The sequence below is a fragment of the Xenopus laevis genome, chromosome 5S, assembly GCF_017654675.1.
Source record: "Xenopus laevis strain J_2021 chromosome 5S, Xenopus_laevis_v10.1, whole genome shotgun sequence".
Lineage (NCBI taxonomy): Eukaryota > Metazoa > Chordata > Amphibia > Anura > Pipidae > Xenopus > Xenopus laevis.
Genome location: NC_054380.1, coordinates 143,257,244 through 143,394,104, shown reverse-complemented (window position 1 = coordinate 143,394,104; position 136,861 = coordinate 143,257,244). Strand labels below are relative to the sequence as shown.

At 42.2% G+C, this 136,861-nt stretch overlaps 5 protein-coding genes and 1 long non-coding RNA gene across 14 annotated transcripts; 4 read left to right on the top strand and 2 right to left on the bottom strand.

Moving 5' to 3' along the window:
* The first annotated feature begins 990 nt into the window (after positions 1 to 990).
* On the top strand, positions 991 to 12,800 carry LOC108718344 (zinc finger protein 79). 2 transcript variants are annotated; one of them, XM_018266103.2, is made up of 7 exons: positions 991 to 1,612; positions 5,238 to 5,350; positions 5,741 to 5,867; positions 5,955 to 6,050; positions 6,313 to 6,420; positions 8,773 to 8,916; positions 11,558 to 12,800. In XM_018266103.2, exons 2-7 carry the CDS (start codon positions 5,333 to 5,335, stop codon positions 12,304 to 12,306), a joined length of 1,242 nt encoding a protein of 413 aa, XP_018121592.1. In that variant the 5' UTR covers positions 991 to 1,612; positions 5,238 to 5,332; the 3' UTR covers positions 12,307 to 12,800. The 2 variants fall into 2 exon arrangements, with proteins under 2 accessions (XP_018121592.1, XP_018121593.1); XM_018266104.2 differs by lacking the exon at positions 991 to 1,612 and adding an exon at positions 1,625 to 4,862.
* A 6,867-nt stretch (positions 12,801 to 19,667) lies between these two features.
* On the bottom strand, positions 19,668 to 36,901 carry LOC121394346. 2 transcript variants are annotated; one of them, XR_005961682.1, is made up of 4 exons: positions 36,763 to 36,901; positions 24,755 to 24,892; positions 23,331 to 23,437; positions 19,668 to 19,706 (listed from the first exon to the last, which is right to left on the bottom strand). It is a non-coding gene; the product is annotated as an uncharacterized LOC121394346 (long non-coding RNA). The 2 variants fall into 2 exon arrangements; XR_005961681.1 differs by lacking the exon at positions 19,668 to 19,706 and having other exon boundaries at positions 23,224 to 23,437.
* Positions 29,998 to 33,536, top strand: LOC121394345 (dolichyl-diphosphooligosaccharide--protein glycosyltransferase subunit 4). Its single transcript, XM_041565174.1, has 3 exons — positions 29,998 to 30,004; positions 30,142 to 30,278; positions 33,396 to 33,536. Exon 2 carries the CDS (start codon positions 30,143 to 30,145, stop codon positions 30,254 to 30,256), a length of 114 nt encoding a protein of 37 aa, XP_041421108.1. The 5' UTR covers positions 29,998 to 30,004; position 30,142; the 3' UTR covers positions 30,257 to 30,278; positions 33,396 to 33,536.
* Positions 36,902 to 37,081: 180 nt separating the features above from the next.
* Positions 37,082 to 60,084, top strand: XB22169522.S (uncharacterized LOC108718342). Of its 5 annotated transcripts, none has more exons than XM_041565170.1 (6): positions 37,082 to 37,220; positions 53,509 to 53,555; positions 54,489 to 54,599; positions 55,556 to 55,663; positions 56,701 to 57,183; positions 58,735 to 60,084. In XM_041565170.1, the coding sequence occupies exons 3-6, from the start codon at positions 54,542 to 54,544 to the stop codon at positions 59,475 to 59,477; spliced, it is 1,392 nt and encodes a 463-aa protein (XP_041421104.1). In that variant the 5' UTR covers positions 37,082 to 37,220; positions 53,509 to 53,555; positions 54,489 to 54,541; the 3' UTR covers positions 59,478 to 60,084. The 5 variants fall into 5 exon arrangements, with proteins under 5 accessions (XP_041421104.1, XP_041421103.1, XP_041421105.1 ...); XM_041565169.1 differs by having other exon boundaries at positions 53,509 to 53,604; XM_041565171.1 differs by lacking the exon at positions 53,509 to 53,555 and having other exon boundaries at positions 37,090 to 37,220.
* A 516-nt stretch (positions 60,085 to 60,600) lies between these two features.
* XB22169530.S (oocyte zinc finger protein XlCOF6.1-like S homeolog) lies at positions 60,601 to 65,964 on the top strand. Of its 2 annotated transcripts, XM_041565172.1 has the most exons (4): positions 60,602 to 61,112; positions 61,816 to 61,911; positions 62,991 to 63,162; positions 64,321 to 65,964. In XM_041565172.1, exons 3-4 carry the CDS (start codon positions 63,129 to 63,131, stop codon positions 65,421 to 65,423), a joined length of 1,137 nt encoding a protein of 378 aa, XP_041421106.1. In that variant the 5' UTR covers positions 60,602 to 61,112; positions 61,816 to 61,911; positions 62,991 to 63,128; the 3' UTR covers positions 65,424 to 65,964. The 2 variants fall into 2 exon arrangements, with proteins under 2 accessions (XP_041421107.1, XP_041421106.1); XM_041565173.1 differs by lacking the exon at positions 62,991 to 63,162 and having other exon boundaries at positions 60,601 to 61,112.
* Positions 65,965 to 79,248: 13,284 nt separating this feature from the next.
* On the bottom strand, positions 79,249 to 119,588 carry LOC108718348 (T-cell differentiation antigen CD6). Of its 2 annotated transcripts, XM_018266110.2 has the most exons (12): positions 119,236 to 119,588; positions 113,973 to 114,269; positions 109,265 to 109,573; positions 107,790 to 108,089; positions 100,718 to 100,777; positions 98,390 to 98,503; positions 96,854 to 96,934; positions 91,988 to 92,071; positions 90,790 to 90,897; positions 88,736 to 88,807; positions 80,921 to 81,001; positions 79,249 to 79,874 (listed from the first exon to the last, which is right to left on the bottom strand). In XM_018266110.2, the coding sequence occupies exons 1-12, from the start codon at positions 119,291 to 119,293 to the stop codon at positions 79,768 to 79,770; spliced, it is 1,671 nt and encodes a 556-aa protein (XP_018121599.2). In that variant the 5' UTR covers positions 119,294 to 119,588; the 3' UTR covers positions 79,249 to 79,767. The 2 variants fall into 2 exon arrangements, with proteins under 2 accessions (XP_018121599.2, XP_041421096.1); XM_041565162.1 differs by lacking the exon at positions 96,854 to 96,934 and having other exon boundaries at positions 119,236 to 119,587.
* Between the last annotated feature and the right edge of the window lie 17,273 nt (positions 119,589 to 136,861).

Here is a 136,861-nt window from a genome sequence, read left to right as displayed (position 1 = left end):
GGGGGACAAGCGTATCGGGCCCGGGCATGAAGGGGGGCCCGGCAGCGCTGCATTTTTTTGAAGATCCGGGCCCCCCTTACGAGCGCCCGAGCCGTACGTCTTGCCTCTTGCGTTGCCAATGCGGAAGCGCCGAAAAGACCCGAAGTCACGAAAGGAGGCGAAGTTGAAGTAGTGAAGCCATGAGTTCAATTCTACTGAACACCAGTTTGTGTTTTTTTTTTTTTTAATCCCCTGGCCACCAATGTATTATTTTAATATTCTATAGGCCCCTGCCACCAATCTTTTTTTTAAAACTTTTGTTTTTGGGGCCCCAATTTTTTTTTTAACTCGTAAGGGGCCCCTTGCCACCATTGTATTTTTTTGTTTGTTTTTTTTTTAAAAAAAAAAATAATTTTCTTTTTGGTGGCCCCAAATGTTTTTAACTTGTAAGGGGACCCCTGCCACCAGTTTTTTTTTTTTTTTTTTTTTTAAAAAATTAATTTTTTTTTCAATTTGTTTTTTTGGGGCCCCAATTTGTTTTAACTTATAAGGGGGCCCCTGCCACCAATGTTTGTTTATTTTTTAGTTTTTTTTACATTTTTTTTTGTTGGGGCCCCAAGTTTTTTTTAACTTATAAAGGGGCCCCTGCCACCAATGTTTTTTTTAAAAAAAAAAAAAAAAAAAATTTAATTTTTTTTTTTTGGGGCCCCAATTTTTTATAAGGGGGCCCTGACCATCAATAGCTTTTTACAACTTGTGTGGGGGGGTTACTTTTTTAGCGCTGATGTCTGTGTGGTCTTTTAACTGCGATGTGGAGTGGGCGGGATATGGGGCGGAGCTTGGTCGTCAGTGTGGGCGGGGCCCAGGGGGGCCCCAAAAATTTTGTTGTACGGGGCCCTGTGATTTCTAATGGCGGCCCTGGTCATACGTCACACGTTTACCTGACACTATGATGTCAATATGATGATGTCACGATGATGATGTCACAATGACGTTGTACAAGAATGTTTCTCGCTCCAGCGTTTATTAGACTGGGGAATATGGGCTGTCCCCCGGTTGGCAAGGTTACGGATGTGAATGGCAGAAGCTCATTTAAGTGTCAGATTAGTGAACCAATGAGAAGCAGCGGTGGGCGAGGCCTGTTCCTTATTGTATTGAATACAGTGTAGTTTGGGGGGTGATTGTGGAACATTTGGCTGCAGATATTTCTCATACACCCCATTTGTTTCAGCTGCAGATCCTCAGGCGAGTGAGGAAAAGTCCGCGGCTGATTGGTCGGTAATGGCGGGAGCAGTGACAGTGAGTCTGTGAGACAAGAGGGGGAGGAGGAAAGGAGGGAGACAGCTGATTGGCTGATCATGTCCCACGTGACACAAAGGAATGACAATAGCAGACAGAAAATGACTCAGTGACTGGGCTGAGGCCGCACAACCTGAATACAGACTCATGTCCTTCCTGCGCATGCGCACTCCCTGAGCTACAGTCAGAGCGCCGGTGCTTTTATCTTACGCACAGAGTAACTCGGAGTCTATTGGAAGGAAGGGCGCATGCGTAGTAGGAAGTGTTATGCCGCACATGCGCAGTAACTGAGGGAAGCTTGCACATGCGCAGTGCGGAGAGGCGCTCGTACAGGGTGAGTAGCGGAGATGGTGTGTGGCCTGTTCCCGTCAGGCTCCTCACTCGTGTCCGGGTTGTGTGGGGCTGAGCCGGCGGGAGGGTTCGGTGGGGCTGAGCTCAATAGCACGGGAACAATTACATTGTATACACAGGATTGAGCTGAGACAAAGTCTCCTCTAGATACGGGAGGAGCATGGGGAAGTCCCAGCGTGAGCAGCCGGAAGTCACGTGACTGAATCCTGACTAATCCCGCCCACAGCTGACTGGCCCCTCCCCCGCAGCTCAGGAACATTTCTCTGGCCAATCTGTGAGCCTGTTCTGGTCCCACACCCGGGAGTGACTATAGAGAACACGCCCACGAGGCCTCATTCATGACTAATTACAGCTGACGCTTAGTGCAGGACATATGGGGTTAAGTTCTCTGTGGAGGCAGGACAAACCCAAATGACTGTTTAGGCTCCTCCTCTTCCTGTGTGTCCTCAGTTCATTGGTTGTCCTGCTTGGACTCACGTACTTCTGGACTCCTCTTTAACTGCTCATCTCTCCTTAAGCTTCTGACCTCCCCGAGTTTAATTCAGCCCCATGGATTGGATATTCAGGCTTAGGGCAGACACACGCTACAATTCGGGAAAGCGACTAATCGATTCTTCTTCGGGCGACTAATCTCCCCGATGTAAATCGCTGGCGGGGTGGCACTCAGATTGCTTTGGCTTTCTGAAGTCGCCCAAAGTTTCCTCGTAAAGTTAACTTCAGCAGCGGCCTCCATAACCGCTCATAGAGCACTCTGGTTGAGACAATGTTCAGGGGACACGGCGTCCAAGATAAGTCTCACTAAAATTTGAAGGCATACGATTATTTGGTCCAGAACTAAAACTAATAATTTCTGAGGTGACAGGAGGAAAAGGATCTTTCCTTCCTCAGGACAAGAGAAAACACAAAAATACGCACAAGCGTAATTATTTCAACCGCTCATGGGGTGGTTACCATGACAGTCACAGCAGAAATCAGCCAGGAAGGGAGCTCCACCTAAGAATCGGGATTCCTGACTCTCCCATAATGCAAGATGCAATGCAGGTGGGGGGGCAGACTCCAGAACTTTGGATAGACTCCGTAGCAGATACTTGGCCACTCAATACGATTTCAGTGGGTCACAAAATATTTTTCACCGAATCGTTCCATCAAAAACTTCATCAGAACTACCCAGACCACAGCCATGGCCGAAATTCTACAAGACCTACAAGAGAAAGGAGTAGTAACTCAGGTGCCACTCAAACAACAATTTCTACTCAAATCTTTTTCTATTTTCAAAAAAAGACGGTGGTTTCTGTCCAGTCTTGAATCTGCACCCACTAAACAAATACATAAAGTATCTGTGCATCAAAATGGAGTCTATTCACTCCATCACTACAGCCATACCGGTAGCAGCGTTTATGACCAAGGTGGATCTAAAAGATGCCTATCTTCACATTCCGATTCACCCGGACCACCACAAATTCCTCCGATTTTTTCTAGGTCAACAACATTACCAATTCCAGGCCATGCCCTTTTGCCTAACGTCAGCACCCGGGATCTTCACAAAGGTTCTAGGGGCTCTAATAGCAAAAATTCGCCCAAAGGGAATCCATATATTTCCATATTTGGATGAAATCCTGATTTTCGAAGATTCGGACGATAAGGCCAACCAAGACACTCAAATTTGCATCTACCAACTCAAACATCAAACATGGATCATCAGTTACCAAAAGAGCACCCTGACCCCCAAACAAATCCTACTATTCCTAGGCATGGTAGTTGACTCTCTAAGTCAATGCTTATTCCAACAGAGAAAATCATCAAACTACAGTTGCTGTACAGTTTACTGGACCTTATGGCATCGACTATAGATACAGTTCCATTTGCAAAATTTCACATGAGACCACTGCAAAGAGAATTTTTGAGATGGTGGAACAGAGATCACAGAATCTCTCACAACCAGTAATACCGTCTACAGTGGTACACAACAGTCTTCACTGGTGGACACAAGAAGGCAATCTTTCCAAGGGCAAGCCTTGGTATCTCCCAGATCCAGTAGTGATTTCCAGAGATCTTACAGGTTGGGGAGCAGTTTTCAGGGTCTTTGGAATTCTCAAGTACAGAAATTACACATAAATGTCCTTAGATATGGGCCATACTAAATGACCTCCTTCGTTGGTCAACAATTCTCAACACACCGCACATTCATATACAATTAGACAACAGCACAGCTGTCGCCTAGCGTGATCTAAACACTTCTAGCATCAAGAAGCCCTTCCACTTGTAAGACGTATCGTTGCATTTGGCGAATCTTTTTTCCTGGTGCGACATGCGAGACATCACATGGAGTAAACCACCAGTCAGGAGCCTTGTCCCTTCCTGGGATCTCAACATTGTTCTGGAAGCACTGCAAGCTCCACTTTTTGAACCTATCAATTCAGTGGAACTAAAATTTCTCACACTCAAGACTGTGTTTCTTATGGCCATATCCTCAGCAAGGAGAGTATCGGAATGAGCCTCTCTTTCCTGTAAATCTCCATGGCTCAAATTCCATCCTGACAAGGCAGTACTTCGCACCAATCCAGCATTCCTACCTAAGGTAGTCACTGCATTACACTTGAACCAAGATATTGTAATCCCAGTTCTGCAATCTCAAGTGCCGGACTGTCCAACAGACAGTACTGTTACTTTTGACCCAGTTAGAGCCCTCAAAACCTACGTAGAGAGAACTCATTCCATCAGACACACGGAAGCATTGTTTATCCTAATTGAGGGTCACAAGGTGGGATATCCCACTTCCAAGAGATCCATAGCTAGATGGATAGTAGAATCAATTTCCACAGCGTATACCAAGGCAGGAATGCCACCTCCCTTGCCACTCCGTATCCATTCCACAAGGAAGGTCAATGCCTCCTGGTTCTACCACCAAGAGACTTTGTTAGAAGCAATATGTCAAGCAGCCACCTGGGCATCACCTCATACATTTTCAAGTTCTACAAGTTTGATGTTTTCCATGTTCAACAGTCTGAGCTTGGCAGGAAGGTGCTACAAGCAGTAGTAGCACGTAGTTAACTTAGTACAGTTATTTTTTTCCACACATTATACAGTTTTTTCCCCTACCCTTTTTTGGACGGCTTTGAGACATCCTCATACGTCCTGCACTGACAGGTAGGGCTGAACGGATTTGTCCTGCCACCAGAGCCAAGTTAACCCCATATGTCTTAAACTGACAGTACGCAAAAGAGATTTACCAGGTAAGCAAACTTCCTTATATATTGGTAGAACAGGACACCTCAGGATATGCTGTGGGGCCCAGTAACATCTAGTTCCACCACTGGCCAATGCTTTGTGACGTTTTGCTTGAGACCCAATAACTGCTGCTTCACCTTTAACTGAGTGTTTCGTTTGTTACAGAGCCTTCATCTTTCCCATTCTATTTTCATTCAGATTGTCAGCTCTGTGTCCCCAGTCACTCTCATGCATTCCCCCATTTCTGGTTGAATGTGTGTGTGTGTGACCTCACAAAGCTGGAAAACCTTTCTGAAATGAATAAAAAGCCTGCTGGCTAGGTGACTGGGGGTTAATGGCTATGTTGGGGGGTCACTGACAAGTTCATTCCTTGCCCATAGGCACCCAGTGAAATAACCGTGATACCCAGTGGGGTGCTGAATACAGTTGGTGGGTGAGGAAGCCGTGGAGTCGGTAGCCCAGCAGGTGCTGCAGGATGAGCTCTTCTCATCGGGTAAGTCATCAGGGAGTCACAGGCTTCAGGAGGATCATGGGAGTTGTAGTTCAGAGAAAGCTGTAATACAACTGTAAATCTGTGTGTCCAGCAAAAAGAAATAATTAGGAATCACTATTATATATATAAACACACACACATTCCCTATTGAACCTCATTTACAGGTTGTAGTTTTGCCCATTCACTATCAATACAAACAGGAATTACAGCGCCCCCTCCAGGTCATTTATAAACCATGGGCCAAGGACAGCCCCCGCGGTACTCCCCTAACAACATTGGTCCAATTAGAAAAACTCCCATTTACCCCCACTCGCTGTAAATCTTACAGTCCGTTCTGTGTCCAGCCCCCAGTATCAGATACCAGGGCAGTATTTCATGTCTGTGTTGCAGGATTCTGTGTTCTTCACTGATGTGGCGGCCACTTTCTCTGAGTGTGAGTGGAACATGCTGGCCCAGTGGCAACGGGAAGTGTACGGCACAGTGATGCGCGAGATCCACACTGTACTCATGGACCTGGGTAATCCTTCCTTATACCCCATGAGAATTAGCTCCACCCCCTCTGTCCTGACATCATAACCCCGCCTCCTGCTCTCACTGCCCACAGGCTACCACATTCACAATTCCGAAATCCTCTTCAGAATCACCAAAAACGAGGAGCCGGGGAGAAGCCATCGCTATGTGGCGGCCAGAAGCAAAGAGGGTAAATTATATTGTGGGGATAAGGGATTTGTAATGATAGTGTAGGTGGGGTAACGGGGGGACTCGATTGAATTTAGGGGAGATTTTCTATGAGGTAGACTGAAGGTGATGGGGTTTGTATTTAGGGGTTAGTTTCTAATGATGGGGGGGGCTTGTATTTTGGGGTTTGTTTCTAGAGATGTGGGAGGAGTGTCTATGAGTATAAATGATTGGGTTCCCAGGAGTGAGGGAGGGGCCCTCATTCTTTATGTGCTGAAAAGCAGGCCACGCCCCTGACATTCTGCTGAGAATTAACTATGTGGGGGAGCACCCCGTCTCCAGTGACCCTGAAGAATCAGATGAGGGATCAAGGACGGGACAGAATGCGAGAGGTAAGGGTTTTTCTGTCTAACATTCCCTGCCCCCCATAAAGCTCTCCCGTTATATTGCCAGTGTAGATCGGAAAGTGTGAGCTCTTTAGCCAGTCCGTTGCCAGTTAATGACTTTATAGATTTTGAGGTTCCCTAAGAATTTAGGCCTTCGTACTTGCCTCTCCTACATGCCACACCCCAATCAAGCACCCTAGTTCTCTGTCACTACTTGGGAGATAAGAACCAAATTATGGGTAAGTGGTAAGCCGCTTTATTTAAAGGAACAGTTCAGTATAAAAATAAAAACTGGGTAAATAGATAGGCTGTGCAAAATAAATAATGTATCTAATATAGTTACAGTGGTGTGAAAAACTATTTGCCCCCTTCCTGATTTCTTATTCTTTTGCATGTTTGTCTCACAAAATGTTTCTGATCATCAAACACATTTAACTATTAGTCAAAGATAACACAAGTAAACACAAAATGCAGTTTTTAAATGAGGGTTTTTATTATTTAGGGAGAAAAGAAATCCAAACCTGTGTGAAAAAGTAATTGCCCCCTGAACCTAATAACTGGTTGGGCCACCCTTAGCAGCAATAACTGCAATCAAGCGTTTGCGATAACTTGCAACGAGTCTTTTACAGCGCTCTGGAGGGATTTTGGCCCACTCATCTTTGCAGAATTGTTGTCGTTCAGCTTTATTTGAGGGTTTTCTAGCATGAACCGCCTTTTTAAGGTCATGCCACAACATCTCAATAGGATTCAGGTCAGGACTTTGACTAGGCCACTCCAAAGTCTTCATTTTGTTTTTCTTCAGCCATTCAGAGGTGGATTTGCTGGTGTGTTTTGGGTCATTGTCCTGCTGCGGCACCAAGATCGCTTCAGCTTGAGTTGACGAACAGATGGCCGGACATTCTCCTTCAGGATTTTTTGGTAGACAGTAGAATTCATGGTTCCATCTATCACAGCAAGTCTTCCAGGTCCTGAAGCAGCAAAACAAGCCCAGACCATCCCACTACCACCACCATATTTTACTGTTGGTATGATGTTCTTTTTCTGAAATGCTGTGTTACTTTTACGCCAGATGTAACGGGACGCGCACCTTCCAAAAAGTTCAACTTTTGTCTCGTCGGTCCACAAGGTATTTTCCCAAAAGTCTTGGCAATCATTGAGATGTTTTTTAGCAAAATTGAGATGAGCCTTAATGTTCTTTTTGCTTAAAAGTGGTTTGCGCCTTGGAAATGTGCCATGCAGGCCGTTTTTGCCCAGTCTCTTTCTTATGGTGGAGTCGTGAACACTGACCTTAATTGAGGCAAGTGAGGCCTGCAGTTCTTTAGATGTTGTCCTGGGGTCTTTTGTGGCCTCTCGGATGAGTTGTCTCTGCGCTCTTGGGCTCATTTTGGTCGGCCGGCCACTCCTGGGAAGGTTCACCGCTGTTCCATGTTTTTGCCATTTGTGGATAATGGTTCTCACTGTGGTTCGCTGGAGTCCCAAAGCTTTAGAAATGGCTTTATAACCTTTGAAATTGAACTCAGGTGTGATAAACCACAGTTACGTTATTTTTTAACAAGGGGGCAATCACTTTTTCACACAGGCCCATGTAGATTTGGAGTTTTTTTTCTCCCTTAATAACGTAAACCTTAAAAACTGCATTTTGTGTTCAATTATGTTATCTTTGACTAATAGTTAACGGTTTTCGATGAGCAGAAACATTTAAGTGTGACAAACGTGCAAAAGAATAAGAAATCAGGAAGGGGGCAAATAGTTTTTCACACCACTGTAGTGAGGCAAAAATGTAATGTATAAAGGCTGGAGTGAGTGGATGTGTAACATAATAGCCAGAACACTACTTCCTGCTTTTCAGCTCTCTAACTCTGAGTTAGTCAGTGACTATAAGGGGGGCCACATGGGACATAACTGTTCAGTGAGTTTGTAATTGATCCTCAGCATTCAGCTCAGATTCAAAAGCAACAGTTATGTCCCATGTGGCTTCCCCTCAAGTCTCTGATTGGTTACTGGCTGGTAACGAATCCGTGGAAAGCAAGAGAGCTGAAAAGCAGGAAGTAGTGTTCTGGCTATTATGTTACACATCCACTCACTCCAGTCTTTATACATTACATTTTTGCCTAATTAACTATATTAGAAACATTATTCATTTAGCACATCTATTGACTGGTGTATGGGCAGGATCTGGGGTGTAATTACACATATACTGACAAATCCACTAGTCACAAGCAATAACCTGGGAATTCCTTTTGCACATGCTGTGGCCCCTACTAGTCATTGTGTGGTCCCAGAGTGGGAATATTTGTAGTAAAAAGTCGTATGGCTTCATTAGAGTTTCAGCTCCAGTTTCCATAATGTGTTTTTCAGAGCCGTCCCCAGACTTTCTCCTGAGAATTAAACAAGAGGACGAGCAGTACTGCACTAACCCCTGTGACTCTCACGTGGGCTCCCAGCTAGAGACCCCGGCCGGCTCCCAGGAGGAACACAAAGGAGACCCTTTCCTCACTCCAGGTACTTGTAGCCACACTTGCTGCCTGTATTCCTTGGCTTTCACACATACTACATTAACTAAGGCAAGTGAGAGGCTCTCGTGTGTCTCCCCAGATGCAAAAGGGTTAATATAATAAACGGGGTGTTCACCTTTAAATTAACTGTTAGTATGTTGAAGAGAGGGATATTCTCAGACAATTTGTAATTGGTTTTCATTTTTTATTATTTAAGGTTTTTGAGTTATTTAACTTTTTATTCAGCGGCTCTTGAATTTGCATTTTAAGCAGTCTGGTAGCTAGGGTCCAAATTCCCCTAGCAACCATGCACTGATTTGAATAAGAGACTGGAATATGAATAGGAGAGGCCTGAATAGAATGAGGAGGAATAAAAAGTAACAATACATTTGTAGCCTTACAGAGCATTTGTTTTTTTGATGGGGTCAGTGACCTCCATTTGAAAGCTGGAAAGAGTTAAAAGGCAAATAATTAAACTATAAAAAAGAAAAAACAAAGGTCAGTCAAAAGGTTGCTTAGAATGAGCCATTCTATAACATACTAAAAGTTAACTGACAGGTGAAGCGCCCCTTTAAGCTTTTGATACATAAGGAAAGTGTGTGGGGGGATCAGCCTATCAGGAGTCCCCATTCTCACTCCACCATGATGTACAATTAGTGCTCATTAATACACTGCAGTCTGATTAGCCAATGATTCCAGCCTTGGAGCTGACTAATAGGAGCTTGTGTATTTGTACGGATGTGAAATGATCTGAAAGGAGGGTCCCCCCCCGGATCCTTTCTGGTATTTACAGGCGTGATTATTTTATAGCAGGAGCCATATTTGCTTTATTTGGATTTTGCCAAACTGAATCCAGAATCCACCTACGGGCCTGCTCCCACAATGCACCAGTATAGGAATAGCACAGAAGTGTTTCTAAACTCCCACTGTAACGCCCACTGTAACTCACACGGCAACTCCCGCTGTAACTTCCACTGCAACTCCCACTATCTCACACGGCAACTCTCACTGCAACTCCCGCTGTAACTCCCGCTGTAACTCCCACTGCAACTCCCGCTGTAACTCCCACTGCAACTCCCACTGTAACTCCCACTATCTCACACGGCAACTCCCACTGCAACTCCTACTGTAACTCCCACTATCTCACACGGCAACTCCCGCTGTAACTCCCACTGTAACTCCCACTGTAACTCCCACTATCTCACACGGCAACTCCCACTGCAACTCCCGCTGTAACTCCCACTATCTCACACGGCAACTCCCACTGCAACTCCCGCTGTAACTCCCGCTGTAACTCCTACTGTAACTCCTACTGTAACTCCCACTATCTCACACGGCAACTCCCACTGTAACTCCCACTGTAACTCCCACTGCAACTCCCACTGCAACTCCCACTGCAACTCCCGCTGTAACTCCCGCTGTAACTCCCACTGTAACTCCCACTGCAACTCCCACTGTAACTCCCACTATCTCACACGGCAACTCCCACTGCAACTCCCGCTGTAACTCCCACTATCTCACACGGCAACTCCCACTGCAACTCCCGCTGTAACTCCCACTATCTCACACGGCAACTCCCACTGCAACTCCCGCTGTAACTCCCGCTGTAACTCCTACTGTAACTCCTACTGTAACTCCCACTATCTCACACGGCAACTCCCACTGTAACTCCCACTGCAACTCCCACTGCAACTCCCGCTGCAACTCCCGCTGTAACTCCCACTGCAACTCCTACTGTAACTCCCACTGTAACTCCCACTTCAACTCCTACTGTAACTCCCACTATCTCACACGGCAACTCCTGCTGCAACTCCTGCTGTGACTCCCACTGCAACTTATTTCTGTTTCATACATGGAACCATTACTGGAGCAGGACACTACATGGCAGTGCTGTTGGGGATTAACAGTTTCATCTGACAAGGGATCCAGTGATCCTAAACATATTGCTCAGCATTTCTTTAATACTCACACAAGCCCATGGGAGACTTTGCAGTTGTATTGTGCCAGCCTGGCCAGTGTCTGGGGCTAATTCTTGTCAGTACAGGTTTATTGGTCCATACTGGTACCAGGAGGAGGTTTATTGGTCTATACTGGTACCAGACACAGGTTTATTGGTCCATACTGGTACCAGACACAGGTTTATTGGTCCATACTGGTACCAGGAGGAGGTTTATTGGTCCATACTGGTACCAGACACAGGTCTATTGGTCCATACTGGTACCAGGCACAGGTTTATTGGTCCATACTGGTACCAGACACAGGTTTATTGGTCCATACTGGTACCAGACACAGGTTTATTGGTCCATACTGGTACCAGGAGGAGGTTTATTGATCTATACTGGTACCAGGCACAGGTTTATTGGTCCATACTGGTACCAGGCACAGGTTTATTGGTCCATACTGGTACCAGGAGGAGGTTTATTGGTCCATACTGGTACCAGACACAGGTTTATTGGTCCATACTGGTACCAGGCACAGGTTTATTGGTCCATACTGGTACCAGGCACAGGTTTATTGGTCCATACTGGTACCAGGAGGGGGTTTAGAGCTGGTATGGAGGAGGAACAGCAGATACAGGTTCTGGTTGATGCTCATTGGCTTGTGTCTATTGTAACATGATTTCTTTTTAACTGTTTGTGGTGCTGTAGAAAGAAACAGCGAATGGAGTCCAACCAAAGTTCTTCCAAGATCCAAGAGGCCCAGCAGTGGAGAAACCACAGAAGTGGCTGATAGAGCGCAAACGCAGAGACGCCAGGGTATCACTGATCAGATCAAGCAGGTGTCTGCATTGTATGAGTCTAATAAGGAAACGCAACCCAGAGATGTTCAAGCTCCTCCCCAGCTATTCCCAGAACGTAGTTTAGCAGACATGAGACTGCCCTTCCCCGAGGCACAGGAGACAAAGGACACAAGCCCATACCAAGCTTTTCCCGATGATGCTCCAATCAGCTTCCAGCAGCAGGGTCAGACTTTCATGATCTGCTGTGTGTGCGGCAAAAGCTTCTGTAACAATTCCAGCTTACAGGTGCACATGAGGACCCACACGGGCGAGCGCCCCTATAAATGCTCCCACTGCAACAAGAGCTTTATCCGCAGCTCCCACCTGAAGATCCACCTGCGCACCCACACGGGAGAGCGGCCATATAAATGCACCGAGTGTGACAAGAGCTTCCGGGACAACTCCAGCTTCGCCCGACATCAGCGAATCCACACGGGAGAGAAGCCCTACCAGTGCCCCACGTGCAGCAAGTATTTCCGCAAGAAGTCCAACCTGAACGACCACCAGCGCACCCACACAGGGGAGAGACCCTACAAGTGCAAACACTGCGACAAGAGTTTCCACCAAAAGTCCAACCTCAGAGTTCATGAGAGGAATCACCATGGAGAGGACTGCTGAGGCTGCTGGGAAAGTGTGTAGAACTACAGGATGTGCAGCTTGTACTAGAGATGCCCCATACTTCACTCTCAGCTACATGCCATGGGCTCACCCACCTTCTAAGCATGGGTAGCAGTTCTGTACTATATCAGTACAGAGCTCTGATTGGCTGAGGTACATGGACTGGGCATGGGGTACACAGAACATTGGTTGCCATTCCCATGTGGCACTGAACTCTAGAAACGAGGGCCACTATTCCCTCTGTATATGAGAGATGTCATTGTGCAGCAGCTCCTTCTCTTTGGTTTGGACCCCACTGCTATAACTCTATTTGCAATTCTCTGGCCCACTCTTCTGTAGTGAAACTCCTGCAGATAGTGACTAGTTCAGAAATGATCCCATAAAACTATGGCAGCATAGGTATTCCCTGTACTAAGCACAATTCAGCAGGAACAGTCCCTAAGTTTGCTCATAGTCTGTACAGAGATCCCATAAAACTATGGCACATAGGTATTCCCTGTACTAAGCACAATTCAGCAGGAACAGTCCCTAAGTTTGCTCATAGTCTGTACAGAGAGATCCCATAAAACTATGGTACATAGGTATTCCCTGCACTAAGCACAATTCAGCAGGAACAGTCCCTAAGTTTGCTCATAGTCTGTACAGAGAGATCCCATAAAACTATGGTACATAGGTATTCCCCTGTACTAAGCACAATTCAGCAGGAACAGCCCCTAAGTTTGCTCATAGTCTGTACAGAGAGATCCCATAAAACTATGGCAGCATAGATATTCCCTGTACTAAGCACAATTCAGCAGGAACAGTCCCCTACGTTTGCTCATAGTCTGTACAGAGAGAACATAAACTATGGCACATAGGTATTCCCTGTACTAAGCACAATTCAGCAGGAACAGCCCCCTAAGTTTGCTCATAGTCTGTACAGAGAGATCCCATAAAACTATGGTACATAGGTATTCCCTGTACTAAGCACAATTCAGCAGGAACAGCCCCCTAAGTTTGCTCATAGTCTGTACAGAGAGATCCCATAAAACTATGGTACATAGGTATTCCCTGTACTAAGCACAATTCAGCAGGAACAGTCCCTACGTTTGCTCATAGTCTGTACAGAGAGATCCCATAAAACTATGGCACATAGGTATTCCCTGTACTAAGCACAATTCAGCAGGAACAGTCCCTAAGTTTGCTCATAGTCTGTACAGAGAGATCCCATAAAACTATGGCAGCATAGGTATTCCCTGTACTAAGCACAATTCAGCAAGAACATTCCCCTAAGTTTGCTCATAGTCTGTACAGAGAGATCCCATAAAACTATGGTACATAGGTATTCCCTGTACTAAGCACAATTCAGCAGGAACATTCCCCTAAGTTTGCTCATAGTCTGTACAGAGAGATCCCATAAAACTATGGCAGCATAGGTATTCCCTGTACTAAGCACAATTCAGCAGGAACAGTCCCTAAGTTTGCTCATAGTCTGTACAGAGAGATCCCATAAAACTATGGTACATAGGTATCCCCTGTACTAAGCACAATTCAGCAGGAACAGTCCCTAAGTTTGCTCATAGTCTGTACAGAGAGATCCCATAAAACTATGGCAACATAGGTATTCCTCTGTACTAAGCACAATTCAGCAGGAACATTCCCCTAAGTTTGCTCATAGTCTGTACAGAGAGATCCCATAAAACTATGGCAGCATAGGTATTCCCTGTACTAAGCACAATTCAGCAGGAACAGTCCCTAAGTTTGCTCATAGTCTGTACAGAGAGATCCCATAAAACTATGGTACATAGGTATTCCCTGTACTAAGCACAATTCAGCAGGAACAGTCCCTAAGTTTGCTCATAGTCTGTACAGAGAGATACCAAATCTGAAGATGACATGGATGTATCATTCTGAGCTAAGCACATTTAGCAGGAGAATTGGAGGGTACAGGGGCTTGTGAAAACCTGTTCCCAGTATGGAGAACACTCACATGGATATTCTGTGCAGCAGTGTATAGTTCAGCATTGCGTGGGTTAAATTGGGAAGACTGTAGGAATAATTGAGGGCAGAGGAGGGAATATGTGAATAAGATCATTTAGCTGTTCTGCTATTTATAATAAATGTATATTTTATGGTTATAAACTCTCAGCTTCAGCCGGTGTGTATAAGGGTTAATACACTGTCCAATCTACTGCTGTTGTACTGAGCCTGTAAATATAAAGAATGGGCTGTGGTGCAGTAAATAGACATAAAATAAGAAGCTGGGAGACCATTGCTCTTTCCCTCTGACAAACTACATTACTATTGTCTCTGCTACTCCCAGCACCCTTGTTCTGCACCCATTGGTGCTTCATTAGCACTGCATGTTTCTCAGCCTATCAGCTTGTCTCCCTGCTGCTGTATGGACTGTATAGCCAGTTGTCTCTTTCCCTTGTCTATGATCCCCCCCCCCCGCCCACCGTACAATCCCCAGCCCGCTGCAGCTTTTGTAACCTTCTGTTTCACATTCTCATGACAATGTTCATTCTCTGCTGTGACACATTGTTGCATGTGTGGGGTGTAGGCTTGGGGTAACGGCTGCACCAGGACTATTAGTTCCACACAACCTGCTCATGTCTTGTACGATCTGGTGGTCTTTGGCCAGACAAGGTTACAGATATATAGAAACATTGGGGTAACAGTCACCCTGCTATAGTTCCAGGGGTACCCAGGGCACAAATAAACACTCACCCCAAATCTCCCCCTAACTGACCTTCAGACTGGGCCCCCTTAGCTCATAACAAGGTTACAGATATATAGAAACATTGGGGTGTCACCCTGCTATAGTTCCAGGGGTACCCAGGGTACAAATAAGCACTCACCCCAAATATCCCCCTAACTGATCTTCAGGCTGGGCCCCCTTAGCTCATAACAAGGTTACAGATATATAGAAACATTGGGGTGTCACCCTGCTATAGTTCCAGGGGTACCCAGGGTACAAATAAGCACTCACCCCAAATCTCCCCCTAACTGACCTTCAGACTGGGCCCCCTTAGCTCATAACAAGGTTACAGATATATAGAAACATTGGGGTGTCACCCTGCTATAGTTCCAGGGGTACCCAGGGTACAAATAAGCACTCACCCCAAATCTCCCCCTAACTGACCTTCAGACTGGGCCCCCTTAGCTCATAACAAGGTTACAGATATATAGAAACATTGGGGTGTCACCCTGCTATAGTTCCAGGGTACAAATAAACACTCACCCCAAATTCCCCCCAACTGGCCTTCAGGCTGGGCCCCCTTAGCTCATAACAAGGTTACAGAGCAATAGAAAAATAGGAGATTAGGGTGACAGTGAGGATACTGGGGTGACAGTGAGGAGACTGGGTGACAGTGAAGAGACTGGGGTGAGGGGATTGGGGTGACAGTGAGGAGATTAGGTTGACAGAAGATGGAGGCGACAGTGAGGAGATGGAGGTGACTGTGAGGAGATTGGGGTGACAGAAGATGGAGGTGACAGTGAGATGGAGGTGAGTGTGCGATGGAACTGAGTGAGGAAATGGAGGTGACAGTGAGGCGATGAAGGTGGCAGTGAGATGGTAACAGTGAGGAGATTAAGGTGACAGTAAGGATATTGGGGTGACAGTGAGGATATGGAGGTGACTGTAAGAAGATGAAGGTGACAGTGAGGAGATTGGGTTGACGGCGAGGCGATGGAGGTGACCGTGAGGAGATTAGGATGACAGTGTGGAGATTGGGATGACAGTGAGGAGATGGAGGTGACAGTGAGGAGACGGGGTGACAGTAAGGAGACAGAGGTGACAGTGAGAAGATGAAGGTGACTGAGAACATAAAGGTGACAGTGAGGAGATGGGGGTTACTGTGAGGAGATTTGGGTGACAGTGAGGAGATGGGGGTTACTGTGAGGAGATTTGGGTGACAGTGAGGAGATTGGGATGACAGAGAGAAGATGAAGGTGACAGTGAGGAGATGGAGGTGACAGTAAGGAGACAAAGGTGAAAGTGAGGAGACGGAAGTGACAATGAGAAGATGGAGGTGACAGTTACAGGATGGTGACTGTGAGAAGATGGGGGTGACAGTGAGGAGATGGAGGTGGGTGATAGTGAGAAGGTGGAGGTGACTGTGAAAAGATGAAGATGACATTGAGGAGATGGGGGTGACTGTGAGGAGATGGGGGTGACAGTGAGAAGATTGGGGTGACAGTGAGGAGAAGGAGGTGACAGTGAGATGAAGGTGACTGTGAAAAGATGAAGATGACAGAGAGGAGATGGGGGTGACTGTGAAGAGATGGAGATGAATGTGAGGAGATGGGGGTGAATGTGAGGAGATGGAGGTGAATGTGAGGAGATGGGGGTGACTAGGGTTGCCACCTTTTCTGGAAAAAAATACCGGCCTCAGGTGACTGTGAGGAGATGGGGCTGACAGTGAGGAGATGGGGGTGAATGTGAGGAGATGGGGGTGACAGTGAGGAGATGGAGGTGACAGTGAGGAGATGGGGGTGACTGTGAGGAGATGGAGGTGAATGAAAAGAGAAGTAAGGAGAATGTAAGGAGATGGAGGTGACAGTGAGGAGATGGAGGTGAATGTGAGGAGATGAAGGTGACAGTGAGTGGATGGAGATGACTGTGAGGAGATGGAGGTGACAGTGAGGAGATGGAGGTGACAGTGAGGAGATGGAGATGACTGTGAGGAGATGGAGGTGACTGTGAGGAGATGGAGGTGACAGTGAAGAGATGGAGGTGAAAGTGAGGAGATGGAGGTGAAAGTGAGGAGATGGAGGTGACAGTGAGGAGATGGAGGTGATGGTACGGGCAGGGGCGGGGAAAGTCTATGGAGTGTGAATAAGAAGTGTGAGTGGCCGGAGCTGTGGGCAGGGTTGAGAGTTGCAGTAGAACAGTACTGGCTGAGTCCTGTGTGGAACAGAAAGGTGCCATCCTCTGCTGGAGCCAGCAACCCAAACACCGCAGCCATCTGCTCATTGGCTGAGGAGCCTGTCCGTCAAGCAGCAGCGAGTAAGTTCCGGCTGAAAGCGGAAGTGAGAAATGAGTGGAGGTCTCCTCAGGTAGAAGATTGAGCTCTGGTGTGAAACGCTGCGGAACCGGAAGCTGAATTGTGTGATGGTGATTCCTGAGGGAATGTTACACGTAATACGGCTATGGGCAACTAGACATCGACATTACTGCTCAATAAATAGCTGCTGATAGGGTTGCCACATGGCCGGTATTTTACTGACGTGACTGGTAAAAATGATGGTTGATCCCAATGTTATTAATAGGGACAGAGTCTGAGGAACTAGAGGATTGTGATTATTGTGTTGTTGTTGTGTGTCCTGCTCAGTCTGAGCCTCACTTCCCTTTATTGTGCAGTGTCCCTTTAATTGCTCCTATTCCCTCTCATTGTCCCTCAGTGTGTGATATAGTCTCACTGCTGCCCTTGTGAAACTGCAACTCCCACAGCAGCTCACGTTCCTCAGGGGTTTATATCTCCCTAATTACCTCACATACAAAAACATACAAACTGCCCTTGTGGGTCACATGTTCTATCTACCTGCTGCAATAGCTCATGGAACAATTGCCAAAACCTGTAGTTTCTTCCTCCACAGTACAACGTAACCTGTAGACCGTTCATAAAGCTGTAAACATTGCAGGAGTCTGTGCAACCCCCAAAGTAATCCCAAGAAATGTAGAGGAATGGAATAAACAGCTTCACGGCAGTCATTTCAAAGTGCAAATGTTCTTTTATTTCAGTAAAACACACACTACATGTTTCGGGTAAAGACCCTTTATCAAGTGTGCACAGTGCAAAGTATTGTGGGTAATATATCTCCTCTTCCACACACCAGGAACCTCCCCCAATTTCATCTTAAAGTGACAGTATATACATTAGAGTACAAACAATTACATAAACCTCCACTTATTCAATCAAGTCTGGCCCATCCATAGTGTTGTGTCCATATTTACAAGTCTTTTTTGAGTCCATATCAGGGAAATTGCCATTTCTTGGCCTATCCCTGGTAGATCCATAAGTACTGCTAGAAAAAGCCTACTTAAGGGTTAAACGCGAGCCATGTAGCATATGAGGAGAACATTACTATAGGTGTAAATAGGCAGCTTTGTAAAGTGTAAGTCCTGTATCAGTAGTTCTATGCACATTACTTATTTCTTTACTCACACGCCAGGAGTTGTGTGAATTCAAGGAGCCGCTGGTTCATTAATAGCCGAGGGAGGAGAAAGAATAGGATCAGTGTAACATTCTTGCAAGTCAAAAAAATGGCAATTTGTTACATACTTGCAAAATATCATTTTATAGGAAGCACTTAAGACTATTGTGGTCATTCCTACCTTTTGGTTTTACACATTCTAGTCTCCCTATCCACCGGGCTTCCCTTTGGAGCAGTACCGTATATACTCGAGTATAAGCCGTCCCGGGTATAAGCCGAGGTACCTAATTTTACCTCCAAAAACTGGGAAAGCTTATTGACTCGAGTATAAGCCTAGGGTGAGAAATGCAGCAGCTGCTGGTAAGTTTCAATCAAAAAATTGAGGGTTTCTTCTCCCATTGGAGGTGCCTGCGTCTCGTTTTTGGATGCCGGCGACCATTCTTGGACGCCAGCGAATATTCTTGGAGACTATTCTTGTACGCCGGCGACTATTCTTAGGCGCCGGTGACTATTCTTAGACGCCGATGACCGTTTTTGCCCTTGACCCGAGTATAAGTCGAGGTAGAGTTTTTCAGCATATTTTGCGGGCTGAAAAACTCGGCTTATACTCGAGTATATATGGTATTTCCCCAATCACCTCCCCTTGGGGGTCTCTTTACTACTTCAAGAACCTTCCATTTTAACTGGCTTACATGATGTTTGGCCTCAAAAAAATGTCTTGCTACTGGGGTGTCAGTGTAAGTTTCTGGTTCCACGTACATCATACCACTGGGACATTTTAGTAGATAAACTACATATGTGCTAGAACATGTAGCTGCACAATAATTCACTGCACTTTCAACATAAAAGATACCAGTGGTGTGTCTTTCATTTCCCAAGAACAACTGAGTACTGGGGGGTTTTCTGAACAAATATTTTTAGTGAAGCAGTATTCAGTTGTATGGATTTAAATCAAATTTGAAAAACTGTCTGTGCCAAAATGTGGTTTTGGATTGTAATTTTGCTAATTTGAATGCATGTAACTGCCCAATACTGATTACTGGTGCCAAGAATCTGCGGGCCAAGTCTGGTCTTCATAACTTTTCCTCCACACTGGCAACACCAATTTAGTTGGATTAGCTGGTTAAGCCTTGAACTTCACAGGCAGGTGTGTCCAATCATGAGAAAAGGTATTTAAGGTGACCAATTGCAAGTTGTGCTTCTGTTTGACTCTCCTCTGAAGACTGACAGCATGGGATCCTCAAAGCAACTCTCAAGATCTGAAAACAAAGATTGTTCAGTATGAGGGTTTAGGGGAAGGCTACAAAAAGCATCTCAGAGGTTTATTAAACTGTCAGTTCCAACTGTAAGGAATGGAATGAGGAAATGGAAGGCCACAGGCACAGTTGCTGTAAAACCCAGGTCTGTTGCTTCCATGTATAAATGTGGACCTAAACAAAGTCCCTCTTATAATAAATCTCCATTAATAGCTCATTTCTTGAAAAATACGGGATTAACTGATATTTGGAGAGCTTTGCACCCTACAGAGGTTGATGTTACTTTTTTTTTCTCACCCTCATAATATGGGTTCCAGGATAGATTTTATTTTATCATCTATGGACATTTTAAATCATGTCCATTCAACCAATAATGGGGTAATTGGTTTATCTAAAACGCTGATGTTTAAATTTAAAATGAACTCTGCCTATAAATCTTTTATTCCCTGGTCCTTCCTGGTCATTTTATCTGAAAAACCTTATTTTGTTAACATGGTGTTAAAAAGATGGGATTCTTTATTAAAAGATAATATTTTACACAGTGATAATCCTCTTCTACTTTGGGATACTTGGAAATGTGTTATTAGAGGGGAAATTACATCTTATAAGAGCTCTTACCTAAAAAAGGTGAATAAGGAGTTTTTTCCTTAAGTAAACAACAAGAGAAAGCAAACCTTCATTTTAAGATTGTTCCAACATCTCTATGCTAATAAGTTTAAGGGCTATGGAGACATTTAAGAAATGGAGAGATTTGAGAGACCAATTTTATGCTTGTTTTTCGAATGCTAGGGTTCATACTCTTAGTAATAAGTCTAACAGGTTTTTTAGCTAATTTGGGTCAAAATTGGAAAAACTCTTCTCACACTTATCTTAATATTCTAGCTGGCAGATTGGCCAATATTCTACCATTTCTCCTTTTCAGAATGGGTTTATTAGGAGGGTATTAAAAATATTAGGGAAATCTTAAATGCCATTTATTTTTCCGAGAAGTGTAAAATTCCCTGCTCGCTAGTCAGTTTAGATGATGAGAAAGCATTCGATTCGAATTGGAACTAACTTTTGTTGTAATTCCTTTGGATTTAAGGGGAAATGTATTTCTTTTTTCGATTTTTGAATTGTTCAGAACTTTTTCAAGGTATGCAAGTTAATGGTGAGCACCTCAAGACTTTGGCTGATCTACTCTTGATAGTCAAGAATCCTCATAATTCAATTAAGAAAAACGATACTTTTTTCCAATCTTATAGCTCTTTTTCTGGTTATGTGATTAATTCAAGTAAAACAGGGTTGCTTAATATTAATAGCAGTATCCCGAAACAACCCCCTTTTAGATTTAAAGTTAAAATCTCCGGGATGTTCGATATTAAGAGATTGGATCAAGCACTTTCCAATTTCATATGGCAGGGGGAAAAAAACCTAAGATCTCTTTGTTTAAATGACGTCAATCAAAAATTTTAGGGGGCCTTCATTTTTCCAATTTTCGGTTCTTTAATTTAGCCTGGTAGGTACATTGTTGAGTGGATTTCCGGTGGGGAGGTTTATATGAATCCATCTTTGGAATCCTGTTTAGAGGGGGGAGATATTATCTCCGCTTTTCTTCATAGGAAATGCAGTAACCTTCTTACTGATATTAAGAAAAATATTCTTTGGCGAGATACTTTTGCAACTTGGAAGCAGATTCATAAGTTGCATGGTAGCAATTACCAAATACCTCCCTTTTTGGCCCATTTTGATTTAGGTTTATTCACTAAAGCACAGAGGAAATCCTTGATTCCATATTGGAGGAAAAAAGGTATTTTCCATTTGAGACACTTAGTCGATAATGCCTCTGGCTCGCCTATTATGTGGGAGGATTTAAAACTCAAGTTTGAGCTCAATGAATGTGATAGGTTGGTTCATTTGAAATTGTTATGTGGTATAGACCTCCTCTTAGATAGGAAGAATATTGCTGTTGACCAACCCCCTCTTTGTAATGGGATTCTGAAAATTATAGAGGAACCTGCTTTTAATAGAATATCTTATATCACTGACTTTTTGTCTCAGGTCTTATCTTGATAATTTACACTTACTTGTATGCTCATCCTTATTGAAAGTTAATATTACTACATTTAGGGGCAAATTTACTAAAGGTCAAATATCGAGGGTTAATTAACCCACGATATTCGACTGCCGAATTGAAATCCTTCGAATATAGAAGTCGAAATATTTACCGCAATTCGCTCGATCAAACTATTAAATCCTTTGAATCGTTCGATTCGAAGGATTTTAATCCATCGATCGAACAATTTTTCTTCGACCAAAAAATGATAGTAGAGCCTATGAGGACCTTCCCCATAGGCTAACATTGACTTCGGTAGGTTTTAGGTGGTGAAGTAGGGGGTCGAAGTTTTTTTTTAAAGAGATAGTACTTTGACTATCGAATGGTCGAATATTCGAATGATTTTTCGTTCGAATCGTTTGATTCAAAGTCGTAGTCGAAGGTCGAAGTAGCCCATTCGATGGTCGAAAGTAGCCAAAAAAAACATTTGAAATTCAAAGTTTTTTTTCCTCTATTCCTTCACTCGAGCTAAGTAAATGGGCCCCCAAATGTGAGGGATGGAGAGTCCAACATTTTAGACTGATTCACCTTATAGTTATAGATTATTTTATTTGAAGAATTCTGAAGGTATTCTAATCCCCTATTGTCCTAAATGTAAGTCGAATAATGCTTCTTTATTTCATTATACGTGGGAATGGCCTTTCATTTCAGTTATGGAAGTAAAATTGGTAATTTCTTAAATGATAAATTGGACATTGATTGAAGTTGTGTCCTGAATTGGCATTACTTGACTCTCAGGTGACTCCTTCGGCTAGTTTTATTCACCAGATGAAACATTGGAATAAGTATAAACATTTAGGGGCAAATTCATCAAGGGTCGAATGTCGACTGGGAATGAAAATCCTTCGACTTTGAATATCGAAGGATTTTGCGCAAATACTGCGATTCGAAGGATTTCAATCCAACGATTGAAGGATTATCCTTCGACCAAAAAAACTTAGCCAAGCCTATGGGGACCCTCCCGATAGGCTAACATTGGGTTCGGTAGCTTTTAGGTGGCGAACTAGGGGGTCGAATTTTTTTTTAAAGAGACAGTACTTAGACTATCGAATGGTCGAATAGTCGAACAATTTTTAGTTCGAATCATTCGATTCAAAGTCGTAGTCGAAGGTCGAAGTAGCCCATTCGATGGTCAAAGTAGCCAAAAAAACACTTCGAAATTCAACGTTTTTTTACTTTGAATCTTTCACTCGAAGTTAATGAATTGGCCCCTTAATTTTCATGGCCCTTGCAAAAAAAGGCTTCTAGAGGCTGTTACATTTGTAACTAAGTATTGATGGAATATCTCTGTTGGGTGCCCAAATTTATGCACCTGTCTCATTTTGTTATGTTGCATATTGTATATTTTCTGTTAATCCAATAAACTTGATGTCACTGCTGAAATACTACTGTTCCCATAAGGCAAGTTATATATTAATAGGAAGTTGCTACTTGATAAACAAAACTCCAAAGAATTAAGAGGGGTTCCCAAACTTTTTCATATGACTGTAACTCTCCTCATCTTCTCCATCTTGTTCTGGACTGTTCCTCACCCAGAATCCCTTCTGTATCTCTTCCCTGATCTCTTCCATCTTGTTCTGGGCTGTTCCTCAGCCAGAATCTCTTCTGTATCTCTTCCCTGATCTCTTCCATCTCTAACCTGTAGGGGCAATAGAGACTTATTGTAGTGTAACCTGTAGGGGCAATAGAGACTTATTGTAGTGTAACCTGTAGGGGCAATAGAGACTTATTGTAGTGTAACCTGTAGGGGCAATAGAGACTTATTGTAGTGTAACCTGTAGGGGCAATAGAGACTTATTGTAGTGTGACCTGTAGGGGCAATAGAGACTTATTGTAGTGTAACCTGTAGGGGCAATAGAGCCTTATTGTAGTGTGACCTGTAGGGGCAATAGAGACTTATTGTAGTGTAACCTGTAGGGGCAATAGAGACTTATTGTAGTGTAACCTGTAGGGGCAATAGAGACTTATTGTAGTGTAACCTGTAGGGGCAATAGAGACTTATTGTAGTGTAACCTGTAGGGGCAATAGAGACTTATTGTAGTGTGACCTGTAGGGGCAATAGAGACTTATTGTAGTGTGACCTGTAGGGGCAATAGAGACTTATTGTAGTGTAACCTGTAGGGGCAATAGAGACTTATTGTAGTGTAACCTGAGGGGCAATAGAGACTTATTGTAGTGTAACCTGTAGGGGCAATAGAGACTTATTGTAGTGTAACCTGTAGGGGCAATAGAGACTTATTGTAGTGTGACCTGTAGGGGCAATAGAGACTTATTGTAGTGTAACCTGTAGGGGCAATAGAGACTTATTGTAGTGTAACCTGAGGGGCAATAGAGACTTATTGTAGTGTAACCTGTAGGGGCAATAGAGACTTATTGTAGTGTAACCTGTAGGGGCAATAGAGACTTATTGTAGTGTGACCTGTAGGGGCAATAGAGACTTATTGTAGTGTAACCTGTAGGGGCAATAGAGACTTATTGTTATACTATTATCTGTAGGGGGCAGCAGTGATCTGCCCTGTGTATTATGGGAAAAGGAAAGACTACTATATAATGTACAAAATAGGGGTGTGGAAGGCTAAGTAATAGTATATTTAAGTATAATGGAAGTGCTAGTTTTAATGCACATTCCCTGGGCCCCTGTCTCAAAAGTAAGTTTACAAAACAGGGGTTTTTAGTTACAAAGTTCTGATCATAAAGTTGAAAAGCCCCCGTACCACGTCAATGTAAACCCCATATGGTGGTCCCTAACTTGTTTGGCTTTAGCCATAGTATAAGAAGTCTTACTGCATAGTACTACTGTATATACAGACTGTGTTTACTTAACAAACGTGCTGGGAACCTCCTGTATTTTTGTGCTACAAATAGAGACTTTTTATCATTCGTGAAAGTGGCTGAACTCCATAATGTGGCTCCGACGGAGAACTGGAGAAGCTTTCTGAGTTACATAGACCCCGACCTTCTATATCATCAGATTCCAATTCCTTCCCATTGCGCACACAGACATTCCGGATCATTCCCATCTCTCCGTACACTGACCAGGCCTGTCCATTTCCAATGTCTCTGCTCCACTTTTATGTTTTTCCATGGGGATGTCCTGTAAGGGGGGAGAGCAGGCAGGAGTGAATATATAGTGAATAAAGTACCCCCTCTTGTAAAATATAAGGATATTATAAGTTACTGAGGAGTTTCATGACCATATAAAAGTACGAGGCCGAAGGCCGAGTTATACAGGTCATGGAACTCCGAGGTAACTTCTAATATCCTTATATTTTACAACTGGGGGTACTTTATTTATTATAATACACAAGTTTCAGTGAGTCATGTGACAGAAATGACATCAGAACTCACCGTTTATAACTGATGACATCAGAACTCACCGTTTATAAGGATATAATTTACAGGATATTCATGGCTTTTGTGTATTATATAGATATTATTAATATCAGGGCTGGGAGAAGCAGAACAGGGAGCACATCTCACTGTACAGACCAGTAAAACCCACTCACACTCTGACTATTTCTATTCAATTGCATTTAGGGAAGGAGAGAATAGAACCAGTTACGATTTGTGGTACATACACTCCTTATACCCAATTTACTTGCTCCATTCCTTCCCCATATAACTTTCAATACTCATTCACCCAGTTTACTTGCCCATAGCATTTACTTTGCAGCCATTAAAATTATCAAGTGTGATGTCATCATTCATTTCACTGCTACTGTCCTTATGGCACAAAACCCCCTACTGTAAATGATAAGGATATTAGAAGTCACTGAGGGGTTGTTCTGTGACCATATAAAGGCACAAGGCTGCAGACTGAGTTATACAGGGAACTCTGAGTATCACTCATGTATTAAAAGGGATAATGTACCCCCTACTGTAAATGATAAGGATATTAGAAGTCACTGAGGGGTTGTTCTGTGACCATATAAAGGCACAAGGCTGCAGGCTGAGTTATACAGGGAACTCTGAGTATCACTCATGTATTATAAGGGATAATGTACCCCCTACTGTAAATGATAAGGATATTAGAAGTCACTGAGGGGTTGTTCTGTGACCATATAAAGGCACAAGGCTGCAGGCTGAGTTATACAGGGAACTCTGAGTATCACTCATGTATTATAAGGGATAATGTACCCCCTACTGTAAATGATAAGGATATTAGAAGTCACTGAGGGGTTGTTCTGTGACCATATAAAGACACAAGGCTGCAGGCTGAGTTATACAGGGAACTCTGAGTATCACTCATATATTATAAGGGATAATGTACCCCCTACTGTAAATGATAAGGATATTAGAAGTCACTGAGGGGTTGTTCTGTGACCATATAAAGACACAAGGCTACAGGCTGAGTTATACAGGGAACTCTGAGTATCACTCATGTATTATAAGGGATAATGTACCCCCTACTGTAAATGATAAGGATATTAGAAGTCACTGAGGGGTTGTTCTGTGACCATATAAAGGCACAAGGCTGCAGGCTGAGTTATACAGGGAACTCTGAGTATCACTCATGTATTATAAGGGATAATGTACCCCCTACTGTAAATGATAAGGATATTAGAAGTCACTGAGGGGTTGTTCTGTGACCATATAAAGACACAAGGCTGCAGGCTGAGTTATACAGGGAACTCTGAGTATCACTCATATATTATAAGGGATAATGTACCCCCTACTGTAAATGATAAGGATATTAGAAGTCACTGAGGGGTTGTTCTGTGACCATATAAAGACACAAGGCTACAGGCTGAGTTATACAGGGAACTCTGAGTATCACTCATGTATTATAAGGGATAATGTACCCCCTACTGTAAATGATAAGGATATTAGAAGTCACTGAGGGGTTGTTCTGTGATCATATAAAGGCACAAGGCTGCAGGCTGAGTTATACAGGGAACTCTGAGTATCACTCATGTATTATAAGGGATAATGTACCCCCTAGTGTAAATGATAAGGATATTAGAAGTCACTGAGGGGTTGTTCTGTGACCATATAAAGGCACAAGGCTGCAGGCTGAGTTATACAGGGAACTCTGAGTATCATTCATGTATTATAAGGGATAATGTACCCCCTACTGTAAATGATAAGGATATTAGAAGTCACTGAGGGGTTGTTCTGTGACCATATAAAGGCACAAGGCTGCAGGCTGAGTTATACAGGGAACTCTGAGTATCACTCATGTATTATAAGGGATAATGTACCCCCTACTGTAAATGATAAGGATATTAGAAGTCACTGAGGGGTTGTTCTGTGACCATATAAAGGCACAAGGCTGCAGGCTGAGTTATACAGGGAACTCTGAGTATCACTCATGCATTATAAGGGATAATGTACCCCCTACTGTAAATGATAAGGATATTAGAAGTCACTGAGGGGTTGTTCTGTGACCATATAAAGGCACAAGGCTGCAGGCTGAGTTATACAGGGAACTCTGAGTATCACTCATGTATTATAAGGGATAATGTACCCCCTACTGTAAATGATAAGGATATTAGAAGTCACTGAGGGGTTGTTCTGTGACCATATAAAGGCACAAGGCTGCAGGCTGAGTTATACAGGGAACTCTGAGTATCACTCATGTATTATAAGGGATAATGTACCCCCTACTATAAATGATAAGGATATTAGAAGTCACTGAGGGGTTGTTCTGTGACCATATAAAGTCAGTCTGAATACTCTGAGGGATATAATTATGTATAGAAGTGTCTGTAATTGGATGGTCAGTTCCTGTGCAGAGGGTTTTCCTTTTGAATAGAGTGTCAGCTCCTGGGCTCAGGATGTCTCTTATCATTGAAATATCAGCTTACAAGAAAAGTGTCATCAGTCTTTGTTGAAACTGTCTCTTCACTCTGTTAGATTGTCAGTTCTTGGGAACAAGGCCTCTGTACCAGATTGTTGGCTGTAGTCATTAGATTGTCAGCTTTTGGGTACAGGGTTTCTCTGCTCACTGGAGTGACTGCTGGTGGGCACAGGGTCTATTGTAGATTGTCAGCTCTTGGGTACAATGTGAGTGTAACAGACTATATCTAATCACTAGAGTGTCAGCTTGTGGGTTCACAGTCTCCCTGCTCATTAGCAGGTCAGTTAATCTGTTCATTAGATTAGGGAGGAGTTCCTGGGTTAGACTCCTCCCCATCTAGCACATTGTCCCCGCCCACCCCACAGGCACCACTCACCCGGTTCCTAGAGACCCAGAAGTCCCTGCAGTCCCAGTCAGTGAGTAAGTGGAAGTGAGTAAGTGCGCACGTGTAGTACAGCAGCGACTGAAACAACACGTATGTGCAGAGCAGCCGCTGAACTTCGCTTATAATACATACCTCCCAACATTTTGGAAGTAAAAAGAGGGACAAAACTTTTTTCGCATGTATCGCAGCAATTTTTTGACCACGCCCTTTCTGTAGCCACGCCCCCTAATTACCATGTTCATTTTACCAAATTTGGCAGATTATGAAAGTTTGAAAATATTTCTCCTTATCTAAACTGTTTTTTTTGTTACAAAAGTATCTTATTTGCACCTGTTAGCTGTTCTGGGCTCTCTGCTAAAAGCCAATTAAGTGAGAAACTTTGTTTCTTTTTCTGGCTGTTCAGTGCAGAGAAAAGAGGGACTTTCCAGTACAAATGAGGGACTGCGGGTTGAGCTGTCAAAAGAGGGACTGTCCCTCTGAAAAAGGGACAGTTGGAAGGTATGTTATTTATTCCTCTGTCCCGGCAGCTTCTTGTCAGTTCTCATGTGTGACATCCCTGTAACTGTCCTCCCATTTCTCTCTCTGTGACTTTCCCTTGTTCTGCCACTATCACTGCAACATCTCCTGCTGACTCCTCCCCCTCACTCCCAGACTCCTCCCCGTTCAGCCCTGTCAGTCTGTGTGTCGCCTCAGGACAGCAGGATGTGGATCAGTATTTAGCAGTGGATCAGTATTTAGCAGCTGAACAGGGACTCCTGCCCATCACAAATATGGCGGCAGTGGCTTCACCTTCAAGAGAACTTTTAATATCTTATAGAATGGCTTATTCTAAGCAACATTTCAATTGGTCTTCAGTTTTTCTTTTCAATAGGGTTTGAATTATTTGCCTTCTCCTTCTGACTCTTTCCAGCTTTCATATGAGGGGTCGCTGAGCCCATCTAAAAACAAATGCTCTGTAAGGCTACAAATGTATTGTTATTGTTACTTTTTATTCCTCATCTTTCTATTCAGGCCTCTCCTATTCATATTCCAGTCTCTTATTCAAATCAGTGCATGGTTGCTAGGGGAATGTGGACCCTAGCAACCAGATGGCTGAAATCTTTGTCTTCAGTCCCTGTCCTATTCCTAGTCCAGTGTGTTATCTACATGAGTGCAGGGTTGTTGTTGTGTCCAATGGAACCTGATTATTTGTACTGAGGGCTCAGAGCCAGTCAGTTTATTCCAAGGATCCCCCAGTCTTCCCCTCATTCCTCAGTGAGCAGCTGCATGTGAGGCATTTGCAGTTGAAGGCTGCCATTATCCTGTATAATATATATATATTGTCTGTACAGTGTGTATGTGAGCTAGTGAAGAGAATGACAGGAGTATATATAGAGAGAGATATATAGAGATATAGAGATATATAGAGAGAGATATATAGAGAGATATAGAGAGATATAGAGAGATATAGAGAGATATATAGAGATATATAGAGAGATATCCAGTAATCAGAGTATAATGTCAGTCCTACAGGGGCCACTCTGTTATTCTCTCTTCATCAGATAAAACTGAAAGGACAGTGGGGGAGGGGCAACCCCTACTTTATTGGTCGGATTATTTGCACAAAACACAGAATGAATTAGAGCAGCAGCTCTTCAGTAACCGGCTGGTGCCAATGCTGTGCCCGTGTGTGTGAGACACGTTTCTCAGGGCAGCCGAAACTGCTTCTGTCTGAAGGAAATAACCGCCAGTGGGTGTAGTAAGATGGCGCAAATATCGCTGTCGCCGAGGAAAAAGGTAAAACGTCTGAAAGGTGTAACAACATGGCGCTCGTGGGCCGAGCAGTGGAGCTAAATAGCTTCGCTTTTGTAATTGAGATGAGGCGGAGTCATGTCTGGAAGTACAAATCTCGCCTGTGATTGGCTGCCGCTTCCACGGATACCCTATAGGTTGTCTGTATCCCGGAAGTGAGCTGAGCTGGCGAGTGACGTGTCCCGCAGACCGGATAGAGCTCAGTGCAGAGACGTGAGCAGGAGAATCAGGTGCGGGGGAAATAATGGGGGATAATGGGGCGAGTGTTGTGGGAAATACTTGGGGGAGGTACTGGGGGTGTGAGAGGGGTTAATGGCAGATACAGGGGCGCAGAGTGTTAATAGTGACCCCATTGTCTCTCACACAGGATGATCTCTGACGTACAACTCGCCATATTCGCCAACATGCTGGGGGTCTCCCTCTTCCTACTGGTGGTCCTGTATCACTATGTGTCTGTCAATAACCCCAAGAAACTCGACTGAGCCCACTCTGCTCCCCAATACTGTGAGTCTCCCCCATACTGTCCCCCCAATACTGAGAGTCTCCCCCATACTGTCCCCCCAATACTGAGAGTCTAATACTGTCCCCCCCAATACTGAGAGTCTCCCCCATACTGTCCCCCCCAATACTGTGAGTCCAGATACTGTCCCCCCCAATACTGTGAGTCCTGATACTGTCCCCCCAATACTGTGAGTCCTGATACTGTCCCCCCCAATACTGTGAGTCCTGATACTGTCCCCCCAGTACTGTGAGTCCTGATACTGTCCCCCCCAATACTGTGAGTCCTGATACTGTCCCCCCCAATACTGTGAGTCCTGATACTGTCCCCCCAATACTGTGAGTCCTGATACTGTCCCCCAGTACTGTGAGTCTCATACTGTCCCCCCCAATACTGAGAGTCTCCCCCATACTGTCCCCCCCAATACTGTGAGTCCTGATACTGTCCCCCAATACTGTGAGTCCTGATACTGTCCCCCCCAATACTGTGAGTCCTGATACTGTCCCCCCAATACTGTGAGTCCTGATACTGTCCCCCCAGTACTGTGAGTCTCATACTGTCCCCCCCAATACTGAGAGTCTCCCCCATACTGTCCCCCCCAATACTGTGAGTCCTGATACTGTCCCCCCAATACTGTGAGTCCTGATACTGTCCCCCCAGTACTGTGAGTCCTGATACTGTCCCCCCAATTACTGTGAGTCCTGATACTGTCCCCCCAGTACTGTGAGTCCTGATACTGTCCCCCCAATACTGTGAGTCCTGATACTGTCCCCCCAATACTGTGAGTCCTGATACTGTCCCCCCAATACTGTGAGTCCTGATACTGTCCCCCCCAGTACTGTGAGTCCTGATACTGTCCCCCCCAATACTGTGAGTCCTGATACTGTCCCCCCAGTACTGTGAGTCCTGATACTGTCCCCCAATACTGTGAGTCTCATACTGTCCCCCAATACTGTGAGTCCAGATACTGTCCCCCCAATACTGTGAGTCTCATACTGTCCCCCCAATACTGTGAGTCCTGATACGGTCCCCCCAATACTGTGAGTCCTGATACTGTCCCCCCAATACTGTGAGTCCTGATACTGTCCCCCCCCAATACTGTGAGTGCTGATAATTGTCCCCCCAATACTGTGAGTCCTGATACTGTCCCCCCAATACTGTGAGTCCTGATACTGTCCCCCCAATACTGTGAGTCTCATACTGTCCCCCCAATACTGTGAGTCTCATACTGTCCCCCCAATACTGTGAGTGCTGATACTGTCCCCCCCAATACTGTGAGTCCTGATACTGTCCCCCCCAATACTGTGAGTCTCATACTGTCCCCCCAATACTGTGAGTCTCATACTGTCCCCCCCAATACTGTGAGTCTAATACTGTCCCCCAATACTGTGAGTGCTGATACTGTCCCCCCCAATACTGTGAGTCCTGATACTGTCCCCCCCAATACTGTGAGTCTCATACTGTCCCCCCAATACTGTGAGTCTCATACTGTCCCCCCCAATACTGTGAGTCTCATACTGTCCCCCCCAATACTGTGAGTCCTGATACTGTCCCCCCCAATACTGTGAGTCCTGATACTGTCCCCCCCAATACTGTGAGTCTAATACTGTCCCCCCAATACTGTGAGTCTCATACTGTCCCCCCAATACTGTGAGTGCTGATACTGTCCCCCCCAATACTGTGAGTCCTGATACTGTCCCCCCAATACTGTGAGTCTAATACTGTCCCCCCAATACTGTGAGTCTCATACTGTCCCCCCAATACTGTGAGTCTCCCCCATACTGTCCCCCAATACTGTGAGTCCTGATACTGTCCCCCCCAATACTGTGAGTCCTGATATTGTCCCCCCCAATACTGTGAGTGCTGATACTGTCCCCCCAATACTGTGAGTCTCCCCCATACTGTCCCCCAATACTGTGAGTCCTGATACTGTCCCCCCCAATACTGTGAGTCTAATACTGTCCCCCCAATACTGTGAGTCTCATACTGTCCCCCAATACTGTGAGTCTCCCCCATACTGTCCCCCAATACTGTGAGTCTAATACTGTCCCCCCAATACTGTGAGTCTCATACTGTCCCCCCCAATACTGTGAGTCCTGATACTGTCCCCCCCAATACTGTGAGTCCTGATATTGTCCCCCCCAATACTGTGAGTCCTGATACTGTCCCCCCCAATACTGTGAGTCTAATACTGTCCCCCCAATACTGTGAGTCTAATACTGTCCCCCCAATACTGTGAGTCCTGATACTGTCCCCCCAATACTGTGAGTCCTGATACTGTCCCCCCCAATACTGTGAGTCCTGATACTGTCCCCCCCAATACTGTGAGTCTAATACTGTCCCCCCAATACTGTGAGTCTCATACTGTCCCCCCAATACTGTGAGTCCTGATACTGTCCCCCCCAATACTGTGAGTCCTGATACTGTCCCCCCAATACTGTGAGTCCTGATACTGTCCCCCCCAATACTGTGAGTCCTGATACTGTCCCCCCCAATACTGTGAGTCCTGATACTGTCCCCCCCAATACTGTGAGTCCTGATACTGTCCCCCCAATACTGTGAGTCCTGATACTGTCCCCCCCAATACTGTGAGTCCTGATACTGTCCCCCCAATACTGTGAGTCCTGATACTGTCCCCCCCAATACTGTGAGTCCTGATACTGTCCCCCCAATACTGTGAGTCCTGATACTGTCCCCCCAATACTGTGAGTCCTGATACTGTCCCCCCAATACTGTGAGTCCTGATACTGTCCCCCCCAATACTGTGAGTCCTGATACTGTCCCCCCCAATACTGTGAGTCCAGATACTGTCCCCCCCAATACTGTGAGTCCTGATACTGTCCCCCCCAATACTGTGAGTCCTGATACTGTCCCCCCAATACTGTGAGTCCTGATACTGTCCCCCCAATACTGTGAGTCCTGATACTGTCCCCCCAATACTGTGAGTCCAGATACTGTCCCCCCAATACTGTGAGTCCTGATACTGTCCCCCCCAATACTGTGAGTCCTGATACTGTCCCCCCAGTACTGTGAGTCCAGGGTCCCCCGCTCACTTGTGGTGTCTCAGTGTTTGTGTGTCCCAGGGGTCTCTACATTAACCCTCTCTGTGATTTTATTAACAGATTAGCACCCATGCTGGATGAAGCCACTGGCGAGGAAGATACACACCATGATGATGAGGAGGAGGAGGAGGAGGAGGAGTGTCTGTACATTCCCTGGTGTTGTACATAATGTTTTCTAAATAAAATGATTCTGCTGAGAAATGTCTGTTTTATGTACTGACCCCCCTGCAACTGTCACACTGATCTGTATATTAATTACATTTACTTTACTTCTCCCAATGTTTCTATATATCTGTAACCTTGTTATGAGCTAAGGGGGCCAGTCTGAAGGCCAGTTAGGGGGAGATTTGGGGTGAGTTCTTATTTGTACCCTGGGTACCCCTGGAACTATAGCAGGGTGACACCCCAATGTTTCTATATATCTGTAACCTTGTTATGAGCTAAGGGGGCCCAGTCTGAAGGTCAGTTAGGGGGAGATTTGGGGTGAGTGATTATTTGTACCCTGGGTACCCCTGGAACTATAGCAGGGTGACACCCCAATGTTTCTATATATCTGTAACCTTGTTATGAGCTAAGGGGGCCAGTCTGAAGGTCAGTTAGGGGGAGATTTGGGGTGAGTGTTTATTTGTACCCTGGGTACCCCTGGAACTATAGCAGGGTGACACCCCAATGTTTCTATATATCTGTAACCTTGTTATGAGCTAAGGGGGCCAGTCTGAAGGCCAGTTAGGGGGAGATTTGGGGTGAGTGTTTATTTGTACCCTGGGTACCCCTGGAACTATAGCAGGGTGACACCCCAATGTTTCTATATATCTGTAACCTTGTTATGAGCTAAGGGGGCCCAGTCTGAAGGTCAGTTAGGGGGAGATTTGGGGTGAGTGCTTATTTGTACCCTGGGTACCCCTGGAACTATAGCAGGGTGACACCCCAATGTTTCTATATATCTGTAACCTTGTTATGAGCTAAGGGGGCCAGTCTGAAGGCCAGTTAGGGGGAGATTTGGGGTGAGTGTTTATTTGTACCCTGGGTACCCCTGGAACTATAGCAGGGTGACACCCCAATGTTTCTATATATCTGTAACCTTGTTATGAGCTAAGGGGCCCAGTCTGAAGGTCAGTTAGGGGGAGATTTGGGGTGAGTGCTTATTTGTACCCTGGGTACCCCTGGAACTATAGCAGGGTGACACCCCAATGTTTCTATATATCTGTAACCTTGTTATGAGCTAAGGGGGCCCAGTCTGAAGGTCAGTTAGGGGGAGATTTGGGGTGAGTGTTTATTTGTACCCTGGGTACCCCTGGAACTATAGCAGGGTGACACCCCAATGTTTCTATATATCTGTAACCTTGTTATGAGCTAAGGGGGCCCAGCCTGAAGGTCAGTTAGGGGAGATTTGGGGTGAGTGCTTATTTGTACCCTGGGTACCCCTGGAACTATAGCAGGGTGACACCCCAATGTTTCTATATATCTGTAACCTTGTTATGAGCTAAGGGGGCCCAGTCTGAAGGTCAGTTAGGGGGAGATTTGGGGTGAGTGTTTATTTGTACCCTGGGTACCCCTGGAACTATAGCAGGGTGACACCCCAATGTTTCTATATATCTGTAACCTTGTTATGAGCTAAGGGGCCCAGTCTGAAGGCCAGTTAGGGGGAGATTTGGGGGGAGTGCTTATTTGTACCCTGGGTACCCCTGGAACTATAGCAGGGTGACACCCCAATGTTTCTATATATCTGTAACCTTCTTATGAGCTAAGGGGGCCCAGTCTGAAGGTCAGTTAGGGGGAGATTTGGGGGGAGTGCTTATTTGTACCCTGGGTACCCCTGGAACTATAGCAGGGTGACACCCCAATGTTTCTATATATCTGTAACCTTGTTATGAGCTAAGGGGGCCCAGTCTGAAGGCCAGTTAGGGGGAGATTTGGGGTGAGTGATTATTTGTACCCTGGGTACCCCTGGAACTATAGCAGGGTGACACCCCAATGTTTCTATATATCTGTAACCTTGTTGCTGCCATTCAGTGAGTACAACTAATGTTCAGGCAGAGACATGAAGTTAAACAAAAGATGGGGTGAGAGGTATGTAGATGACTGGTTGTTGGAGTAGCTGCTATTATTGGGGGGCCTGTCCAATCTGCTGTGTAGCCATGGGGGCAGCCATTCAGGCACAGGATACACAGTAGATAACAGATAAGTACTACTATAGTTTATATAAACAAGCTGCTGTGTAGCCATGGGGGCTGCCATTCAAGCACAGGATACACAGTAGATAACAGATAAGTACTACTATAGTTTATATAAACAAGCTGCTGTGTAGCCATGGGGGCAGCCATTCAAGCACAGGATACACAGTAGATAACAGATAAGTACTACTATAGTTTATATAAACAAGCTGCTGTGTAGCCATGGGGGCAGCCATTCAAGCACAGGATACACAGTAGATAACAGATAAGTACTACTATAGTTTATATAAACAAGCTGCTGTGTAGCCATGGGGGCAGCCATTCAAGCACAGGATACACAGTAGATAACAGATAAGTACTACTATAGTTTATATAAACAAGCTGCTGTGTAGCCATGGGGGCAGCCATTCAAGCACAGGATACACAGTAGATAACAGATAAGTACTACTATAGTTTATATAAACAAGCTGCTGTGTAGCCATGAGGGCAGCCATTCAAGCACAGGATACACAGTAGATAACAGATAAGTACTACTATAGTTTATATAAACAAGCTGCTGTGTAGCCATGGGGGCAGCCATTCAAGCACAGGATACACAGTAGATAACAGATAAGTACTACTATAGTTTATATAAACAAGCTGCTGTGTAGCCATGGGGGCAGCCATTCAAGCACAGGATACACAGTAGATAACAGATAAGTACTACTATAGTTTATATAAACAAGCTGCTGTGTAGCCATGGGGGCAGCCATTCAAGCACAGGATACACAGTAGATAACAGATAAGTACTACTATAGTTTATATAAACAAGCTGATGTGTAGCCATGGGGGCAGCCATTCAAGCACAGGATACACAGTAGATAACAGATAAGTACTACTATAGTTTATATAAACAAGCTGCTGTGTAGCCATGGGGGCAGCCATTCAAGCACAGGATACACAGTAGATAACAGATAAGTACTACTATAGTTTATATAAACAAGCTGCTGTGTAGCCATGGGGGCAGCCATTCAAGCACAGGATACACAGTAGATAACAGATAAGTACTACTATAGTTTATATAAACAAGCTGCTGTGTAACCATGGGGGCAGCCATTCAAGCACAGGATACACAGTAGATAACAGATAAACTCTGAACAATCCCATGGCTACACAGCAGCTTGTGTATATAAAGTACAATAAAAGTATAGTGATGGAAACACAGTAGTTGTAGCAGTGCAAGGCAAGACTGCATTACATTTGTATTACTTTACTTTTTGCCGATACTGTTCCTTTAAGAGAAAGGCGTGGCTATGACATCAGTGAGGGGCGGGGGTAGAAGAGGCAGTAGAGAGCGGCCCCGGTACAGTGTGGGTGAGACTCTCTGTAGTGCAAAGCTGAGTGAGTTGCAGGTGATGACGCACAGACACAGCCTCCCAGTAACCAGCCGCCCTCTCACCGGCCCGGCTGCACCTCAGGAACGAGTGATAGAGACAGACTGAGAGAGAAAATGAATTACGGGGGCGGAGCTATAGAGGCAGGAAGCTGTAGTTACATGAAGCAGTGACTGATGGGAAATTTCATTGTGAGGAGCGGGGCATGCTGGGATATTTAGTTTCACACTAGAGATTTCAATAGGGTGATGAATGGAAATTCCTTAGTTACACTACATAACCCACAATGCAACGCTGCTCAGTACTGACTGGGGATTTGAGCTGCTGAAAGAAGAACCGTAAGTGTCGCTTAAATCTGTGTTTGTCACTGAGTATTTATATATCATTTGTCTGTGTTTTCTTTATCAGTGTAAGTGTGTGAGTGTCAGTCTATATATATGTGAGTGTGAGTATACAGTATATATATGTGAGTGTGAGTATACAGTATATATGTGAGTGTGAGTATACAGTATATATGTGAGTGTGAGTATACAGTATATATGTGAGTGTGAGTATACAGTATATATATGTGAGTGTGAGTATACAGTATATATGTGAGTGTGAGTATACAGTATATATGTGAGTGTGAGTATACAGTATATATATGTGAGTGTGAGTATACAGTATATATGTGAGTGTGAGTATACAGTCTATATATATGTGAGTGTGAGTATACAGTATATATATGTGAGTGTGAGTATACAGTATATATAATGTGAGTGTGAGTATACAGTATATATATGTGAGTGTGAGTATACAGTATATATATGTGAGTGTGAGTATACAGTATATATAATGTGAGTGTGAGTATACAGTATATAATGTGAGTGTGAGTATACAGTATATATATGTGAGTGTGAGTATACAGTATATATATGTGAGTGTGAGTATACAGTATATATAATGTGAGTGTGAGTATACAGTATATATATGTGAGTGTGAGTATACAGTATATATAATGTGAGTGTGAGTATACAGTATATATATGTGAGTGTGAGTATACAGTATATATAATGTGAGTGTGAGTATACAGTATATATGTGTGAGTGTGAGTATACAGTATATATGTGAGTGTGAGTATACAGTATATATAATGTGAGTGTGAGTATACAGTATATATATGTGAGTGTGAGTATACAGTATATATATGTGAGTGTGAGTATACAGTATATATGTGTGAGTGTGAGTATACAGTATATATGTGAGTGTGAGTATACAGTATATATGTGAGTGTGAGTATACAGTATATATATGTGAGTGTGAGTATACAGTATATATGTGAGTGTGAGTATACAGTATATATATGTGAGTGTGAGTATACAGTATATATGTGAGTGTGAGTATACAGTATATATGTGAGTGTGAGTATACAGTATATATGTGAGTGTGAGTATACAGTATATATATGTGAGTGTGAGTATACAGTATATATAATGTGAGTGTGAGTATACAGTATATATATGTGAGTGTGAGTATACAGTATATATAATGTGAGTGTGAGTATACAGTATATATGTGAGTGTGAGTATACAGTATATATGTGAGTGTGAGTATACAGTATATATAATGTGAGTGTGAGTATACAGTATATATGTGAGTGTGAGTATACAGTATATATGTGAGTGTGAGTATACAGTATATATGTGAGTGTGAGTATACAGTATATATGTGAGTGTGAGTATACAGTATATATATGTGAGTGTGAGTATACAGTATATATGTGAGTGTGAGTATACAGTATATATGTGAGTGTGAGTATACAGTATATATGTGAGTGTGAGTATACAGTATATATAATGTGAGTGTGAGTATACAGTATATATGTGAGTGTGAGTATACAGTATATATGTGAGTGTGAGTATACAGTATATATGTGAGTGTGAGTATACAGTATATATATGTGAGTGTGAGTATACAGTATATATGTGAGTGTGAGTATACAGTATATATATGTGAGTGTGAGTATACAGTATATATGTGAGTGTGAGTATACAGTATATATGTGAGTGTGAGTATACAGTATATATGTGAGTGTGAGTATACAGTATATATGTGAGTGTGAGTATACAGTATATATGTGAGTGTGAGTATACAGTATATATATGTGAGTGTGAGTATACAGTATATATGTGAGTGTGAGTATACAGTATATATATGTGAGTGTGAGTATACAGTATATATGTGAGTGTGAGTATACAGTATATATGTGAGTGTGAGTATACAGTATATATGTGAGTGTGAGTATACAGTATATATGTGAGTGTGAGTATACAGTATATATGTGAGTATACAGTATATATGTGAGTGTGAGTATACAGTATATATAATGTGAGTGTGAGTATACAGTATATATGTGAGTGTGAGTATACAGTATATATATGTGAGTGTGAGTATACAGTATATATGTGAGTGTGAGTATACAGTATATATGTGAGTGTGAGTATATCAGTATATATGTGAGTGTGAGTATACAGTATATATATGGTGAGTGTGAGTATACAGTATATATGTGAGTGTGAGTATACAGTATATATGTGAGTGTGAGTATACAGTATATATGTGAGTGTGAGTATACAGTATATATAATGTGAGTGTGAGTATACAGTATATATGTGAGTGTGAGTATACAGTATATATGTGAGTGTGAGTATACAGTATATATGTGAGTGTGAGTATACAGTATATATATGTGAGTGTGAGTATACAGTATATATGTGAGTGTGAGTATACAGTATATATATGTGAGTGTGAGTATACAGTATATATGTGAGTGTGAGTATACAGTATATATGTGAGTGTGAGTATACAGTATATATGTGAGTGTGAGTATACAGTATAATATGTGAGTGTGAGTATACAGTATATATGTGAGTGTGAGTATACAAGTATATATATGTGAGTGTGAGTATACAGTATATATGTGAGTGTGAGTATACAGTATATATATGTGAGTGTGAGTATACAGTATATATGTGAGTGTGAGTATACAGTTATATATGTGAGTGTGAGTATACAGTATATATGTGAGTGTGAGTATACAGTATATATGTGAGTGTGAGTATACAGTATATATGTGAGTGAGTATACAGTATATATGTGAGTGTGAGTATACAGTATTATGTGAGTATAATATATGTGAGTGTGAGTATACAGTATATATGTGAGTGTGAGTATACAGTATATATGTGAGTGTGAGTATACAGTATATATGTGAGTGTGAGTATACAGTATATATTGTGAGTGTGAGTATACAGTATATATGTGAGTGTGAGTATACAGTATATATGTGAGTGTGAGTATACAGTATATATGTGAGTGTGAGTATACAGTATATATAATGTGAGTGTGAGTATACAGTATATATGTGAGTGTGAGTGTGAGTATACAGTCTATATATATGTGAGTGTGAGTATACAGTATATATATATGTGAGTGTGAGTATACAGTATATATAATGTGAGTGTGAGTATACAGTATATATGTGAGTGTGAGTATACAGTATATATGTGAGTGTGAGTATACAGTATATAATGTGAGTGTGAGTATACAGTATATATGTGAGTGTGAGTATACAGTATATATGTGAGTGTGAGTATACAGTATATATGTGAGTGTGAGTATACAGTATATATGTGAGTGTGAGTATACAGTATATATATGTGAGTGTGAGTATACAGTATATATGTGAGTGTGAGTATACAGTATATATGTGAGTGTGAATATACAGTATATATATATATGTGAGTGTGAGTATACAGTATATATATATATGTGAGTGTGAGTATACAGTATATATATGTGAGTGTGAGTATACAGTATATATATGTGAGTGTGAGTATACAGTATATATGTGAGTGTGAGTATACAGTATATATATGTGAGTGTGAGTATACAGTATATATGTGAGTGTGAGTATACAGTATATATGTGAGTGTGAGTATACAGTATATATGTGAGTGTGAGTGTGAGTATACAGTATATATGTGAGTGTGAGTATACAGTATATATGTGAGTGTGAGTATACAGTATATATGTGAGTGTGAGTATACAGTATATATAATGTGAGTGTGAGTATACAGTATATATGTGAGTGTGAGTATACAGTATATATGTGAGTGTGAGTATACAGTATATATGTGAGTGTGAGTATACAGTATATATGTGAGGTTGAGTATACAGTATATATATGTGAGTGTGAGTATACAGTATATATGTGAGTGTGAGTATACAGTATATATATAATGTGAGTGTGAGTATACAGTATATATGTGAGTGTGAGTATACAGTATATATGTGAGTGTGAGTGTGAGTATACAGTATATATGTGAGTGTGAGTATACAGTATATATGTGAGTGTGAGTATACAGTATATATGTGAGTGTGAGTATACAGTATATATAATGTGAGTGTGAGTATACAGTATATATGTGAGTGTGAGTATACAGTATATATGTGAGTGTGAGTATACAGTATATATGTAGTATGAGTATACAGTATATATGTGAGTGTGATATACAGTATATATGTGAGTGTGAGTATACAGTATATATGTGAGTGTGAGTATACAGTATATATGTGAGTGTGAGTATACAGTATATATGTGAGTGTGAGTATACAGTATATATGGAGTGTGAGTATACAGTATATATAATGTGAGTGTGAGTATACAGTATATATGTGAGTGTGAGTATACAGTATATATAATGTGAGTGTGAGTATACAGTATATATAATGTGAGTGTGAGTATACAGTATATATGTGAGTGTGAGTATACAGTATATATGTGAGTGTGAGTATACAGTATATATGTGAGTGTGAGTATACAGTATATATGTGAGTGTGAGTATACAGTATATATGTGAGTGTGAGTATACAGTATATATATATGTGAGTGTGAGTATACAGTATATATAATGTGAGTGTGAGTATACAGTATATATATGTGGAGTGTGAGTATACAGTATATATGTGAGTGTGAGTATAACAGTATATATGTGAGTGTGAGTATACAGTATATATATGTGAGTGTGAGTATACAGTATATATGTGAGTGTGAGTATACAGTATATATATAATGTGAGTGTGAGTATACAGTATATATGTGAGTGTGAGTATACAGTATATATGTGAGTGTGAGTATACAGTATATATGTGAGTGTGAGTATACAGTATATATGTGAGTGTGAGTATACAGTATATATGTGAGTGTGAGTATACAGTATATATGTGAGTGTGAGTATACAGTATATATGTGAGTGTGAGTATACAGTATATATATGTGAGTGTGGAGTATACAGTATATATGTGAGTTGAGTATACAGTATATATGAGTGTGAGTATACAGTATATTGTGAGGTGATACAGTATATATGTGAGTGTGAGTATACAGTATATATGTGAGTGTGAGTATACAGTATATATGTGAGTGTGAGTATACAGTATATATGTGAGTGTGAGTATACAGTATATATAATGTGAGTGTGAGTATACAGTATATATATATGAGTGTGAGTATACAGTATATATGTGAGTGTGAGTATACAGTATATATGTGAGTGTGAGTATACAGTATATATGTGAGTGTGAGTATACAGTATATATGTGAGTGTGAGTATACAGTATATATAATGTGAGTGTGAGTATACAGTATATATGTGAGTGTGAGTATACAGTATATATAATGTGAGTGTGAGTATACAGTATATATGTGAGTGTGAGTATACAGTATATATGTGAGTGTGAGTATACAGTATATATGTGAGTGTGAGTATACAGTATATATGTGAGTGTGAGTATACAGTATATATAATGTGAGTGTGAGTATACAGTATATATGTGAGTGTGAGTATACAGTATATAATGTGAGTGTGAGTATACAGTATATATGTGAGTGTGAGTATACAGTATATATGTGAGTGTGAGTATACAGTATATATGTGAGTGTGAGTATACAGTATATATGTGAGTGTGAGTATACAGTATATATATGTGAGTGTGAGTATACAGTATATATGTGAGTGTGAGTATACAGTATATATGTGAGTGTGAGTATACAGTATATATATATATGTGAGTGTGAGTATACAGTATATATATGTGAGTGTGAGTATACAGTATATATATGTGAGTGTGAGTATACAGTATATATGTGAGTGTGAGTATACAGTATATATATGTGAGTTGGGTGAGTATACAGTATATATGTGAGTGTGAGTATACAGTATATATGTGAGTGTGGAGTGTGAGTAATACAGTATATATGTGAGTGTGAGTATACAGTATATATGTGAGTGTGAGTATACAGTATATATGTGAGTGTGAGTATACAGTATATATGTGAGTGTGAGTATACAGTATATAATGTGAGTGTGAGTATACAGTATATATTGAGTGTGAGTGTGAGGTATACAGTATATATGTGAGTGTGAGTATACAGTATATATGTGAGTGTGAGTATACAGTATATATGTGAGTGTGAGTATACAGTATATATATGTGAGTGTGAGTATACAGTATATATGTGAGTGTGAGTATACAGTATATATGTGAGTGTGAGTGTGAGTATACAGTATATATGTGAGTGTGAGTATACAGTATATATGTGAGTGTGAGTATACAGTATATATGTGAGTGTGAGTATAAGTATATATGTGAGTGTGAGTATACAGTATATATAATGTGAGTGTGAGTATACAGTATATATGTGAGTGTGAGTATACAGTATATATGTGAGTTGTGAGTATCAGTATATATGTTGAGTATGAGTATACAGTATATATGTGAGTGTGAGTATACAGTATATATATATATGTGAGTGTGAGTATACAGTATATATGTGAGTGTGAGTATACAGTAATATATGTGAGTGTGAGTGTGGAGTATAACAGTATATATGTGAAGTGTGAGTATACAGTATATATGTGAGTGTGAGTATACAGTATATATGTGAGTGTGAGTATACAGTATATATGTGAGTGTGAGTATACAGTATATATAATGTGAGTGTGAGTATACAGTATATATGTGAGTGTGAGTATACAGTATATATGTGAGTGTGAGTATACAGTATATATGTGAGTATGAGTATACAGTATATATGTGAGTGTGAGTATACAGTATATATGTGAGTGTGAGTATACAGTATATATGTGAGTGTGAGTATACAGTATATATATGTGAGTGTGAGTATACAGTATATATGTGAGTGTGAGTATACAGTATATATAATGTGAGTGTGAGTATACAGTATATATGTGAGTTGTGAGTATACAGTATATATTATGTGAGTGTGAGTATAACAGTATATATAATGTGAGTTGTGAGTATATCAGTATATATATGTGAAGTGTGAGTAATCAGTATATATGTGAGTGTGAGTATACAGTAATATATGTGAGTGTGAGTATACAGTATATATGTGAGTGTGAGTATACAGTATAATATGTGAGTGTGAGTATACAGTATATATGTGAGTGTGAGTATACAGTATATATATATGTGAGTGTGAGTATACAGTATATATAATGTGAGTGTGAGTATACAGTATATATATGTGAGTGTGAGTATACAGTATATATGTGAGTGTGAGTATACAGTATATATGTGAGTGTGAGTATACAGTATATATATGTGAGTGTGAGTATACAGTAATATATGTGAGTGTGAGTATACAGTATATATATAATGTTGAGTGTGAGTAATACAGTATATGTGAGTGTGAGTATACAGGTATAATATGTTGAGTGTGAAGTATACAGTAATAATATGTGAGTGTGAGTATACAGTATATATGTGAGTGTGAGTATACAGTATATATGTGAGTGTGAGTATACAGTATATATGTGAGTGTGAGTATACAGTATATATGTGAGTGTGAGTATACAGTATATATAATGTGAGTGTGAGTATACAGTATATATAATGTGAGTGTGAGTATACAGTATATATGTGAGTGTGAGTATACAGTATATATGTGAGTATGAGTATACAGTATATATGTGAGTGTGAGTATACAGTATATATGTGAGTGTGAGTATACAGTATATATGTGAGTGTGAGTATACAGTATATATGTGAGTGTGAGTATACAGTATATATGTGAGTGTGAGTATACAGTATATATAATGTGAGTGTGAGTATACAGTATATATGTGAGTGTGAGTATACAGTATATATATGTGAGTGTGAGTATACAGTATATATAATGTGAGTGTGAGTATACAGTATATATATGTGAGTGTGAGTATACAGTATATATGTGAGTGTGAGTATACAGTATATATGTGAGTGTGAGTATACAGTATATATGTGAGTGTGAGTATACAGTATATATATATATGTGAGTGTGAGTATACAGTATATATAATGTGAGTGTGAGTATACAGTATATATATGTGAGTGTGAGTATACAGTATATATGTGAGTGTGAGTATACAGTATATATGTGAGTGTGAGTATACAGTATATATATGTGAGTGTGAGTATACAGTATATATGTGAGTGTGAGTATACAGTATATATGTGAGTGTGAGTATACAGTATATATGTGAGTGTGAGTATACAGTATATATGTGAGTGTGAGTATACAGTATATATGTGAGTGTGAGTATACAGTATATATAATGTGAGTGTGAGTATACAGTATATATAATGTGAGTGTGAGTATACAGTATATATATGTGAGTGTGAGTATACAGTATATATGTGAGTGTGAGTATACAGTATATATAATGTGAGTGTGAGTATACAGTATATATAATGTGAGTGTGAGTATACAGTATATATATGTGAGTGTGAGTATACAGTATATATGTGAGTGTGAGTATACAGTATATATGTGAGTGTGAGTATACAGTATATATGTGAGTGTGAGTATACAGTATATATGTGAGTGTGAGTATACAGTATATATGTGAGTGTGAGTATACAGTATATATGTGAGTATACAGTATATATGTGAGTGTGAGTATACAGTATATATGTGAGTGTGAGTATACAGTATATATGTGAGTGTGAGTATACAGTATATATGTGAGTGTGAGTATACAGTATATATGTGAGTGTGAGTATACAGTATATATGTGAGTGTGAGTATACAGTATATATAATGTGAGTGTGAGTATACAGTATATATGTGAGTGTGAGTATACAGTATATATATGTGAGTGTGAGTATACAGTATATATAATGTGAGTGTGAGTATACAGTATATATATGTGAGTGTGAGTATACAGTATATATGTGAGTGTGAGTATACAGTATATATGTGAGTGTGAGTATACAGTATATATGTGAGTGTGAGTATACAGTATATATGTGAGTGTGAGTATACAGTATATATGTGAGTGTGAGTATACAGTATATATAATGTGAGTGTGAGTATACAGTTATATATTATGTGAGTGTGAGTATACAGTTATATATGTGAGTGTGAGTATTACGAGTTATATATGTTGAGTGTGAGTATACAGTATATATATGTGAGTGTGAGTAACAGTATATATGTGAGATGTGAGTATAACAGTATATATGTGAGTGTGAGTATACAGTATATATATGTGAGTGTGAGTATACAGTATATATGTGAGTGTGGTATACAGATATATGTGAGTGTGAGTATACAGTATATATGTTGAGTGTGAGTATACAGTATATATGTGAGTGTGAGTATACAGTATATATGTGAGTGTGAGTATACAGTAATATATGTGAGTGTGAGTATACAGTAATATATGTGAGTGTGAGTATACAGTATAATATGTTGAGTGTGAGTATACAGTATATATGTGAGTGTGAGTATACAGTATTAGTATGTGAGTGTGAAGTATACAGTAATATATGTGAGTGTGAGTATACAGTATATATGTGAGTGTGAGTATACAGTATATATGTGAGTGTGAGTATACAGTATATATGTGAGTGTGAGTATACAGTATATATGTGAGTGTGAGTATACAGTATATATGTGAGTGTGAGTATACAGTATATATGTGAGTGTGAGTATACAGTAATATATGTGAGTGTGAGTATACAGTATATATAATGTGAGTGTGAGTATACAGTATATTATATGAGTGTGAGTATACAGTATATATGTGAAGTGTGAGTATACAGTATATATGTGAGTGTGAGTATACAGTATATATGTGAGTGTGAGTATACAGTATATATGTGAGTGTGAGTATACAGTATATATAATGTGAGTGTGAGTATACAGTATATATGTGAGTGTGAGTATACAGTATATATAATGTGAGTGTGAGTATACAGTATATATTGTGAGTGTGAGTATACAGTATATATGTGAGTGTGAGTATACAGTATATATGTGAGTGTGAGTATACAGTATATATGTGAGTGTAGTATACAGTATATATAATGTGAGTGTGAGTATACAGTATATATGTGAGTGTGAGTTATACAGTATATAATGTGAGTGTGAGTATACAGTATATATGTGAGTGTGAGTATACAGTATATATGTGAGTGTGAGTATACAGTATATATGTGAGTGTGAGTATACAGGTATATATGTGAGTGTGAGTATACAGTATATATATGTGAGTGTGAGTATAACAGTATATATGTGAGTGTGAGTATACAGTATATATGTGAGTGTGAGTATACAGTATATATATATATTGGAGTGTGGAGTATACAGTTATATATATGTGAGTGTGAGTATACAGTATATATATGTGAGTGTGAGTATACAGTATATATGTGAGTGTGAGTATACAGTATATATATGTGAGTGTGAGTATACAGTATATATATGTGAGTGTGAGTATACAGTATATATGTGAGTGTGAGTATACAGTATATATGTGAGTGTGAGTGTGAGTATACAGTATATATGTGAGTGTGAGTATACAGTATATATGTGAGTGTGAGTATACAGTATATATGTGAGTGTGAGTATACAGTATATATGTGAGTGTGAGTATACAGTATATATAATGTGAGTGTGAGTATACAGTATATATGTGAGTGTGAGTGTGAGTATACAGTATATATGTGAGTGTGAGTATACAGTATATATGTGAGTGTGAGTATACAGTATATATGTGAGTGTGAGTATACAGTATATATATGTGAGTGTGAGTATACAGTATATATGTGAGTGTGAGTATACAGTATATATGTGAGTGTGAGTGTGAGTATACAGTATATATGTGAGTGTGAGTATACAGTATATATGTGAGTGTGAGTATACAGTATATATGTGAGTGTGAGTATACAGTATATATGTGAGTGTGAGTATACAGTATATATAATGTGAGTGTGAGTATACAGTATATATGTGAGTGTGAGTATACAGTATATATGTGAGTGTGAGTATACAGTATATATGTGAGTATGAGTATACAGTATATATGTGAGTGTGAGTATACAGTATATATATAATGTGAGTGTGAGTATACAGTATATATGTGAGTGTGAGTATACAGTATATATGTGAGTGTGAGTGTGAGTATACAGTATATATGTGAGTGTGAGTATACAGTATATATGTGAGTGTGAGTATACAGTATATATGTGAGTGTGAGTATACAGTATATATGTGAGTGTGAGTATACAGTATATATAATGTGAGTGTGAGTATACAGTATATATGTGAGTGTGAGTATACAGTATATATGTGAGTGTGAGTATACAGTATATATGTGAGTATGAGTATACAGTATATATGTGAGTGTGAGTATACAGTATATATGTGAGTGTGAGTATACAGTATATATGTGAGTGTGAGTATACAGTATATATATGTGAGTGTGAGTATACAGTATATATGTGAGTGTGAGTATACAGTATATATAATGTGAGTGTGAGTATACAGTATATATGTGAGTGTGAGTATACAGTATATATATGTGAGTGTGAGTATACAGTATATATAATGTGAGTGTGAGTATACAGTATATATATGTGAGTGTGAGTATACAGTATATATGTGAGTGTGAGTATACAGTATATATGTGAGTGTGAGTATACAGTATATATGTGAGTGTGAGTATACAGTATATATGTGAGTGTGAGTATACAGTATATATGTGAGTGTGAGTATACAGTATATATATATGTGAGTGTGAGTATACAGTATATATAATGTGAGTGTGAGTATACAGTATATATATGTGAGTGTGAGTATACAGTATATATGTGAGTGTGAGTATACAGTATATATGTGAGTGTGAGTATACAGTATATATATGTGAGTGTGAGTATACAGTATATATGTGAGTGTGAGTATACAGTATATATATAATGTGAGTGTGAGTATACAGTATATATGTGAGTGTGAGTATACAGTATATATGTGAGTGTGAGTATACAGTATATATGTGAGTGTGAGTATTTGAGTTAGTACCAGTAATATATGTGAGATAGTGACGTATCAGTATATATGTGAGTGTGAGTATACAGTATATTACTGTGGAGTTGTGGAGTATAACAGTACTATATATGTGAGTGTAGAGCTATACAGTATATATGTGAGTGTGAGTATACAGTATATACTAATGTGAGTGTGAGTTACAGTATATATGTGAGTGTGAGTATACGAGTATATATATGTTGGAGTGTGAGTATTACAGTATTATATAAGTGAGTGTAGTATAGCAGTATATATATGTGAGTGGTTGAGTATACAGTACTATATGTGAGTGTTGAAGTATACAGTAATATTATGTGAGTGTAGTTACAGATATATATGTGTGAGTGTGAGTATAACAAGTATATATGTGAGTGTGAGTTATACGAGTATATATGTGAGTGTTTGTGAGTATACAGGTATATTATATGTGAGTGTGAGTATACAGTATATATAATGTGAGTGTGAGTCATACAGTTATATATATGTGAGTGTGATATACAGTATTGATGTGAGGTGAGTATACAGTATATATGTGAGTGTGAGTTATACAGTATATAATGTGAGCTGTGAGTATACAGTATATATGTGAAGTGTGAGTAACAGGTATTATAGTAATGTGAGTTGTGAGTATACAGTAATATGTGAGTGTGAGTATACCAACTATGATATGTGAGTGTGAGTATACAGTATATAATGTGAGTGTGAGTAATACAGTATATATGTTTGAGTGTGAGTAGTTACGAGTATATATGTGAAGTTGTGAGTATACTAGTATATATGTGAGTGGAGTTAGTACAGTATATATGTGAGTGTGAGTATACAGTATATATGTGAGTTGTGAGTATACAGTAGTATATAAGGTGAGGTGAGTATTACAGTACTATATATGCTGAGTGTGAGTATACGAGTATATATGTGAGTGGTGAGTAGTACATATATATGTGAGTATTGCAGCTATACAGTATATATAGTGAGTGTGGGAGTTATACAGATAATATGTGATTGTGAGTATACAGTGTTTGTGTTTGAGCTATGATTGAGTGTGGTATACAGTATATTTAATGTGAGTGTAGTATACAGTTATATTAATGTGAGCTGTGAGATACAGTATATATGTGAGTGTGATTACATATATATGTGAGTGTGAGTATACAGTATATATGTTGAGTTGAGTATACAGTATATATATATATGTGACGTGTGAGTATACAGTATACTATAATGGGCAGTGGAGTTAATACAGTATTATATGTGAGCTTGTGAGTATACAGTATATATGTGAGTGTGGTATCACAGTATATATGTGAGTTGTATACAGTTATTATGTGAGTGTGGAGTATACAGGTATATATATGTGGATTGTGAGTATACAGTAATTATGTGAGTGTGAGTATAAGTATATATGTGAGTGTAGATACATTAATGTGAGTGTGAGTCATACAAGTCTATATGTGAGTGTGAGTATTACAGATATATAATGTGATGTGAGTATACAGTATATATAATTGTGAGTGTGATTATACAGTATATATATGTGGTGTGAGTATACAGTTTATATGTGAGTGTGAGTATACAGTTATATATAATGTGAGTGTGAGTATACAGTATATATAAGTGAGTGTGAGTCATACAGTATTGATATGTGGCGTGGTATACAGTATATATGTGAGTGTGAGTATTACAGTATATTATAGGAGTGTGAGTATACAGTATATGATGTGAGTGTGAGTATACAGTATACTTATGTGAGTGTGAGTATACAGTATATATGTGAGTTGAGTAACAGTATATCTGTGCAGTATACAGTATATATGGTGAGTGTGGTATACAGAATATATGTGAGTGGCAGTATACAGATAGATATTTGAGTGTGAGATATACAGCTATATATGTGAGTGTGAGTATACAGTATATTATGTGGCGTGTGAGGTTATACGAGTATATATAATGGAGGTGTGAGTATACAGTATAGTATAATGTGAGTGTGAGTATACAGTATATATGTGAGTGTGAGTTACGTACAGTATATATGTGAGTATGAGTAGTACAGTAGTATATGTGAGTGTGAGTATACAGTATATATGTGAGTGTGAGTATACAGTATATATGTGAGTTGAGTATACGAGTATATATGTGAGTGTGAGTATACAGTAATATATGTGAGTGTGATATACAGTATATTATATGTGGTGTGAGTATACGTATATATGTGAGTTGGTTATTACAGTATATATATGTGAAGTTGAGATGACAGTATATATAATGGAGTGTAGTATACAGTTATATATGTGAGTTTGTATGTATACAGTATATATGTGAGTGTGAGTATACAGTATTATGTGAGTGTGAGTATTTACAGTATATATATATATTGTGAGTGTGAGTATACCGTATTAATATAATGTAGAGTGTGAGATATACAGTTCTATATGTGAGTGTGGTATCGAGTATATATGTGAGTGTGATATACAGTATATATGTGGTGTGAGTATTACGTACAATATGTGAGTTGTGAGTATACAGTAATATTTGTGGTGTGAGTATACAGTATATATATAATGTGAGTGTGAGTATCAGCTATATATGTGAGTAGTGCAGTATACAGATATATATGTGAGTGTGAGTAGTTACAGTATATATGTGATGTTGAGTATACAGTATATATGTGAGTGTGAGTATACCAGTATATATGTGAGGGTGAGTATAATCAGTATATATGTGAGTGTGAGATATACAGTATATATTGAGTGTGAGTATAACAGTATATATGTGGCGTGAGTATAAGTATATATGTGAGCTGAGTGATACAGTATATATGTGAGTGTGAGTATACAGTATATTATGTGAGTGTGAGTATACAGTTATATTGTGAGTATACAGCTATTATGTGGATGTGAGTATTACCGGTATATATGTGAGTGGAGTTACAGTATATATATGTGAGTGTGAGTATAACAGTATATATATCTTGTGAGTGTGAGTTATACAGTATATATTGGGTAGTATACCGTATATATGTGAGTGTGAGATATAAGTATATATGTGAGTGTGAGCCTATACAAGGTAATATATGTGAAGTGTGAGTATACCAGTATATTATGTGCGTGTGAGTATACCAGTACTATATAATGTGAAGTGTGGAGTATACAAGTACTACTATAATGTGACGTGATGAGTAACTACCAGTATGATAATGTGAGTGTGAGGTATACAGCTACTATAATCGTGAGCTGATCGAAGTTATACAGTATATATAATTCGAGTGTGACGTAACAGTATATAAATGGTGAGTGTGAGTATACAGTATTATATGTTGAGTGTGGAGTATACAGCTTATATATGTTGCAGTGTGGAGCTATACAGTATATTGTGAGTGTGAGTATACCGTATATATGTGAGTGGAGGTATACAGTAAATATAGTGAGTGTGCGTATACAGTTCCTATATTATGTGAGTCGTGAGTACACCAGATATATATGGGAGTGTTATACAGTATATATGTGAGTGTGAGTATACAGTATATATGTGAGTGTGAGTATACAGTATATATGTGAGTGTGAGTATACAGTATATATAATGTGAGTGTGAGTATACAGTATATATAATGTGAGTGTGAGTATACAGTATATATATGTGAGTGTGAGTATACAGTATATATGTGAGTGTGAGTATACAGTATATATAATGTGAGTGTGAGTATACAGTATATATAATGTGAGTGTGAGTATACAGTATATATATGTGAGTGTGAGTATACAGTATATATGTGAGTGTGAGTATACAGTATATATGTGAGTGTGAGTATACAGTATATATGTGAGTGTGAGTATACAGTATATATGTGAGTGTGAGTATACAGTATATATGTGAGTGTGAGTATACAGTATATATGTGAGTGTGAGTATACAGTATATATGTGAGTGTGAGTATACAGTATATATAATGTGAGTGTGAGTATACAGTATATATGTGAGTGTGAGTGTGAGTGCTGACAGAAGAGACAGATAAGAAGAGTAAATATAAAGTCAGTCCCACTGTCCCATTTGTATTTACTGTAGGGAAGTGTCTCCTCCTTCCCATTTATTCCTCTTTGTCTCTTTATGTGACTGGGGGTCTCACACGTGCCCATAACCCTGAGACATGGGGGGACAGACGTGGGGGTATCGGGGTTACTAGTTGTACTCATGATATTATTCCTCTTCTGTCTGTAGCTCTCTGTATAACATGGAGCAGAACTTGTTGTTCCTGGATGGACTGGGTGAGCACTCGATTCTCTCCTTTACTTAAAGGAGAAGGAAAGGTTAAAAGTAAGTGAGGTTTATCAGAAAGGTCTATATAAATATACCAGTAACCCCTCAAAGTAATGCTGCTCTGAGTCCTCTGTCAAACAGCACATTTCTTTCCTTCTATTGTGTACTCATGGGCTTCTGTATCAGACTGTTTTCAGCTTAAACCTCATTGCCCTGGGCAAGAGCATGCTCAGTTTGCTCCTCTCCCCCCCTCCCTTCTCTACTGTAATCTGAGCCCAGAGCAGGGAGAGACTCAGGCAGGAAGTGATGTCACACCAAGCTAATATGGCAGCTTCTATCCTAAACAAACAGCTTCCAGAGCTGTTTACTCAGGTATGGTAAAGCATTCTTCAGAATAAATATAGCATTCTAGCTTGCACTATTGCAGCTAATCTATTGCCAATAAAATGCCTCTGTAGCTTTCCTTCTCCTTTAATAACCTTCCTACACTGGCCTCCATATACACCTATGGCACCTGGTACCCACAATGCTCCACATCTGGGGTTTTCCAGATAATGGATCTTTCTGTAATTTGGATCTTCATATCTTAAGTCTATTACAAAATCATACAAGTATTAAATAAAGCCAATAGGCTGGTTTTGCCTCCAATAAGGATTAATTATATCTTAGTTGGGATCAAGTACAAGCGACTGTTTTATTATTACACAGAAAAAGGGAAATCAGTGAAAATCTGGATTATTTGAATCAAATGGAGTGTATAGGACACGGCCTTCCTGTAATTTGGTGCTTTCTGGATAACAGGTTTCTGTATAATGGATCCTGTCCTGTATTCCTGCCTAATCCCGTGTGCCCCTCTAATCACTGATAAAGACACACATGTGGGGCACAATGATAAGCCCGTGCCTGGGGGCAGCACATTTACCCCATTGTGTTATTAACAGGCAACTAGCCGTCTGGCCCAGAGATCTCACTGGAGAGAGAAGTGAGGGAGGAGATGGGAGACGGCAGCCAGGGGATAAAGTGTGAGCTTGATGTTCCAGACACAACAACTGGTGAGTGTTATACTGTGTGAGGAGGATGGAAGGCTCATTGTCTTATAGTTGAGATTTAATAATTATGTCTTCCTGCCCTTCTCTTATTTCCCCATAGCCTTCCAGTTGTGTTGTTATCTACAGACCCAAGCCTGTACCTGATACTTGATACCAGTTATAGGAGGGGTTCATTGTTTCCAGCCACACACAATGTATTCAGGCCCTTCCAATGGACCCAGTCAGACTCCCCATGATTTCCCGTGTACTGCCCATGTACTGCCCGTGTACTGCCCGTGTACTGCCCGTGTACTGCCCGTGTAGTGCCCGTGTGCTGCCCATGTGGAAGAATCAGAGAGGTGCTATCCTCAATATTCTAATAGAAATATGAGCCAAATGTTCTTTTGTCCAGAAGGACTGGCGCCATATAACCCAGAGGAGTTTGGAGAGGGCCTCAGACACTTACTTATTACATTGAAGTAGAAGCAGTGGGTAGAGGGGCACTAAGGTGACCCCATGTAGTAATGATATGGGGGCTGGCCCAATACCCGCGGGTCGGGCAGTTTCAGGCCGACCTCACACCCTCATTGTCGAGCTCTTCCATCTGCTCTCCCCCGCCATTACTTTATACTGCCGACTTCAGGCTTCCAGTTTTATAGTGGCACGCCTGCTCGCCCCGGGTGGAGGAAGGAAAGTCGGGTGGAGGGAGGGCGGTTTCGGGTCGAGTACCATGTTGGGTCAGGGATACCAGGGAACTCTGCTTTATTTGCTGCTCTATTTCCCATCTGCCAGGTTATGAGATCTTCCACTTGGACCATTTATATTCTGCTCTTGAGACTGAAATGAACAGTACTTGGGGGGTACCTATCCATGGGGTGTCAGGATTAATGAGGAGGAGATGCCCCAGGGCAAGTGCAGAAAATGAGAATATGTTCATTCATTTCTCTGTGCGTCTAAGACTAAGGGTGTCTTTGCACCAGGTTCCTCAGATGTCCCCCCAACCATTATAGTGAAGATTGAAGCAGATGGGGAGTCGTATCAGTGGTCCCCAAAACTGAACGGGGAGCGAGAGGCGGCTGCCATGCCAGGTAAGTGCAAGTGTTAGTGTTGGGTTATAGGGACATGAACCTCTCTGAGCCCCAGGGGCTTGTGCTGGTCACAGTGCCAGATGGGACTAGTCCCCACAAAAAAACATGTTTTCCAAAAAGTTCCGGAGCCCCAGAAAGCAAACGCACCATGTTCACTGAATCAACGGAAAGGCCAACAGTAATGTGACTTCAGCTGCCCATACACGGCCTGATTATAGGGGCCAACTTGGTTCTATGTATCTGCATTGGCCCATTTCACCATGTGATCATTGGTCTGGGGGCCACACAATTGGATCAGTACAGTTTCACCCTCCATGTGGCCTGAAGATGGGTTTAAGTTTAACCATGTGACTTGAGAACAATAACGTTGTATAGAGATCGCTGAAACAAGCACAGCTGCAGAGGAGGGGGGGCACCAGTCTAAGGGGTTACGTATCATTGTGTTGTTGTACATAGATGTGTCTTAAATTCAGCACTTGGACTTTGCATTGATATATTCGGGTTATCAGGAACACTGATCTCACAACTCTCTGGTCTGTATCTGGGCAGCTCTGTTGGACGGAGACAAATCACAAAGGTTCATTAGTCCAGTGTGCAGAACCCATTAACTCTGAGAATATTAATACATTAGTGAGGTCTTTCTGCCCAGTTCTCTGAGGTGCAATTTTTACTCAAAGTGTATAATCTATCTATGAGAGAAACTATTTTGGGGTACGATTGTAGGAGCACCACATCACCATTCTCTGTACAATAGCCGGCTTATTGTGGTGCATCTGGCACGGGGCTGCAGAGAGAGGCTCCAAGAACAGAAGATGATGTTAATGTGGTGCCCGTACAGATGTACCCCAGTGTACCCCAGGATTGTGCATTTCCTCACAAATGAGAGCACTGTCCTGGGGTGCTGGGGGTTATTATCACTGGAGGTGCCTAACATTTTTCTCAGTGATTATGTCTTTCCTTCTCCTTTAAGCCTTACTGACTGTTGAGAACCTTGTCATTAACCCTCAGAACATCTCCTTCACCATCTTCTCCACCAGCTCTCCGGCAACAGCAGCACTTGGCCACTGAGAATATGGAGACCTTCATGGATGAGTCCCAGGCCCAGCAGCAGGCGGAGCATGAGAGGCAGCGCAAGGCTCGTTTCTCCGAAGAGGAAAATGACGTTCTCATCAACAGTATTCTTCCTCATTATGATAAACTGTTTGGCAAACTGGCCGCACGGACCTCCACCGCAGTGAAGAACGCCCTGTGGAGGGAAATCGCTGCTGCCGTCAATGCCATCTCTGCCTACCCACGCTCACTGCAGAACTGTAAGAAACGATATGCCGACGTGAAGAGAAAAGTCAAGGAGAAGCTGTGCAAGATTGCCAAACACAGCTTGGCTACGGGCGACAGGGCGCCTCTCAGCATCTCCTTCTGGCCATACGAGCGCATCATGGAGAAGATTATCTCTGCTGAAGTAGTAGCCGGAGTCCCCGGTGCCACTGATTCTGGTAGAATGGCTGAGCCCAATGCTGCAGGTTGGTAATACTCTGTAAATAAAGGTGCTGGATATTGGGGTGGCGTTCGTGGGTAAGAAATGGGAGGGAACAGTAGGTATAGATGTGTAGGGTGTACAGCATAGGTGCATGGGATATATACTAGTGAGGGGTTAGGAACACTGCTATATGGGGGGGGCAGGTTACTGTACATGGGGATACAGGGGTGTTATGGTACATGAGAAATTAAATTATGGACGTGGTTATGTGGGGGTGAGGTTAGGGACATGGGGGTACAGTAGAACAAAGTTATGGTGCGTGGGTATAAGTCTATTCTATATAGGGATGAGGGAGAAGTTAAGATACACTGAGCTTTTAGGGATATATGGGGATAGTGGTGATTGAGGTTATAATGGGATAGAGGACATGTATATTGGGGGGTGTGGTTACCATACTGGGGACACAGGTGTGAGGTTAAATTGTGGTTATATGAGTGTTGAGGTACATCAGGATTTTGGGGGTGAAGTCTAAAACGAGGTTTGGGGTGCAGTAATAATCTGCATTTGTGGAAAGAAGAGAGTGAGAATGAAAGTGGTGGGAGCAGTATTGGTGAGAGCGGGGGGGAGTCCGTGGTGACCGAGGGGTGTCACATGAGTGCAGGAGGGCTTGCTGGGTGCACCCTGGGAAGTTAATACTACTTGGCCCATCAGCAACTTCCTCCCTGTCTGAGTGCAGTGTCAGGGCTCATGGGCTCGTGGGAGGAACGTGGTCATGTTGTGGCCTCTGTCGCTCCCTGACTTGTCGGCCTCAATGATGTGCAAGTCAGGAGACAGGAGGGGGGGGACACAGACCTGAGGCAATTCACCACTAGTTGTAGTTCACTGCATCTGACATCTCCCCCCCCCCCACCAGTTATTTGCATTGTGAGCGCACCCCCACAGACACACACAGGCAGCTCCATGACAACTGCCCTGATCCTAGAAGGCTCCGGAACACAATGGGCCAAAACTGAGACGTGCCCCTGGGCCCTGCTGGAGCATCTCACGCCCCCTTACTACTTTATAGGCATCTTTCTCCCAAAACATTTTATCAGAATATTGACTTATTGATCTTTAATCTCCCTTCATTGTTTTTGTACAACCCTTTCTTTCTCTTCTTTTTATACCCATTTCTAGCAACTTCTTTAGTGCAGGTAGATCAACTCAAAGGATAAATGTGCTTGCACCTTTAAGAAAAGCCTTTAAATGTTGCCTTTAAGGACATGTTTTGGGACAAAGCTGCGTATAAAGTTGTACTTATTGATAGTGTGGGGCAGTGCCAGTAGTAAGGGCATGAGGGGCTCTGTGCCAGTTTGCTGACTCTCCTATTGATGATAATAATAAGGTGGGAAAGTGCACATGGTTGTGACCCACAGCTGGAAATGGGGCAGGGAGGTCCTGCAGTGAAGTGGGGATAGAGTGTATAGACGTAGGACTAGAAGGCTCCAACGGATCCATTGAGAGCAGATATTGGGCTTCTGTGGTGCAAAGCTGCCATTTAATAGGAGGATATGGCTATGGATTAAACATAATGATGGCATTTCCATTGCATTAGGTCCATCAGATTTCGATGCTGGTTCTGAGTATTTCACTGATATCCAAGATGGAAGTGAATCAGCAAGATCTGAGATAGAAGATCCCCAGATGCCCATTCATCATTTCCCTGTGGACAAGGAGGACCACGGTATATCACACATGGAAGGGGGCCTCCCTCATCCTCAAGAAGAAACACAGATTGTTCAAGAGGAACCTTTAAGAGAGAGAAGGCCGAATGCATGTAGAGTTGATCCAAGCCAAAGGTCCAGAGAGCTGTGGAGCACTAGACATCATCATTCCGTGAGAGATCACACGACTCTTATCTATGCTGAGCAAAGTCATTTCCGACGGACCATGGCAAAGAAGTTAGACATCCTGAATAACAATGTGAAGGCACTAAACAAGAACGTTAAGGCTTTCCAGCATTCCTTCAACCAAAGCATCATGGCCTTGTCTCAGTCTATGCAACAGCAGAACTCCATCTTTGAGAAGCTCTCCTCCAACCTGCTCCTGATGGCCCAACAACAGCAGCAACACAATCAACTATGCACCACTGCCATAAAGCAACTATTCCAGATCTTTCCATCATCCAGAGACTCCGTGCCACTGTCCATGCCCAATGAGATGCCTAGTGATGCCACTAGTGAAATGGAGACACTAAAAGACCTGCCAGCTCAGAAAGAACCTTGTGCACATGAGGTCACAGGCCCTAGGAGGCCTTCAAGTCCATCAGGAGAAGCACCCAAGAGAAGGCGCCATTAAGACTTGGAGACGTTATCATATGTAGCACTCAACAACTAACTAGTTATACCTAAGCACTAACCAGCTCTGGTTTTAGAGAGATAAACCTCATATTTTATAAAGAAAGTGGATTTTTTTTCCATTTGGGAAAATTTTCTTTTCAGTTGACTAAATCTTTTGGTGTATTGTCTGTATGTGATGCAGGCAGGGCTTGTAGGGTCCACCAGAGTCTCCCCCACATCCAGGCTCTTCTCACAGTCATTAGATGTACAACATGATACAGGGGCTGGATGTTCCATGTCTGGATGGTGCAAACTAGTGATGTGAGGGGTGACCCGAAACCTTCTGTGACCTGAGGGCTGAGCAGCACTGGGCCAGACTGGGGAATTATAGTCCTCCAACAGTTCTGCAGAGGAGCACCCAGAAGTAACACACAGAGTAACTCGACATGGGTCTGCTGTGGGTCCTACTATGGCAACATGTTGTGGGGGGGAGTTTTTCCTGAACCCACAAATGACTAGTGGAAACATCTGATCATCTTGTCCTACAGGGGGGCACCCTGAGCTGATTAAGTGTTGTATCATTAATAAAGTATTCTGCTAATTATCCCGGCCCAAATCAGGCCTCACCCACTGACTGACTTGTGATACTGAGTGTCTCCACTGCTTTACGTCTAATTGTTATTCCATTGGGGTAGACAGGGGTATGTTACTGCACATGCCAAATAGTGACTCCCCTCATGTCTCTAACATCAGCTGAGCTCTAACATAAGGGGCGGCACCTTCTCTATACACAACTGTCAGTTTATGAAGTGACTTGTAGCAGTTCCCTAAGTTGTACATGAGCAGCCATTGCACTTACTGGAGATAACTGCTGCCCTGACCCCCCCCTCCCCCCACACTATATTATATCAGGGGGGCACCCTGGGGGAGGAGCCACTAGTGGGTGGGAGGGGCACCCTGGGGGAGGAGCCACTAGTGGGTGGGAGGGGCACCCGGGGGAGGAGCCACTAGTGGGTGGGAGGGGCACCCTGGGGGAGGAGCCACTAGTGGGTGGGAGGGGCACCCTGGGGGAGGAGCCACTAGTGGGTGGGAGGGGCACCCTGGGGGAGGAGCCACTAGTGGGTGGGAGGGGCACCCTGGGGGAGGAGCCACTAGTGGGTGGGAGGGTGTCAGAAGCTCAGTGGGAATTCAGTGACGTCACCTCCAGCAATGACATGAGATCCCCTGTGGGAGGGGATTTGCAGTCTGATGTCTGGGACACGCCCACTGGCTGCTGATTGCTGCAGCTGGGAGAGAGGCGGGCTGGTCGCTGATTGGTCGCTACGGGGCAGAGGGAATGGGCGTTTGTACAAGTAATTACAATGAATCAGCCAGAGGAGTTGAGGTCCGTTCCATTCGGCGAGGGCAGAACTACATTTCCCAGAATGCATCAGAGCCGACTCACTGCAACTCTGACTGGAACTGACATTCCGACCTCTCCGGCACTCGCTTCCCTCTAATCTCGCGAGAACACATTTGTCACGTTCGGCTTCGCTGTCCGGAAAGAGCCGAGAGACTGATCGGTAGCGTCGGGCGGTCAGACCGTGTGAGGCGGAATGAGGAGCGAGTGGCGGGACTTCTGGGAGCCCAATGTTACTGACTGTGTCACTGGCAGGTACTGGGACCCACTGGGACCATTTGTCTCCTGCTTCGCTTTCTCTCTGCCCCTCTCACATATTGTACATCACTGACGGCTTCCCTAAAGCTCAGAGACCTCACACATCTCATGGGACTGTCCTATCCTTATACACTGTAGCCTTCCTCCTGTAGTGGAGCCGGAGTACAAGCAGAGAGGCCACTGATTGGCCAGTTACGCTGTCATGGTTACAGTTCAGCCCCACACACGGGCTCTCCTTATAGCCAATGACTTGGGGTTGAGCAGCTGTGATTGGACAAAGGACTGGGGGATCCCTGAGAGCAGAGAAGGGCCCCTGTGTAACTCACTGGCCTCTGGCTCAGTTACTACTGTTACTACTGTTACTACTGTTACTACTGTTACTACTGCTCATACTGTTACTATCCCCTTGTCTGTGCGAGTATTGACCTTATACAGCTCATCCCTCGTATCCCCCCAACACTGTATGGATGTGAGTGCAAGCTTCTCGTGTGACTGAGTGTCAGCTCTTGAGCGATGACTATTACACTTATCACATGAGCACAACATGGGCTTCTGGTTTTACAAGAGTCATGTGACAGAAGTAAATACAGAGAGAGGGAACAATGTACCATGTGCTGAGATACAAAGGGGAAGGAGGCCCTGGCCCATAGAGCTTGCAATCTCACCTGGTTCATACAGTGTATGTTTTGTGGCTTTGCAGAAAGAACAAGACTCCGTTGGGCGCCATGTGATGCCACGGGGATTGGGACGGTGCCCAACACTATGAAACTCTGGTGATGAGGCAACTGAGGAGCTGGTAAGTTCTGTCCCTAATGGCCTCACTGTAGCCACATAATGACATATACTAGCCAATCCCATGCCACTCCCCCGCACCGCTCATTCTGACACCCCAAACTGTGCCCAGATATCACCCCCTCACAGTCACTATGTGCCCCCTCAGAAGTGCTTCTGTGCCCAGGTCATGTGACAGCTGCTACTTGCCATTGGGGGCTAGTGTGGCCAATAGAGATGGGGTGCAGCTGAGAAGCAGAGCGAGTGTTTCCCAGACTGTGCGACCCCTCAGCCCAACGCTGACACTGGCTGGGCATAAACTGAACTATAAATCCACATTGGTGGCACTTTGCCATAGTCACAGCGATGTGTAAATTCTCCCTCCTGGGGGGGCTCAGAGGTCTCCCCTTTCTCATTCATAAGAATATATATATACATATATATACACACACACACACATATATATATATATTGTTCCATACACAGTGTGACTTATCCATTCACAAACAGACCCCCATTCTCTGCAGCTCCCCCCTTACCACTCGGCGCTGGAACATGAGGGGCCTGGACCCTCCCTATTGTCTCCCCTCCTCCCTCTCTGCTCTTATTTCTGTCCTCCATGTTCAGTGTGGGCCCCACTCCTCCCAGGGGGGCTCCATACACTCTCCAGTCTCCCACTCTCCCAGGGGGGCTCCATACACTCTCCAGTCTCCCACTCTCCCAGGGGGGCTCCATACACTCTCCAGTCTCCCACTCTCCCAGGGGGGCTCCATACACTGTCAGGTCTGTGTCCCCCCTTTTTCTACATACCCCCCAACTGACTGAGCTAATGTCACACATGGGAGGAGGGATATTTCCCCTTTAATATCACACAGTATTGGGGTTCCTACATGTTACACCTGTGAGTCCCAATAAGAATATTATCTCCATGGCGAGTACTTGGTACCATTTGTGTGGGGGAGACAACTGGGCCATGTGGGGGGTCCCCCAGCAGATCCCGCCTCGTTCCTGACAACAAGAAATCTATTTACTATTAATTCCTCCATTAAATCCACCATCAGTCTCTTTCCATCAGCAACTGGTTCCTTTGTTTCCGCTCTGCAGGGAATTGTGGGAGATCCGACATTTTCTTGCTCTGCAGATAATGATGATGATGATGATGGGTATTTGCGGTGCTTTGGGGCGAGTGCCACCCCCATATTTGCTTTAGAGACTCAGTGGAACATTTCTCAAAGGCCAATCATGGAAGAGCTGATGTTTGGGCAGCCTGACCCAGGTGAGAACCATAATGCCACCCTTTCCATCCTTTCTATTCATTGTGCCCAGATGGCACCTTTAGGGGCACAATCCTAAGCCTTGCTGGCCACTTTTTGTACTTTTATTGCCCAACGGCATATTGTGGCTTTTCATTTTTCCTGGGGGGCAGTATGCTGTACCCTACAAAACTTGATTCATTAACACATTCCTAAAGCACTGTTTCACATGCGGCCCCTGGAGAAACCCCCAAAATATAAACCCCAGGGGTGCACTGAGCAATATATCCTTTCTACTCCTTCAGAAACCCACTGCATGTTTTATGTGTCTCAAACTGCCCCAGTTCTTCAGGGACCCCTGGAAATTATATATTTTTGAAAAGTGCCCATTCTGTGTAAGTATTTGCATTTGGGGTTCCTACAGGCCACATACCACAGTAGAACCTCAATTCTTCCTGGGACATAAAAATGGGGTTCTACTGTGGTATGTGGCCTGTAGGAACCCCAAATGCAAATAGTGTGTAGGCCAAACAAAGCCCTCTGCCCCAACCCTACAAAGACCCCTAAAAACCTACATTGTGACCAATGCAACAGAATTTGTCGTCCAGCAGCGAGATTAGTGGCCAGGATAGCTGATCCGATAGTCACACTGGGAAATTAACAGTTTTGGGGAAAAGACAAAATGGAAAATTAATAAAAGTGTGTAAGTGTTCTTGTGTTTGGGAGCTCATTGGAGGTCACCAAGTACCAGACATGTGGTTACAGTGTGTCTGATGTTCTCCCCCTCCCTGACAAGATCCACCAAAAACAAATGACCAAGGTGGGTTGAAACCAGATAGATCTCCTAATGGCTCCTCTGGAGTTCTGTTTGGCTGCCACCGTGCCCCCCTATATGCCCAAACTCCGTGCAATTTAGTCTTCTCTGACTGGCTGAGTAAAACCAGCTGAGGGGGCAGCACTGCTGAGGTCCCACATAGAGATATTGTCCCAACACCATGTTCAGCCATAACAAGCTGAAGAAGTCCTGCTAGAAAACCACTTGCACTGTTTCAGGTTTTCTCTGTTTTAGGCACAATCTTCCTTATCTACTAATTGTACAAGATTTATATTTCTAATATTTCTCCTGCCCCCCCAAGCTCCCCTTGCTGTTCCTTAATCTGGTGTCTTTTCCCCGTCCCCAGAGTGTGGGCCCCCTGACATGAGAGGTGACCATGAAGCAGAAGACAGGACACACATGAGTGATCAGCTGCAACTTCAAGCTCCACGGCGACGGAACCGCAGGGTGAGATGTGACCCAGTGAAGGTGCCGACGGTTGTTTCTTTGGAGATGCCGAGCATCAGGAGCGCAGTGCAGCACCTTCTAAACAAGCAAGAGAGAACGTTGATGAACTTGGGGCTCCTGGCAGTGAATGAGGACAATGCTGACTCAACCATGGAGTCAAACTCGTATATTTGTGTTGAGTGTGGGCAGTGCTTCTTGTATGAAAAGGCCTGCGTAGAGCATCGGAAACATCACAAACCCTTCATTGTGGAAGCTGGCGCCATGGGCACGATGGGTAGTGCCACCAAGATGGGCAGTTTGGATCAGAAGAGAACCGGGCAGGAGTTGATGTGTTCAGATTGCGGCAAAACCTTTATTGGGAAGTCGAATCTTATCGTTCACCAGAGGACACACACGGGGGAGAAGCCTTACGGTTGCATCTTCTGTGGCAAACACTTTGGGAGAAGCTCGGTCCTTAGGAAGCACGAGAGGATTCACACGGGGGAGAAGCCATACACGTGTCTGTACTGCGGCAAAGGCTTCAGTCAGAACTCTGGGCTGAAGAACCATGAGAGAATTCACACAGGGGAGAAACCCTACGCCTGTGCCCAATGTGGGAGGTGCTTCAGCCAAAGTGCTGACCTCATGGTTCACTACAGAACCCACACGGGAGAGAAGCCCTTCATATGTGTAGAGTGCGGCAACAGCTTCATCCGCAGCTCCGATTTGGTCATTCACCAGAGGACTCACTCCGGCATTAAACCCTTCACTTGCACCGAGTGCGGCAAGAGCTTCAGCCAGAGGTCCCAGATCATTCGTCATCGGAGAACCCACACGGGGGAGCGGCCATTTACCTGCGACGTCTGCATGAAGAGCTTCATCCTCAGCTCAGAACTCAAGAAGCATCACCGGGTCCATACGGGGGAGAAGCCCTATAAGTGCAAGGAGTGCGGCAAGTCTTTCCGCCACTGCTCCAACATGAGTCGCCACCAGAAGATGCACGTGGACATTCTGGCAATGTGAAGGCACATACGGAGACTTGAGCCCAAGACTCTTATATTGGCCCCTGCACTGCTGCACATTTCCCCTTATTCTTATGGGAGGGGCAATAAAGGTTCACATGGCAGTTAATAAGCTGCAACACACCCTCTAGAACCCTCTAGAACCCAGTGCAGAACATAAGCTTGGCCCCATACTGGGCTCTCTGGCTATGGATCACTATGGAGATGATTTCTGGGCCTTTCAGACTAAATGCACTGCTTCAGGCATATTGATTTGTATCCACATTTAGTAGCACTTACATTTACTCCATGAGCTTCTCCCTGTCCAAGAACCTCGGTCTCCCGTAACCTACAGCCGTACATAGAATTGCCCTGGGCCCTCAGCTCACGTAGAGAGAGAAGAAAGCACACGCTTCTACTCACATCCATTCAACTCGCATCAACCTGCTGTATTGTGCTCTGTCCATATATCCACAGCGAGGCACCTATATCAGCACCTATATCAGCACCCATATCAGCACCCACTGCTCTACTCTCTCCAATATATTCACCTTTTAACTGAATGAAGCCACAGTTTTATTATTATCTTCTACATAACCCTATGGTCACCTCATTCCCTTCCTCCCACAATGCCTTTCTGTATCCACATCCAGGATTCTCCAGTCCAGATGCATTGGCTTGTACCTCTCAGCTGGGGTTTGTTTATAGGGAGGTCCATTGAATGAAGCCGAGGAATATTCATTGATGGGGTTCTGCTCACTCTCCCCTCTGTGCTGGAAAGGGGAGCCCCAAGGCCCAATGTAAGGGACCTGCCCCCCTCAGCTGAGACATTGCCCACCAGTGCTATTATTATGTCAGCCCTAAATGTTATTAAACGGGGCATTTTGGCACCTCTGGGTGGGGGATCTTCTCCCACTGCAGGAGCTTCTGCTTGACTCTCAGTGGCCCCTCAATGTGACACATATGGCCATGGTTTTTGGCAGGTCCCCCATTAGGAGGCGTGTTCTGATCCAATTGCAGAACAAAATAAAACCCCTGACCCTGCCCCCAAACTCACCAAGTATGGGCTCCTGTAAGCAGCTGAGTGAGGATGTGCCAATGAAGGTGGTTACAACGCAGGGGGCGGGGCCTATGTGCGGAATGCACAAAGAAATGGCAGCTAGGGGGCAGTGTGGGCTCATAACAATAGAGTTCCCTTAGCTGCATCCAGACAAGCCGGGGCCTCTGGGAAACAAGTGCAGTGGGACTGGCGCAAGGAGAACTACTAAAGGTTTCGCCCCCTGACTTACACATCATTGTAGTGTTACTCACTTCTGGCACAAGGACATTGCCAATTAGGAGGAACCTGAGAGAGAGTGGGAACAATTCCTACAGTACAGATAGTCAGACTCTGTCAGCCAGAAACAAAATACCCAGCACTACTATTCACTTACACAATGTGCTGTGTTACTGCTCACTTATACAGTGTGGGCTGTTCTATTGACTTCACCTTTAATTACACAGAGTTACATTGACTCACACTGTGCGGCACTACTATTCACTTACACAGAGTTACAGTGAGTGACACGGGGTGCAGCACTACTATGAGGGAATATTGGGGAATACTGGAAGGGATCTCAGCTGGAAGTTCTCCATGGGGTTTGCCCAGTAGTTCAGGTATGTGTGGCCGTCCTGCTTGGTGAACAAGTGGTTGGGCGCAGCCAATGGGAATCTGTACAAGGGGTTCCTTATGGTGGGTATTTGCACCCCCAGTCTGTACTGGACCCCCAAGCAGAACAATATGGCCGCCCCAATACAGAGCCATTAGGTTCCCACTAAATAGACTGTGGGGCCAGAGAGCCGTGGGGGCCGGCCAGTACCTCTGTAGCCACTCTCAGTGCAGCCGAACCACGGCTCATGGTCCATGGACTTCAATTCTGATTTTGGATAAAGATGGGACACAGAGGGTCTCCCACATATCAAATACATTTGGGGGATCTCAGTTCAGTCCATTGAACAAGCAGGTGATGTCAGAGTGGGTGAAGCCATCAGAAATTGTATTCACTCCTCTGGGGCAGAGACACTTAGCAACCCCTCCAGGACTTGGGGGGAAAACAAATAACCGTCTCTTTCACCAACTCAACTGCCAGTCTGTCACTGTCACCCTAAACTCCCTGTTCTACAGGGGCAGACTTTTTTATACCCCAAAACCGTAAGTGTGCGGCACAGGTAAGTAGTCATTTGGTTCTGACCCATGTTCTCAGGACTGAGCAGAGTCTTGGGCTCGAGTCTGATGGAGAGACAGGTTTAGTCTGACATAAAAAGTCCTGGTTAACGGGGAAACAAATGAGAACAGAAATCGGCTACAAAGCCTGAGCCTAATGTTTCAGTTTAGTCACCTCCCCCTGGTACAGAACCCATGCAATGCAGATGCCCATTAGCTGCTCATTAGATGTTCATTAGCTGCTCATTAGATGCCCATCTTGTCTGGCACTGCACATGCTCAGTGGGCTTGGGCTGCTGTTGGTGGAGGTTTGGGGGGTCTCATGGTGTATTGAGCACAAGGGGGGGGGCTGTTGGGGCTCATTTGCTAAGGGTATAATTGGGATTCCATAGTTGTGAATTGTTAGCACCAAAAGTTCAGTACAAAAACTCAAAGATCACCTGGGCACACCTGTGTACTAAGCTCCTCCCACCTTATTCGGAGCAGTAATGTTGGGGTGCAGTTATAGTGGTTCATTTGTGAGCAGCACTCGCATTAAATAAGGGTCCCTTTAGCTCAGTGCTATGTCCAGGGCATTTCCGAACTTAATCTGCCCCTGTGTGGCCCTCAAGGGCCGGGGCAACTGACAATGACATACAAAGCAGCTCAGAGTCCTACTGAAGTTCCATTGCTTTTATCCAATGGGACGGTATTATGAGTAAATGATCTGCCCTGCACAATGTATTGTATATGTTACACAAAATCATAGCCCTGTACAATCCCCACTACTCACACCCAGTATTTGCTCTGAGCAGCGCTGCAGAACCCACTGAGCATGTGCGAGCCTCAGGCTTTAGAAAGTGGGGGGGGTGTGCCTAATTCATTAACCCCTTCATCTGTTTCTTCATTACAACTGGCGTGGGAAAGTCATATTAAAGGAGATGCTCGGCAAGCGCTAGTGATTGCAGTCACTTACCTGCTGGGTCTGGAGCAGCGTTACCTGAGCCCCATCCCACCATTTTCTTTTGTTTCTGTTGTAGGAAGGGATGTGCAGCACAGAAACCTTGTGTAGAGACCCATAGTACTAATACCCCCATGCCAAGGTATCTCCATGTTTATTTGATAGGCCCAGAGGTCGATGACACACTTCCTGTCACACTTTTATATAGTGGTTGGAAAGGGGTGGGACTTGCTCTTTGGCCTCCATCTGTTGATGTGGGTGGATGCGCCTGGGCACAAGAACAGACCAGGATTTGTGGAAAGGCCACCAAGGCCCAGGCCTAGGGAGGCAGAATTTAGTGGGAGGCGTGCTGCTCAAACACACCCACATTTGTTCTGAAACAACGTGGCTCAACAGGAGATACAATCGTTTATTAGATTTCAAGATAGAGATACAACAGGGAGAGCAGTAAGTACTTAGTGTAGGGGAGATACAATAGGGGGAGCAGTAAGTATAGTAAGTACTCATTGTAGGGGAGATACAATAGGGGGAGCAGTAAGTATAGTAAGTACTCAGTGTAGGGGAGATACAATAGGGGGAGCAGTAAGTATAGTAAGTACTCAGTGTAGGGGAGATACAATAGGGGGAGCAGTAAGTAGTCAGTATAGGGACCAGTAAGTACTTGGGGGCAGTGTAGGGATCAGGGAGTAATAATGACCAGCAGAGAAAGTGGATGTGACTATAAACAAGAGAATGGCACTGACACATTCTGTAGGGTGGTATGTGTGGTAGAACCCACTTTATAGATGACAGTTTGCAGATGTTCCCCCACTTCCTGCTCCGTGTGGTTTTATCTCTGTTTATCTGATATGAGAGCGGCTTTGCCCCAATTCCTGCTTTAGGGGAACAGATACCAAGCCTTGTAGCCTCATAGTCTGAAATACCCCAATCTGCCAGAACCCCCACATTTCCTGTGCATCACCCCAAGTCTCTTCTACCACCTGTGCCATTGATTGTACCTACCTCCCTGCTAGAGGCAACTACACACAGTGAGTCACAATGGTCACTAGAGCAACTATCTGACTTTATTATGAGCCACATTATGAGCCTGTGTGTGTTATTCACTGCCTACACACTGACACACACTTACTGATGCACACTCACACACATTTACACACACACTAACACACTGACATTATACTTTAAATGAAACAGGGATTGTTTGTTCATATATTGCAATACATCACAGTCACCCCATATCTGGTCAGTCCTACACTCACACTCACCCCTGGTCTAACCAGTCTTATACTCAACGTTTATCTGTAAAATTATACATTTTACACAGGGACTTAGTTTTTCCTGCAATTCCCTTGTTTTTAAGGCTAAAAGGGTTTAAAATGGGAGGGCATTTTAGTAGCTAAAGGCACAAAATGTCCCTAAATCAGGTCAATGAGGCCTTCGGAGGGAACATAACCAGTTCTATAGTACCTTGTGTCCCAACACTATCAGATCAATATATAAAATTGTTGGACTAAGTCTTCCCAAGTAAACAATCATATTTTGTCACTAAAAGCCCTGAGAGAGCAAATTGCTTCTGTGGATCAGTGAATCCTGAAGTGCACCCAGTAGAGCAGGGGAGTGTCAGAACTATATATATATATATAAGGTTGTATATATGGTGATGCTTATCTATAAGAGCAGAAACATTTAAAAAATGAGAGATTCACCAAAACACTATCAGCCATCAGAATTAGGGACACGGTGATTGTAGGTGCCAAATGAAGCAGGTTCTGCTGAGTCTGAGCAGTTGTAGGTGAGTAATATGAAACACTCACCTGCAATAAAGGAGACACAGTACAGACATATAACACAGAGATAAGGCAGAGATTAATTTAACTAAAGAGGAATGTCCCCTTCCCTGATAAGGTCTTCTCCAGTGGATTCTTACTCCAAAGCCTGAGATGGGTCCAATCAGAGGAGTTCATAGGAACGCTCAATGATGACGGAGCCTGTAGCATTGTCTGGTGAGGTATATCAGGGTGCACTAACAGGGAGACAGAAGGTGCCACCTACATCTACAACTTCCTTTGTGGTTTCTTCTCAGAGGAACCACATCTGAGCTCTAAAGTCTCTCCATTCATTGTGTATAATATAGAGCCAACCATCCTACCTAACCCAGATCTGACTTTATTTTCACTTATGAAGGGTTTCTCTCACCGTCCTTACATGTTATCTGCCCATTTCCACATGAGGACTATAAGACTGATGTTCTTTTGCTCCTGACTTCATGGAATTCATGCTTCCAGTGCTGGCACAACAATGAGATGGATTTGTATCTTATATTAATAATGATTATTTGTATTTGAAGTTTACTTTTGATTTTCATGATATTATACTAAATTCAAATGCAAACATACGATTACCCCATGATCTAGAAAACAGCGAGTACCATGTGATCTGTTAAGTCACTCCTCCTTCCAGTACATGTAATATGTTGACTTGATGTGACCCAATGTTGGCAGTTAAGAGACAGATACAGTATGAAACACTATGGGGATTATTCATCATGCTGGATAAACCAATGGAGAGAGATATCACTGGTGATGTTGACAATAGCGACCGATCAGATCTTTGCTTTTGTTTTGAAATAGAATTGCTGCTATGGGAAGCACTACCAATGATGTTTCAGGTTAAGGTGACCTCTCTATGGCTTTATCCTGTCCTTTAACTTATGGCTCCTAATTTTGCCAAACAGAAGACATTATTAAAAATAACAGAACAATATTATGAACAAACCCTGAGCTAAGGTCAATATTAGGCTCAGGCTGTTTTGTGTCAAGATGCTTTAAGACTTTCTGAGATCTCCCCTCACCTAGTTGCCCTTGTGTTATGTGGAACTATGTACAACACTCCCATGTTCATTCTTGTACCTCAGGGAAGAGTTAGGATGACCATACGCAATAAGATCCCCTCGTTTGTTGAGGTTGACAAACATGTGGATCTTTCCCTGATGTGACCACCAACAGCAGAGCGATATAGGGTTAAATTGGAAATGGGACAATGACTTAATTAACTAGCTGATGTGGTCCTCGATCACACAGAAAAAAAATTAAATCTCCCCGATCGATATCTGGCCAATGTTTGACTAGAGGTTGATCTGGGATCGTCGGAAGCCCCTACACACAGTCATATAAGTGTAAAGGACTGAGATTGGCTTTAATGTGCCCGTGTGTGGCCACCATTATACAATAAATTATACAATGAAATATATACAGGCTCGTTCCAAAAATGGCACCAATATCCAAATAAGCACAAACTATTAAATAAATCATAAGCTTTTTCAAAATGATAATTTTCACAGCGAATCAACATAATTGACAAGTTCATTGGGCATACATTAGCCCCAGCCTATCAGAGCTCAATACACAGCATAAAGGTTATGTGGGGACCCATAGAGTTAATGGTCCCTTAAATCCCTCCAAGTTCAGTTGCCTTAGTTGCTGGGCAGAAGGGAATGTATGTAAGGAAGTTCATTTGCATATGGATGCTATTGGCTAGCAGGTGGGGTGACCACTTCCTGCCACACTTTGATGTAGTGCTGGGAAAGTAGTGGCACTTCCTCTTTGCCTTCCACCTTAAAGGAGAATTCAACCTTTTAGCAAAAAAAACGCCTACCCCCCACCCCACGAACACTTTCTGTTTTGATGTTTGCAAAAACCTCTAGTGCCCTCTGTTTTTATGTTTCTGTATAGTAGCAAGAGAGGTATAGTTGCACAACACCCTTCCTCTTTCACTTTGCACAGAATACAGTTTAAACCATGTTCTACTGGTACTAGTCTCGGAAAGCAGGTATTGAGCCAAAATAAAGGTTACATTTATTTTGTGGGTGGGTGGGTAAATTGACCAGTCTTTCCTCATAGCTAAGATTTTCCCTTTACCAGCTTAGTTGCCCTTCTCTGTCCCCTCTCTAATACAATAATGTCCTGTTTGAGTGATGGAGACCAAAACTGTAGGGCATATTCTAGATGGGGCCTTACCAGTGCTCTATACAGTGGGACCCCCTCCTCCCGTGACTCTCTGCCCCATTTAATACAAGTCAAGCCCTTATTTGCCCTTGATGCTGCTGACTGGCATTACTTGCTACAGACAAGTTTATTATCTACAAGGACTCCAAGCTCCGTCTCCATTATGGATTTGCCTAGTGCAGTCCCATTAAGGGTATAAGTGGATATTGTTACATCCCAGGTGCAGGACTTTACATTGATCAACATTGAATCTCATTTGCCACTTAGCTGCCCAGATTGCCAGTTAGTCAAGATCCAGTTGCAAGTGCCACATCCTGGATGGAATTAATTGGGCTGATAGTTTTGTCTCATCTGCAAACACTGATACATTACTTACAATCCCCTCCCCTAAGTCATTAATGAACAAGTTAAATAAAAGTGGCCCCAATACTGAGCCCTGAGGGACCCCACTAAGAACCTTACTCCAAGTAGAGAATGTCCCATTAACAACCACCCTCTGTACCCGATCCTGTAGCCAGTTTCCTATCCATGTGCAAACGACTTCATTAAGCCCAACAGACCTTAGTTTAGAAAGCAGTCGTTTGTGGGGCACAGTATCAAACGCTTTGGCAAAATCCAAATAGATCTACTGCCCCCCCACTGTCCAGAATCTTACTTACCTCATCATAAAAAGCAATTAAATTCGTCTGACATGACCTATCCTTCATAAAGCCATGCTGATTGCTGTTCATAATGACATTCACTAGGACAGAATTTTGAATGTGATCCCTTAACAAGCCTTCAAATAATTTGCCTACCACATATGTCATAATTACCAGGCTGAGTTCGTAATCCCTTTTTAAATATTGGAATGACATCAGATTTATATATCAGATATCAGATTAAAGAGAGTGTGAGAAAATCCAAAACGGGCTGGTCTAAAACTGAACTAAGCTCTCTTAGAACCCGGGGGTGTATGCCATCAGGCCCTGGAGCCTTGTTTACATTCATTTGTATTAAAGCTTTATGAATCATATCCTGAGTCAGCCACTGACTAGATTAAGCTGAGCCATTAGTGCAGCTATAAAGTGAGCCTGGGAACTCACACTCGTCTATTGTATACACTGAAGAAAAGAACTGATTTAACACATTTGCCTTTTCTGTATCTGTTACAACCACACTGGTACCATTATTTAATGGAGCAACACTCTCAACCTACATCTTTTTACTATTAATATATTTAAAAAACCTTTTGGGTTAGTCTTAGCCTCAGCTGCAATGCACTCCTTATTTCCTATCTTTGCCTTCTGGATTGTTCGTTTATAACATTTATTACAGTGTTTATATTCATCAAATGCACTTTCTGTCCCAACAGATTTGTAGTTATTAAATGCCTTTCTCTTCTTTCCTATTAACTTCTTTACTTCTATATTAAGCCACATAGGGTGGTTCTTAGGGTGACTCTTTACATTTACTCCTTAAGAGAATAAATTGAGTAACAATTTAATATCATTTTAGATAACAAATGACAAATCACATCATATTTTCCCTTCAGCACCAGCACCTCCAGCTCTCCCATTTTACCAGTCAGACTCGTTGCATTTACAAACATACATTTAATACTGGTCCCATATTGAACATATGACATGTGCTCCTCCCTATCCTTAACAATATCCCCAGCCAAATCTCCTCCCCCATTTTCCCTTTCTTTGCCCACTATCTCATCTAACCTGTCTTCCACTGAATCTTTTACTGAACCCTCCCCCCCACACCTAGTTTAAAATCTCCTCCAACCCTCTAGCCATCTTCTCTCCCAAAACAGCTGCCCCATCATCATTGAGGTGTTGTGTTACATAGTTACATAGTAAGGTAGAGTTGAAAAAATACCAAAGCCCACCAAGTTCAACCTCATAAAATGTGAACCAGCATCCATACATACACACACTGACCCCTTCATACACTTACATAAACTATATATAAACTATATATACTCATACACTATAGATTTTAGTATCACAATAGGCTTAGATATTCAGCTTAAAGTAATTAACTGAATCGGCATCACAACATCACCCGGCAGTGCATTCCCCAACCTCACTGTCCTCACTGTGATGAACCCCCTACTCTGTTCCTTTAAATGAAACTTCTTTTCCTCTAGTCTGAAGGGGAGGCCTCTGGTACGTGATTCTCTTTATGGGTAAAAAGGTCCCCTGCTATTTGTCTATAATGTCCTCTAATGTACTTGTAAAGTCTAATCATGTCCCCTCACAAGCGCCTTTTTTCCCCCACAGAAAACAACCCCAACCTTGTCAGTCTCCCCTCATAATTTAACTCTTCCCTCCCTCTAACCAGTTTAGTTGCACTTAGTCTCTGCACTCTCTCCAGCTCATTTATATCCCTCTTAAGGACTGGAGTCCAAAACTGCCCCCATACTCCAGATGAGGCCTCACCAGGGACCTATAAAGAGACACAATTATGTTTCATCCCTTGAGTTAATGCCCTTTTTTATACAAGAACTTTATTTGCTTTAGTAGCCACAGAATGACACTGCCCAGAATTAGACAACTTGTTATCTACAAAGACCCCAAGATCCTTCTCATTTAAGGAAACTCCCAACACACTGCCATTTAGTGTAGAACTTGCATTTATATTATTTTTGCCAAAGTGCATAACCTGCATTTATCAACATTGAACCTCATTTTCCAGTTTGCTGCCCAGTTTTCCAGTTTAGACAAATCCCTGTGCAAAGTGGCAGCATCCTGCATGGAACCTATAGTTCTGCACAATTTAGTCTCATCTGCACAAATAGAAACAGTACTTTCAATGGCCACCTCCAGGTCATTAATAAACAAGTTGAAAAGGACCTAGTACAGAGCCCTGCGGTACTCCACTAACAACACTGGTCCAATTAGAAAATGTTCCATTTACCACCACTCTTTGTAGTCTATCCTTCAGCCAGTTCTCTATCCAGTACTATGTTCCAGGCCAACATTCCTTCATTTAACCAGTAACCTTCTGTGTGGCACTGTATCAAATGCTTTAGCAAAGTCTAAGTAAATCACATCCACTGCCATCCCAGAATCAAGGTCCCTGCTCACCTTCTCATAAAAATAAATTAAGTTAGTCTGGCAAGATCTATTACACATAAAACCATGTGACAGAAACTCATAGTATTATGATTTGCTTTGAAGTTCAATATCTAATCCCTTAATATTGCTTTTATTATAAAGACGTCCAATTTTTCCGTGTTTAACCCTGTAAAAATTATAAATGATCTAAAATGATGAAAGAGCAAGAAAAATGATATATATATATATATATTGCAGTAATTTTTTTGTGCTCCCCTTTCATTATTTGCTGAAAAATAAAAAAAAAATTTCCTTTCACCAGTGTCTTTTTCACCCCTCATACACCAAAAGAGGGTGGGTCCTCACATACATTTAGATAAGTATATGGCTTTCAACAAAACATCTCTCTCCTGTAGTTTGTCCACTGTAGTCTCTAGGAACAAATGCACTATAGATAGCGTAAATTTTTGTTTCATTTTCTATTCGTTTTAAAATTGCTCTCATATAAATAAAAAGCGCTTATCAGTCAGTCCAGGTCCCAGTGCGCTTCCCTCCTCAGTGTTAGTGTCTCATGTTTGCAACGTTTCTGTAGAGAAATTTTCCAAAACACATCAGTTAATAGTGCTACTCCAGCAGAATTCTGCACTGAAATCCTTTTCTCAAAAGAGCAAACAGATTTTTTTTATATTCAATTTTGAAATCTGACATGGGGCTAGACATATTGTCAATTTCCCAGCTGCCCCCAGTCATGTGACTTGTGCCTGCACTTTAGGAGAGAAATGCTTTCTGGCAGGCTGCTGTTTTTCCTTCTCAATGTACCTGAATGTGTCTCAGTGGGACCTGGATTTTACTATTGAGTGTTGTTCTTAGATCTACCAGGCAGCTGTTATCTTGTGTTAGGGAGCTGCTATCTGGTTACCTTCCCATTGTTCTGTTGTTTGGCTGCTGGGGGGAGGGGTGATATCAGTCCAACTTGCAGTACAGCAGTAAAGAGTGATTGAAGTTTATCAGAGCACAAATCACATGACTTGGGGCAGCTGGGAAATTGACAATATGTCTAGCCCCATGTCAGATTTCAAAATTGAATATAAAAAAATCTGTTTCCTCTTTTGAGAAATGGATTTCAGTGCAGAATTCTACTGCAGCAGCACTATTCCCCATGACAGTATCCCTTTATGATCACTATTCCCTAAATGCCCCTCACCCACACAAGTGTTAGAGATGAGTTCATTGATATTGGAGGAAATTTATTCAACAGTACCTCCCCCCATCAGAAGAAAAGAGGTTCCAGCTAAATATTGGGAAGGGGTTTGTTACAGTGAAGATGTGGAATTGTCTCCCTGAATCAGTGGTACAGGCTGATACATTAGATAGGTACAAGGAAGGGTCGGATGCTTTATTCACCAGTAGCTCCTCCCAGCAGACAGGAGGGAGCCAATGAGATTAGAGGAGGGAAAGGGGTGTTACAGGGAGAGCTGGGAAGTGAATCAGGGGTACAGGCTGATACATTAGATAGGTATAAGGAAGGGTCGGATGCTTTATTCACCAGTAGCTCCTCCCAGCAGACAGAAGGGAGCCAATGAGATTAGAGGAGGGAAAGGGGTGTTACAGGGAGAGCTGGGAAGTGAATCAGGGGTACAGACTGATACATTAGATAGGTACAAGGAAGGGTCGGATGCTTTATTCACCAGTAGCTCCTCCCAGCAGACAGGAGGGAGCCAATGAGATTAGAGGAGGGAAAGGGGTGTTACAGGGAGAGCTGGGAAGTGAATCAGGGGTACAGGCTGATACATTAGATAGGTACAAGGAAGGGTCGGATGCTTTATTCACCAGTAGCTCCTCCCAGCAGACAGGAGGGAGCCAATGAGATTAGAGGAGGGAAAGGGGTGTTACAGGGAGAGCTGGGAAGTGAATCAGTGGTACAGGCTGATACAACTGGCAGTTAGGCAGGTTATATATAGGTTGAACTTGTTGGACGTTTGTCTTTTTTTGTGTCTACCCCAATCTCTCAGACAGACATTGATTCCCCTGAACATCTGCTGCCTCTTTAACGTGTCACAGGGAATATCTCTGAGATAAGTACCGGGCAGAAAAGCTCACGCTCTCTACTCTTTGTTATGTCTCTCAGCCACACTGAGTGGAGGAGTCACAGTATGTGGGCCGTGATCTGGAGGGACAGGAGTGTTGTGAGCACCTTGTTATACATCAGCCCTTGTATCATATACTGTACAATGTGATACTCATGGTGCATCTGGCTCTCTCTCTTTTTACACATTACATTTTTTTCTGCTCCAAACAATATTCTGCATATAATGCATTTCATTTTCCTCACATTTTACAGATTTTTCTGCACCTCTGAAAACCATAAAATGTTGCTTGTTGTATTGTATAGGGACTGGGCTGCAGAAATGACTCAATGAACATTTCCCATTGGGTACAAAGTCTTTGCTGCTTTTTGGCAGATTTTGGAGAAATACTAAATTGCAACATGAGAGCGAGGGGCACAATCAGCCCTGACCCTGAAGGAAAACAGAAAGATTCTTAAGTAAACAGAGTGAAAACTTGGATTCAACTAGGAGTATATTTCTCAGTAAGTTCAGTTGAACTGGAAGATGTGGATTCCCCAAGTCCTCCCTGGGCTTCTGTCTGAATCACAGGACAATGGATCAGAGCAGTTTCAGTTGGACAATTCACTGGAGCCTTAACCTGCTCGCCAGAGAGAGAGAAGCCAGTGATTGTGTGCAAATATTTCAATGGAAAGAGAAGAAAGTATTGAATCAACATTTAGTTACGGGAATTACTGGAATTACCAAGTGTCCCACTAAAGACTTCCACTAAGGCCATGGAGACCCCACGATGCACAAGGCATGAGCAGAAGGAACACTGGGTAACACCGGATATTTCATTAGTGAAGCCAAGTGATATGTATTGTCCCCTAAATGAATTACTCACTTGATGAATGTACAGAATTTTACTCTTTCTTTGATTTCCTCTTGGGTGAAGTTCTAAGGACAGGAGCATCTCACCCGTTCTCTTTCTACTGCCCATTGGCAAATTCTCAGGTATCTGCCCCAACCTTGTTATGTTCTAATGGCCCAGCTTAATGGCCAGGTACAATTATTGGAGACCTGACTGTAGAACATTCTGTCTGTACTTCATATTTACACACTGAAATGAACTGGTGACACTGGAGCAATTTGATGTCATTTTCTTCTCTCGTGAGGACAGAGTTTGATGTCTATCAGCTTCTGAATGTAGAGGAACTGTGTGCTCTGCTATAGTTTATAAGATGAGTGGTATTCATAAAATATCTTTTACTTTAATATAATAACCAAATAAACATTATTGAAAGAGAAAATAAGAAGTGACTTTTACAGTGAATGTGACGGGGCACAAGGTGGTAGAGAAGATCCAAGAAGATGGGACATGGCAGTCATACAATAGGACCCCAGGCTGGAGCACTTTTCTACTAACAGGAGCACTTGTATAAGGTAAGTGATTATAGTCTATGCCATTTGGCACCACCAGTGATTTACCTGATCCTTCTCCTTTACAACAAGCTGACAATAAGGAACCAAACAAGAGAAAGGGTCTCTCAGGATTCTCTGATGTGTGTGATGTCCATGTATATAAGGCCACAGATCTTCACCAAATGGTTATAGTGTATTTTATTAAACATTATAACACCAAATGGAACTATTTCTCCACACTGGGAAATTTCCTGATGTGGGTAAATCCACAGGTAGCCGGCCGTTAATTTTCCCCAAAACTGGTGTAATGTTTCACTCTCAACCAATGACCACAAAATATCCCACATAGACAAAGTAATCACCCAGAAACCTCTCAATCACTGAGTAGTAGTCCCTCCAGACACTCACACAGACCAGCAGGGTTTGCCTTCCAGAAAGGTTATAAGCAGTGGCGGAACTAACGGGGGTGCGATAGTCTGATGATTGCTGGAGACCATAACTTAGGTCTCAACACCGTGTAGAGTGGGCTCAGCTGAGAAATATGGCTGCAATGTAGAACAATCAGTGGGAAGCAGGTATAACAGTCCAAGGGCCCAGTATCAGTTAGTAGAACAGTCAGTAGGAAGTGGATACAACAGTCCAAGAGTCCAGTAGCAAGTTGGTAGAAAAGTCAGTAGAAAAGGGGTAAAGCAGTGCAAGGGCCTAGTGGGAAGTGATTTTTGGACCCTTACATGAAGCATTGGAAGAAACATCATCATAATCAGAGGAACTTGCATGGGACTGGGGAGGACGCACCAGCTCCTGGTAACCTGGAAGACAGACATGATTAATCGAGTGCAACTGGAAAGAAAAAGATGTGACTGATATGGACCTTGCCCATGAGCAGAACCAGTACAGTTGTTAGTGTGTTGAAATTTGTGATGAAGTGAGTATGTCAGTTGATAGCTACAAATGACCTTTCCATACTGATACAGACTTATGGACTGCAGGTTCTGCTGGAGAATAGGCAGTGTTTGGGAAAATACGGGGGCATGATTGGAAGTAATTGGAAAGGGGAAGACCAATGACAAAGGGATGGATCCAGGAATCAGGTAAAAGAAATGGAACAGAGAAGGTAAGTTTAAAAAGGAATGGGTGAATCAGGGTGGAATGAGAGGGCAAGTACCCTGGCCCCAGCCTTGACTGGCATTTAACTGGTGAGGCAACCCAAAGTAAAGTACTCAGCAGTATATAGTAGTACTGTGTGTAGGCCTGAGACAGAGGGCAGATAACGGGCAGGGGTGGCAAGATGGTTCTATTGCCATATGGAAGACTAAACAGGTCCAACCTCTGGTCCCTGGGTGGGTTCACAGCCCATATGATAAGGTGGTTTGGATTTGTTACTTAGTTCGTTTTTAATTGTCCATTATAGTTCCCTGAAATACCACCACATCACCTGTGCTTCTGTTGTATATAGAAGCCCCCCTGGGGTATTTGATCACTAATCAACTCTCTCCCACTTGTTGATACATGGATATAGTAAAGGTGGGCCTAAACATCTGTGCATTGGCTAGTAATTGGCTCGCTCTGTAGAGATTTAGGAATAATAAACACACCCATTTCCAGCAGGGACCCCATACAATGCAACTGATGCCTCTATTGTACCCCCCAACCCCTCCATATTATTCTTAGTTCCTGAGAAGTCAGTAGATACCAAATGTTCTGGGTTTATTAAATACCCAAAGATTACAGGGGTCGTCTACGTTTTTGCAAAGTCCTAACCAAAGTGTTAGGTCTTTTCCCAATATACCTCTTTAAAGAGCTTCCCCAGTGTGACCCAGGCTAATGCCCCTCCAGCTTTGTCTCATTTACTCACCTTGGTTCTGCCCTCGGTAGTTCTCATACCAGCTTTGCTCCTCAGAAGACGTACTGGAAGAGCGATGAGTTTCATGGGATTCTATTGGAAAAGAGAAGCAAAGACTGGTTAATAAGAAGGAAATGTGGGGGCTTCCAGTGGTCTGGAAGGTCACACCACCGTTCTGAGGGCTAATAAAGGCAGAAGGCCAAAAACCTGCCCCTCAGCAATCTGCTCAGAAGGGAAATAAATGTCCTCACGCCCAAACACTGTATCTACACCCTTCTAGAATGTTTTCTATATACTGTAACAAAATGTTGGATTTGGGAGCCCACCCTGTGTATAAAATTGCTTTACCTTGTGGTGACTCCAAGACACGTGGCCATGTCAGTCAGTGTCATTCATGAAGATAAATCTCACCCAGATTAATAATAAATAGTGCCAGCTTGATTGTGCCCCACCACATGGAAGCACCTGTCTGGTCCATGCCCTTTGTGTTACCATTACCACCACGTGTCCTGAGTTGGATCCATAAAAAGATGTGCCATTGGCATATGCAGTGTACTTTACATACCGGCCCATTTGTTACTGCACTAACCTCAAACTGTCTCAACATTTGTTTGCTAGTGGGGAAAGTCCAGAAGGCCCAGACCTGTGGCTGTGGGGGGTGAGGGGGTTTGTGGGAGACACAATGCATGCAATGCAAATATACTCCATTACAGCTCACCTGCCAGGGGTGGGCCTGAGGGAGCCTGGTCCCCCTTTGTTACTCCCTTGTGTCACTCGATTGCTATTGTCTCCTGATATGGGTCTTTTACTATATGCAAGTCCCCCATTATATTCATTATATACATCATCATCATCATCATCATCAATTATTTATACAGCTAGATAGACAAGATACTCAGTGCTTTACCTTAGTTATAGCAAACACGGAATAAATGGTGGATAACAAACAAGGGTTACACATACAATAGGATTAGAGGGCCCTACAAATTAGCGTTAAGTAAAGATTAGGGTACAATTAAGACATTAGGATTTTAGAAACAATTTGTGATTTATGATACAGCAATGATTGATTAATTAAGGTACATCAAATAAGCCTCTTAATACAGGTGGGTCCTTAAGGAGCGCTTGAAAGTTTGGAAAGAAGGAGAAAGTCTGACAGCTTGTGGCAGAGAGTTCCAGAGAAAAGCAGAAGCCCGAGAGAAGTCTTGTAGGTGAGAATGGGCAGAAGTGATGAGAGAGAAGTCTTGTAGGTGAGAATGGGCAGAAGTGATGAGAGAGAAGTCTTGTAGGTGAGAATGGGCAGAAGTGATGAGAGAGAAGTCTTGTAGATGAGAATGGGCAGAAATGATGAGAGAGAAGTCTTGTAGATGAGAATGGGCAGAAGTGATGAGAGAGAAGTCTTGTAGATGAGAATGGGCAGAAGTGATGAGAGAGAAGTCTTGTAGGTGAGAATGGGCAGAAGTGATGAGAGAGAAGTCTTGTAGATGAGAATGGGCAGAAATGATGAGAGAGAAGTCTTGTAGGTGAGAATGGGCAGAAGTGATGAGAGAGAAGTCTTGTAGATGAGAATGGGCAGAAATGATGAGAGAGAAGTCTTGTAGGTGAGAATGGGCAGAAGTGATGAGAGAGAAGTCTTGTAGATGAGAATGGGCAGAAATGATGAGAGAGAAGTCTTGTAGGTGAGAATGGGCAGAAGTGATGAGAGAGAAGTCTTGTAGATGAGAATGGGCAGAAGTGATGAGAGAGAAGTCTTGTAGGTGAGAATGGGCAGACGTGATCAGAGAGAAGTCTTGTAGATGAGAATGGGCAGAAGTGATGAGAGAGAAGTCTTGTAGATGAGAATGGGCAGAAGTGATGAGAGAGAAGTCTTGTAGATGAGAATGGGCAGAAATGATGAGAGAGAAGTCTTGTAGATGAGAATGGGCAGAAGTGATGAGAGAGAAGTCTTGTAGATGAGAATGGGCAGAAATGATGAGAGAGAAGTCTTGTAGATGAGAATGGGCAGAAGTGATGAGAGAGAAGTCTTGTAGATGAGAATGGGCAGAAATGATGAGAGAGAAGTCTTGTAGGTGAGAATGGGCAGAAGTGATGAGAGAGAAGTCTTGTAGATGAGAATGGGCAGAAGTGATGAGAGAGAAGTCTTGTAGGTGAGAATGGGCAGAAGTGATGAGAGAGAAGTCTTGTAGGTGAGAATGGGCAGAAGTGATGAGAGAGAAGTCTTGTAGGTGAGAATGGGCAGAAGTGATGAGAGAGAAGTCTTGTAGGTGAGAATGGGCAGAAGTGATGAGAGAGAAGTCTTGTAGGTGAGAATGGGCAGAAGTGATGAGAGAGAAGTCTTGTAGATGAGAATGGGCAGAAATTATGAGAGAGAAGTCTTGTAGGTGAGAATGGGCAGAAGTGATGAGAGAGAAGTCTTGTAGGTGAGAATGGGCAGAAGTGATGAGAGAGAAGTCTTGTACAGGAGAATGGGCAGAAGTGATCAGAGAGAAGTCTTGTAGATGAGAATGGGCAGAAGTGATGAGAGAGAAGTCTTGTAGATGAGAATGGGCAGAAGTGATGAGAGAGAAGACTTGTAGATGAGAATGGGCAGAAATGATGAGAGAGAAGTCTTGTAGATGAGAATGGGCAGAAGTGATGAGAGAGAAGTCTTGTAGATGAGAATGGGCAGAAATGATGAGAGAGAAGTCTTGTAGGTGAGAATGGGCAGAAGTGATGAGAGAGAAGTCTTGTAGATGAGAATGGGCAGAAGTGATGAGAGAGAAGTCTTGTAGGTGAGAATGGGCAGAAGTGATGAGAGAGAAGTCTTGTAGGTGAGAATGGGCAGAAGTGATGAGAGAGAAGTCTTGTACAGGAGAATGGGCAGAAGTGATCAGAGAGAAGTCTTGTAGATGAGAATGGGCAGAAGTGATCAGAGAGAAGTCTTGTAGATGAGAATGGGCAGAAGTGATGAGAGAGAAGTCTTGTAGATGAGAATGAGCAGAAGTGATGAGAGAGAAGTCTTGTAGATGAGAATGGGCAGAAGTGATGAGAGAGAAGTCTTGTAGGTGAGAATGGGCAGAAGTGATGAAAGAGAAGTCTTGTAGGTGAGAATGGGCAGAAGTGATGAGAGAGAAGTCTTGTAGGTGAGAATGGGCAGAAGTGATGAGAGAGAAGTCTTGTAGGTGAGAATGGGCAGAAGTGATGAGAGAGAAGTCTTGTACAGGAGAATGGGCAGAAGTGATGAGAGAGAAGTCTTGTAGATGAGAATGGGCAGAAGTGATGAGAGAGAAGTCTTGTAGGTGAGAATGGGCAGAAGTGATGAGAGAGAAGTCTTGTAGATGAGAATGAGCAGAAGTGATCAGAGAGAAGTCTTGTAGATGAGAATGGGCAGAAGTGATGAGAGAGAAGTCTTGTAGAGGAGAATGGGCAGAAGTGATCAGAGAGAAGTCTTGTAGATGAGAATGGGCAGAAGTGATGAAAGAGAAGTCTTGTATGTGAGAATGGGCAGAAATGATAAGAGAGAAGTCTTGTAGATGAGAATGGGCAGAAGTGATGAGAGAGAAGTCTTGTAGATGAGAATGGCCAGAAGTGGTCAGAGAGAAGTCTTGTAGAGTAGAATGGGCAGAAGTGATCAGAGAGAAGTCTTGTAGATGAGAATGGGCAGAAGTGATGAGAGAGAAGTCTTGTAGATGAGAATGGGCAGAAGTGGTCAGAGAGAAGTCTTGTAGAGGAGAATGGGCAGAAGTGATGAGAGAGAAGTCTTTTAGGTGAGAATGGGCAGAAGTGATGAGAGAGAAGTCTTGTAGGTGAGAATGGGCAGAAGTGATGAGAGAGAAGTCTTGTAGGTGAGAATGGGCAGAAGTGATGAGAGAGAAGTCTTGTAGATGAGAATGGGCAGAAGTGATGAGAGAGAAGTTTTGTAGGTGAGAATGGGAGGAAGTGATGAGAGAGAAGTCTTGTAGATGAGAATGGGCAGAAGTGATGAGAGAGAAGTCTTGTAGGTGAGAATGGGCAGAAGTGATGAGAGAGAAGTCTTGTAGATGAGAATGGGCAGAAGTGATGCGAGAGAAGTCTTGTAGATGAGAATGGGCAGAAGTGATGACAGAGAAGTCTTGTAGAGGAGAATGGGCAGAAGTGATGAGAGAGAAGTCTTGTAGGTCAGAGTTGGCAGAAGTGATGAGAGAGAAGTCTTGTAGATGAGAATGGGCAGAAGTGATGAGAGAGAAGTCTTGTAGAGGAGAATGGGCAGAAGTGATCAGAGAGAAGTCTTGTAGGTGAGAATGGGCAGAAGTGATGAGAGAGAAGTCTTGTAGATGAGAATGGGCAGAAGTGATGAGAGAGAAGTCTTGTAGAGGAGAATGGGCAGAAGTGATGAGAGAGAAGTCTTGTAGGTGAGAATGGGCAGAAGTGATGAGATAGAAGTCTTGTAGAGGAGAATGGGCAGAAGTGATCAGAGGAGAAGTGAGGGGAAGATCAGAAGCAGAGCGTAGGTGAAGGAGAGTATTTGGAGATTAGAGATGAACTATAGGGAGGGGTTTCATTATTAAGGGCCTTGAATGTGAGTGTAAGTAATTTGAATTTGATTCTAGAGGAGATTGGGAGCCAGTGAAGGGACATACATATGGGAGCAGCTGATGTTGAGCGGTGAGATAGATGAATGAGTCTAGCGGCCGCATTTAGAAAAGATTGGAGTTGTGAAAGGTGACTTGTTGGAATACCTGTGAGGAGTAAGTTGCAGTAATCAAGGCGGGAGATGATGAGAGACTGAATCAGTGTTTCAGTTGATTCTGAACTGAGATAGGGTCGTATTCGAGCAATGTTGCGCAGTTGAATACGACAAGATTTTGCAAGTGTTTGAATGTGTGGTGAAAAAGACAGATGAGAGTCTAAGATGACTCCTAGGCAGCCTGTGTGGTGGAATGAAAGGTGGTGTTGTTTACGGTGAGTGATATCTGAGGGACAGGGGAAGATCTTGGAGGAAATATAATGAGTTCTGATTTAGAAAGGTTCAGTTTCAGGTGGCGCTGAGACATCCAGGAGGAGACAGCAGAGAGACAGTCTGTGACTTGGGAAAGGACAGAATTAGAAAGATCAGGAGTAGACAAGTAGAGTTGGGTGTCATCAGCATAAAGGTGATACTGAAGTCCAAATGACTGAATGAGTTTTCCTAGTGAAGTTGTATAGAGCGAGAACAGCAGGGGGCCAAGAACAGAGCCTTGAGGAACTCCAACAGAGAGTGGGAAAGTAGTAGAAGTAGAGTTAGAGAAGGAAACTTTAAAGGAACGGGTCAGACAGATAAGATGTAAATCATGAAAGAGCAGTGTCCCGAATGCCAGATGATTGTAGAATGTCAAGGAGGAGTGTGTGGTCAACTGTGTCAAAGGCTGCAGAGAGATCTAGAAGGATTAGAATGGAATAATGACCTTTAGACTTTGCCAATAGAAGATCATTGGTTACTTTGGTGAGTGCAGTTTCAGTCGAGTGTGATGGGTGGAAGCCAAATTGCAGGGGGTCGAGGAGGGAGTTGTGAGTGAGATGCTGGATCAGGCGTTTGTAAACAAGCCTTTCTAGTAATTTGGATGCGAATGGAAGAAGGGAGAGCGGTAGATAGTTAGTGGGAGAGCTGGGGTCAAGGGAAGGTTTTTTGAGGATAGGAGTGATTAGTGCTTGTTTGTATAATGATGGAAAGGTACCAGTAGAGAGTGAAAGATTGAATAGGTGGGTAAGTGCAGGAGAGAGTGTATCAGAGATTGGGTGGAGAAGGCGAGAGGGTATGGGGTCAAGGGAGCAGGTGGTGGGTTTTGAGCAGGCTAGAAGTTTACTAACTTCATCTAGAGTTGCAGGGGTGAAGGAGTGCAAAGTAGATGTGAGTGGACTGCACATTGGTCTGAGATTGTTGTCGGACGCTATGCTCAGCCTAATGAGATCGATTTTTTTCATTAAAGAAATGAGCAAGGTCTTGGGCGGTAACATTAATAGGTGGAGGAGGTGGAGGGGACATAGGAGTGAGTTAAATGTGGCAAACAGCTGCTGTGGTTTAGAGAACAGAGTGAAGAATAAAGAAGAGAAGTTGTTCTTTAGCTAATGATAGAGCTCAATTGTAGCAGGAGAGCATGAATTTGAAGTGTATGAAGTCAGGATTGGTTATATACTGATATATACATTACATACATCATATACATCATATACATTCTGAACATTGTATTCATTATAGACATATAGACATTATAGACATAATTTATTTTGGGTCTCTCCGTTAACATTGTCAAAAAGAAACAAGCAGATTTGCTATTTTTCTTTTATTAGAGAGAAACCCTAAGAGAACACTAAATCCACTGGAGATGCAGACTGAGGCTGAACCGCACATCTCTACGTTTGCTCAATCACTATAGGCAGTGACACTGGTCTGGATAGAAATCATTTAGGTCTGCAGGAAGCCTTATAGAAGTTTATTGGAGAGACCAGGACCAGTTCATGGCCCAGAGAGGCATTTGCCCCATTGGGGATGAAATGAGCAAGATGGCTGCTCACTGAGGTTGGTCAGGAGGAGTTAAGCCAATATGAGGTATATACAGCGTGTGGGACTCTGTGTAGTTAATGTGACAATGTTTGAGTTTTACATCAATTTAAATGAGCCCAATAAGTGACTGCAGCCTTTCACCAATCACAGGGTTCTAGTCCTTATAGGGGGGGTAACTGGGCCCAGTTAAGGAGGTACAGACGGATTTGGGTAACTGGGCCCAGTTAAGGAGGTACAGACGGATTTGGGTAACTGGGCCCAGTTAATGAGGTACAGACGGATTTGGGTAACTGGGCCCAGTTAAGGAGGTACAGACGGATTTGGGTAACTGGGCCCAGTTAAGGAGGTACAGACGGATTTGGGTAACTGGGCCCAGTTGAGGAGGTACAGACGGATTTGGGTAACTGGGCCCAGTTGAGGAGGTACAGACGGATTTGGGTAACTGGGCCCAGTTAAGGAGGTACAGACTACCCTTTTCATGTGCTCCACATCTTTGTCTCTCATCCAAAAACATATTGGTGCTTAAATGACAATTGAAATCACAGTGTTTTGGGGTCTGGTTTGGAGAGACTTGGGCCTTGAATGAATAATGTGCAGTCCCACCAGGTTGTCTCCCCATCATTTAGTGCCCCAATTCTTCTCTTTCACATCTTTTAAATACATTGTAACTTAGCTTAATTTTCACAGCTTTGCTTTGTAACATCACTATATAGTAAGAATAATGTATCCCCTAGTATAAAATATAAGGATATTATAAATCAGCGAGGAGTTCCATGGAGTAGATGAACATGAAGGATGAGTGCTTTTATACAGGTCATGGCACTCCAAGGGGACTTCTAAAATCCTCATATTGTACAACTGGGGGTGCTTGTTATAATACACAGGTTTCAGTGAGTCATGTGACTCACTGAGATGACATCACTAAGCTCTGATTATCACTGATTACATCACTAAAGGTGGCCATAGACACTGTTTCAGGCGTGTATGGTGGGAGATGAGCCGACTGATATAGGCAGAAGACTTGGATAGAGATCGGCTCATCGATCCAACTGGCCAGATAAAGTTTGATCAGGCCCCTTTAAAGGCACCTGAACATTGGCCACTGTTGGTGCTAAATCATTGGGTACAAGTACAATTCTATTGTTTCTATCTGTATATCTGACAATTCAGCTCTAACACATCTGCACTGAAAACCAATGGCCTCAGGATCGTAATTGTAACATCTATGGCCGCCTTAAGAACTATTTATAAGGATATTATTTACAGGATATTCCTGGCTCTTGGGTACTACACGAATATACATAGAACAGAGTGAGGTGGATCTGTACCTTGTCTCCCAACACAGTCCTGCTCTTCTGCCCCTGCCCCTCTCTGTCTCACGTCTCTCCTCAGCGCTGGGTCTGGACATAAAGTATAATCAGAGGGAGCAGACATCACATGATTCTCTATGCACAACATAATACATACATCATACATGTATACTGCCCCCCAGCCTCTGCACTTTACTCTCTTTCTATTGCTTCATAGTTACATTGTAGCTGAGGCTGATCACTATATATAAATATATAAGGGGATATGATCACTATATATAAATATATAAGGGGATATGATCACTATATATAAATATATAAGGGGATAGGATCACTATATATAAATATATAAGGGCATAGGATCACTATATATAAATATATAAGGGGATATGATCCCTATATATAAATATAAAAGGGGATATGATCACTGTATATAAATATATAAGGGGGATATGATCACTCTATATAAATATATACGTGGATATGATCACTATATATAAATATATAAGGGGATACGATCACTATATATAAATATATAAGGGGGATATGATCACTATATATAAATATATAAGGGGCATATGGTCACTCTATATAAATATATACGTGGATATGATCACTATATATAAATATATAAGGGGATATGATCACTATATATAAATATATAAGGGGGATATGATCACTATATATAAATATATAAGGGGATACGATCACTATATATAAATATATAAGGGGATATGATCACTATATATAAATATATAAGGGGATACGATCACTATATATAAATATATAAGGGGATATGATCACTATATATAAGGGGATATGATCACTATATATAAATATATAAGGAGATATGATCACTATATATAAATATATAAGGACATATGATCACTATATATAAATATATAAGGACATATGATCACTATATGTAATATATAAGGGGGATATGATCACTATATATAAATATATAAGGGGATATGATCACTCTATATAAATATATATGGGGGATATGGACACTCTATATAAATATATAAGGAGATATGATCACTATATATAAATATATAAGGACATATGATCACTATATATAAATATATAAGGACATATGATCACTATATGTAATATATAAGGGGGATATGATCACTATATATAAATATATAAGGGGATTTGATTGCTATATATAAATATATAAGGGGGATATGATTGCTATATATAAATATATAAGGCAGATATGATCACTATATATAAATATATAAGGCAGATATGATCACTATATATAAATATATAAGGGATATGATCACTATATATAAATATATAAGAGGGATATGATCACTATATATAAATATATAAGGGGATATGATCACTATATATAAATATATAAGGGGGATATGATCACTATATATAAATATATAAGGCAGATATGATCACTATATATAAATATATAAGGCAGATATGATCACTATATATAAATATATAAGGGGATATGATCACTATATATAAATATATAAGGGGATATGATCACTATATATAAATATATAAGGGGATATAATCACTATATATAAATATATAAGGGAATATGATCACTATATATAAATATATAAGGGGATATGATCACTATATATAAATATATAAGGGGATATAATCACTATATATAAATATATAAGGGGATATGATCACTATATATAAATATATAAGGGGGATATGATCACTATATATAAATATATAAGGGGATATGATCACTATATATAAATATATAAGGGGGATAAGATCACTATATATAAATATATAAGGGGATATGATCACTATATATCAATATAAAAGGGGATATGATCACTATATATAAAGGGATATGATCACTATACATAAATATATAAGGGGGATATGATCACTATATATAAATATATAAGGGGGATATTTTTCAATGAAATATCTAAATAACTTTTGTTCAATTATAGAAATCATTGTATTATGCGCCTGGCAAGGTCTATTATTGTGTTGCCTGCCAGTTCCCCATGATGGTTGGCTCCTCTGCTTGAGGGGTGGGTACAAAGGGGTGCAAGGTTACCATAGATACGTGCCATGAAAGCTGGAGAGAGCTACTGGAGGTGTGGAGCAAAAATCATAATCATCATCATCACTCTGTAGGACTTGCACAGCTTGGGGCACAACAGGAATCTGCACTGGTACTGGAAGGAAAAGGATTGGTTATGAATGTCAGGTAGAAGTTGTTGGCTAGTTTGTCAAATATAAAAGAAGAGTCTGAGGCACCTCTACAAGGACAGGAGAGGAAAATGAAATTGTTCAGGTGAAGTCTTGGCCCCTGGGCCTTATCTTCAGATCCTCAAGGAGGGAAGGTCTGCACAGCTGAGACTGCTCCTCAGACTGCTCCTGAGACTGCTCCTCAGACTTATTCTAAAACTGCTCCTCAAACTAATCCTAAAACTTCTCCTCAAACTGTTTCTGAGACTGCTCCCCAGACTGCTTCTAAACTGCTCCTCAAACTGTTCTTGCAAATGCTCCTCAGACTGCTCCTTTCTATAAGTTCTGATTCTGCCATTGGGGTCTCTAATGCCTCTCTTTCCCAGGTAGAGGTGGTAGTTTGGTCTCATTAAGATTCTGGTGGAATTTTTTTAAATCTTATTTTGTATGGGCAATATTGGGAGTCATGTGACTGCACAGGAGAACTGGGCAGCAAATTGGCAAACACCTTTCCCTGCACTGCTTTACACCAAGTGAATAATGTACTTGTGTAAGTTGCATGTGACATGCCCTATAGCTTGTGCATTTCTCAGTAGGGGATACCACCAAATATTTACTGACTGTAATGTGTTATTTCATTGTATTGAGACTGGGAGCCCTGTATGTGTCACCCCCTGCCTGAAGCCCTGGGATTGCAATGGCCACACAGTGACTTGTTGCTGGAGGTATATATATAAATATCAAGTGATAATGATGGGGTGCCCAACATCCCTCCTGCAGTGATTGTACCTTTCCTTCTATTTAAGACAACATGAGTGCAACTAGATAGTCAGCCTTTGGGATAATTAGATCAATAACAGTATCATTCCCACCATGGATTTCTGCAGATTATTTTTTCTAATGAAGGTCTTTGGGATATTGGTGTGAAATCAATATTATTACTGATTGGGGACAAACTTCCTGTGTGCGACTCTGTAGGTTCTGTTGGTCACCTGGCGTTTTGTATCAGTTAAATGGGAGCAACTGTCATAAAGTTGTGAGTGATGGGATTGATTCAGTTCATAGGGGGTCTCTCACCTGGCTGCTTCCCCCGCACCGGAACGGAATCATTATATTCATTCATGGGAGTCAGAACCATTGCAGGAGTCGCTGTGGGGACACCTGGCGGGAGAAAAAGGTGCCGAGTTACTGCAAATACAAGTGCCCCCAAACACACACAAACACATATACACACACATACACACATAAATAAATAAATATAGAAATAGAAGCACATAACATCATATCACAATAGCCTTTGATATTATGTCTGTCCAAGAAATCCTCCAAGTCCCTCTTATAGTCATTAACTGAATCAGCATCACATCATCACAACATTGAACGAGCTGGAATAAAAAGTTGTCATTCAGCAGATTTACAAACTTACTGGCTTTTACTGAATTGGCAAACCCATTACATAAGTCAATGTCTGGATTGAAGTCAACCATAATAATAACTTGACTTAGTTGTGAAGCTGCTTTTATTTATAAAAGTAACTGGGCTTCATTCTCTTAACTTCTAAGAGGTGGTTTGTAGCACCTAATGATCATTTATTTTCTTTGAAATTGTAGGGGATCACACAAGTCCTTCCCCTGATTTTCTGTCTGTGACATCATCCAGCTCAGTTTCAGGCTGGTGAGCCATCCGATTGGCTGGGTGCCTCAGTGCATCCCTGGGAGAGGAGGAGGAGCCATGGGAGTGTCTGACTTTGGAGCTCAATGCACAGGGTTACAGACAGAGCTGATAAAAGAGCCCCTACTATAGCAGCCAGAGCCAGAGAGAGGATGAGACAGACAGCAGGGTCAGTACAAGTGCTGCAGGGTAATAGTGCCGAAGGAAAGCTGACAGACGGCTGTAGCATGCACTGCTTTGAATAAGCATTTGAGCTTCAGACATAAAGAGAACCCAGTTTCTATCTCCTGTGTGTAGATACTTTGGCCACTTGTGATTCCCCAGGGTGAGGACAGGTCTTGCTCGTGTACCTGCCATGTGGAAACAGCTACTTAGTCCAAAGGGAGAGGTACTTTGGGGGCTGGTAGCGCTACATATTCTCTCTTTGGGAAAGGGACAAATTGCGAAGGATTGAACTGTGCTAATGGGTATTTTCCAGTGGAGTATGAGGCTGTGGCATTAAAACAATGTACCATGGGTTGGGGAGTCCACACAGGTTCCCCAGGTCAGAGTTTATATTGTTGCTGCTTGCACTAATATTTAATATTTCTTTGCTATATAAAGTTATAGTTGGTTTTACTGCAAACAGTGTATTTAATTTTCCTAGTGGAATTCACCTGAGGTGTAATTCCACACTGGCCACTAAGTGGGGCCACTGTGCTGTAAATCCCAGTTCCAGGGCCCTGGGTTGCAAAGGGTTAATCTCTATTTAAGAGAGAGTGTAACCAAAATAGGGTTATATAACCTTTTACCCAGTTGAAATCTCTACTCATAGGGATTCCACCCCCCAGTGCCATCAATGGTTATTTCTTTAGCGCATGGCTTTAATTCAGGCTTTACATACAAACACACTACTCAACTCGCTATTTAATCCCTCTGTCCCTCCTAAAAAGGGTGTAACCATTTAAATTAACAGTCCAGTCACATGTTTTATCCAACTAGGTCTCAGTGATACCAATTATATCAGAATTTCAAGTACATAATTTTTTCTCGCTGACATTTGCATTACTATGAACCTGTAACAGAGGGACCTCCTTAGCTGGTAAACTATATGCCCCCCTCACTCCTCCCCCATGACCCCTTACTAATCCCACTGCCCTGTCTACCTTAGCATCCCCATAATTTTTATCTCACCCACCACCCCCCTTGCCTAGTTTAAACACTACTCCAACCTCTTAGCCATTCTTTCCCCTAGCACCGCGGACCGCCTTCCATTGAGGTGCAAACCATCACGACTGTATAGGTTGTACCCAAGGTAAAATCAGCCCAGTGCTCTAGGAACCCAAACCCTTTCTTCCTACACCAAGACTTGAGCCACACATTTACATTCCTAAACTCCCACTGAACTTGCACGTGGCACTGGCAAAATTTCTGAAAAAATTACATTGGAAGACCTTCTCTTAATTTTATAGCCCAGATCCCTGAAATCACTCTTTAAGGTCTTCCATCTACCATTTATTTTGTCATTAGTACCGATATGCACTGACAGTTGGGTCATGCCCAGCCCCACCCAATAATTTGTCTATCCGATCAACCACATGCCAACCTTGCCACCAGGAAGACAGCAAACTGTTCTGGATAACAAATTACCCTATACACAATCTGTTTAGGCCTTACTCTGCTCTCCTCCCCACCACTACTAGAGAAACTACTCTCCTCCCCACCACTACTAGAGAAACTGCTCTCCTCCCCACCACTACTAGAGAAACTGCTCTCCTCCACACAACTGCTAGAGAAACTGCTCTCCTCCCCACCACCACTAGAGAAACTGCTCTCCTCCCCACCACTACTAGAGAAACTGCTCTCCTCCCCACCATTACTAGAGAAACCATTCTCTTCCCCACCACTACTAGAGAAACTGCTCTCCTTCCCACCACTACTAGAGAGAGGCTGTTCTGCTCCCCACCACTACTAGTGAAACTGGTCTCCCGGCTGTTAGAAAGATCAGTCCCATGTGGAATTGCCAATCCAGAGTTCACACTCCCATCTTTTTCGCACAATCTGGCGAATCTGTTGGAGGCTGCTCTAGGGTTTATACATCCCATTTTCTTTTTGCCCACACTAGATTTTGTAACTGTCACCCAGCTAACTGTCTTGTCCTCCTGTTGTTCTCCTCCCCCCAAACCATCTGACCTCAATCTTGTTAGCTCTCGTTATCCAAGTTACAGAACAAAAACAGGAATAAAAAATTTTTTTGACCTCGTTTGAACCTCCTTTAGTTTGAAACTAAACTGTGTGTGTAACTCCACTTACAATGATATAGAGAAAACACTGTGTATGTATATATATATATAATACACAAAAGCCATGAATATCCTGTAAATTATATCCTTATAAACGGTGAGTAGTGATGTCATCAGTTATAAACGGTGAGTTCTGATGTCATTTCTGTTACATGACTCACTGAAACTTGTGTATTATAATAAAGTACCCCCTGTTGTAAAATATGAGGATATTAGAAGTTACCTCGGAGTTCCATGACCTGTATAAAAACACTCGGCCTTCGGCCTCGTACTTTTATATGGTCATGAAACTCCTTGGTAACTTATAATATCCTTATATTTTACAAGAGGGGGTACTTTATTCACTATATAAATATATATATATATATATATATATATATATATATATATATATATACCTTGAGGGCGCACCTAACGTTTCTGCTGACTCCCCAGCCTTTGTCTATATATATATATATATATATATATATATATATATATATATATATATTGTCTCCCCTGGAGAATACGGTGCTGCCATTGTGCTTGTGTCTCCCAGGTGCCCCCAGCACTGCCCCCAGACAAAGCTTCTATGATTGGCTGCATTGGTCTCACCCATTAACACAAGGAGGAAAGCAGATCAGATAAAGGAGAGAGGGGAGAAGTGGACCCTATTCTCTGGGTGAGACTTTCCTTCCATCATGGATCTGCCTTCAGCTCTATCAGTCAACTTGCACCAGCTCCACTAGACATGAATAAAACTCAAAGCCAGAATTTCAGCAAAGATTATAATATTAATATTGTAATGATTCACTATGGGTGGGTCTATGCCTTCCTTTTATATTTTGTATTTTACCTGCTACAACCTTGGACCTTAGAAGGTGCAGGAAATCTAAACAGTTTTGTATGAAGAAGCACCAGGGACCCTTTCTAATGGGGACTCTAGTATAGCAAACTCACTACTTTATTCATTTGGGCCAGGCTTCTAGGTTGGGTCTGAAACTCTGTCTTAGGGCTCCAGGTCTCACCTCCTGGCTTAGCAGAGACATTCTTAGACATTCTTTTCCTCTCTGGCCAGGAGTGGCTTCTTTACAGCAACTGGTGACCAACACTGTATATTGGGCACTTTCTGTGGCTACCCCTCTTCCCAGATGTACCATGGAGGCTCTCAGCAGGCCTCAAGTTTTTTTCCCACTCCCAGCCAATCGGAGCTCTCACTTTTCTGTAACCGGGTTGGATGATGTCACAGCAGAGGCAGCTAAGGCACAGGAGCTGGTTGGCCAGAAATGAATGGGGGAAGAGTCCTGTGATTTTTCTACAGCTCTTTAACATGAAATTCTCCTTAACTAATGGAATTGGGCATAAGGTTGATGTAGAGGGATCACTTTATTTAGAGATGTACTTGTAACATATTTCATAGCAAGTTTTGGACGCACCAAAGAATAAGAAAAAAGAAAATTCTCCCTTTTGCCCAATTTGCCAAATGTGGTTGTGACTATTTTCTTGATCCAGAGGGCAGTGAGTATTGTAAGAAGTAAAACTGAGATCTTTTGCTTCCCTGTATTGGGTGGGCAAGGGAGTGCTAGGGACATGTCATGCTAGGACACAAGAGAAGCAATTGAATGAAACATCTGCAGGAAAAACGGTTGCCACCTTTTCTGGAAATAAATACCGCCTATCTATATATTTACATTTTTTCTCTATTAATAACATTGGGATCAACTATCATTTTTACCAGCAGGTGCAACCCTAGCAGGGAAAGACATTCTGAGTGTGGGCAACTGAGTTCTTCACTGCGGAGCCACGTGGAGCCACACAAACATCAGCCCAAGCCATGGTCAGCCCTGTACCTACTCCCTTCTTCCATGTCCATCAGCCAATCACTGACTGAGTCTGACTCAGATGATATAGAATCCAGAGATAGGCCTGACTCATTGGTGGAATCATGAAATAGCTGTGGAACCACTTTATTATAACATGTGTAGTGGGAAATACTGAAAAGTTGGTTTACCTGACCATTTGTTCTGTGCCGAAACTGAGGGATCACTTAATGTAGTGACGGGGAATGATGGGGAATGATCATGTGAGATCCCTGAAAAAAATCATGGAAAAAAACTTGTGGGATTAAGAATGGATGGTTCCAAGCAGTTGCATGTGTCCTCCCAGCCCTCATTTCTTACAGGGATTCTATTGGGATTTTTATAGTGTCATTTTATTTCTAAATTACATTGTTTATCTGCAAATAGTTCACTCTGCCATATAACATTTTATTCTTGAACGAATACATTTATTTTTTAGTTGTAATATTGGTGTGTAGGTGCATTTCAGGTCATTTTGCCTGGTCATGTGATTTCAGAAAGAGCCAGCACTTTAGGAGAGAAATGCTTTCTGGCAGGTTGTTGTTTCTCCTACTCAATGTAACTGAATGTGTCTCAGTGGGACCTGGATTTTACTATTGAGTGCTGTTCTCGAAAAGCCCCTAATGTGCCTCCAAGATGCTGTTTTTTTCTATTTTCTTGGCCTAACAGACAATTTATTTCTCTACCAATTTTAGTGCAATCCAGAGAATTTGTCAAATTATTGTGAGGTTAGTGGGCACCGAGCAATTTTGCGTCTAATGATTTTTCATTGGTCAGAAAATCTATTGGTCAGGTCAGAATATTTCCATCATTCACAGTGAAATGTATCCATTGTCCAATTGTTAGCTGGGCCAAGTGGCAGCTCCCCACAGTTTCCCTCGCTTCAACTAGACAATATCGCTTAAAACGCTTAACGAATAGATCCTTTGAAAACCCTACAGTCTTTGGCCACCTTGATTCTCATCTGAGATGGCCTTGGGCGACAGAGAAATGGGACACCTCTGAATAAATCCTGGTACCTACATAAAGGAAACCCTGGAGGAAGCTTAGCAAAGCCCATTGAAAGCAATTGTCCATGTGTTCTCCAAGCTATTGTTCCACAAGCTCTCATACATGCAAAGCACCTGCTGGATGGGCCACTTTCCAAATATTTTGGATACACTGAATAAAGAAAATGGTGAAAGAAGGATAATGGGGAGTATTTGAGGTCTACGAGAAGTTGCTTCATGGACATTATTGGCTAAACTTGGATTGGCAAGGACGTCTGAAGGACAGGAATCACTAGGTTAAACTACCTGCTCCCCTCTGTTATCTCATGAATGGCACAGTCTGACACACAAGCAACACAGGCAGCTTCCAGTCGACTGCTCCAAGATGTCACGTTTGGGGGTGACCTGGCATTGTTACCTGGGGGTCTCCTGGAAATGTCAGCAGGTACAAGAGAGAAGCATGATGCTAAGGCTCCAGAACATTAACACGTGTGTATATTTGTGTGTGTGTGTTAGATTGTGTTTGGTATCTCAACAGATTATTTAACCCTTTAAGAGCAGCACACCAATATTAACTGGCCAAAGCACTGAAAGGGCTAAATTCTAGCCATATGAGTGATGTAAAATCAAACATAGGAATCTTCACCCCCGCCTTGAATACACAAATGCTTTTGACTGGGCCGGCCCAACAGAACTTACCTTGTCTTCTGCGAAGCTTCCAGATCATCAGGAAGAACCCGGGAATCAAGAGCAGGAGCAGCACAAGGAGCCCAATACAGACGTAGAAGAGAGGCAGCCGCAACGCTGGGATTGCTGGGAATAAGGAACAAGAAATCCAATGTATTTCTGACAGCGGAGGATAAAACTAAAATATTCCTCTCAACATGAATTCATCTAATGATTCGCTCGGGCGTGGGGTTTAGGGTTTTGACTTCTTGCACATTTTCTCTTATTTTGATGTCTTTTCAAATGTTATAGAGTCTTCATAGGACAAATTCCTAAATAGCTAAATATTTGTGCACAGCAGCACTTGGGCCTGCATGCCATTCACCAACTTAGACTGTAAGCTCTGCAGGCCAGTGACCTCCTTCTATATTGGAAATACTAGCAAGTGCTTGGAACAAAATTCTGGATCATCTCACTACTCCAAGCGAGGAGGATGTGCATCCTTATTTAAGGATGGAGATTTGGTGTTGGTTAAGGAAGACAATATGCCAACACATTTGTGGCGGCTGGAATAATCAAAATCGTTTTTCCAGGAAGAGACAATCCCACTTGCTCATATTCTTGCAGATACAAGCGGCTTCACAGCTGGGTCAAGTTGTTACTATGGGTGACTTCAATTATCCAGACATTGACTGGGGTAATGGGGTTGCTAAGACAGAAAAAGCTAGTAGGTTTGTAAATATGCTGAATGATAACTTTTTATTCCAGCTCGTTCAAGAATCTACTAGGAATAACTCTCTTTTGTACCTGTAATAGCTAATAATACTGAACTCATATCTAACATTTGTGTGGGTGAGGGGCATTTAGGGAATAGTGATCATAACATGCAAAGAAGCTATAAGGCAAGCTAAAATTGATATGGAAAAGGATATTGCAGCAAGCAGTAAAAAGAATCCAAAATTATTTATCTGTCTACACAAATGAGGAACCAGTAAGTGAAGGTTTCCTTCTTAACAGTCCCAATTCTAGTAATACAACTAATGATGCATGGTTCACACATGAAGAAATTCAAAAGAGACAAGAACATGTTAAGATTAACAAAGGTCCGGGGCCAGATGGTATTCATCCCATGGTAATTAGCGAGTTTAGCTCTGTGATTGCCAAACCTCTTTACTTAATTTTTCAGGATTCATTGAGATCTGGCATAGTGCCGAGAGACTGGCGAATTGCTAATATGGTGCCTCTATTCAAAAAGGATCCCGTTCTCAGCCTCAAAACTATAGGCCAGTTAGTCTGACGTCAGTGGTAGGAAAGCTTTACAAAGGGTTAACAAAGGATAAGATACTGGACTTCATAGCAAATCATAATACTATGAGTTTGTTCCAGCATGGTTTTATGTGTAATAGATCTTGTCAGACTAACTTAATTTCTTTTTATGAGAAGGTAAGTAGAGACCTGGATTCTGGGATGGCAGTGAATGTGATTTACTTAGACTTTGCTAAAGCATTTGATACAGTGCCACACAGAAGGTTACTGGTTAAATGAAGGAATGTTGGCCTGGAACATAGTATTTGTACCTGGATAGAGAACTGGCTAAAAGATAGACTACAAAGAGTGGTGGTAAATGGAACATTTTCTAATTGGACCAGTGTTGTTAGTGGAGTACCGCAGGGCTCTGTACTAGGTCCCTTGCTTTTCAACTTGTTTATTAATGACCTGGAGGTGGCCATTGAAAGTACTGTTTCTATTTGTGCAGATGAGACTAAATTGTGCAGAACTATAGGTTCCATGCAGGATGCTGCCACTTTGCACAGTGATCTGTCTAAACTGGAAAACTGGGCAGCAAACTGGAAAATGAGGTTCAATGTTGATAAATGCAGGTTATGCACTTTGGCAAAAATAATATAAATGCAAGTTCTACACTAAATGGCAGTGTGTTGGGAGTTTCCTTAAATGAGAAGGATCTTGGGGTCTTTGTAGATAACAAGTTGTCTAATTCTGGGCAGTGTCATTCTGTGGCTACTAAAGCAAATAAAGTTCTTGTATAAAAAAGGGCATTAACTCAAGGGATGAAACATAATTGTGTCTCTTTATAGGTCCCTGGTGAGGCCTCATCTGGAGTATGGGGGCAGTTTTGGACGTAGAACAAAGAATTTCACTTGCACTCAAAGGCAGATAAATGCAGGGATATACAGTTGCACTTTATTGGCAGAAAGGTGCAACGTTTTGAGAATGTCCCCTTTTTCAAACATTGGACACTGGTCCAATTTATTTAAAAAACCCTTCATCTTGATGTATTTGTGTTACCAGTTGGCTACTCATTTGCTTTACTCACGTGTGTCTCATTTGTTAAATACCCACCTGGGGTTGGTAACGTCACTGTTTCTCTCTGCTGAGTTGTTGATTCCACCACCAAGGAACCTGAAATGAGAAACTTAATGAACACAGGGAAGCAAAGTGAAAATATATACCAGATAAATCAGAGATAGGCCCCCTAGAGTTCCAGAAGCCTGACAATAGACAAATGATAAGAAGATACATGTAGACACCAGAGCCAGTATCATGGCATGGAGGAAAACCCAATGGGAGCAACTGGAGACCAAACCAGAAACCTATGAAATGGATTTGTTTCTAGTAGATCATCAAGTCAGGCTCAAGGTTCACATATCCAACACATATCCAGGATTAAAGCATTGCGGGGCCAGCGCTTCCCTTAGTGAAACAAGTGTCTATTTATTTTACACACATCTCAGTGCTCCAATATTTCGGTTTTCAGTTGTAGCACTGAGATGTGTGTAAAATAAATAGACACTTGTTTCACTAAGGGAAGCGCTGGCCCAGGAATGTTTTATTCCAACCTTTGATTATATGATTGAGAATTGGCCGTGCACCCCTGAGATTGCTTGATTGGAGTGCGGATACTGAAGATATATTATATATGTATGTCTGTCTGTATATTTTTATTTGTAAAGTGCTCCTTGAGGGCAAAGCTCTGTACAACAAAACAATAAATTAGTAGTAACAAACAAGGGGTCATTGGAATAAAAAGTAACAATAAGTGCATTATTAGAAATACAATTCACATAAATATAAAATATAATTACACTACAGATTAAGTGCTCAGTGTCAAGGAAACAAAAGGCTAGAGGACCCTACCCCGTAGAGCTTACAGTCTAAATGGGAGGGTAACATCCAGACACAATTCAGAGGGGTATTAAGGTGCTGTGGGTTACAGTCTGTTACACTGTTAACTGCTAACCCTAATATATTTATATAGAGAGAGCAATAGATGATAGATATATAGAGAATAACGTACACCCAATTATAAAAGAATATTATAAGTCAGCAAAGAGTTTAAAGAAGCTTATTCAATGTACCTTAATTAATCATTCCTGTATCAAAAATCACAATTTTTATCCTAATGTCTTAATTGTCCCCTAACCTTTACTTTGTAAACTCTAATTTGTAGGTCCCTCTAACCCTATTGTATCTGTAACCCTTGTTTGTTATCCACCATTTATTCCCTGTTTGTTATAACTAAGGTAAAGCACTGAGTATCTTGTCAGCGCTATATAAATAATTGATGATGATGATGAAAGAGTTCCATAGCCATACAAAAGAATGAGGCCAAAGCCCATGTGCTTTTATACAGGTCATGGAACTCTGAGATGACTTCTAATATCCTTATATTATACATCTGGGGGTGCTTCATTTCTTATAATACACACGTTTCAGTGAGTCATGTGACAGACATCACTAAACACCAATTATAACTGATGACATCACTAAGCGCCATTTCTAAGAATCTACTTTCTGGGATATTCATGGCTCTTGTGTAATATACATATGAGCACTTTCAGGTAGCAGAATGGTGGTCTCCTGGGGGTAACTCTATTGCAGACCCCCACAACAAAGGACATAATATTTATTATATACCATAATTAAAAAAAAAAGAAAAGAAAATGCTAAACTTGTTCGGCTCTACCTAATACATAAGTGATCTCCCGCCTGCCTGTTGCCCCTATAAAAACAGGTGTGAGGAAGTTCAGACCCCCCAGGTTCTCTCATTGACAAGTACAGATACGGCCCAATCACCAGGCAGCAAATCTTACAAGAAATACAAATAGAAACATTGGCCCCTTTCTCAAGTAATGCAGCAGTTCTTCCAAAAACTAACAATGCTGCAATCTCATTGGAACCTTCAAGAGCTACAAAAAATAAATCCTAAAACAGACCAGGTAAAATTAGTGGCACGTTTTAGATTTTGTCAAATATATTTGGAATTCAGGTGATTCTCCTTTAACTGACAAACTGACGTGAAGTGTCTGTACTATAAGGCCACTCAGATTTCATTATCTGACCATGAACTTGGATAAAGGAGGTGAGACAGAACATTGGTAGAAATTGGATGTTGGGGAGCACCTCTATTATAGAGAACAGTAGATGGTGTCCAGGGTCAAGTAGACAAATCCCATGTGAAAAGGAGAAAAGAAGACCTGACCCGTGTATTTGCACCCCCCCATCTGTTGCACCCAGAGGCTCAGATATGAAAATTCAAACGTAACTTTTAATGACCAAAAAATAAATAAAAATTGTTGTCCAGTGTCCAGCAATCAAAAACAAGGTTAGGAACGGGGAGACGGAAGGACACGAGTCAATGGGCTTGTCACGTGCATTTGCACCTGTATTGTAACTGGGAAATGAATATATCAGATATGCTATATGAATCGGATATGCTATATTGTTGTCACAGGCATATCCCAGTAAGGGGTTAAGTGGATTAGGAATCAATCACTTCACCCACTCAGGCTCCATTCCAACACAACCCCTTCACCCACCCCAATAGATAAGATGGGTAGATGGATATGCTGTAGCTGTTCTGCCTATCGATGATGCTTTGCTGAGCCTCAGGCATAATTAAGCAATTAATGGTTGAAAAGCACTACCCAAAGGTACAATAAGGTAAGTGAGCGGTTGGAGAGAACTGCCCGACGGCACCAACCAGCAGTTTGAGATCGATACCCCAAAATCCACTTCAACCACCGACCCCTTCACACACAGCACATTCCCTCCCACTTTGTGAGTAACTTTGAGAAAACCCACAAGTTGTAGGTGAAACGCATCAGGCACAATTTTAGTGTTGGTTACGCAAATATATTTATTATCCACGAACCGGGAGGCAATGCGCTTTGGGTGAGTCTCTGGATGCAACAGATGGGAGGTTACAGATACACGGGGCAGTTCTTCCTTTTCCTTTTTACCTGAGACAGAACATTGTAAGGAATGATGGACTCTCAGACCTTCGTGTTTCTGTTATATGCGTGAATACTGGACTAGAGAGGAATGGATGAAGTGATAGTTACATAGTAGTTACATAGTTAAATTGGGTTGAAAAAGACAAAGTCCATCAAGTCCAACCCCTCCAAATGAAAACCCAGCCCCATACACACACCCCTCCCTACTGTCACATAAATGATATATCCCCATATCTATACTAACTATAGAGTTTAGTATCACAATAGCCTTTGTATTATGTCTGTCCAAGAAATCATCCAAGTCCCTCTTATAGTCATTAACTGAATCATCACCCGGCAGTGCATTCCCCAACCTCACTGTCCTCACTGTGATGAACCCCCTACTCTGTTCCTTTAAATGAAACTTCTTTTCCTCTAGTCTGAAGGGGAGGCCTCTGGTACGTGATTCTCTTTATGGGTAAAAAGGTCCCCTGCTATTTGTCTATAATGTCCTCTAATGTACTTGTAAAGTCTAATCATGTCCCCTCACAAGCGCCTTTTTTCCCCCAGAGAAAACAACCCCAACCTTGTCAGTCTCCCCTCATAATTTAACTCTTCCCTCCCTCTAACCAGTTTAGTTGCACTTAGTCTCTGCACTCTCTCCAGCTCATTTATATCCCTCTTAAGGACTGGAGTCCAAAACTGCCCCCATACTCCAGATGAGGCCTCACCAGGGACCTATAAAGAGACACAATTATGTTTCATCCCTTGAGTTAATGCCCTTTTTTATACAAGAACTTTATTTGCTTTAGTAGCCACAGAATGACACTGCCCAGAATTAGACAACTTGTTATCTACAAAGACCCCTAGATCCTTCTCATTTAAGGAAACTCCCAACACATTGCCATTTAGTGTAGAACTTGCATTTATATTATTTTTGCCAAAGTGCATAACCTGCATTTATCAACATTGAACCTCATTTTCCAGTTTGCTGCCCAGTTTTCCAGTTTAGACAAATCACTGTGCAAAGTGGCAGCAGGGCCGCCATCAGGGGGGGACAGGGGGGACAAGCGTACCAGGCCCGGGCATGAAGGGGGGCCCGGCAGCGCTGCATTTTTTTGAAGATCCGGGCCCCCCTTACGAGCGCCCGAGCCGTACGTCTTGCCTCTTCAGTGCCGAATGCGGAAGTGCCGAAAAGCCGAAGCCGATGCGACGAAAAGACCCGAAGTCACGGAAAAAGCCGAAGTCCCGAAGTCACGAAGCGCCGAAAAGACCCGAAGTCACGAAAACAGCCGAAGCCGAAGTCCTGAAGCAGCGCAAAGACCCGAAGTCACGAAAACAGCCGAAGCCGAAGTCCTGAAGCGGTGAAAAGACCCGAAGTCACGAAAGGAGGCGAAGTTGAAGTACTGAAGCCATGAGTTCAATTCTACTGAACACCAGTTTGTGTTTTTTTTTTTTTTAATCCCCTGGCCACCAATGTATTATTTTAATATTCTATAGGCCCCTGCCACCAATCTTTTTTTTAAAACTTTTGTTTTTGGGGCCCCAATTTTTTTTTTAACTCGTAAGGGGCCCCTTGCCACCATTGTTTTTTTTTGGGTTTTTTTTTTTAAAAAAAAAATTAATTTTCTTTTTGGTGGCCCCAAATTTTTTAACTTGTAAGGGGGCCCCTGCCACCAGTTTTTTTTTTTTTCAAAAAAAAATTATTTTTTTTTTTATTTTTTTGGGGCCCCAATTTGTTTTTAACTTGTAAGGGGGCCCCTGCCACCATTTTTTTTTTTTCAAAAAAATTTTTTTTTCTCCAAATTTTTTTTTTGGGGCCCCAATTTGTTTTTAACTTATAAGGGGGCCCCTGCCGCCAATGTTTTTTTTTTTTTTCAAAAAAAAATTAATTTTTTTTCAAATTTTTTTTTGGGGCCCCAATTTGTTTTTAACTTAGAAGGGGGCCCCTGCCACCAATGTTTGTTTATTTTTTAGTTTTTTTTACATTTTTTTTTGTTGGGGCCCCAAGTTTTTTTTAACAGGGGGCCCCTGCCACCAATGTTTTTAAAAAAAAAAAATTTTAATTTTTTTTTTTTGGGGCCCCAATTTTTTTTATAAGGGGGCCCTGACCATCAATAGCTTTTTACAACTTGTGTGGGGGGGGGGTTACTTTTTTAGCGCTGATGTCTGTGTGGTCTTTTAACTGCGATGTGGGCGGGATATGGGGCGGAGCTTGGTCGTCAGTGTGGGCGGGGCCCAGGGGGCCCCAAAAATTTTGTTGTACGGGGCCCCGTGATTTCTAATGGCGGCCCTGAGTGGCAGCATCCTGCATGGAACCTATAGTTCTGCACAATTTAGTCTCATCTGCACAAATAGAAACAGTACTTTCAATGGCCACCTCCAGGTCATTAATAAACAAGTTGAAAAGCAAGGGACCTAGTACAGAGCCCTGCGGTACTCCACTAACAACACTGGTCCAATTAGAAAATGTTCCATTTACCACCACTCTTTGTAGTCTATCTTTTAGCCAGTTCTCTATCCAGGTACAAATACTATGTTCCAGGCCAACATTCCTTCATTTAACCAGTAACCTTCTGTGTGGCACTGTATCAAATGCTTTAGCAAAGGCTAAGTAAATCACATCCACTGCCATCCCAGAATCAAGGTCCCTGCTCACCTTCTCATAAAAAGAAATTAAGTTAGTCTGGCAAGATCTATTACACATAAAACCATGCTGGCACAAACTCATAGTATTATGATTTGCTATGAAGTGATGGCTCCGTTCATCATGGATTTCAGCGCTCTCTGCCTCGGGTTTGAACTGTTTGACATTTAGATGTGATTGTTTCGCTGGGGACGCTCGTTGGCATTGACGCATGGAACGAGAGGATTCAGAACCCACACCCGGATTGACAATGTGCATATGTGCCATAGTAATAAAGGACACTCTGTCCTGCTCCCTTTGTAATTATCGTTGTTCTGTGTTGACACTGAGCCTCATACCTTCTGCTGACTAAAGTGTTTTTTGACCCCTGTCTGTTTGTACATTGCTGAACGTTGGCTGCCTGGACCTCTGCCTGATTGACCCTGATACTGACTGACAATTCTGACTTGACATTCTGGAACTTTTTTGCTCTCCTCCACTGTTTGCAGTCCTGTCTCCAATCTCAGAGATTGTCTAACCTGTGGGAGGTGTAGGAGAGGCTGTATCTCCACTAACATCCTCTGAGACAAGGTCCCCTGTTCCAAGGTACGTGATATAAAGAGACATCACAGGATGCTGCACAGCAGGGTCCTAGTGGGATAAGATGCCCCTTCTACTGCACTAGAATTCATCTGTGTTGTACCCCTTGCCTGAACTTTTGGGGATTGAGTTATAGTGAAAGTGAGTTACTCTTTGGCTTGCAAGAGCTGTCAGCTACAGTTGAGAGACTGGAAAAGTGACTTTCATACTGTGGAACGAGACTAGGCTGGTAGCACTGATTTATGAAGACTCCTCAATAGTGATATGGAACCTTTACCTGATGCAAAACACGGCCACAAATTACCACTACATTTGCTCTTGTTGAGCAATTCTACTGCTCAGTTGACTATAGGACAGACCCAAGCTGATACACAAGCTACTGTACCACCGCAATATCCATTGACAAATCAGCACAAGAGGGCCCTATGGCAGGAGAAGGGCCCAAAACAGACAAAGGAATATAAGAAAGCAAAAATCCTCCCAGAAGAAATTCATTGGAACATATGGAATGCATTTTGGAGTGCAATATTAAAATCATGGGTCCAGCAGGACAAAGAACTGAAGCTCAATCTAAGGAGCACCCAGGAATTATTGAAGACAAAACATCAGACTATTCTGGCTGGAATGATTCTGGATCAAAATCCCATTTTCCTAGTTGGCAGAAGAAGAGGGGCCCAAACAGTAGACCAATGTGAAAAGCTTATTCATGGTTAAAAGAAACATGGTTTCAGTTATTCTTTCCAAAGAGGGTCCTACCAAATATTATGTCTATGTGACAATGAGTTTGTCAATATAATCTTTTCTCAGATCTAAAAGCCAATATTATGTTCTGAATAGAATTAAGTTCTGTCATCTTAATAGTGAACTATAGGGCATTGTATGGAGGGGTTATAGTACTGGGAGGGGGATGGGGTGATGCTGGTGATCCTTTTCATGAACTGACAGTAACAAAACAATAATGACTAATATTTACCGTTGCACAGCAGTCCCACCGCTCCCTCGTTCTGACATATATTACGGTTCTTGTCATGGATTCGGCAGTCCCAGGGTGACTTGACCTGCTGTTGACAGATAAAGGCCATATAGGTGCTAAGTGAATGATTATAAATGGATTTCTTCACAAAGGAGCCACATTCAAGATATTTGCAGAGCATATCTGAGTCTTCATCATCCCAGTGACTGTTGCAGACAGTCCCCCAAACGCCCTTCAGAAACACCTCAATCCGTCCTGAGCAGCCATCTGGGCCCCCATTCAGACGCACAGCCTGGTGCTCTGTTGAAACAAATATATATAAATATACTGTATATAGAAATCATGGTAACAAAGGAAGAGATGTCTTAGAAAAATGTCATAAAATGTGGTTTTACCTCTAACTGAGTTGGACAATAAAGGTTAATTTACAAAGCAAATTCAGTCAGTAGAGTGCACACTTTGCACAAAATCATTTAATTACCCACAATGTAACATTATTTAGCAGAATTCCAGCATTCGGGCAAGTAAATTGGGTTTGGATTTTGGCAGCGTTGGTCAAGGCTTTGAAAACCACATTCATGAGCAATTCATTAGGGGCAAGAAAAAGGTGGAAAATGCAAAGGGAGCCTTTAAGTAAGAACTCCTCAATGCAGGGGTTAATTCCAAGGGCCCGTCGTGTCTGTCAGGGCCGGATTTACATAGACCCTAGGCCCACTGCCATTGGTCGCATCGTCCCCTCCCTTTTATTTATTTATTTATTTTTGCTTTTAATTTCCAACACTTTTTTATTGACGATGGACAAATGAAATTCACAAATGCAGTATAAAGTTCTACATATCCAACACAGCTGTGAAAGAGGTGTACAAAGTGTATACATTGAAATCATTATTCATACAAGGTGAGAAGCGGTACAGTATCCAAAGTCAGTTATAATACAGAAAAAAACTATAAATAGCAAATATGAGAAAAGAAAAAAAAATATAGAAAGAGAAGGAGAAAGAGAGAAAAAAAAGGGAGGGGAGATTTTTATGCCCGAGATGCAATATTACGAGCCAACGAGCAGAGATCAAATATAATCTATCACATATCATATACTGGCCTCAGAGATGCCTTAAAAGATCCTGTAGTTTAGAGGTTCTATTATCGTCTTTATATATAGCAGACTCAGACTCACCCCTCCCTTTTATTCAATCATTTTTTCATCATCAGGACCAGAGCAATGGGGATTGGCCATTTTAAACTCCTGCGTCTCCCCAGTGTTTCTGAACCAATGTGGGTGTGGTTGGACAGCACGCCTCCCCCTAAAATCCTGCCGCCCTAGGCCCGGACCTTGGTGGCTTCTCCACAAATCCAGGCCTGATGTCTGTGAACCCTGTAGTTTGCACCTAATCTGGAGTCAATTCTTGCAGTTTGCACTTCACCTTTACTATCTATTGTATTATGCATGAAAGAGACATGTTGGTGAAATATCTTACCAGAGCAGATAACCCCTGCATGCTCCCCTGCTAAACAATCATGACTTTCATTTGCTGGACATTCCCATAGAAAATGTTCTGTGCCGTCGCAGTTCATCTCATCTCTGTGAATCTTTAATGGCCCAGACCCAAAATGGGACCCTCCAAGAACTTGTAAAGGTAAACCACAACCCAGCTGCCGACAAGTCACCTGGGCATCAAGGGCATCCCAGCCATCATCACAAATAGAACCCCAAACCTTGTCCAGCAAGAGCTCGACACGTCCAGCACATGGACTTCCCCCTCCAACAAGCTTAAGAGATGGTGGTTCTGTGGAATGAAAAACAGTATGGTATATAAAATGTATAGAGTATATTGCAACAAGAAATAAATTAAATCTCAAATTATTTTTTTAATATATAAATAGTAAAAAAATGGAGCAAGAAGGGTGGGACCCTTATCAGAGGGGGGTCAGCTGGTTGATGAGAACAGAGAAAAAGCTGAGATTCTTAACTATTTTTCATCTGTCTACACAAATAAGGAACCAGTAAGTGAAGGTTTCCTTCTTAATAGTCCCAATTCTAGTAATACAACTAATGATGCATGGTTCACACATGAAGAAATTCAAAAGAGACTAGAATATGTTAAGATTAACAAAGGTCCAGGGCCAGATGGTATTCATCCCAGGGTAATTAGCGAGTTTAGCTCTGTGATTGCCAAACCTCTTTACTTAATTTTTCAGGAAGTCTCGCAAGTATGCAGAGAGACTGATGTATTGCTTAAACATTTCTCAGCCTGAAAATTATAGGCCTGTTAGTCTGACATCAGTGGTAGGCTTTTGGAAGGGACAATAAGGGATACATTACTTATCACAATACTATGAGTTTTTGCTGCATGGTTTTATGCATAACAAATTTAATTGACTTTTATGAAGAGGTGAACAGGAATCTTGACTCTGGGATGGCAGTGAATGTGATTTACTTAGACTTTGCTAAAGCATTTGATACAGTGCCACACAGAAGGTTACTGGTTAAATTAAGGAATGTTGGCCTGGAACATAGTATTTGTACCTGGATAGAGAACTGGCTAAAAGATAGACTACAAAGAGTGGTGGTAAATGGAACATTTTCTAATTGGACCAGTGTTGTTAGTGGAGTACCGCAGGGCTCTGTACTAGGTCCCTTGCTTTTCAACTTGTTTATTAATGACCTGGAGGTGGCCATTGAAAGTACTGTGTAGGGAGCCATAGGTGTAATAAATACCTATGGCTTTAAATCCCTTATCTCCCTGGTTGCCGGGGAAACATGCCCATGTACATAGTTACTTTGTTTTCTTTTTTCAGTTATTGGCCTACTGGCCTTATGCCCACTCACAGCCACATTGTGACTTAGTGCCTGGTTAGGGGTGGATCATTGGCTTCTGGTTGCTGACCCAGCTGGATCTGTGCCAGGGAGCCTGGGGACACCAAGGCCCAGTAAAGCTGTTCTGCCCTAGAGGGACCAGTACCTCTAGTGAAAGTCAGGTGCAGGGCCCCCGTAAGTGAGACTTAGCCAGAGACAGATTAACTCTTTCATAGTACTCTTTAGGAGAGTGAGATAGATAGGGTACATAGCATGAGCAGCATGTGCTCCTACAAGGATTGTAGTAGGGAGTAGCTCTTCCCTAGGCGCCTATAGTGAAGGGACCGCAGATGGATAGGGAATCAGGCTTTAGATTTATTCTCTCTGATTATTCACCTGTATGGGATCTGGACCTCGTCTGGGCATTCCAAAATAGGGGGTGCACCTTCAATTACCCTAACTGCTTCCACATGGTGCTGCATTGTGTTATTTCTGCCTGACTGTCCTGCCGTTTTAACATCTTGTCTGCCATTGCCTCTGTGGATTCGTGAGTATACCCTGTGTATCATTTGTTTGGAGAAATAAAAATTATTTGTTGCTGCAAGAACCTCCTGGGGTCCATTATCTTTATGCATTATAGATTATGTGAGTTGTAGTTCAACTACATCCTTCCTTCATACCTTTCACATAGAAAAGGCCCTGCTTGTGTGTTAGAGTCAAGTGTATCCCTTTTACTACTGATTTGCTGGACATTAACCTTTACTGGTCTAACTTAGCCCAAAATAGTGTAACAACTGTTTCTATTTTTGTTTCTATAAGAATTAAGAAATTGGTCACTTGGGCAGCAAACTGGGAAATGAGGTTTAATGTCACATCCAGCACATGGACTTCACCTACCAACAAGCTTTACAGATGGTGATAACATGATAAAACAGTAAGTGAGGTTGAAAAAAGACACACGTCCATCAAGTTCAACCTTAAGTCTATATATAACCTGCCTAACTGTCAGCTGAACAAAAAGTAACTCCAGCACACGTAACATGCTCAAGGGATTGCTCCTGTGTTTAATGTCAATCCAACAATACAACGTTTCAGGGGCGTACCCCTTCGTCAGGTTGCTTTTTACTATTAATATACTTAAAAATCTTTTTGGGGTTAGTCTTAGCCTCTGCTGCAATTAACTCTTAATTTCCTTTCTTAGCCTTCCGGATTGCTGATTTACAACATTTATTACAGTGTTTATATTCATTAAATGCAGCTTCTGTCCCAACAGATTTGTAGTTATTAAATGCCTTTCTCTTCTTTCCTATTAACTTCTTTACTTCTGTATTAAGCCACACAGGATGATTCTTAGAGCTTCTACATTTAGTCCTTAAGGGAATAAATTGAGAACAGTAATGATTTAATATCAGTTTAAAGGACAACCATTTCTGTTCTGTGTTTTTAGCTGAAACCCTAATGCCCCAATCAATACTCTGTAGGGCAGCCCTCAAGGCACTAAAATTAGCTTTTGCAAATTGTTGCCCCAGTATATATTTGTTTTTTGCACCAGACATTAAATGATATAACATTATGGTCACTATTACCCAGGGGTTCAATGACTGGCACATTTGCTATAAGTTCTGGCTCATTAGAGATCACTAGATCCAGAATAGCATTTTTTCTGGTTGGCTCCTCAACAACCTGTGCCATAAAATTATCATGTAACAGTTTATAAACTTGTTCCCATTAACTGATCTGGCAGTACTGTTGCTCCAGTCAATATCTGGCTAATTAAAATCCCCATTATCATTACTTTCCCCAAACTAGCAGACTAGGTTAGTCTCCTCCCCCTCCTCCTCAGTTACATTAGGGGGTCTACAGTGACTCTTTGCTGGACTCTACAATTAGTGAAGAGCTTTACCAATAAGACTTCCGCCCCCTCATTTTCTAACATCACCTCCTCCTTTATATTAGATTTAAATTCCACCACATTCAGAACCCTAGCACCAGGCAAGCAGCAGACTGTTGGGCATGTAGGGGCCTTGCGACAGATTCCCCTAACCACCTTTCTAATAATTGAATCCCCTATAACTATAAACTGCCTTTCCTTCCTTGCACTCCCCCTACCACCCGTATTAGAGACACTGCCCCCCAGGGTGCTCTGAGAGTCAGTCTGCTCCATACACGCCAGTTTAGAGCTTTTTTCCCCAGTATCTTCAGCCAAAATGGTGAATCTGTTGCTTTGGACAAGCTGTGGACCAGCCCCCCTACTCTTCTGTCCCCTACTTCCCTTTCTAACTGTAACAAACCTGCCTCCCTCATTAGTCTCCACTACCCCTTCTCCTCCCCCCACTCCACTAGTCCCTGCCAGTGGTTGCTCTGTGACCTCCTTTTCTCCCCCTCGTTTGCCCCTCAGTGCTGCAAGTTCCCCCCTTAGAGTCTGCAGCTCAGATTCCAAGATGAAAACCCAGCGACATCTCTCACATGTAAATACTGCCTGGAACTGCTGCTCCAACACCACATACATGTGACACTGAGTGATACCAGCAAACCCACTCATATTTACACTGGGTACTTACACTCTCCCAAATGTAATTCCTCACAAACACCTTTTCAGTTTTAAACGCCTTTCTTAATGCTTAATTCACTTGCAACACTCGCTCAGCAGCTCCTACACTCACTTTTTAGTCCCAGATTTATAGAGGTTTCAAACCAAAGAACATAAAGCCTGATCCGAATTGATCTGATCTGATTAACTCCTCCCTCTTAATTAGCAGGAAGAGGGAAAGACAGAACTAATGCTGCTTGTTACAAACAGTAAAACAACAATCCCTTATTCACTTTAAAAAATGTTCCCTGAAAAACTATCTCAGTCTAAAACACAAAAAGAAAATAAATGCCCTAAATGTATCTACCAAAAAAGCTGTTTGTCTCAGTCAATCATTTGCACGTTCTCCCTCCTGTAATTGTTTTATTTGCATTATATTATTTTAGTTCCTAGTGGGATTTCCCCCATTCATTACCAGGGGTTTCCCACCCTCTCCCACCAATAGCTCAGAGACTCCCTGGGAAGCTGCATGAGATCATGTTCTAGAAGGTTCTACCAGGAAGAGGTTCCATTTTGAAGGAATTTTGGAGGAATTTCCCTTACATTATACGTGTTAGAGCCCAGGGGAGTCAGAATCAGAATCAAAGGAGCAACAGCCCCACTATGTTGTATAGTAAGTTGAACTATAAAATAGCAGCTATTGATAATTGTTTCCATTACGAGATACTCTTGGGCATATTGGGCACATTGGGCATGTAGTTTGGCAGTTTGGGTGGGTTTAGATTCATAGTTGGGATCCTATAAAGTACATAATATGATTCCACATGAAGCAATAAATATGAGCCACAGACTCCGGTACCTTTGCAGTTGATCATTGCAAGAGCCGAGCAGTTCCCGGCTGGTACGTGGGACAATGTGCAGTGGCTCAGTGACTTTGCTGTGGGACACTCTATTGTCACATACACAGAAGAATTTGTTACAGTAGATACAGGGCTCTGCTCCTTTGCGTTCCCACAATGCAGTGATTTGCAGATCAGCCCAGATACAATCACATTCAAAGAGTCTTTACACAAAGGCAGCCACTCGCTCCGGCTCTTTATCTCCACTGCCCCCTCACAAGGAGGATCCTTTGCCCCCAATCGGACAGAGACAGGATCTAAAAGATAAGAATAACATTGTTACAGTAGTTCAGACCAGGCAAGATGGATATTTTAAAATAAATGAGGAACTTTACAGATAAGGCTAAAACCTCAGGCGAGAAAGATGAACCATTTTTGTTTTTATAGGCTGCTAATCAGAGTCGGCCCCCCAGCAATACAAGGACCTACATAGTCAGATATTCCATGGGGGCTTGGCAGCTTCTGCTGAGTTGCATATTGGACACAGCTGATATAAAAGGAACAGTTCAGTGTAAACTGCATCTTTGCACATACATTGATTTCTGCATTTGCTTAAAAATAAAGCACAATTTTTTCCACTGAAGTTCTGACTGGCTACTGAACTTACATGCGCCCAGTGACTTGTATAAAGGCTGGAGTGAGTGGATGTGTAACATAATAGCCAGAACACTACTTCCTGCTTTTCAGCTCTCTAACTCTGAGTTAGTCAGTGACTATAAGGGGGGCCACATGGGACATAACTGTTCAGTGAGTTTGTAATTGATTCTCAGCATTCAGCTCAGATTCAAAAGCAACAGTTATGTCCCATGTGGCCTCCCCTCAAGTTTCTGATTGGTTACTGCCTGGTAACCAATCAGTGGAAAGCAAGAGAGCTGAAAAGCAGGAAGTAGTGTTCTGGCTATTATGTTACACATCCACTCACTCCAACCTTTATACATTACATTTTTAGTTAACTAACTATATTGAAAACAATATATATATATATATATATATATATATATATATATATATATATATATATATATATATATAAAAAATATATATATATATATATATATATATATATATATATATATATATATATATATATATATATATATATATATATATAGATAGATAGATATAGTAAGGGGGTTAGAAAAGAGCACAAAGCAATAAACAATAAGTGAGATAAGTGTAGCACAGTGACACCATCCCATGAGGCAGCTCATTGGAAAGCTACTGAAAACAGGCAGCTCAGAAAACCATCCTACTAGGCAGCTCAGGGGGAGCCATTCTACTAGGCAGCACATACAGATAACATCATCCCCCCAGGCAGCACATAGGGATGACACCATCCCACCAGGCATATGAACACCATCCTACCAGGCAGTTCATAGGAATGTCATCCCACCAGGCATCTCATTGGAATACCATCCTTCCAGGTAGCCCAGGTGTTCCCTAGGTCCTATGTACACCATCCCAGTATGCAGTTCATAGGAACACTGTCTTACCAGGCATCTCATAAGAACACTATCCTACCAGGCAGCTCATAGTGACAACACCATCCTACCAGGCAGCTCATAAGAACATAATCCTACCAGGCAGCTCATAGTGACACCACCCCCCAGGCAGCTCATAGGAAAATCATCATACTAGGCAGCTCATAGGAAAATCATCAAACCAGGCAGCTCACAGGAAAACCAACCCACAAGGCAACTCATAAAAAACTAGCACTCCAAGTAGCTCATAACAATACCACCCTAACAAGCAGCACAATACGATAATACCATCCCACCAAGCAGCACATAGGAAAACCATCCTACCAGAATGGCTCATAAAGGCACTATGCTACAAGGCAGCTCATAGGGACAACACCATCCTAACAGAAAGCTCATAAGAATACCATCCTACCAGGCAGCTCATAGTGACAACTCCATCATATCAGGCAGGTCATAGTAACACCATTGTACACGGCAGCTCATAGTGACAACACCATCCGACCATACAGCTCATAAGAACACCAACCCACAAGGCAACTCATAAGAAAACCATCCTACCAGGCAGCTCATAAGAATACCATCCTACCAGACAGCACATAGTGACAACACCATGCTACCAGGCAGGTCATAATGACACCACCACCCTACCAGGCAGCTGATAGGAAAACCATCCTACCAGGCAGCTAATAGGAATACTACCCAACCTGGCAGAATATAACAATACTATCCTAATAGGCAGCTCATAGTGACAACAGCACCCCACCAGGCAGCTCATGAGGAAAACCAACCCACAAGGCAACTCTTAGGAAAACCATCCTACTAAGCAGGTCACAACATCCTACCAGGAAGCTCATAGTGACAACAGAATCATACCAGGCAGCTCATAAGAATGCCATTCTACCTGGCAGCCCATAGTGACAACTCCGTCATACCAGGCAGCTCATAGTAACACCATCCTACATGGCAGCTCATAGTGACAACACCATCCTAACAGGCAGTCATAGTGAAAATGCCATCCTACCAGGCAGCTCATAGTGAAAATGCCATCCTACCAGGCAGCTCATAAGAATACCATCCTACCAGACAGCACATAGTGAAAACTCCATCATATCAGGCAGCTCATAGTAACACCATCCTACATGGCAGCTCATAGTGACAACTCCATCATACCAGGCAGCTGATAGGAAAACCATCCTACCAGGCAGCTCATAGGAATACCACCCAACCAGCCAGCACATAACAATACTATCCTAACAGGCAGATAATAGTGCCAACAGCATCCCACTAGGCAGCTCATAGAAAAACTTTCCTACCAGACAGCTCACAGGAAAACCAACCCACAAGGCAACTCATTGGAAAACCATCATAGAAGGCAGCTTATAAGAACACAATCTTACCAGCCAGCCAGAGGGACCAACAGATCATGGGTGTGTAGAAAGTTAGTAATACTGGAGAACACAATATGTTCTAGGAGTTTAGAGGCAAGTGGTAGAAGGGAGACAGGACAGTAATTTCACAGACAGGCTGGGTCAAGCGTGGCCTTTTTAAGAATAGGCTTTACACAGGCCTGTTTGAAAGGAAAAGAGAAGGTTCCAGAAGCTAGAGAAGAATTGAAAATGTGAGTAAGTGGTGGAGTAAGCTCTGCAGTGTTTGAGCAGAGAAGAAGGCATAAGGTCAAGTGGGCAAGTTGTGAGTGGAGAGGACAAGAGAAGCTTGGAGACTTCAGACATTGTTACCAGAGGGAAGGAATTAAGACATGTAGAAGGGGCTAAGGAATGAGGAGCTGTTAGTAGAGGTAGGGATCTGATTGTGGATGGTTGTCTTTGTCTTTAAAGAAATCAGCAAAGTCCTGAGGAGAGTGCGTCAGGTTGACCAATACTGTCGATGACGGATGGAGAAGAATATTGAATAAAGAAAAAACAGGGGTTGTGGATTGGGTTTGTGATTGTTTATAAGGGGCCTGTAGTTCTCTTGCTTGGCCTTCGACAATGTAGAATTGAGGCAGGACAGTAGAATAAAGTCTGCTTGCGTAAGGGATTATTTTCCACATACGTTCAGCAGATCTTAGGAGTGAAAGAATCTGGTTTGTGAATTCAGCCAGGGGCATTGATTTTGAGTATGTGAACGCTTTGCCTGTAAAGGGGCAAATGAGCCAATGGCTGAGGATATCTACACGGTGGAGAGTATAGCTGGTCCTATAACTGTCTCACTGGTGCTCCGTCCCGGCACCAAAATTTAGTAATATAGTTTCACAAAAGTTGAGAACAGACAGGACGCTGAAGCAGAGTTACTGCTGGTGTGCAAATTTATTTTTCACACAACATGTTTCGAGCAACATATGTCCTTTTTCAAGTGTAAAAAAAGGGCATATGTTGCTCGAAACATGTTGTGTGAAAAATAAATTTGCACACCAGCAGTAACTCTGCTTCAGCGTCCTGTCTGTTCTCAACTTTTGTGAAACTAAATGGCTGAGGATAGTATGTGATTTTATTCACTTACAAAGGTATCAGGATCAGACGTTTCCTTAAAGGAAGGGAGACTGGACCTGAAAGACTGAGCCAAGGCTGGAAGGTCAATGTCACGTGTATCCCGAACTAAGACAATGGGGGAAGAAGCAGGTGGGCACGGAGAGTGAGAGATGGAAAATGTAACCAAATGGTGATTTATATTCTCCTTATATCTCTCCGGGCAAAAGCTCTGGGAACAGCATTGAGCCTCTCTCTCTAATACACAAATAAATGATTCATACAACATATTTCTGAGAGATCCTCCACCCAACAGCCTATTTAGGTAATCAGCAAGAAATAGAGATATAGTTAGTGAGAAGTAGGTGAGACATGGTAAGATGATGAGAAATGGTGTAACTAAGAATCATTGCATGACCTCTGACGTATGGAACAGAGATATCTGAGTGAGATGGAAATTGGGTGGAATTAGGTAGCACTTCATGGCCCAACATATAGAGATGGAGAGAGGGTTACACTGGGTTTGATATATAAGTAGTAATATGAAGAGAAAGTGGATACAAGTGAGGTTAAAAGAAATGGAGAGGGTAGGAGAGTAATGAGAGGCCTAAGATACAGGGTTATAAGAAGTGAGAAGGAGAGAGGGTGGAATAAGTAGAACAGCATGGCCCCTGAGACACTGATATTTACACAGATACAGTACTGGATATACAGTGTTATGTAGTGAGAGGACGAGGCAGCACTGCATAGCCCTGTAATGAAGAGATTTAGAAGAAATATGAACTAGTAATCATCCCATAGAAATAAAACTAAGTAGAGAATGGAAAGAGAGTGGAACTTGGTAGCACCTCATGGCCATTGAGTTACAGACATACATATATAGTGAGATGGATGGAGGGTGGAACTAAGTGAGAGATACAAGTAGTAAAATGGCGACAGGGTGAAACTAGGTGCAATATGGAGACATGATATGGAAAGAGAGTGAAACTAGGTGTGATGTAGAGATAAATAAAAGCAAATAGATGGAGAACTAGACAGCACTTGGTAACCAAACCAGATACATGTAGAAATATAATACCAGAGAGACAGGGATAGGGGACAAACTTCTTCATTCCATCATTCGGACTTCAGATGAAAGAAAAAGGTGCTAGAGCTACAAGCCTGTATGTAGCTGCACTAGTAGAAACTAGTAGTAGAAACCTCAAAGGCATTAAAAGAGTCAGGTCAGAAAACCCCCACCTCACCCAGTTAAGGATTCTTCCATTGATTCTACTGACCTGCTTTGTTGGCAGTTCCCACTGTGAGTCCCACAAAAAGGAAGCAAAGCTGAAGCATCTTGGTCTCTTTGGTTTTCAGTTTATTCTCTAATGTTGAGCCTGTCCAATATCAGACACAAAGTGGATCTCAATGTTCTTTTTCTGCTGAATTCTCCCAGCAGATTCTCTCCTCAGTTTCTTGACCGCTTGGTCTGTGTCCATCAGAACCCTATTGTCTCAATCAAGCTCCATCATTTCTCTTATGTTTCTTCTGTATTTCTCATGGGCTCGTTGACAGGAAACAATGACAAATTTGTGAGAAGAGAATGGCAGGAAGGGGGTGTCTTTTGTGGTTTGGAGAAAATTCTACCTGTTTCACAAACATTGAAAAGTGGCTTCATTTCGTGTAATTGTGTAAAGTGGATTATCTGTGAAACGTTTCATGTCCCTCCTGGAATGGGGATTCACACCTCTCCCAATCATATCTTTCCATGTGTGTTGGAGGGCCTTTGTTAATTATTCCATTATTAGCTATTCATGGATTTATTGATAGGACACATTGATACAGCTTTGTACAGAGAGTAAACATCATTCTCATCTGCCCCAGCAGAGCTTACAATCAAAGGTCCCTATTATATTCACGTGCACAAAGCTCAGTCATCAGAAGTCAGTTATCCTGCCTGGATGGGGTTTAGATTATTGGGATTATTGAAGAGAAAACCCACACACTCACACTCACACTCCTATATCATATAATGACTTTGCTGAGATCAAACACAGGACCCCAGCGCACAAGGTGCTCCCCACTGAGCCACTTTTGCACAATTCTCTTTGGATCATGCTGTTTATAAATACAGAACAAAGTACAGCTTTCCATCTTTCAAATGGGGGGTCACTGACCCCATCTAAAAGACAAATCTGACTGACCCATCTAAAAAAAAACAGCCAATCAGATGGCTCTGCAGCCTGTAACTGAGCTGGATGATGTCACAGACAGAAAAACAGGGAAGGAATTGTCTGATCCCAACAACCAGAAGGATGAAATTACAAACAGGAGAGCTGCTGAATAAAAAGCTAAATAAGTCAAAAACCACAAATAATAAAAAATGAAAACCAATTGCAAATTGTCTCAGAATATCCCTCTCTACATCATACTAACAGTTAATGTAAAGGGTGAACCAATAATTACATTTCCCTTCTCTTTGATAATAAAACAGAAGCTTGTACTGGGTCCCAGATATGCTACTCTGTATATTTGTGGTGAAAATTATTTTAGCAGACCTAAAGGGGAGCTAAAAAGTAAAAATGTGGCTTTAGCTCTGTGTTTTGGGTATTTCTCACTGTCGAACATCACCAAAGCTCAATAGAATAGAAGATCCATGTCTCTGAATTATCTCTTTGTCTTGCCAAACTACTGCACATGCTCAGTCTGCTCTTGGCTGATAGGCGGGACCTGAGCTTAGGGACTGACTCATAATATCCTTCTTTCCTCTGCTTGATCAAGTCTCCTCCTATTCACTATTAAACATTCACACACACTAACCAATCACATACATCCCAACATTTAGGAAATAGAAAGAAAGTTGTGGCATTTTTGGACCACGCCCAATTTTGTGGCCACACCCCCTAATTACCATATTCTTTTTGCAAAATTTGGCAGGTTATAAAAGTTTGAGACATTTTTATCTTAATTGTTAAAATTACTTATTTGCTTATCTCAAAATTGTTACAAAAGTACCTTAGTGCACCTGGGCTTTCTGCCAAAAGCCGATTAAGTTAGAAACGTTGTATCTTTTTTTGGCTGTTCAGTGCAGGAGATGAAAGAGAAAGTCGGGAGATTTCAGTAACAAGCCGGGACTGCGGGCTGAGCTGTCAAAAGAGGGACTGTCCTGCTCCACATGGGATAGTTGGGAGGTATAACTGTGGTTCTGTCTGGCTACTCACTAAAAAACTAAAGCCCTGTTATGGGATGTTGAGCTTGGGGCTAATTCTTAATTCCCCCCATCCCTAGTTGTGTGGTACAGGCTCAGTGGCTGCTCCATTACAGGGATCTCCTGCAGAAGAGGGGTAAGTACAAGGGTTCTGTACACCCTCCCTATATAATACACTGATTTATATAAGCACCTTGTGATCTCCCCGTGTCTAATAAACAGTGCAAGGAACTGATTGGCTCTCAATTGTGTAGCACAGGATTGTGCAGTGGTGGGTTTTATATTTATAGTTTAGTCTGCAGTTTGGTTTGAAGTGCGTAAATATAGTGATTATATTCTTTATATTCATTAAAGGGATACTGTCACGGGAAAAAAACATTTTTTTCAAAACACATCAGTTAATAGTGCTGCAGCTCGAGTAGAATTCTGCACTGAAATCCATTTCTTAAAAGAGCAAACAGATTTTTTTATATTCAATTTTGAAATCTGACATGGGGCTAGACATATTGTCAATTTCCCAGCTGCCCCTGGTCATGTGACTTGTGCTCTGATAAATTTCAGTCACTCTTTACTGCTGTACTGCAAGTTGGACTGATATCACCCCCTCCCTTTTCCCCCCCCAGCAGCCAAACAACAGAACAATGGGAAGGTAACCAGATAGCAGCTCCCTAACACAAGATAACAGCTGCCTGGTAGATCTAAGAACAACACTCAATAGTAAAATCCAGGTCCCACTGAAACACATTCAGTTACATTGAGAAGGAAAAACAGCAGCCTGCCAGAAAGCATTTCTCTCCTAAAGTGCAGGCACAAGTCACATGACCAGGGGCAGCTGGGAAATTGACAATATGTCTAGCCCCATGTCAGATTTCAAAATTGAATATAAAAAAATCTGTTTGCTCTTTTGAGAAATGGATTTCAGTGCAGAATTCTGCTGGAGTAGCACTATTAACTGATGTGTTTTGAAAAAAACATGTTTTCTGATGACAGGATCCCTTTAACATAGTAAGGTTGATAAAAGACACATATCCATCAAGTTAAGTTCAATCTTTTAACTTTTTTTAGCCTGCCTGTCAGTTGATCCAGAGGAGGCAAAAAACCCATCTGAAGTCTCTCCAATTTGCCTCAGAGGGGGAAAAATTCCTTCCTGACTCCAAAATGGGACCAGTCCCTGGATCAACTTGTACTATGAGCTCTCTCCCATATCCCTGTATTCCCTCACTTGCTAAACACCATCCAACCCCTTCTTATACCTATCTAATGTATCAGCCTGTACCCCTGATTCACTTCCCAGCTCTCCCTGTAACACCCCTTTCCCTCCTCTAATCTCATTGGCTCCCTCCTGTCTGCTGGGAGGAGCTACTGGTGAATAAAGCATCCGACCCTTCCTTGTACCTATCTAATGTATCAACCTGTACCCCTGATTCACTTCCCAGCTCTCCCTGTAACACCCCTTTCCCTCCTCTAATCTCATTGGCTCCCTCCTGTCTGCTGGGAGGAGCTACTGGTGAATAAAGCATCCGACCCTTCCTTGTACCTATCTAATGTATCAGCCTGTACCCCTGATTCACTTCCCAGCTCTCCCTGTAACACCCCTTTCCCTCCTCTAATCTCATTGGCTCCCTCCTGTCTGCTGGGAGGAGCTACTGGTGAATAAAGCATCCGACCCTTCCTTGTACCTATCTAATGTATCAGCCTGTACCCCTGATTCACTTCCCAGCTCTCCCTGTAACACCCCTTTCCCTCCTCTAATCTCATTGGCTCCCTCCTGTCTGCTGGGAGGAGCTACTGGTGAATAAAGCATCCGACCCTTCCTTGTACCTATCTAATGTATCAGCCTGTACCCCTGATTCACTTCCCAGCTCTCCCTGTAACACCCCTTTCCCTCCTCTAATCTCATTGGCTCCCTCCTGTCTGCTGGGAGGAGCTACTGGTGAATAAAGCATCCGACCCTTCCTTGTACCTATCTAATGTATCAGCCTGTACCACTGATTCACTTCCCAGCTCTCCCTGTAACACCCCTTTCCCTCCTCTAATCTCATTGGCTCCCTCCTGTCTGCTGGGAGGAGCTACTGGTGAATAAAGCATCCGACCCTTCCTTGTACCTATCTAATGTATCAGCCTGTACCCCTGATTCACTTCCCAGCTCTCCCTGTAACACCCCTTTCCCTCCTCTAATCTCATTGGCTCCCTCCTGTCTGCTGGGAGGAGCTACTGGTGAATAAAGCATCCGACCCTTCCTTGTACCTATCTAATGTATCAACCTGTACCCCTGATTCACTTCCCAGCTCTCCCTGTAACACCCCTTTCCCTCCTCTAATCTCATTGGCTCCCTCCTGTCTGCTGGGAGGAGCTACTGGTGAATAAAGCATCCGACCCTTCCTTGTACCTATCTAATGTATCAGCCTGTACCCCTGATTCACTTCCCAGCTCTCCCTGTAACACCCCTTTCCCTCCTCTAATCTCATTGGCTCCCTCCTGTCTGCTGGGAGGAGCTACTGGTGAATAAAGCATCCGACCCTTCCTTGTACCTATCTAATGTATCAGCCTGTACCCCTGATTCACTTCCCAGCTCTCCCTGTAACACCCCTTTCCCTCCTCTAATCTCATTGGCTCCCTCCTGTCTGCTGGGAGGAGCTACTGGTGAATAAAGCATCCGACCCTTCCTTGTACCTATCTAATGTATCAGCCTGTACCCCTGATTCACTTCCCAGCTCTCCCTGTAACACCCCTTTCCCTCCTCTAATCTCATTGGCTCCCTCCTGTCTGCTGGGAGGAGCTACTGGTGAATAAAGCATCCGACCCTTCCTTGTACCTATCTAATGTATCAGCCTGTACCACTGATTCACTTCCCAGCTCTCCCTGTAACACCCCTTTCCCTCCTCTAATCTCATTGGCTCCCTCCTGTCTGCTGGGAGGAGCTACTGGTGAATAAAGCATCCGACCCTTCCTTGTACCTATCTAATGTATCAGCCTGTACCCCTGATTCACTTCCCAGCTCTCCCTGTAACACCCCTTTCCCTCCTCTAATCTCATTGGCTCCCTCCTGTCTGCTGGGAGGAGCTACTGGTGAATAAAGCATCCGACCCTTCCTTGTACCTATCTAATGTATCAGCCTGTACCCCTGATTCACTTCCCAGCTCTCCCTGTAACACCCCTTTCCCTCCTCTAATCTCATTGGCTCCCTCCTGTCTGCTGGGAGGAGCTACTGGTGAATAAAGCATCCGACCCTTCCTTGTACCTATCTAATGTATCAGCCTGTACCCCTGATTCACTTCCCAGCTCTCCCTGTAACACCCCTTTCCCTCCTCTAATCTCATTGGCTCCCTCCTGTCTGCTGGGAGGAGCTACTGGTGAATAAAGCATTCGACCCTTCCTTGTACCTATCTGATGTATCAGCCTGTACCCCTGATTCAATTCCCAGCTCTCCCTGTAACACCCCTTTCCCTCCTCTAATCTCATTGGCTCCCTCCTGTCTGCTGGGTGGAGCTACTGGTGAATAAAGCATCCGACCCTTCCTTGTACCTATCTAATGTATCAGCCTGTACCACTGATTCACTTCCCAGCTCTCCCTGTAACACCCCTTTCCCTCCTCTAATCTCATTGGCTCCCTCCTGTCTGCTGGGAGGAGCTACTAGTGAATAAAGCATCCAACCCTTCCTTGTACCTATCTAATGTATCAGCCTGTACCCCTGATTCACTTCCCAGCTCTCCCTGTAACACCCCTTTCCCTCCTCTAATCTCATTGGCTCCCTCCTGTCTGCTGGGAGGAGCTACTGGTGAATAAAGCATCCGACCCTTCCTTGTACCTATCTAATGTATCAGCCTGTACCCCTGATTCACTTCCCAGCTCTCCCTGTAACACCCCTTTCCCTCCTCTAATCTCATTGGCTCCCTCCTGTCTGCTGGGAGGAGCTACTGGTGAATAAAGCATCCGACCCTTCCTTGTACCTATCTAATGTATCAGCCTGTACCACTGATTCACTTCCCAGCTCTCCCTGTAACACCCCTTTCCCTCCTCTAATCTCATTGGCTCCCTCCTGTCTGCTGGGAGGAGCTACTGGTGAATAAAGCATCCGACCCTTCCTTGTACCTATCTAATGTATCAGCCTGTACCCCTGATTCACTTCCCAGCTCTCCCTGTAACACCCCTTTCCCTCCTCTAATCTCATTGGCTCCCTCCTGTCTGCTGGGAGGAGCTACTGGTGAATAAAGCATCCGACCCTTCCTTGTACCTATCTAATGTATCAACCTGTACCCCTGATTCACTTCCCAGCTCTCCCTGTAACACCCCTTTCCCTCCTCTAATCTCATTGGCTCCCTCCTGTCTGCTGGGAGGAGCTACTGGTGAATAAAGCATCCGACCCTTCCTTGTACCTATCTAATGTATCAGCCTGTACCCCTGATTCACTTCCCAGCTCTCCCTGTAACACCCCTTTCCCTCCTCTAATCTCATTGGCTCCCTCCTGTCTGCTGGGAGGAGCTACTGGTGAATAAAGCATCCGACCCTTCCTTGTACCTATCTAATGTATCAGCCTGTACCCCTGATTCACTTCCCAGCTCTCCCTGTAACACCCCTTTCCCTCCTCTAATCTCATTGGCTCCCTCCTGTCTGCTGGGAGGAGCTACTGGTGAATAAAGCATCCGACCCTTCCTTGTACCTATCTAATGTATCAGCCTGTACCCCTGATTCACTTCCCAGCTCTCCCTGTAACACCCCTTTCCCTCCTCTAATCTCATTGGCTCCCTCCTGTCTGCTGGGAGGAGCTACTGGTGAATAAAGCATCCGACCCTTCCTTGTACCTATCTAATGTATCAGCCTGTACCACTGATTCACTTCCCAGCTCTCCCTGTAACACCCCTTTCCCTCCTCTAATCTCATTGGCTCCCTCCTGTCTGCTGGGAGGAGCTACTGGTGAATAAAGCATCCGACCCTTCCTTGTACCTATCTAATGTATCAGCCTGTACCCCTGATTCACTTCCCAGCTCTCCCTGTAACACCCCTTTCCCTCCTCTAATCTCATTGGCTCCCTCCTGTCTGCTGGGAGGAGCTACTGGTGAATAAAGCATCCGACCCTTCCTTGTACCTATCTAATGTATCAGCCTGTACCCCTGATTCACTTCCCAGCTCTCCCTGTAACACCCCTTTCCCTCCTCTAATCTCATTGGCTCCCTCCTGTCTGCTGGGAGGAGCTACTGGTGAATAAAGCATCCGACCCTTCCTTGTACCTATCTAATGTATCAGCCTGTACCCCTGATTCACTTCCCAGCTCTCCCTGTAACACCCCTTTCCCTCCTCTAATCTCATTGGCTCCCTCCTGTCTGCTGGGAGGAGCTACTGGTGAATAAAGCATTCGACCCTTCCTTGTACCTATCTGATGTATCAGCCTGTACCCCTGATTCAATTCCCAGCTCTCCCTGTAACACCCCTTTCCCTCCTCTAATCTCATTGGCTCCCTCCTGTCTGCTGGGTGGAGCTACTGGTGAATAAAGCATCCGACCCTTCCTTGTACCTATCTAATGTATCAGCCTGTACCACTGATTCACTTCCCAGCTCTCCCTGTAACACCCCTTTCCCTCCTCTAATCTCATTGGCTCCCTCCTGTCTGCTGGGAGGAGCTACTAGTGAATAAAGCATCCAACCCTTCCTTGTACCTATCTAATGTATCAGCCTGTACCCCTGATTCACTTCCCAGCTCTCCCTGTAACACCCCTTTCCCTCCTCTAATCTCATTGGCTCCCTCCTGTCTGCTGGGAGGAGCTATTGGTGAATAAAGCATCCGACCCTTCCTTGCACCTATCTAATGTATCAACCTGTACCCCTGATTCACTTCCCAGCTCTCCCTGTAACACCCCTTTCCCTTCTCTAAACTGTAGGGCATATTCTAGATGGGGCCTTACCAGTGCTCTATACAGTGGGACCCCCTCCTCCCGTGACTCTCTGCCCCATTTAATACAAGTCAAGACCTTATTTGCCCTTGATGCTGCTGACTGGCATTACTTGCTACAGACAAGTTTATTATCTACAAGGACTCCAAGCTCCGTCTCCATTATGGATTTGCCTAGTGCAGTCCCATTAAGGGTATAAGTGGATATTGTTACATCCCAGGTGCAGGACTTTACATTTATCAACATTGAATCTCATTTGCCACTTAGCTGCCCAGATTGCCAGTTAGTCAAGATCCTGTTGCAAGTGCCACATCCTGGATGGAATTAATTGGGCTGATAGTTTTGTCTCATCTGCAAACACTGATACATTACTTACAATGCCCTCCCCTAAGTCATTAATGAACAAGTTAAATAAAAGTGGCCCCAATACTGAGCCCTGGGGGACACAAATGTTTATTTATATAATTATGTGGAACCTGTTATATTCCCAGCATGCTTTTGCAGAAATAGCTACGAAAAGCATTCGTGAGTGCTTCATGATTTATTTTCAATAAAGATGGATTTTAGTTCTGAGAGTGCTCCGTGTCCAAGAAATTCATTCGGACTTTCTACGCTTCGGGGCGTCTACATATGGCAGCCCAGCACATTTGTGGTTTCATTATACGACAGAGGAATCAGAGGGATAAATGAGACTTGTCACTTTATTGCTGGGAAACTGGGCTTAACACTTCCGACTCCAAAGAAAGAAAATTCAGAACCTGATTTATACAGATCAGTTGGAATTCCCATTGGAGGATTATTTTGAATATTAATGTCACCACTGGCTCTAGAGAGCTTGGTGAAAAGTTTTATTAAATAATAAAATATATATTCAATTACATGGACCAGGAACACGGGAACCAGTGAAGTCTGTATATTCTGATTTATTAATAACCAGTCTCACTGCATCAGCTTTTATGACAGATGTTACTGATCATTTATGATAATCCCTAAGATCCGCCTTTTTAACAGCAGCACAGAGTGCACTGAGCATGTGCATGGTCTTGGTCTTGTAAAGATGGTTTAATACAGTTACAAGATGGCAACCCCCTGTGGCCAACTTTAGGCTGGTGCAGTGAGTTCTGAATGTTTATGTTCAATACACAAAATACAGCATTTCTAGTAATATTCTTTTCTAGTGTTTACTTTCCCTTTGAGGTATTGTGATCCAAATTACAGAAAAATCTGTTATCTTGAAAAGTCAAGTTCCAAAGCATTGTGGATAAAAATAATTAATTTAATATACTGGCTCTGAACTGAATTCATAGGGGCCAGCAGACTTACTCACTGGAAACCTGGAGCGATTTAAGGTGCAGTTGCACTACAACTCCCACCACCTATAGCCATTAGTAACAGCCTAGTAGTTCCAAATCAGAAACATTTAGAAGGCTGCTGGTTTCAGTCACTTATCCTTCCCTCTTGACACATATAATATAACATTTCCCAATACATACATAGCACGTGGCTCAATATCCCCATGTTCTTCAATGGGCCCAAGGTGACTCAATAAGTCAAACAATTCAGTGTATTGTACATTACACTATGGTCCTACAGTCCAGTAAAAGCTCTGAGCAGCAGGGCTCCAGGCTGGATCATTGCCCAGTGTGTTTGTTATAGAGCAAACAGCCATGAATCTAATTGGAAATGACACAACGTGTGGGTGGAATAGAAGATGAACTTGCCCTTTGTGCTCACATACGTGACAAGCTCCTGCTCGGTGCTGGGTTTCCTGTCTCTGGGTAATACCCTGCAGGAGCAAACTCATTGCAATAAGTCAGCAACAAGGCACAATTGTGCACCAAATTCTGAGGTCAGGATTAAAGACGTGAGAAAAACCAGACCACAGCATTTAGCTCTCTGCATGATTCTGAACATCTGCTGAGTCCTCCCCAGTGAGATGAACTTCTCCAGTAGCTGGTGGGAGGCAAAGGATACTCTGCTCACCTCCCTATTAAGTAGAGACCTTATATTAGCTGAAGAACTGAAAGCCAACCTGGGATACAATAGACTATATTTACTTTGTGGAGCACAGGCTGCTATTTCTACATAATCCTGATTATTTCACTGCTCCTAAGGGGGTATAACAGGGGGTCCCTTTCCCTGAATTCAATATGTGCCCTCTTGTGTTTAAAGCACAGAGCTTCTGGAACTCTAGGTCTCAGGATCCACAGTCCAACAAGGAAGAGCCAGGTGCATCATCTGCTTAAATATATATTGCATAGAAATAAAGCTTCAGTATCTGCAGCACCTCTGAGCCATAGAGTTTTCAGATCACATAACAAAGTGGTTCCAACCCCCCATAATAAGAGGACACACAGCTACTCATCCACCCTCCCTGCTGCTCACGTGTGTGTCTGGCTGCACAGGCAGTGGGTGCGCAAATGTTCCCCCAAGTAAAGTGGCTATAGATGAAGTTGATCCTCTAGGGTTACATCACTGCTCTCAAACCATTTCACCTGTGCCTTCAGCACAGTAATAACTACTATCCATAATAATGAGAAAGACTACAATTAACCTAAACGTTTGAAATGCCAACTGTCTCCTTCCACCAGGAACCCATAACTTTCTAACCGCTTAATCCCAATAATACCAGCTTGTTCCAAATGATTATAGCCAGAGCTTGAATTGGGAACTAAAAGGTGAAGGGATGGTGGGTGTGGCATGTGTAGCCCTGCCCACAGAAAGCCATGGGTAGAAGATGCCATGCCCCCTTTGGTGGCCACACCCCCAATCCAGGATGGGATAGTGGCAATTTCATGTATAAATAACTGCCCCCATACTCCAGATGAGGCCTCACCAGGGACCTATAAAGAGACACAATTATGTTTCATCCCTTGAGTTAATGCCCTTTTTTATACAAGAACTTTATTTGCTTTAGTAGCCACAGAATGACACTGCCCAGAATTAGACAACGTGTTATCTACAAAGACCCCAAGATCCTTCTCATTTAAGGAAACTCCCAACACACTGACATTTAGTGTATAACTTGCATTTATATTATTTTTGCCAAAGTGCATAACCTGCATTTATCAACATTGAACCTCATTTTCCAGTTTGCTGCCCAGTTTTCCAGTTTAGACAAATCACTGTGCAAAGTGGCAGCATCCTGCATGGAACCTATAGTTCTGCACAATTTAGTATCATCTGCACAAATAGAAACAGTACTTTCAATGGCCACCTCCAGGTCATTAATAAACAAGTTGAAAAGCAAGGGACCTAGTACAGAGCCCTGCGGTACTCCACTAACAACACTGGTCCAATTAGAAAATGTTCCATTTACCACCACTCTTTGTAGTCTATCTTTTAGCCAGTTCTCTATCCAGGTACAAATACTATGTTCCAGGCCAACATTCCTTCATTTAACCAGTAACCTTCTGTGTGACACTGTATCAAATGCTTTAGCAAAGTCTAAGTAAATCACATCCACTGCCATCCCAGAATCAAGGTCCCTGCTCACCTTCTCATAAAAAGAAATTAAGTTAGTCTGGCAAGATCTATTACACATACAACCATGCTGGCACACACTCATAGTATTATGATTTGCTATGAAGTCCAGTATCTTATCATTTATCAAAGTTACCTTTGAGGTAACTTTTATTATGATGTAGAGAGGGATATTCTGAGACAATTTGCAATTGGTTTTCATTTTTTCGTATTGTTGGTTTTTGAATTATTTCGCTTTTTATTCAGCGGCTCTCCAGTTTGCAATTTCAGCCCTCTGGTTGCTAGGGTCCAAATTCCCCTAGCAACCATGCATTTGAATAAGAGACTGGAATATGAATAGCAGAGGTCCGATTAGAAGGATCTGTAATATAAAGTAACACTAACAATACGTTTGTCGCCTTACAGAGCATTTGTTTTATTTAGAAGAGAGTCAGCGACATTTACTTAAAATCTGCAAAGAGTCAGAAGAAAAAGACAAATAACTATAAAACTATAAAAAATAAACAAATGAAAACGAACTGAAAAGTTGCTTAGAATTGGTTATTCCATAACACACTAAAAGTTACCTCAACGGTGAACCTCCTCTTTAACCCTTAGAAAAGCTTTCCTACCACTGATGTCAGACATCTAAAGGGCAGATTTGCTTGGTTAGGGTTCAATTTAAGAAAACAACAAACCCCCGTCTATGACCGACCGGGATCCATCATGTGCAGTTTTTTGTGAATATTTTCGATACCGTTTTTTTATATCTGGGTACAGAACCGATTCCTATCACCTATGAAAGTCTAGGGCAATTCAGAGCAAGGAAGTCACATGGAGTGTGTGAAGTAGGACAAGAACTTGTGGTCAGTGTTGTACACATTTTCCAAACCCTATTTCCATGTTACTAGGGGTGTAACTGAGTAACGTTTCAGATCCAGCCCTGCTGGGACATCAGTAGTAACATTGTGCAGACACTGGACTTACCTGCCCCACTTACAAATACAATGTTCTGGGCATTATCCAGGGCGGCACTCACAGTGATTGGATTCCTTCTGCAGACTCTCTCCTTACTTTTATCCAATCCCATCAGCACAAGAGTTTGATTCACTTTACTCCTTGTGGTGCCGATTCCCAGCTTCACTGATCAGCTGACTACAAACGGTTGCCCAGCAACACTTGAAGCATATTGACTTACATCTTCCCAATTGATTCTGCGACACACATAACACAAAATACCCCTTTTACCCCAGCAGGCCATTCCATTTTCTCACAACAGGAAAACATTGAAGTCAAATATAGAAAGTGTTTGGGTTTTGAAAAATGGAGTAATTAGTGTATTCTGCTTACTTTGGGCGGGTTTGGGTTCTCAGCAGACAGATTACCGTATATACTCAAGTATAAGCCGAGTTTTTCAGCACCCAAAATGTGCTGAAAAGTCTACCTCAGCTTATACTCGAGTCATATATCTGCAAAAAGAAAAAAAATGTGCTCTCATGTAATACCATTGGTATCAGTCAGATGGTTGATACAATTGGATCTACTCACATTCAGTTAGAAAGGTAGCGTTGGTATATGTATGTATACTGGGGATCTCCTCTATAGTTATGCAGAGTATGCAGCTGTACGATCACTCTGTCGGGTCCTGAAGTTTTTGTGCATTTAGCGTGTGGAGGCTACTAGGGATCTCCTCCATGGTTGTTCCTAATGGAAAAAACTGTGAAGTACAGAGAAGGTCTTCAGCCGGCCGCACTGGGCTTGTACTTACAGGACATGCAGCTTTACCATCACTATACAGATAAATCTCGTGTGTGCGGATTTATGATCACTTTGTACAGCTGAATCCAGGGTTCCACAAAGTTTTATACTGAAATAATCAGAGACAAAGAGCGGGGAAAGAAACTCCACGACAACCCCCTCCCTGTAAAGAAGGAGCAGCAGCCTTCACATGCTGAACATACTGAGCCACAGAAACAGTCAATTTGGGCCCTTATTTAAAGAAGAACTAAACCCAAGTTAGGGAGGAGCGGGGGGTGTGGAGGTAGTTAGGAGAGTTAAATGTTAGCAGATTGGGAAAATGGAAAATCAAATCCTAAGTACCGACATTTTTGTTTTCTGCACTTCACATGGCAGTGGGTACTAATGGGTTAACCCCTGGTCACGTGACAGCAAATAGCAATAAATTTGAATCCCAGCCCCCACCAATCCATCTTTATTTTGCTGTAACAAGAGAGCTCTCCCCACTAGGGCCGGGGAACTTGTACCCACTGCCAAACTTCAGTCCAGGTAACGAAAATGTCACTAAGTATCATTTGATTTTCCATATTCCTGTACTTCACCTCATATACCCAAACGGTATTAGGGAGGGAAATACCTGCAACACCATTACCTATAGTAGTTCAATTATACAACCACTGAGATACTAACATGGCTAGAACACCCCACAGTAATAATTATACTGTACCATAATATCAGTAGCACCATTAGAATAAGACCAGCTGGTACTTGCAGTGATCTTTGGGTCTCTTTATTGTAGAAAAAGGACAGTAGAACTTATAGTAAACAGCAACATCATTGCCTACTGAGAACAACCAGTCCTTAGATTTTTGTGCTTGAATTCATACTCACCACTTTGTAACTGAAATACTTATTGTAATTATATTGTGATAATAAGTATTGTGATGCTCCTTATTACTAGCAGGGATGATGAACCCTTCCATACTTACAAGTTAAATAAAACTAGTAGAGGAGCTAGATAAAGGAACTTCAACCTATTAAAAGATAAGTCATTTTTTAAAACCTTCAGATAAAGAATGTTAATTATACTGTAAGATTGTGCAGTGTAAAGTACTAGACAAGAAAGCATTGTATAAAAATATCTATAGAAGACCAACTGAGCCAACATGATAATATAAATGATAAAACTATATACAACATATTGTGTTGAACAGCCTGCCAGAAAGTAGTTCCATCCTAAAGTGCAGGCACAAGTCACATGACCAGGGGCAGCTGGGAAATTGACAAAATGTCTAGCCCCATGTCAGATTTCAAAATTGAATATAAAAAAATCTGTTTGTTCTTTTGAGAAATGGATTTCAGTGCAGAATTCTGCTGGAGCAGCACTATTAACTGATGTGTTTTGGAAAAAACATGTTTTCTGATGACAGGATCCCTTTAAGCCATTGCATCATGAAAAATGAAGAACTGCAAATGTACAGTATTAATATATTGTGTAGTTGACAATTATTTTAATCTATATTTTAATCTATAGAATACACAGTATATACTATGAATTGTCATGAAATGACCCATTAACTGCAGAACATATGTTCCACTCAGTAGTTGCAATCTAATATATAGATGACTTTATGTGCACCTTTATCATTAATAGTGACACCCAGAATAATGATGGACTGCCGAATGCACATTATTTAATACCCAGTAAATGAGCTGGTGAATCGGCACCTATATATTATTAGCGTTAGCATATGTTGTAGAAATGTATATGCATAATATTTATACTTCATGATATGCCTCATGCAGTTCATATACATTATGTATAACGTTGAGTAATTGCCACATGGTAAAATGATGACTGTGTATGTACAGTGTATCTGTATAGAAATATCTGTATAGAAATATATCTACATAGAAATATATCTACATAGAAATATCTGTATAGAAATTAGGGATGCACCGAATCCACTTTTTTGGATTCGGCCGAACCCCCGAATCCCTCACGAAAGATTCGGCCGAATACCAAACCGAATGCGAACCCTAATTTGCATATGCAAATTAGGGGTGGGAAGGGAAACACATTTTCTACGTCCTTGTTTTCTGACAAAAATTCACACAATTTCTTTCCCGCCCTAATTTGCATATGCAAATTAGGATTCAGATTCGGTTCGGCCAGGCAGAAGGATTCAGCCGAATCCGAATCCTGCTGAAAAAGGCCGAATCCTGGCTGAATCCTGAACCGAATCCTGGATTCGGTGCATCCCTAATAGAAATATCTACATAGAAATATCTACATAGAAATACCTACACACACATATACCTACACACAGAGTGATTGCACCCAGTAGTAATGAAGAACTACAGAACACCATAATTAAATGGGGATAGACTTAACATGGAATGCTAATGTACATTAATACACTGAGTAATCTCACTCTAGTAGCAATTGTGAATCAAAAATAATGAACACTGGATGCATAAATATATACCAAGTATTTGCATAGATAACATACTGATACTATACTGATTGTATAGTAGAAACTTGCTGAGAAGATATAACATGGTATTTACTGAAAAGTTGCTTGTAGTAAGTATAATGAACTACAACATACACAGTATTAATATGCGGAGGAGGTTTCAACACTGGAATATGATGAGTACAAATGTACAGCATTAGATATTGAGGATTTGTAACATTGTAGTAGTGAAACCTAAATGTCCAGTATAAAACTATTAGTTGCTCCATGTTGGACACTCCTGTCTACTTAACCACAGCTCTATGAGATAAATGAGCCTGGTCATCTCATCTTCTACCAAATAAACAGTTATCACATGTATACAGAGATACCGACAGTATAATCTACTGGTGACAACCTGGTAGCACAATAACTTCAGAGAGACAATAATATAACATACTGATTGCAACAGTGACCACAAGCATGAGATGTTACTGTGTTGAGTTGAGTTAACCTGTCCATACTGATCAACTGTTGATATAAACAATATGAACATATTGAATTTACACGTGGTAATATAAATGTGGAGATGCAAACAGGCCTCCAACTCACATTAGTAGGAATACAAGCTGCAAGTCCTAGTCCACCAAAGACAAAGGTGATCATATCAGAATAGATAATGGCTTGCCTAGCCCTGGAATAAAGGGATTCATACCTGTAGTCTGTATACAACATACGTTGTGCTTATACACACCTTGCACACTGCAGGCAAATCCAAGATGAGTCAACTGGAAGAGGATCAGGCAATATAGACCTACGTTTTAGTTAATGTCTCCTCTGTTAATAAGATGAATTATCTTGTATACTATAGGCAAATCTATTAAGCTGCATGAGCTGGAAGGTAATCAGGCAATATATATGTATTCTTCAGTTAGGTGCTTTATTAACAAGATGCACAATATCTTGCGTTCTACAGGTAAATCTATTGAGCGGAATCAGCTGGAATATGGTAATATGGACCTAATCACCAGTTAGCTGCTTTTCTAACAAGATGCAAATGACCTTACACACTGCAGGCAAATCCAATAGGCTGGAAGGTAGTCAGGTGATATAGACCTCAGCTCTGTGTTTTCTTAACTTGATACAAGTTATCTTACACACTGCAGGCAAATTCAATAAACTTGAGGTAATCATGTAATAGAGACCGACTCTTTAGTTAAGTGCCTTTCTACCAAGATGCAAATGACTCTGCACACTGCAAGTAAATCCAATAAACTGAAAGATAATCAGGCAATAAAGACATAATCTTCAATAAGGGGTTTTCTTAACTTGATGCACATTATCTTGCATACTGCAGGCAAATCCAATGTGCAAATTACCCTGCAAGTAAATCCAATAAACTAGAATGTAACCAGGCAATACACTTCTATCTTCATTTAGGTGTTCTTTTCTGGGATACAAATTACCAGACTCTGAGATTTACATAATGCAGGTTCCTCCCAAGATGCTGAATTTCTCAAGATACATCAACGACACTCTGATATTCTCCTGTAACTCACCCACTTAACTAGAATTCCTCCCAGTAGCCATAACTGGGGGGAAAGGAAAAATCACTATTTAAATCACAATGTGGCATAGAAATTTGCCTTTGGTTGTTAAAAACTCATTGTACTTACATAGCAGGCTTCAAGCTATTAAACAGAATGTACCTGAGGAGAGACCTTGTCCTTGTTACATTCTCAAATCATTTGGAATTCAACCATCGACTTACTGCGCGACTTCAACCACCATGCGGCTTACTGCGATGTACCGGCAACAGAAGGACATGGTCTGGATAGGACCCTCGCAGGATACATTAAATAAACCCTGGAGCTTCAGCAGTCACAGGCCCGAGACCCTGCTGGTATTGGGATGAGCTCAAACACAGGGAAATAAGGCCGGATTGTGGGGCTGGAATTTAACTTATTGCTATTTCCTCAGTGTCACATGACCAGGGATTAACCCGTTAGTACCCAGTGCAATGTGAAGTACAGGACAATGGTGAGATAGTAATATAGGAAATTGAACAGAAACTGGACAAAAGATCCAGTGATTTACTTTTGGAGAGAGAGAGAGAGTCTGAGCACAAGGTTGTTCAGATTGTTTACAGGTATATTAAAGATATATTAATAT

Bases quoted from the DNA above. Each gene is read 5' to 3' on its own strand.
- LOC108718344 (XM_018266103.2), top strand. The intron at 5,868-5,954 runs GTAATCCTTCCT...CACTGCCCACAG, and splicing joins CACTGTACTCATGGACCTGG to GCTACCACATTCACAATTCC. The intron at 6,051-6,312 runs GTAAATTATATT...GCTGAAAAGCAG, and splicing joins GGCGGCCAGAAGCAAAGAGG to GCCACGCCCCTGACATTCTG.
- LOC121394345 (XM_041565174.1), top strand. From the start codon at position 30,143: ATGATCTCTGACGTACAACTCGCCATATTCGCCAACATGCTGGGGGTC.
- XB22169522.S (XM_041565170.1), top strand. From the start codon at position 54,542: ATGGGAGACGGCAGCCAGGGGATAAAGTGTGAGCTTGATGTTCCAGAC. The intron at 54,600-55,555 runs GTGAGTGTTATA...TCTTTGCACCAG, and splicing joins TGTTCCAGACACAACAACTG to GTTCCTCAGATGTCCCCCCA. The intron at 55,664-56,700 runs GTAAGTGCAAGT...CTTCTCCACCAG, and splicing joins AGAGGCGGCTGCCATGCCAG to CTCTCCGGCAACAGCAGCAC.
- XB22169530.S (XM_041565172.1), top strand. From the start codon at position 63,129: ATGGAAGAGCTGATGTTTGGGCAGCCTGACCCAG. The intron at 63,163-64,320 runs GTGAGAACCATA...CCCCGTCCCCAG, and splicing joins GTTTGGGCAGCCTGACCCAG to AGTGTGGGCCCCCTGACATG.
- LOC108718348 (XM_018266110.2), bottom strand. From the start codon at position 119,293: ATGCTTCAGCTTTGCTTCCTTTTTGTGGGACTCACAGTGGGAACTGCC. The intron at 108,090-109,264 runs GTAAGATATTTC...TTGTTTCAACAG, and splicing joins TGCAGGGGTTATCTGCTCTG to AGCACCAGGCTGTGCGTCTG. The intron at 96,935-98,389 runs GTAAGTTCTGTT...GATTTTTTTCAG, and splicing joins GAAGCTTCGCAGAAGACAAG to GGATCTCACATGATCATTCC.